This window comes from Trifolium pratense, linkage group LG4 (genome assembly GCF_020283565.1).
Source record: "Trifolium pratense cultivar HEN17-A07 linkage group LG4, ARS_RC_1.1, whole genome shotgun sequence".
NCBI lineage: Eukaryota > Viridiplantae > Streptophyta > Magnoliopsida > Fabales > Fabaceae > Trifolium > Trifolium pratense.
Genome location: NC_060062.1, coordinates 10,482,806 through 10,590,571, shown reverse-complemented (window position 1 = coordinate 10,590,571; position 107,766 = coordinate 10,482,806). Strand labels below are relative to the sequence as shown.

At 33.2% G+C, this 107,766-nt stretch overlaps 13 protein-coding genes across 29 annotated transcripts; 6 read left to right on the top strand and 7 right to left on the bottom strand.

The window, feature by feature from the left end:
* The first annotated feature begins 1,860 nt into the window (after nucleotides 1-1,860).
* On the top strand, nucleotides 1,861-5,792 carry LOC123921764 (immune-associated nucleotide-binding protein 9-like). The gene is made up of 6 exons (XM_045974432.1): nucleotides 1,861-1,990; nucleotides 2,686-2,965; nucleotides 3,528-3,805; nucleotides 3,981-4,145; nucleotides 4,231-4,365; nucleotides 5,354-5,792. The coding sequence occupies exons 2-6, from the start codon at nucleotides 2,698-2,700 to the stop codon at nucleotides 5,552-5,554; spliced, it is 1,047 nt and encodes a 348-aa protein (XP_045830388.1). The 5' UTR covers nucleotides 1,861-1,990; nucleotides 2,686-2,697; the 3' UTR covers nucleotides 5,555-5,792.
* Nucleotides 5,793-7,759: 1,967 nt separating this feature from the next.
* LOC123921768 lies at nucleotides 7,760-9,497 on the bottom strand. Of its 3 annotated transcripts, none has more exons than XM_045974436.1 (2): nucleotides 9,361-9,497; nucleotides 7,760-8,043 (listed from the first exon to the last, which is right to left on the bottom strand). In XM_045974436.1, the coding sequence occupies exon 2, from the start codon at nucleotides 8,033-8,035 to the stop codon at nucleotides 7,760-7,762; it is 276 nt and encodes a 91-aa protein (XP_045830392.1). In that variant the 5' UTR covers nucleotides 8,036-8,043; nucleotides 9,361-9,497. The 3 variants fall into 3 exon arrangements, with proteins under 3 accessions (XP_045830392.1, XP_045830393.1, XP_045830394.1); XM_045974437.1 differs by having other exon boundaries at nucleotides 7,760-8,066; nucleotides 9,361-9,454; XM_045974438.1 differs by having other exon boundaries at nucleotides 7,760-8,049; nucleotides 9,368-9,439.
* A 962-nt stretch (nucleotides 9,498-10,459) lies between these two features.
* On the bottom strand, nucleotides 10,460-13,363 carry LOC123921767. The gene is made up of 2 exons (XM_045974435.1): nucleotides 13,141-13,363; nucleotides 10,460-10,993 (listed from the first exon to the last, which is right to left on the bottom strand). Exons 1-2 carry the CDS (start codon nucleotides 13,211-13,213, stop codon nucleotides 10,749-10,751), a joined length of 318 nt encoding a protein of 105 aa, XP_045830391.1. The 5' UTR covers nucleotides 13,214-13,363; the 3' UTR covers nucleotides 10,460-10,748.
* Nucleotides 13,364-17,207: 3,844 nt separating this feature from the next.
* LOC123921765 lies at nucleotides 17,208-32,868 on the bottom strand. Of its 2 annotated transcripts, XM_045974433.1 has the most exons (7): nucleotides 32,697-32,868; nucleotides 30,564-30,695; nucleotides 25,782-25,851; nucleotides 21,663-21,916; nucleotides 20,494-20,610; nucleotides 18,344-18,389; nucleotides 17,208-17,903 (listed from the first exon to the last, which is right to left on the bottom strand). In XM_045974433.1, the coding sequence occupies exons 2-7, from the start codon at nucleotides 30,648-30,650 to the stop codon at nucleotides 17,470-17,472; spliced, it is 1,008 nt and encodes a 335-aa protein (XP_045830389.1). In that variant the 5' UTR covers nucleotides 30,651-30,695; nucleotides 32,697-32,868; the 3' UTR covers nucleotides 17,208-17,469. The 2 variants fall into 2 exon arrangements, with proteins under 2 accessions (XP_045830389.1, XP_045830390.1); XM_045974434.1 differs by lacking the exon at nucleotides 25,782-25,851.
* A 5,496-nt stretch (nucleotides 32,869-38,364) lies between these two features.
* Nucleotides 38,365-40,172, bottom strand: LOC123921763 (UDP-glucose flavonoid 3-O-glucosyltransferase 7-like). Its single transcript, XM_045974431.1, has one exon. The coding sequence runs from the start codon at nucleotides 40,027-40,029 to the stop codon at nucleotides 38,587-38,589; it is 1,443 nt and encodes a 480-aa protein (XP_045830387.1). The 5' UTR covers nucleotides 40,030-40,172; the 3' UTR covers nucleotides 38,365-38,586.
* A 3,889-nt stretch (nucleotides 40,173-44,061) lies between these two features.
* LOC123921762 (cytochrome P450 72A14-like) lies at nucleotides 44,062-49,230 on the bottom strand. Its single transcript, XM_045974430.1, has 5 exons — nucleotides 48,852-49,230; nucleotides 47,643-47,860; nucleotides 45,772-46,019; nucleotides 44,766-45,147; nucleotides 44,062-44,648 (listed from the first exon to the last, which is right to left on the bottom strand). Exons 1-5 carry the CDS (start codon nucleotides 49,159-49,161, stop codon nucleotides 44,223-44,225), a joined length of 1,584 nt encoding a protein of 527 aa, XP_045830386.1. The 5' UTR covers nucleotides 49,162-49,230; the 3' UTR covers nucleotides 44,062-44,222.
* A 2,891-nt stretch (nucleotides 49,231-52,121) lies between these two features.
* On the top strand, nucleotides 52,122-58,307 carry LOC123921761 (splicing factor U2af large subunit A-like). 4 transcript variants are annotated; one of them, XM_045974425.1, is made up of 13 exons: nucleotides 52,122-52,368; nucleotides 53,842-54,089; nucleotides 54,230-54,343; nucleotides 54,596-54,666; nucleotides 55,297-55,367; nucleotides 55,452-55,505; nucleotides 55,609-55,668; nucleotides 55,866-55,926; nucleotides 56,028-56,140; nucleotides 56,236-56,682; nucleotides 56,775-56,910; nucleotides 57,148-57,215; nucleotides 57,941-58,307. In XM_045974425.1, the coding sequence occupies exons 1-13, from the start codon at nucleotides 52,231-52,233 to the stop codon at nucleotides 58,076-58,078; spliced, it is 1,719 nt and encodes a 572-aa protein (XP_045830381.1). In that variant the 5' UTR covers nucleotides 52,122-52,230; the 3' UTR covers nucleotides 58,079-58,307. The 4 variants fall into 4 exon arrangements, with proteins under 4 accessions (XP_045830381.1, XP_045830384.1, XP_045830385.1 ...); XM_045974428.1 differs by lacking the exons at nucleotides 52,122-52,368; nucleotides 53,842-54,089; nucleotides 54,230-54,343; nucleotides 54,596-54,666 and adding an exon at nucleotides 54,714-55,062; XM_045974429.1 differs by lacking the exons at nucleotides 52,122-52,368; nucleotides 53,842-54,089; nucleotides 54,230-54,343; nucleotides 54,596-54,666 and adding an exon at nucleotides 54,714-55,110.
* Nucleotides 58,308-61,396: 3,089 nt separating this feature from the next.
* On the bottom strand, nucleotides 61,397-64,563 carry LOC123881682. The gene is made up of 3 exons (XM_045930402.1): nucleotides 64,267-64,563; nucleotides 62,702-62,816; nucleotides 61,397-61,645 (listed from the first exon to the last, which is right to left on the bottom strand). Exons 1-3 carry the CDS (start codon nucleotides 64,480-64,482, stop codon nucleotides 61,572-61,574), a joined length of 405 nt encoding a protein of 134 aa, XP_045786358.1. The 5' UTR covers nucleotides 64,483-64,563; the 3' UTR covers nucleotides 61,397-61,571.
* Nucleotides 64,564-65,124: 561 nt separating this feature from the next.
* LOC123923507 (queuine tRNA-ribosyltransferase accessory subunit 2-like) lies at nucleotides 65,125-76,013 on the top strand. The gene is made up of 10 exons (XM_045976194.1): nucleotides 65,125-65,492; nucleotides 66,699-66,873; nucleotides 66,948-67,106; nucleotides 71,774-71,867; nucleotides 72,602-72,672; nucleotides 72,948-72,999; nucleotides 73,595-73,643; nucleotides 73,741-73,875; nucleotides 74,490-74,609; nucleotides 75,435-76,013. Exons 1-10 carry the CDS (start codon nucleotides 65,299-65,301, stop codon nucleotides 75,625-75,627), a joined length of 1,242 nt encoding a protein of 413 aa, XP_045832150.1. The 5' UTR covers nucleotides 65,125-65,298; the 3' UTR covers nucleotides 75,628-76,013.
* Nucleotides 76,014-77,393: 1,380 nt separating this feature from the next.
* On the top strand, nucleotides 77,394-83,672 carry LOC123923207 (pseudouridine-5'-phosphate glycosidase). 7 transcript variants are annotated; one of them, XM_045975886.1, is made up of 15 exons: nucleotides 77,398-77,536; nucleotides 78,075-78,141; nucleotides 78,423-78,503; nucleotides 78,678-78,795; nucleotides 78,886-78,996; nucleotides 79,403-79,485; nucleotides 80,327-80,386; nucleotides 80,507-80,567; nucleotides 80,851-80,957; nucleotides 81,046-81,123; nucleotides 81,924-81,969; nucleotides 82,048-82,168; nucleotides 82,328-82,413; nucleotides 82,570-82,651; nucleotides 83,182-83,672. In XM_045975886.1, the coding sequence occupies exons 3-15, from the start codon at nucleotides 78,432-78,434 to the stop codon at nucleotides 83,198-83,200; spliced, it is 1,044 nt and encodes a 347-aa protein (XP_045831842.1). In that variant the 5' UTR covers nucleotides 77,398-77,536; nucleotides 78,075-78,141; nucleotides 78,423-78,431; the 3' UTR covers nucleotides 83,201-83,672. The 7 variants fall into 7 exon arrangements, with proteins under 7 accessions (XP_045831845.1, XP_045831844.1, XP_045831842.1 ...); XM_045975889.1 differs by lacking the exon at nucleotides 78,075-78,141 and having other exon boundaries at nucleotides 77,394-77,528; XM_045975888.1 differs by lacking the exon at nucleotides 78,075-78,141 and having other exon boundaries at nucleotides 77,396-77,536; nucleotides 78,426-78,503.
* Nucleotides 83,673-86,340: 2,668 nt separating this feature from the next.
* On the top strand, nucleotides 86,341-95,729 carry LOC123882159. Of its 2 annotated transcripts, XM_045930967.1 has the most exons (12): nucleotides 86,341-86,874; nucleotides 87,538-87,627; nucleotides 88,034-91,093; nucleotides 91,218-91,766; nucleotides 92,373-93,078; nucleotides 93,321-93,484; nucleotides 93,612-93,701; nucleotides 94,266-94,332; nucleotides 94,434-94,553; nucleotides 94,655-94,774; nucleotides 94,863-94,997; nucleotides 95,077-95,729. In XM_045930967.1, exons 3-12 carry the CDS (start codon nucleotides 88,034-88,036, stop codon nucleotides 95,604-95,606), a joined length of 5,541 nt encoding a protein of 1,846 aa, XP_045786923.1. In that variant the 5' UTR covers nucleotides 86,341-86,874; nucleotides 87,538-87,627; the 3' UTR covers nucleotides 95,607-95,729. The 2 variants fall into 2 exon arrangements, with proteins under 2 accessions (XP_045786923.1, XP_045786924.1); XM_045930968.1 differs by lacking the exon at nucleotides 94,655-94,774 and having other exon boundaries at nucleotides 86,593-86,874.
* A 1,436-nt stretch (nucleotides 95,730-97,165) lies between these two features.
* LOC123920577 (pentatricopeptide repeat-containing protein At3g49170, chloroplastic-like) lies at nucleotides 97,166-100,024 on the top strand. The gene is given in 3 exon segments (XM_045972859.1): nucleotides 97,166-97,761; nucleotides 97,764-97,843; nucleotides 97,846-100,024. Coding segments are annotated over 3 exon segments (2,541 nt in total). The 5' UTR covers nucleotides 97,166-97,202; the 3' UTR covers nucleotides 99,748-100,024.
* A 491-nt stretch (nucleotides 100,025-100,515) lies between these two features.
* On the bottom strand, nucleotides 100,516-105,555 carry LOC123920578 (ethylene receptor). 4 transcript variants are annotated; one of them, XM_045972860.1, is made up of 7 exons: nucleotides 105,326-105,555; nucleotides 103,408-104,360; nucleotides 102,436-102,804; nucleotides 102,046-102,312; nucleotides 101,818-101,945; nucleotides 101,498-101,695; nucleotides 100,516-101,113 (listed from the first exon to the last, which is right to left on the bottom strand). In XM_045972860.1, exons 2-7 carry the CDS (start codon nucleotides 104,311-104,313, stop codon nucleotides 100,759-100,761), a joined length of 2,223 nt encoding a protein of 740 aa, XP_045828816.1. In that variant the 5' UTR covers nucleotides 104,314-104,360; nucleotides 105,326-105,555; the 3' UTR covers nucleotides 100,516-100,758. The 4 variants fall into 4 exon arrangements, with proteins under 4 accessions (XP_045828816.1, XP_045828817.1, XP_045828818.1 ...); XM_045972861.1 differs by having other exon boundaries at nucleotides 105,322-105,515; XM_045972862.1 differs by having other exon boundaries at nucleotides 104,444-105,457.
* Between the last annotated feature and the right edge of the window lie 2,211 nt (nucleotides 105,556-107,766).

Sequence of the window (107,766 nt, the reverse complement as noted above, 5' to 3'; positions counted from 1 at the left end):
TTATATACGACACATTTGTTTTGTAGTTTATCTTTTATCTGTTTCTATTCGTCTTGTGCAGAGACTTGATTATTAATAATAATATATTTACCATTCAAAAATAAAAATAAAAATAAAAATATGTATACTACTACTCCCTCTATTTTTTTTAAGAGTTTTTTCAGAACAGTAACACTAAATTAACAAAGTGTATTTTTGCACCTCATCTTCCAATTATACTCTAATTTTAATAAACCAATAAATTCTTATTTTTTTACGCACACTTTCTCTTTCCAATAAATTTAATATATTACTCGTATGTACAAAAGAAAAAGAAAATTTTAATATGTTATGTACCCAAAAAAAACTTTAGTTTTCCAAATATACATCATTAATTAGTTTTATCGAAAAACATAAGAGTAATTAACAATAGATATAATTGATAAATCGTACCTTTAAAATACCTAAACAACAATTAAATATGAACGCTAAATCTGACGTCAAAAGACACTAAAAAAACACATGGAGTAGTTTTTAATAGTGATTTAAATAGAGACTATGAACCATTTTCTTTTAATCTAATATTACTACCAATTTTTTTTATTTACTAATTTGTCCTTATTTGTTTTAATAATATTTTAAAATTTATATAATTCATTGTAATTTTACTCTATTAATAAAATATGAACAAAAATAAAAATATGAATTTATGCATAAAAATAGAAAGAAAAAAAATTATAAAAAAACAGAAACAATAAAAAGATTATGGTCAATAAAGAAAAAGATTACAAAAAAAATATAGAAATAATAAAATTAATATGCATAAAAATAGGAACATAGAAACATAAACAATTTTACTATTCACTCCGTCTCAAAATAATAGTCATAATTTGACCGTATGCACTATTCATATAAGCTACTTTGACCATATTTTTTTTACTAATGTATAAAGATAAATATTAACATATGAGATCTTGTTAGATTTGTCTAGATTAGTACTATCAAAATATCAATTTTTAATAATTTTTAATAATACACAACAAAAGATATTCACTATCAAAATTGTGCATCGGCAAGTGTGCAGTGTTAAAATGTGACAATTATTTTGAGACGGATGGAGTACCAAACTTAGTAATTTGTCTTTATCAATTTTAATATAGTTCCAAAATCAACTATAATTAATCTCCATCGTCAATTTTAAATCAGATGGCTAAGACGTGTCAAATCCAGCCCATTAAAGTATTGATCATCAAGATCATTTTTTTATAAAAATAAAAAAATAAAAAAAAGATCATTTCTTTATAATCACTTTTTCTTTTTTTGGTAGAAATAATCACTTTTTCTTTTCTTTTTTAAGTTGTTCCGAATTTCTAGAAGTATACAGTACAGTATAGTTTATTTATTTTTTTGGTTATAATGCTCCGGTTCCTAAGGGAAAGGGGTAGTTCAGAGTTCGGCAGCAAGGTAAGTAAAATCTGACTAAGAAATTGTTCCATCCAGAATTTGAACTCGGGTTCTTTCGAAATCCATTTTTAGAGAAGTTTATTAACCACTTAAGTACTTGGTTTGGTTAGTATAAGAGCATCCACAATGGAGAATTCTAATTTTGAGTACCTAAGTGGGTTCCACGTGTATATATCATTCATTTATAATTTTTTAATAATAGTACCTAATAAGCACTCAATCTCTCAAACCCAGCATTTCTTAAAAAATTCTAAACAGGTCCCACAAATAACTCAACATCTCATCAATAACTCAACATCTTTATAAATAGATCACACAAATTCTATTAAGTACTATGAGAGAGAATGTTTATTTAAGAAGTAGTACCTATTTAATACTAAAATCTGTTGTACTCCAATAATAGTATCTAATAAGTATCTTGAGTACCTATTAGTTACTACACCATTATTGGAGACGGTAGTGTTTAGTTTTCGTGTTGCTTGGGTTTTGTTTTCTTCACTCTTTCACTTCTTCCTTGCTTCGTTCCGAAAACGCTTTCTCCTTTCAGGTTAGAACAACAAACTTCAATTCTACCTTCTTTTCTTCATACCAATTCTTCGATTTCATCATTGTTATAGTTCAATTTTCTATCTTTTATTAATCAATTTGTTTTTCCTATCTTTCAATATCTCATAATCTACATAACCTAGGTATGTGTCTTTTGATATTCCTGTAACGATTTGGCTTAACTATATGAATTCAATTTGCAATTTGTGTTTGTAATATGTTTTTAGGGTTTATCCTGTTTGTTCAGTGTAGCTATAAACCCTGCAACAAACTCTCGATTCAACAAATTTTAGTTTAGTTTGTTATTTAGGGTTTGTTTGGATTGCATTATTTGAGTTTACTGGCATAAGTTTTGTGATATTGTTCGGAAGAACTTATGAAAACAGCTTATGATAATTTTAGTAAGTTTTTTTTTTTTTTAAGCTTATTTTCATAAGTTTTCCAATATAGCTTATGAAAACAGCTTATGTAAAATCAATTTATCTTTTTTCTATTAATATAGCTTATGTAAGGTCATACTTAAAGCTAATCATGATAAGTGTTTGTGCTATAAGCTGCAAATAAGTTGTTTATTGGCTTGATTTGAATATTGATTGACTAGTTACTATTTATGCATCTTCTTGATACTTGAATTTTCCATATTGTTTAGTGACTTTAGGTTTTTTTTTTTTTTTTAACCAATTTGGTTTTCTTCAGTGAGTTGAGTTTATGATGGGGGGAAGTTATGTTGAAGATGATTGGGAATTTGCGTCGTCCTCATCGACAGCTAGTGAGGTTCCGATATTATCTAAGGAGGTTCGGACAGTGGTTTTAGTTGGACGTACTGGCAATGGGAAGAGTGCAACTGGTAATAGTATTCTTGGAGATAAGGTCTTTAAGTCAAGGGCTAGCTCGTCCGGTGTTACCGCCTCTTGTGAAATGCAGACAGCTGAGTTGAATAATGGTGGACTGATTGTCAATGTTATTGACACTCCAGGTAAAGGAAGTGTTATCTTTCGCCTTGTTTTGAAGGGAGGTTAAACCCCAATTTGGGGCACTGAAAAAAGGGTCTTAGCACTTTCTTTATTAGATCTCTTAAATAAGGGATAACTTGTCATAAAACCCTTTACAAAAAAAGGAGATGATTTTCATGTTTGTTACAAGAGTTTAAATATTTTTTGTACCGAAAATTAAATTAACTTTCACATTCCTATGTTTTTCATTCTCAAAAGAGAGGTTGGGACGTTGGGAAAGTAGATTTTGTGAGATCGGAATGAAATTTGATGTGTGGAACCTATTTTCTTAACCTCAACCTGCACTATTGGAAAAAATTCACAGGGATGTTATAAATTTGGAAACGTATTTTTTAATAATGCACTAATATTCTTATCGTAATGTTTTTTGGAATGTCAATTGCATTGATTTATATAACATGAAGCAAGTACTAACCATTGTTTTCTTTGAGTTATGAAACATGTTGGGATTGTGATTGCTTAACTGTTTCCTTACGCTTCTTGAAAAGTTTGTGTATCCCTTTAACCTTAAAAGTTTTTTTACAGGATTATTTGACGTTTCTATTGAATCTGAGTTTATTGGGAAAGAAATAGTCAAGTGCATTGACTTTGCTAAGGACGGTATCCATGCTATCCTTGTAGTGTTATCTGTTAGATCACGATTTAGTGAGGAAGAAGAAAATGCTCTGCGTAGTTTGCGAACATTATTTGGAAGCAAAATTGTTGACTACATGATTGTGGTCTTCACGGGAGGAGATGATTTAGAAGATAATGACGAGACACTGGACGATTATTTGGGCCGTGAATGTCCAGAGACTTTAAAGGTTTTATTTGTATTATAGTTTAGATTAACTGCTATTTCTTTCTGTTTATTAGATTTTTTAATCTTTATTTCTTTCAGAGACTTTAAAGGCTGTTTCTATTGTTTACTTTTCTGGTTAATAAATCCTTAAATGGTAAACCATTGGTAATCTTTAATCGACTTCAAATATATTGTAGGAATTCCTTACTTTGTGTGGGAATCGTTGTGTTCTCTTTGACAACAAGACAAAGGATGAAAAGAAGCAATCTGAACAAGTTCAACGACTTCTCTCTTTTGTAAACACGGTAGTATCAAACAATGATGGGCGTCCTTATACAGATGAGTTATTTACTGAATTAAAGGTAGAGATTTTGCAAATTTCACAATCTTGTTTCTTAAATCTTGGAAACGTGTCATGATATAAGTGAATTCATCTTTTGATTGCAGAAAGGAGCAATGAAACTGCACCGTGATCAAAGGAAGGTTGATTCCATGGAAGGATACTCAGAAGCACAAATATCAGGGTTTAAAAAGCTTATGCAACAATCATATGATGACCAGCTAAAACAAATTACTGAGATGGTACCTTTCCAATATCCATCATCATTTCATCTTGATGTTTAACTTAATTTTCTGAAAGTTTAACATGGTGACACTTTAAATTTTATTTTATTTTTAAAATTCTTATTGCACCTTTATACACCATTCTTCTGCTTCTCTTTTTCCCACACCTCTACAATTCTTTTCATGCCTAATCTGAGATCACACAATATAGCCTTTTGGGCTTGAAGCATTATGGATTGAACTTTATAACACTTAGTCATATATACTTCTGCAGCAGTTATTAGGAGGTCAGGGAAATTAAATATGCAAGTAGATATTGATCAATGGATTTAAGCATCAAATTGTAAAACCAAGTTTGACATCACATCTTGATCATAAAAATCATGGACTCGAATTGTTGAATATATGTTGTTTTTTTATTCATATAGTCCTTACTCAACTCCTTCCTAATTGATGTCAAACTTGAATATCTAACAATATGAATTGACTTTTAAGTTGAGACCATAGAGGACACATTTACAGTATAGTTTGATATATTTGAAATATGCATTAGGGATCAAAAGGCATAAATTTTTAGAATTTGATAAAGTTGGGGTGGGTAGATGAGCCTCTGATTTTAAGGGTTTGTATTATAACAACTGCTATTTGAGTAGAAAAAATAAGATTGAGGTTGAAGTTTTGGATCTTGTTAGGTGGGGAAAGGTGCGAATGAAATATATTTGAACATAATTTAAAAAGAATTGGCAACACATCACACATGAATTGGAGTCCTAACATATGAAAGTAGAATGGAAAAGCTGTTGCTAAGAATACAGCAAATAAATGACAATGTCATTCTTTATTTCTTATCTAATGCATTCTTCTTGTTTGTTCTAAACTTGGACTCTGTTTAGAAGATCCCAACTCCTGAATAGTATTCACATTGCAGGATATGATATAGTATCTTACATACGTAGTTGAATATTTCCCTTAGTACTTGTATTTGATCAATTATATGGTTTTGTAGATTGAGTCAAAGTTGAAGGAGGCAACTACAAGGCTTGAGAAACAATTGGCAGAAGAGCACATTGCAAGACTAAAAGCAGAAGCTGGTGCAAAGATAGCTCAAAAGAAATCAGACGAAGAAATACGAAAACTAAGAGAGCATCTTGATAAGGCTCATGAAGAACTCCGCAACCGAGGTGGCGGCGGATGTACCATTCTGTGATCATAGCCACTTCAAAGTTTCAAAAAGTTTAATTTTTCTTTTGAATCGTGACATCTTGCTGCTTTTCTTAGTACTTTGTGTATAAATAAATGCCGCGACTACTGTGCACTTATTGTTATTCTGTGTTGATATCGCATGTTATGGATTGAAGATCTTTTCTATTCTGGATTACACTCCTCTATTTTAATACGCTTATATTAATTTTATATACCATTAATAAGGCTATTTATTCTTGCTATATGAGTGTATGTACAATGTGTATAAAATGTGTTTTTGAAACTTCTTTAGGACAGAATATGCCTGAGCTAGACTGATTGGAACATTTTTTGACATGTTCAATGAGCAGGTCAAATAGAGCTAGATTTTGTAAAACATGTACAAATTAACAATATATATGGCCATTCTTAAATTCTGGGAAAAATTAGGGCCAGTTTCATTGACCATAGATGGATTTTAATTTTGCACTTTAACCTCCCATGTTACTCTTAGGCCTCTAAAGTTCCGTTTTTGCCCTTTGAGAATGGTTTGGATTCTATTTTTTAAAACCAAATTTTAGTTCTGAAAACAGATTTTGCTTGTTGCAGTTTAGAAAATAGAACCCGAACTAGTTTGGAAAATAGAATCTAAACCAGACATTAGTATTTAAAACTTACATTTTTTTTGTAACAGGAAAAATAGGTTTAAGCACAAATATGCATGCTTTTGTGTTCAAGCTTGCCAGTAGTTTGGAATCTACATTCCAAACTTTATATTTTACTGGTTCAGATTCTATTTTCTGAACTTGTTATAATTTAGAAAATTTAAATTGATACTTGTAAAATCAATGAATATACTACTTGCTTTGTCTTAACTCCTAAGCCCGACAAAAAAAATAGGAAAGCATTAACCAAAATTTTGTGTCTAAATGTTTGTGTCTATCTAAGACTATGTAAATAGGTTGAGGATATAAAGACGGCTTAGCGATTGTGATGGAGCGAGGTAAGGAGTGAAGTGATAAAATTAAAAGGTTGAGGATTCGAGGTAAGGAGTGAAGTGATAAGAAGGATGAGGGTTCTATCTCGACGAGAGATGAAACACTAGTATATACTAACATGCTAAGTTACTAACATTTGTCATTCCAAAATAGGGAGATGAAACACCCATAAAACAGATAGAAAGCCAGGAAAAGTTATTGGGAAATAATTTAATTTCTCATTTTTCAATGGACAAAAGTCTAATATAACACCATAGTTCTATGGAAACTTTATTTGAAACACCAATATACTCATTACAAACCCGGGGTGGTCAATTCAACATGCAACCAGACAGAAGATTAAACAATGAAGGATATCAAATTCCTACTTTTTCACTAACAATGCTTGTTCGTTGAGACAAGTTCAACACCACTGCAATAAAAACACAAAACAAAAAACCAAATATGAGTACAGAAGACAATGCATGAGCATAACAAAGGTATTACAATTCTGACTAAAACTAAACCCTCCTCATTAAACTTTCAACATACTATGATTGAAATAGATTTATAAATTCTCACACAAAAAAATGATTCATAAATTAAGGCAAATATATAGGAAAACTATGCTGGTGTCCAAAATGGCATTGCAATAAAGGAACAATTCAAAGCAGTATAAAATTATCATACATGTTATCGTTAGTTAAAAGGAAAAAGAGAGAAATTAAGAAAACAATGCATCTATCTTAAAGTCAATAACTAATAGAATTTGATATGATATATGCAAAGTTTCACCATCAACTCTCATTCAAACAACCAAATCCTTGTTTGAGTAAACAAAATAATTTAGCACTTATAGCATAAGCACATATGATAAAAGAGTTTATGTTACGGTAAAAAAAAAAGAGTTTATGTATAAACTATTTCTATAACAAGATAAAATAAAGCCAAATCGTATTCATACAAGCTATAAGCTGTTTGTATAAGCTATTCTGAAGAGCATATGGAAATAAGCTGAAAATAGCTTATGGACACATTGTAAACTCATTACATAAACTCTCCCTAATGGTCCTACAACTGGTTATTTATGCTAGTAAACAGGCTCAAATAAGTTAATCCAAGCAGAGTGTTTAACGCTCAAATGAACAAATAGAATATCATCAATGAGAACAACACCTAAAATAGCCCTTTTGCATTCACAAATTTCACACAAGAGATAATAATATATATTAGGGATTTGAAGAACAATAACCTCATTTAGGTGTGGCAGGGTAGTGTTGAAGGATATCATCATAAGGGTCTCTTCGACCAGCAACTTGGCTAATTTGTGCATCCCAAGCAAGCTGAGAATTGTGGCGCTCGAATGTCCAAAACCCATATGGTCGCATAGGGTAACTCCACATCTCTTTCGTCTTTGCACATCTGTCCTTCGTCTTATACACATGTTCCCTAAATCTACGATCTCTTTCCTTTGGATCTTCCATCAGTTTCAATACCAAGTTCTCAGCAAACTCCATTATGAAACCCATCTTTTCTTCTGAAGAAAAAAATGTCAAGGGACTAAAATCAAAATTAGTTCAAAGGTCAGTGACTAAAACCATAAATAACCCTTATTTGAGAGCTACTTTAAATTCTAAAGATTGAGCCCATTAAATTCTTAACTTTACTTGAGAGCTACTTTACCCACCCTCCTATTTCTAGACTACAGATGTCCAGAAGTAAACTTTCAGATGAAAAAAAAATAATTTGTTAGAAAGTATACTTCCAGACGACACAAAATGTGTATTTTATTTTCCAGATGTGTACTTGCAAATTGACTTTGGATAATGAGAAAAATCGCTTCTATTTATTTATCAAACTACTACCCTTCAAACTATCATGATAGAGAATCGACCTGAAGATCCACAACAAAGACACAGTGAGCCCATTAAACTCTTAACTTTATATACAGCTACTAATGACTCTTGTGTTACAAAAACCACCTGTCTATGTTGTTAATGTCAGATAGCGGCGCGTAGCGCAGATCCTCAGAAATGCTATAGCGGTAAGGAGGAATGCTATAGCGGTAGCGGAAAGCAGCCTTATAGCATAGCAGAGAGGTGGTCTAACGCTACGCTATAGCGCCGCTATTAACATCATAGCCACATGTGTTTGGAAGTAGACTAGGACTGAAAAAATAATCATGTTTTTGTTCAGAATATCCACTACCAGAAAGAGTTAGATTGAGCTAGTAAAGAACCTTTTAAACCTCTCCATAATTCCCGAATCAAGTGCTACAAGATCCCAAGTTTTTAGAAAAACCACAAATCTAACAACCTTCTATATCTCTAATTATGACAATTTTCATAAAAAAAATTCAGCTTATTTTCATAAGTTTTTTTTTTTTGACTTAAGCTTATTTTCATAAGTTCTCCAATATAGCTTATGAAAACAACACATAGCATATATAAAAACAATGTATCTTTATTTTCTCGTTTGAAATAAAAATAGCTTACGTAAGCTTATACGCTTGTGCTATAAGCTACTACAACAAATAAACTATTAATCCAAACAGGCCCTTAATTAATATTCGACAACCCTATATTGTGTTGTGTGTGGCAAACATTTCAAGATCTTTCCAGAAACTAAAACATTAATCAATAATTCAATATACCTACAATCCAACATAACAAAATTGATTTGAATATAATTTTCTGTTGCGACACTAAAAGAGCTTTAAAGGCATCATTGAAGAAATTAAGACATTTATTTACACAATAAGATCAATTACAAGATACAGAAACATAGCTTCAGAATCAAATTACAACATAATGAAGGAATTAACAGATAGATATTTGAGAGAAAGATTGCGTACCTGAAAGGTCGAGATGTAATTGCTGTGTGTGTGTGAGAAATGAACAAGATGATGATGATGCCAGAGAAACGCGAAACTTTTCTAGTAAATTTACATAATATTTTTTTTTTTTGACAAAAAATAAAATATTAAACAATCAAATTTTTTATTTTATTTTTTAGAATACTTGAAAATGTTAAACAATGAGCCCAATAGATATTAGGCTTAATTAGTGTATTGATCCCGGTGTACTTAACAATAAAAATACTCGAAGTTTATAACAAAAGATTTAAAATAAGGCATAAAATAACGCATAAAATCAAACTTTTCTAATCAAAACAGACACCTAGACAAAGCAACAGACACACACCTAGATAAAGCAATGAGTTAAACCAACACACTTTCAAATCGCAAATAAATTTTTTTTTGTTAGACTTCAACCACCACCAAAATATAGTTTTTACCTTATCGAGAAACACCTCGACCAATACTTGTGAGCAAAAAACTTCAATTTGATCTTAACTTTAAAATATTCATAAAATCAGAGATTTATTTCAGAGCTGTCATACAAAATTAAACATTAATTTGATGATTTACTCATTTTATCTCGTATATCTTCCCACCTACAAACCATCCAATATTTCAATTCTACCCATTTTGCATATTTTGCATTTACCTTTTTACACTTTATTATTTCACCTTTCTTTTCAACTTTTTTCGGACATGTGAGTTCATTCCACATCAAGTGTTCCACTGATTTCACTGCCAGAGTTCTAGGAGCATAGAAGGCAATTCAAATACCCTCTACATGGGTCAGTGCAGTAACCGCTTATTGACCGTGGGGCGTTCCAATCGGACAGTTTAAAAAAAATTGACCAAAACTTCATATTTTATAAAATCGGAATATCCCTTTATTATGGACCGTCTAGAATCAATGACTACACAGACTGCACGCAGACATTGACTGCATAGAATCCGGATCTTGTCTAATAGCAGAAGAGTAACATAACCATTTTAGTATTTTAGTCTATACTACAAAAAGGAAATCAAATGTGATCATATTTGTACAGCACCATATAAAAGGAATAGAATTTGAAGCCATTGTGTTATCAGTATCACCTTAGACAAACTTTTGATTGATATCCTCTTATTAAGTAGAATAGAATCAACATATATGATTTACAAAATGATTATACAATGATAAAATATAAAGTGCTTCAAGCTGTTCTCATCAATAAGTGATCAAAATGGCCTAAATCTCCCTTGCTAAATCATGAGAGGAACAAACTGGTGACAAGCTAACGGCGAATTCAGACTTTTCAAAATTACATGTACTGGAGTTTGAATGAAAAAAGAGCATGGTCTTGTCGATGTGCAAATTTTCTAGTGTGAATGAATGAGATAAGTTGTTAATCCCTCATACCAAGTTCAACCTCAAGTTCATCGTCATCTTCAAACAGCTTCAAAAGACGAGCATGTTGTTCTTCTCTCTTCTTCCTTTGCCATAATTTAAAAAGAAAAACACTGAATGCTATGACTGCTACCACACCGAGGAATACAATAAGTATCTTGAGACCAGTAGAAGAACCACTTGAAACATGTTCACTTGCATCTTTATTTTCATTTTTGGAATCAGATGAGTTGTCGGCTAGGCCTTCAAGGAAACAAAATGTCTAGTAAGAAATCAAATCATAAATAATTTTGAAGCACAACTTTTTTATTCATTCCTATGGGTATGTCGATCTGCAATGCGACACAATTACCTCCTGTTACGCCTTATTAAATCAGATAGACGCAATAAGAGTAATGCCCTCAACAACCACAAGCTTTCAACACATATAGTTATTGTTACTAATTCAGAAACAAGCATAATCATGGAGAAGCAACTGCTATTGTTCTATCGAGATTAATGATATCCTTGCAGGACATGGACTCTTCTCTTGTAGATTAAACCACTCTCATCACTTTTTTCTATTTATTATTTCAACAAGTGGCTGGAATACCAAGGCAACTTTACTTGTGGTTTCAGAAAAGAATGAGTAAGGTTTTGGATGAAACCAATTTTTAAAGATAAACACCTCACAATCACAACAAAGATCAACCTAAAAATCACTCACCACAAAGAGATCAACTTAAAAATCACTTACTATTACGACTTTTTAATTAAATTCTGGTCAACACTATCCTTTGGAATAAGAGATGCATTTGCATTTTTACCGCATAGTAATAATATGCTGGATGAAGGTAACAGGAGTGAAGGGGGCAAACCAAGGTTAGACTTTTATCAACTGGAAAAATCTGATATAAAATCTGAGATTATCTGCGTGATATGCTGGCAATTGTTGATGGCTGTCATGGTCTGTTATAGTTTAACAGGTGGTTATCGTTTAATAGTTATTGGGTCGCCTGACATGGATAATGTAATTGAGTTGTTAAATTTGTTTTATCCTTTTAAGAACTTTAATACTTGTGACTCCACAAGTTCAATTCTTTAACATCTTGTTACTATAGACAAAATTATTTGTTAATGTAAAAGAACTGATTCTAATTATACAAGAATCATAGTTGCAGGCTGGTATTAATCTCTCTTCAATGTTTTTTAATGACAAACGTTAGTGTAGTTAGCATAACGCTGGGTGAGGATCAAACCATCCATCTTCTTATCAGACTACTCCATAACTTCTTCACCCTAATCACAAAGTGAATCTTATATCTCCCATCTCCCTCTAAACGGCGATACTCGACAAAACAAGTTCATAACAGAAAAAACTAGTAAGAACCTTGCGTCACAAAGGCTCTTATCTTAGGTATCAATTAACTCCTCCACCCTAACCACCAACACAATCTTATATCTCTCATCTTCCCCAAAACAGGCGATACTCACCAAAACAAGTTATTAACTAAAAAACCAAGTAAGAACAGGCGTCACAGATGCTATCGGGCATCAAAGTATTACAAAGACAGAGTTCAATACTCACCAACTTAACTAAAAAACCAAGTAAAGAACCCAGCGTTACAGATGCTCTTAGGCATCAAAGTATTTACAAGAATTGTAGTTACATGTTGGCATTAATCTATCTACAATGTTTTTTAATGCCAAACGTTAGTGTAGTTAGCATTATGTTGGGGTGAGGATCAAACCCTCGATCTTCTCATCAGTCTACTCCTTAACTACTTCCACCCTTATGACCAACCCAATCTTATATCTCTCATCTCCCTCTAAACAGTGATACTCAACAAAACAGGTTCATAACAAAAAAACTGGTAAGAACCTTGTGTCACAAAAGCTCTTAGGTATCAATTAACTCCTCCACCCTAAACACCAACCCAATCTTATATCTCTCATCTTCCCCAAAACAGGCGATAGTGATACTAACCAAACAAGCTCTTAACTAAAAAACCAAGTAAAGAACCTGGCATAACAGATACTCTTAGGCATCAAAGTAATTCCAAGACAGAGTCACATATCTCACAACAAACTCACAAAATAGTGAAATTTCCAAACCTAAAACACTTGCATCTCAAATTCTCCACCATACCCACTATCTAAAACTAACAAAAAAAGAATCTTTCCAACACTATTTCATGCATAAACCAAAACACCATCTAAAAATTTCATCTTTAAACAACAATTCAACAACTATTCAGACTATCCCAATTAACAAATAAACAAAAAACCTAGAAGAAAAAAAACAAAAAATCAGAAATTGACAAATACCCACAAATCAAAATTGATTTCTAACTAACTAATCAATGAAATTATGAACAATATGAACATAAAACAGAAAGAAAAAGGTATACCAGAAAGAAATTGCAGATAGAAAGAGATCAAGGCAAAGAGGAAAGGGTTTCTGAGAGATCTTTGGGTTTGCATGATGGTTGTGTTGTAACAGGAGTTGAGATGTTACTTGAATTCAAAGTATTTGTTGTTCGCTGCGATCTAACATAACATCAAATTCAATTCCAGCTACGTTTTTTGCTTTTCCTTTGTTTTTCTAACAACGCAACCACGATACTTTATTATATTTATACCTAATTTTCGCACACTTTTAATTCAACTTTTTTTTTTTTTTTTTTATATTTAAAACATATGCATCTGTCAATATTCAATAAAAATCTACTATTTTGTCAGAAATAAAAATCAAATCTATTATTTTGCTACATTATCTTATTTTTGAACGTTTGTTTTGAAATTAATTGTGTGATATAGAAGAACATTAAATGTATAAATATTTTACACTGAATATGTCCAATAAACTCATTTTTATTTTGTTTTTTGAGAAAATTATTCTTTATTTTTTTTCTTTTAATTTTTTCTTTTATTTCAACTTATGTTTACAAATTTAATCAAATAAATAATTTTAAATTCAGAATCAACTAGTACTAATTCAAGTTTGGAATAAATAATTAAACATTAAATTGAGTCGAATGAAACTATGTGATTGTTTTTCTCTATTATGTTGAAAGGTCGTTTCAGCATAACAGAGAACAATCTCACAACAATTCGATTTATCCTTGAATTAAGCCCACATGGGTTGAGGTTGTCTCATCATCAAACTTGCATTTTTACTATTAAACTTGACCCAAACCAACTAATTTGCCGTTTATAAAATTACAAATAATTTTTTATAGAAAAACATACATTTTCTAAAAAGTTCTAAAAAACTTGGAATACCATACCATTTAATACAATTGTGACACATTTTTAACACTTAAATTGTATAAAACACACTCATCTATAATCATAACATTGACGAAGTTGAATCTCATGATTTAGAGGGAGCAGTGGGTTGTGGTAGAAGAAAAAGGATCAGAACTTATGAGAAATTGTGAGGGTTTTTTTTTTGTAAAGGAAATTGTGAGGTTTAAATAATTAAAGAATTGAGAAAGTTGAGCGTTAAGCCCTCATTGATATAAAAAAAAATGAGAAAGTTTGAGAAACTAGCGGTAGTACCAACTCAATTCTATACAATTATGATTATTATTTTTTATTTAAAACAATAATAGTAGCAAATAGTAATAATTTACTTAAAAAAGCAACAATAATAAATATAAGTGCTTATAAAAAAACAATACTATAAATATAAGTATCACATCACCGAGTTGGATCAACAAATTTAAAAAGTAAAATATAATATCTGAAGTGATTACATGTCAATACATCAAGTTTAGTCGGATTCCACCGACAAATGAATTGATTCATGTAATTAATAGATTGGGTTAGATAAATGGATTTATGGGTCGACCCGTAACCATGATTCATGTAATTAATGGATTGGGTTATGTCATTGGAATGAATGTCATAAAATAATCAAGAGTCAAATTCTTAAAAGTTTGTAAATTTATTAACTTTAATTTTAATTTGATTTTCTGGGATGCCCCATGTTGGCAAATTATGTCATTGCCTTTTGACTGAATCATACATCCTCACAAGAAAATATATTTTACTATGCGACAATCACATCACAATGCTATCTTAATTTCCCACGATCAAGTTCTTTGACTCAACACTAACATATTGAGCTGAGGTGAATTTGTTCCCTCGGGGAAAATGACATGAAACAAGAATCTCAAAGTTTGCAATATGTCTCTGTTAAAGATCAAGTGTTACATATGCCTTCTAAGCCTCTTGCTACTATTAAGGGATCATTATGCTACAAAATATTAAAAAAAAAAGGCATTAATTATTTATTTTTTTATAAAAAAACTATTTTGCCTTTAGGGATGGCAATTTGACTCATACCCAGAGGGTACCCGCAAAAATTACCCACAACGGGTAGGGTAAAAACCCGCATTTTGGGTACGGGCACGGGTATGGGTAATTACCCGCAAAAATGAACGGGTATGGGTGCGGGTACGGGTACCTTAGTACCCACCCCGCCCCATACCCGCATAATATATATTTATTTATTTTATTTATTTTATTTATATTATTATATTATAATATATGTAAATCAATTTAAAACAATAAAACTCTACTAAACTATTACATATTTTTAATAAAAATGTTTATTTATAACATAATATAAAAATAATGTGAATATTTAACATAAATATGAACTTTAACATAAGGTTAGTAATAATTTTGTTTATAATTTTCATTAGCCAATATTAAAATCTTTGAAATTTTTTTAATTCTATTAAAATTATATGATATTTTATAATTGATCAATTTATTTTTAGTAAAAATGCGGGTAACGGGTACGGGTATGGGTACCTAGGTACCCATAGGGTATGGGGACGGGGGTAAATGTTGTTACCCACGCGGGTATGGGGATGGGTACGGGTATTTTTTCAATCCGCGGGTATGGGGATGGGTACTATAGTACCCTACCCATACCCTACCCATTGTCATCCCTATTTGCCTTTGTTTACTGTAATAATTAATAAAGGAAACATTGAAAAGAAAACAGTTGTCATACTCATCAAAGAGTGGACAACATTACTCTCCTTCGAGGCTTCCACAAAAGATTCGGGGTTCGATTCATAGAGTAGCTTATTCAGGAAGTAGTCCAACCCTCGTAAAAATAACTCAAATGTTTCGTTGCCGACTCAATAATTAGTTTCGTAACAGGCTCAAGAAACTTAAGCTGTGTTGGAAACCTTGAGGTGCCTACTGAAGTCAAAATCATTCCTAATTACAGTGAGTTAGAAAAGAAAGAAAAAAAAAAAACTCAGTTGTTAAAATTGTTTATTATAAGCTACTCATAACATTTTTTTGACAAAAAAAATAAAGCTTCATTCATTCAAATGTAATTGAGATAATAAGTTACGACATTGCCTATCCATATTTTGACATCAGTAATAGCACTAACAAATACATATTAAAATTTCATAAGGTAAAAATAGGGCGTTATCAAACCAAAAACCTAATCTTAACAATCAAACTAATGTTTTTCACATACAGTCAAAACTCAAAAGTCAATAATAATATGAGATCCAGATTCTTTAATCTCATCCATTTACGAAAAAATATATATTTGGAGATGTTATCTCAAATCGACTATAGGTGGTCTCTAAGACGACCAATCGAACCACGTGTTGACAAGTCATTTGTGAAGCTGAAAGGATGCTAGATTTTTTTTTGCTAAAAGGATGCTAGATTTGTTGAAAGCCATCTAAGATCCCTTGAAATATAGTATCAATAAAACGAGTCATTTTTTTTTGGTACATAAAACGAGTCATTATTAGTATCCAAAAACAAAAACTGAGTCATTATTGAGCATTTTAGCAAACACTCCACTTGAAGCAAACTAAAAAGAGTAACACACAAGCAGGAAAACATAAAATCACCAACAAAGACAATAGATCTTGATCCCAGTATTGATGGAGTAGCCAAAAAAAATGTTTTCAACAATTGAGATGATATTCACTACAACAAGATATAGGGGCGGTGGATGAGGAGGAGGGTGATCCATAAGTGAAAGAATCGTAATGACCGGCTACGTTGGAAAAAAAAAAAACTATAGTGTGTGTTGATGAACGTTGGTCAAAATCAGAGTATCTATAGAGAATCACTAGTCGTCACGAGAAAAATTCTTCACGACTTTTATACCACCGAAAAATTGCAAAACAATCATTTGCAATGAACACTGTCTGAGATAGACCGAAAATATGATAAGTGCCCCACAATGAAATCACAAATAAAGATCACTATGCACTGTCAATTCAAAACCCTAGCAAAGCCTCGAAGACCAAAGATGACACCAAGATTTACATTAAAGTAAAAAAAATACACAAAATTGTAAGAGAATGCCTTGGATTTTTTTAATATCTATTCCTGGAAAACTCTTGTTTAGTTCGAGTTGACGCTATCTTCCTTGTGTTATTGGGATCTAACCGCACATCCCCTGTCTATATTATAGTGGTATAGTGAAGCTATATTACATTTCAATGCAACAACTAACAGTAAGGATTTCGTACAAGAGCACAGAATGTCAAAAATAGAGGCAAATTTGAGCCACATATCATTAGGGAAAATCATTTTACAAAAAATGGAAGCCATAAACCAAATGAGAAACTAGCCAAAATACACATTCCTGAAACCAAAAAATGGACAATGCACACTATCAACAAAACTACAAACATCAGATTGTATGCTGGGTTCTTCTTACATTTGTTGGAAAACAATTATTTGCATGGCGCATGATGTTGCAAAAATTTCCAAGAAGGGTGTTTATTACCTGATAAAGGTATCTCACACTTCATCATACTTCTTAACCATTTAATCCTATTTAGAAGTTCCTCCAAGTCCAGAATACCTGATTCCGTCGTATTTGAAAACATGGAATTCAGACGAAGGCCAGTGTTGATTTTCATCTTCTTTGTAGGATACTCATCATGATATCCACTATTTATCGCAGTGCTTTCAAAATTCTCAATTGATGAATCCGTAATATGTGAGCTTGAAACACATGTTCCTCCATTTTTATTGCTGGCGAACTTCTCAATATTCACACCGTTTCCAACAGAGTTGCGTTGCTCTCTCCTCTCCGTGGATGTATATGAAGGCTGACCAACGTCCACCGCTACATCTTTAGCAGCATTTATGTTCACAACATTCCCTGCAATAGCAAAAGCAGTTTGAGGTTAAAATGACAATTTGGCAAAAAATGAAACAAAAGTAGGTTTATTTCCACAATCATCGACCACCAAAGAACAATTTGACAAGTATGGATCACTAATATTAGGAACACAGGTTTTATAATCAAATCAGAAATTAGTATATCTTTTTTGCCCGATAACAACTTCACGCTGCACTCGACTAAACCACAATAGTTTACATACTCCCATTATGAGAAGGGGTTAACTGAGAGTATCGAAATAAATACTATGTTTACATAGACCTAGCTCTGATTGACTGTTTGATCGAGAACATAAATCAAGAAAACATAAAATTCTTCCTAAAAAATTGCTATCTACACTAGTTGAAACACAAAATAACCACAGTCAACAAATGTGTCAAACAAAAGAAATCAAAACAGTATTTTTAATAATGTTGTACCTGAATTTTCTGGATTCATTATCCGAGCAGGACACCTGCATCCAGCCTGCAAATTTTGCAAGAAAATGAAGCACTCATCATTCAAACTGTTATATGTAAATGTTTTTTTAATCTTTAATTACCTAAACAAACTTGCAGAAGCAGAACATAACCAATATAAAGACAAGTAATTAATTGAAACAGTATTGTGATACTTTCCAAGGCAAAGGAAAATGTCGCACAAATTGAGCTTGGAATGCAGAGCCTCAAATCTAGAAGACGAGGAGCCTTTGTGAGAGGTGAGGCAGGAACATGCAGAACCTTGAGTTATTTCTCTTTCACTTACAAACATCAAATCCAGCTCCATGTGCTTTGTGCAAGCATGGAAGATTGGAACGTGAAATCCAGCTCCATCCCTAATTACAAGCCCCCTTTTAAAGATAAAATGTGTCCCTAAATATAAGCCCTTTTAAAATTCCTAGACACATTTATTAATACTTTTCCAACCATAACCCTACTTTACATTGGAACCCGAAAAGTCAACTACAAATATATCTTTTCACTAAGGCCAATTTAGTAATTGTAACACCCAAAAAATACATATTAATTACACTATCAACTTTTCTTAATATGCGTGAAAAATATCAATGGGGGCTTCTAATAAGGGATGGAGGGAGTACATTTTAAGGGAGACTGGGGCTGCTGGAGATACAGGTTTGAGGTGCAGTCCCCAAGAAATATTCCTCTTGAGCCAACTTAGGATTCAATTTACAATCTTTACTACTATCCATCAAGATCCAAGAGGCTGGGCCCCAGAAGTGGACCTTCTATTATCCAGAGCACCTACCACTTATGTAAAGTAAGAGGCCTCATGGAGAAAATTAGAGCCAGTTCTGGATAGTTTACAACCTATAATCATATGGATGATGAGATGGGTTTTGTTTTTGCCATATTTGTTTTCCCTAACAAATCTCTGATATACTCTCTGAGAGAATGATGGAGCCATATTGCTGAGGATTGCCCAAGTCTTCTGAGGAGAACTTTAGCTTCGTTTCGAGTAGTTGTTGGATCTCAACACTACTACTCCACAACTTTCTTATAACTCTCTTGAACCAAAAACTACTATTCCTCCACTACGTTGGCTTGATAATAATCATGAACAATGGCATTAAGTGATGCAACAACAGTTCTTGTTGATCCAGGTGATTCAGCCTTTTATCTAATTAACCCCCTAGGTAAACATACTACTCTTAATCTTCATTACAATATTTTTGATTTATCATAGGTTGTTGCAAATTCAACTATTCAAGTATAGAGACTAACTATCATGCAATGTCAAACGCATGTTGAATTTTACAGTTGAAATGCCTACTGCAAGTATTAAAGTTTTGCAAAATTGGTTGGTTGACACCACTTTGCAATATTGTTTGGATAAAGTTTCTCCCAGTTGTCGAAAAAGAAAATAGATGAGACATGTATGGAATCCATATCTGAATTACACACCAAAAAATATGGATAAAGATTTAGGGAAAAGATTCTTTTTGAGAATTTGGAGAATAGTTTCTCACCCCTTGGGGTGTTAGTGGTGTAGAGCATAGAAAGAGAAATAGGAAAGAAACGAAAAGAATTGAAGATAAAATCAGAGATGTGATTGGAAAGGAAGTGAGAATGAGAGATATAAAAGAGAAGATGTAAGAGAGAAGAGCAAATGGAAGTTGGGATTCAGAGAATATTATATGTACGAAGAGCCATAATTACATGAAATGATTCCACGATTACTCTATTTTGTTAAGGCAGTCAAATTCCTTTCAATTGGACAACAAACAAACAAGGCTTTTGCAGAAAACTATCTAGCACTAAATTCAAGCTTCCCATACTCTTATTATAGTTTATTTTGTGTAAACGAAACCCATGTTCCTCATTTTCAAAAACATGAATTCTCCACGAAATCCATGTTTCAATTAAGGCACTCAATGGAAGGAATCTTTAACTAGATTTACAAAATATAAGGAATCCACTAAATTTGAAAGCGAAAAAATGACACTATGAAGTATGAACCTTATTAGAAGGAAATATCATATCATTTATTAATAGAGTTTAGGCACAAAATTTAACAAGAAAAAACATATATGCATATGGAAAGCTAAATTAAAATAAGGGATTATACACACCGTAGGCATTCGCACAGTCCAACCTTTCTCTGGGCTCCAGTCCAAGGAAGGGCGCAGGTCCTTGGTTAAAGCTTTGTACGTGTCACCTTCACCCAACGGATGAGGTAGCAAATCAACCTAGAAAGACAATTTATATTGTAAATCAATAGTATCATTTGCCCAAATCTTGGTAGAATCAGCAACAAAATAAAACCATAACTACTAAATGCACCAAATTAGATGCCAGAAAAAATGAAGCAGGAAAGAAATGAATCTGTTCATATGATGCATATTCAAATAATCCATATTCTCAGGCGGCGGTAATAAAATTATGATTACAAAGCATTAATTGAAAGTACAAAAGAACCTTGATTTCACATAAGAACATTACATTAACAAGTCTCATTTTCAATTATCTCTTCTCTATTAAGTGTAAGCAAGGATATAAAAAGTTCTTATATGATAATGCATCTCAGTATCAGGAAGTGAAAACAATAGTGGGGCAAGAAATAAAAGAAATATAATCATAAACTGATCTTTATTTGATAAATATGGAAAAACCACTTGGAGAACTCTGTAAAAGCATTGAAAACTGAAGAATATAAGGAAGAGACAAAACAACCCAACGAGAACTCTCAACACAAAGACCTTACAAAAAGAACTATCTCGAAGGAAGTGTGGGTAGGGGACTAGTTTATCCAATTCCAAGACATTTGGCTTGGAGCCTCCTATTTTTGGTATCCTGGTGGCAATTTGGGCAAAGATTATGGCGCTACACTACTTAATTGTTGCAACGAACTCTCACCCATTGTTGAAACCACAACCAAAGAGCTTGAGCTAACAATTTCCCACGGTTTGGTATATTTAACACTATGAAGTCATTATTAAAAAGATTAAAGGAGTCCACAAATTAAAGAGAAAATGTCATTAAAAAAAATTACTTTTAGCTCATAAAAATTCCAAAATCAGGTATCAAATTTAAGTAACAAAAACGGCAAATTCTAACATTATAACGAATACGAATTTTACAAAATTCACCGTTCGATCGAAAGTTTATATCATATAGATCATCCATAAAAAAATTTAGAAAAATTGGAAATCATTTGATATGTTATTGAGACCCGTCAAGATTAACGGTATTTAATCTATCGTTAACCATAGCATTAGTCAACAAAAACTACTTATATTACCTGAACTTTATCATCTCCAAATACTTCAGTGACTGTTCCACACCAATAGCAACCATCAGAAAACCAATCTACCAAATCCCCAACCTTCCATGCGTCATCAACAATAACTATCACTTCTGAGATGGTATTGACATCAAGCTTTTCACTTTTACGATAGATGGTAGGATAGCAAGGCCGCACCATCAGTTCCTTCTTGGAGCCCTTTGACTTGCTATTATAAGGGGAAATTTGATACACCTTGATGTAAGTTTTCTCTACAAACAAGTAGTATTACAATTATTAACTTCAAATGATTTGTTATTATTGCAACTAGGATGATAATTCTCTAAATTTCATGGGGATATAAACTATTGAATTTTAAGAAGACAAAGGTAAACTTCTATGAAAAAAGTCTTAGTATTGAACAGCTCTCTTAACTTGTGAAAAATATCTTCATATGAAGTCAATTAATGCTCAAACAGAGTAATTTAGGGACTATTGCAACTTATAATTAGCCATGTAATTAATAACTCGCTATTATAATTATGTCGTTCTTATACTGTCAGTCCACTCTAGACACAATTCCATTATACTCTCCAACTTTGTGGTGGTATTGCTGCTTACTATGACCGATATTTGTTCCAAAAACCTCACTCGCTAAGATTTCCTCAACCATTTTTCAACATACATTTCCACTCCTAATAATGTTTCAATTTTAATGATTATTTTCCTCATCAAGTCTTGGTTACAACAAGTCAGCAAGCACCAATCATTGATCAGCAGCAACATCCAAGTCTTTTCCCATACAATGAGATGGATTGATCGATAGCAATCGTTCAACATTCTAACAATATTTCTAGCAGTGTCTCATTGTTCTTTTATAATATCAAAAGGCTACATAAATTCAAAAAATCATTGAACTTGTGGCTAAGTAATAAGTATATACTGGTCAAACCATGACAACACTAGAATCCCTTCCTGTGTGAGTATGTGAGTGTTATCTCATGGGTTAGCTGCTACACTATTAGCAGCTTGTCTAATGTTTTGTTAATGACTTCTATCAGTTAGTTAGAGCGTGCTACCTCAGCAGTTTAGTGCCCGATAAAGGTGTACCACATAAGCTCCGGCAGTTATAGCTGCCTTTAGAGCCAGCGAGCTTGCAGAGCAATTTTGTTAGATATGGGTGCAGGTTTAGCCTGCAGGTTTAGCCCCAGCTGTGTGCAGGTTAAGCACCACACAAATTCTATAACACTCAGTTTTCATTTAATAGAAATATTCAAAAGGAATTCATGAAATTCCAAACTAGGTTCTCTCCTCTTCCTCTCAATTAACACTTCCCAATACAAAAATATCATCAATTGCATAAAGAGAGAGGAAGTTGATAAAAACAAATGAAAAGAAGGATATCCAATGAATGAGCATCAAGAGAGGTCTGTCTACAAAGGGTTTCCCCTTCACAAAGGATTACTTCTTTCGCAACTCTTATCCAATGTACAGAATAATTTTCACCATTATCTCATCTCTATCCTCTATTTATCTAAATATCTTTGTTTGCTAACTAACTCACTCACCTAACTAATCCAAACTCTTTAGTTCCCCATTCTTCTCTACTATAACAATATTATCCCCTTCTAATTTAATTATGTCCTCAATGTTACGATATGATAAACCTCCTCTTGTTTAATAGTCATCAAAGAACTTCCTGTTCCCTCCGAACTCCCAACTATTTGTCACCAGATCCACGCATGAGCACATGTGCAACTATCTCCAGCCACCAGCGTTGGCCGTCCCCGAGCCCCCTCTCTCATATTCTGAGGTGTTTTTCATTATTTGGTGATTTTTTAGCAACATTTCCTCTTTCGCCTTGCGTAAATCATCATGTTCGACACCAGATTTTTTGTTGTCTCTTCTTCCACTTTCATTTTCACTACTCTTCCTCTGATCTTTACTGTTGAGCTTTGGTTTCAAGGACAAAAGGTCATGAGGACTATTTGCTCAAACAGTCCAAGGGGCGGAGACGACATATTCCAACGATGCCAATTGTTTATACAACTTTATCTTGATCTTATTGCCATAAAGAAACAAGACATGGAAATGCAAAGCTATTTGGGCAAACATTACTTCTCTCAATGTGCCAGTTCACGCTAGTGTGCTTCCCTCAAACTCTTATCAACAAGGTGGAAGAGGAGTAGGGTTGGGAATAGGCCAGGCGGCCTACAGGGGCCTTCGGCCTGTATAAGCCTGGCCTGGCCAGATTATTAAAAATGTCAGGCTTAGGCTTTGAAAACGGCCTGTCTACATAAATAGGGCAGACTTAGGCTTCTAAAAAGGCCTACGAAGCCTGATAGGCCGACCTGTTTATAATAATTATTATTTATATCTTATAAAAAAATATTATTTATATAAATACAAAATATCAGAGATTTTTTTTTTTTTAACAAAACAGAGAAAATATATTTGTTTTTATATTTCACGCATATAAATTAAAAATAGAAACCCTACCTCCATTCCATCTCTTATTCTCTCGAGCAAGTAGCAACTCATCCTATATTTTGGTTGTTGGCTTGTTGCGGACTACACTTAGCAAACAATTTGTATTATGGCGACTTTGTCGTAATCGTATTTGTTATTTTATTAGTTTTTAATTATTGTGCTAATCATATTATTAGCTTTTTCTTAATGTTGTAGAAATTATAAAAATTTAAATGTGAACTTTTTAAGGCCTGTTTAGCCTATTTAAAAAAACTATATAGAGAAGCTTTAATGTTACACAGGCTTTTAAATAGGCTACAAGGTCAGGCCAGGCCAAAAAAAAATAACATTTGATAGGCCGCAGGCCAGGCCTGAAGAAAAATCGTAGGCCAGGCTCAGGCCTATCAAGGCCTGGCCTGGCCTGTTCCCAACCCTAAAGAGGAGGACATGAAATAATCAGACTCGGCCTCGTTGCAACTATTGCAATTGCTTTGGTGTTGAGATGCAAACAAAGCTAATCAACTGTAATAAAGTAAGTTTTCCTTTCGACTGCAGGGTATAATGAGTACCTCAAGATCAAGGCACAAATGCAAACCACCACACTAGTATCCTTCGTTGCTCAAACTGATAATCCTATTGCGATTGTTACACATTCTTCTTCACTTGGACCTTGGATCCTTGACTGAAGCGCCTCTGATCATATGTCTGGTAACAAGTTGCTTTTCTCCCATCTCACTTATATGGACACACTCCCTAGTGTTACTTTAGCTAACAGATCACAAACCAAATGTCTAGGAATTGGCAAAACTAGTCCCCTACCCACACTTACTTTGGATTGCATACTTATGACCCTAGTTGACCATTTAACTTAATACACATTAGTGAACTCACTCATACCCAACCTTACTTTGTTACCATCACTTATACTTCTGTTCTTGTGCAGGATTAGAGGAAGATTAGAGTAATTGGAAGTCAATTGGAGCAGAGCATGAATCTAGAGGCTTCTAGGATATAAAAAATGCCTTTCTACATGCTTGATTGTCAGGTGATACTCATATAGATTCCAACGTCAAGCTATAACCAAGTCAGGGGGTTCCATTGCAGGACCCTAGTAGATAGTGATGTCTAATTAACAAACTTAATTACGTTGCACTGCAAGGACTGATATTACATGTGTTAGTTGTCGTAAGTTGATTTTTTTATTTTTTATTTTTGGTTTTCACCACCAGTATCCGGCCCACTGGACCGCCTAATCTGGTTCGGGGGTCAGTTCTGGCATCAAGTCATTCCAGCTCCCTCTCGATTGCAATTGCAGGGGATCTAACTGTGATGCTCCCTACCGAGTCCAGCTCCAAACCATGTAGTGCTCCTACCAAGATTACTTTATGAAAACAAGGGTAACATTGATGTTGGCTACTCTGATGTTGATTGGACAGGTTCACCATTAAATAGATAATTTGTAGCAAGCTTGGTGCATATGACTACTTGGTTTGAATAATTTCTCACATGTTAAATATGTCTTAGGTATTTGTTGCTAATGGATTGGAATTAACAATCACGTTAACTCATATTTATTGTAAATATGTTAAAAGTACAACTTTTTTATAGTCTCATTAGACAACAAAAAATTCAAATTTATAACTTGAAGCAAAAACGGCAAAAACATACTTTGATCAGGGTAATCAGGATACTCCAATTGATAGGACATAACACCGCCTTTCTCTCTAATCTTTATAATCTGAAAGAATATTATAAGATAAGGCCACCGAATGTAAAATTTGAAATTCATAAACATGTCCAAAAAAAGAGGGACAATAGTTGAGCAACCCAACAAAAACGTATTTTGGAGAAGGCCGATAGCACAAATAAGGAATGAATTATTTGTTGTCAATTTGAACCTTTAGTTCAAATTCAATAAGAACAAAGAGTAGAGCAAACAATAATATAGCAACTATGTATAAAGCAAAACCACAAACAAACCAAGCAACACGAAGTAGAGGAACAAACACACCAACATAGTTTACTTAGTTCAGCCCAAATTAACCTACGTCGGAGGAAAGAGCAGCTCTCTGATCCACCATCAATGAATGTTTACATGAGATACACAAGTTACAAAAAAAATAGTTTCTAGAGTTCTCCAAGAACAAACTCTATTTTCTCTAAAACTCTCATACAACAAAGAGAGTTACAAAATTGACCAAAAAATTGTTCTCAATTGCTCAGCAAGAGTTATCCCCAATTTCTCTCATTTACTCTCAACCCCTCACTTGATAGATTTCACTTAAAAAATCCATTATAAAGAACTTTGATCCTTCCTCCACTGATTACTAGCTACCCAAGGTGTTTCTCAAGTGCTTCCAAACCCTAGAATCCCTCTCGAGATTAAGCATTACAATTGGGTGGGGCGGAGACGGATTTTGCCCTGTCCAAACCCATAAAGTGTGGTATCATATACCAGTCTCAATTTTCAACGAGAAAGAAAAGTAAAACCTCAAACTCATACTCAACGGGGTTAGAGTATCCCGTGGAGTTTGGAAATCCCCTGGTGCCTTGGCCCCTCCCTCCTACAGCGTGACTATTTTGAAAAAACATAAAAATGAAAAATGCTTTGTTAAGTATAGGCATTAAGGTAAGGATTGTCTCTACTTATAAACTCATGTTCAGGTCATCTTAGAACTTTCACACACCCTTCACACCCAGTACTATTGGGCTTGACGCGTGGTGATCCGTAGCGCAAACCTGATAGAGCAGGTGACCCGACAAATCTTGGAGACTCTTATATCATCTTAGAATTTTGAGTTGGGTGAAATTTGATAGTGGAAACCTGATAGCAGCCTACAAAACCGACTTGCAAGGTGAAACTTGTCTAAACTACTACCTTTATCCCTAATTATAAAACCCCGTTGAGAAAATTGAGGAGATCAAAAAAGTGAGGTGTGACATTAAATTTGTTGACAATTGTTATTGTTTTTACAATTTTATCCTTCAAGAAAGAGAATAAGTTATTGTTTTTAAAGTATTTATTACAGATTATAGAAAAATATGCGCCCTTTAATTAGGGGTATGTTGGAAAAGAAATAATTAATGCTCTTGAAAATATGAAAGGGGTCTTATAAAAGGGGACAAAGAAAAATTTAAAAAGGGTTTTATATTTAGCACAGAGGTAGTATATTATATAAACACTACACAGACTATATCTCTCTTAACAATGTGGGACTAAATTCACCCCTTCACACCCAACACATTAGAGGTGTTAGAAGCTGCAATGAAGACCACCATTTCTCCACCACCACCATAACCATCACCATTTCTCCACTACCACCAATGTTTTTTCCTCTCTATTTGTGTAATCTAAAATGCTAATTATTCTAGTAAGTGTTGAATCTATCCTTAGACATTAATACATTGAAGCTATTTTTCATCTTTTTCATCTTTTTGTTAATGGTGTTAATTAATCTGTTACCCCAATGTTGCCACTTTATGTTTATTCCAGTATTTAGGCTCAATCTTCGACATGTTCTTCGTGTTCATCAGGGCCGCCATGAATTTCCAAATTCCGACGAGATTATTCTACTTCAAATGTGTTTTTCTCCCTGTCCAGAGCTCCGTTTTACACGAGACAACCACCTTTATGACCTTCATGAAGAGAAGAACAAGTTTCAGTGCCTCTCCACCGTCGCCGCCGCACCTCCGCCGCCGCAGGTCATCTTCTCCGGTGAGTTCTTCGCCAGAAAACTCATAGGAACCTAGAAATTTTGTTGCTGCATTGTTCTTGTTTTTCATTTTGCTCTTGATGATGTCATTGTTGTTGTTCTTGGTCCCTTCAGTTATGATGTTGTGGTTGTTCTTGGTAATGTTGATGATGTTGTTCTTGTTCTTCTTGTTGATGATGTTGTTGTTGTTGTTGTTCTTGGTCCCTTAAGTATTTACCCTTTTATAAATGTTGTTTACGTGTGTGTCCCCTACAAACCTCCTTGCAACAAGTTCCTCTTTTCAATTCCTTCTAAATCCTATTCTCTTGTCTCACCCTTCTCACCCCAATCCAATATTCCCCCATACCCAACCACTAATTCAATTCAAACCCAAACCAAAATCAGCATTTTCCTACCCAGGCATCATCAGTCTACCTTGGTCATTTAGAGACTCGTACTATCAAACAAGCCCTAACGGCCCGCGAGTGGTTGGCAGCCATGAAAGAGTAGTTCTCTTCCATAGAATGGAACAAAACTTGGTGCATTGTACCTCTTCCTCCAAATAGAAAGGTTGTTGGGTGCAATTGGGTGCTTCGTGTCAAGAAAAATGCAGATGGCACATTAAACAACTATAAAGTCCGCTTAGTTGTCAAGGGTTTTCACCAGCTCCATGGCTTTGATTTCCATGCAACCTTTTCACTTGTCATCAAGCTAGTCACCATCAGACTAATTCTCCTGCTTGCCCTCACAAATAAATGGATAATTCAACAAATAGACATCAACAATGTCTTCTTAAATGGCATCCTTCTAAAGAGGTATATATAGAAAATTTAGAGTTTTCTTTGTTGCCTTGCTCAACAAGGCTCACTTTCTAGAAGGTTCTGTAGTGCTCAAGTAGCCGCAACTTATTTTAGTTATGCCCATGCCAGCATGGCTCAGTCTGTCATACTCTGCTAGCAAGTGGTTTAAGTCTCCTCCCGATCGCAGTTGCAGGGGATCGAACCATGGTATTTCCTAACAAGTTCGACATCACTCACCACAAAACCTACTAACGATTGATACAATTCTATTTTTTTTTTACTACAATAAATCATTAGGCTATGAAAATGAAATTAATAATGTTGTGATCATTACTTAGCTCAAACAAACTCCAATTCCTTTCACATCTAGATACAGTACATGTCAAGCTCAAAATCATGACATCTAATAATATTGATAGGCTTATTTCTAGAAATTATAATCTCTATTACTCACCAACAACAATGTTTTTGTTAATCAATCGTTACTTGATCCAGTGGTGATTGGCGCTGGACTTGGTAGGGAAGACCACGGTTCGATCCCCACAACTGCGATCGGGAGGGGATTGGAAGCACTTGATGTCAGAATTGACCCCCGAACCAGATTAGGCGGTCTCGTGGGCTGGATATAGGTGGTGGAAAAAAGTTTTTGCTAAGTAATTTTGTATAGTACTCCCTCCGTACCACAATATAAGTCACTTTGGCAAAATTACACAAATTAAGAAATGTAATTAATATTGTATGGAAAAAAAATTATGAGTTAGTTTACAAAATTATTCTTCATTAATGGTATAGGAAAGATAAATCGAAGAATTGAAAGAATAGAGAATAATAAATAGTGAAGGGTATAATAGGAAAACTAGTTTTAAATGTTTCATTAGTAATGTAAAGTGACATATAATTTGGTACGGAGGGAGTACTGAATTCCAACAAGACCAGCCACAACTTTTTAAATTGGTAGCACACTTAGTATCTTTTAATACCCCTCTAAACTTCATGCAAACTACACCGAATTGTCAGGGCCACCATTTGATAACACGAGAATAGGATATACTACAACAACCAAGTCTTTTACCAGTACATGGCTCAAATAATGTTGTAGAACCTTGGTTTAAAATAAGTCCATATATCAATCATTCACCACTACATTTTTCTTAATGGTTTGGTCTATCTCTAACTATTGAACTTTCCCCTTCATCAAGCCAATCCATCTTACTAGTGCTTCTATGAGCCTCCACATATGTCAACACTATCATAAACAAGACTATACTATCTTTTCGACAACGGAAACTACCTTCATTTTTCTCTAATGATCGTAATCTAAATTCCATTTTGTCTCAGGTAAACCACTCATCCATTTTATTCTCATCTTAGCATTTATACTTTTACACTAACCCTTTACCATCAAACGTTCAAACTCATATACAATTACAAGTCTAATAACTGCGCAGTAAAATTTATCAAAATTCTTTGATTCCATGATTAACAACTCTCTATATGTCCTCATCATTTTCTACGAGGAACCCAGGGTACTTAAAACATTAGACTTGTGATATTGTATATTTTCCAATTTTCTCCTCTAAACAATGATTTGTTTATCTTTTTCTAAATTAATTAATAGTCAATACATTTTGCTTTACTTCTACCAAGAATATACAAGTACTCAACGTTTACAAAAATTAAACTTGTAATTATTTTATATTTTATAAAAACAAATAACAAGTAACAATTGTGATTTACAAACACTATTATACCATTATTGAAATATATATATCATTATTGGAATATAAATCAGTGCTCTAAAAACATGACAAAATCAAATTGATAGAAAGAACAACAAACCCGCAAGAAAATATTTAATAAATTAGATTAAATGTTAATGCTAATTTAATAAATGTATAAATGTACCGTTAAGTAATCGATACTCGGACTAAAATAATCAAAAATGATGAAATATATACCTTGCACCTGAACCATGCACCACGATAACCAGTTTCAAAGGATTTTAACTCGATCAAGTCCCCAACTTGAAATGGAAGACTGGACATTGTTAACAAATGCACTTCCAACCTTCAACTTCGTAAATACAAAACCTTGATACACAAGAAAAGTGTTACACAACCATTTTGAGACTGAGGAAAAGTGGCTTAAACCTAGTCATATAAACTAGTGAACAAGCGAAAATAGTTTGCAAATTGAGATACTTTTAATAACAATAGTTATATTCAAATACCAAATGGGTAAAAAAAGAATTATTATTTTTATAACATTTTAACTTGGTCCTTCAAAGATTAATATAATATCACGTTAGTCCCCCAAAGGTTTTTCATCAAATTAAAATATAAAAACAACCCGTCTTTATGTATCTCCATATTAGTCCTCCACCGAAATGAACATGATGAGAAATTAATATGCTATGGAAACTTATTTGGTGACAAAAATAATAATAAATCATTTAAAAACACCTTGATCTACACAAATAAGATGCATAGATGTTGTCCATTGGGCTAGCAATAAAATGGAATTGATGGATGGCTCTCATCTATGTATATACTATGACTATGTCTAACAATCTTTATGGTCAATCTCTGAAGAACTAACATATATAGGATGGACTTATTTGAGCTTATCTGTGGTCATAAGTTTTGTGTGATTGTTTAGCAGAACTTATAAAAATAGTGACATTTTTCATGAGCTTATGAAAACAACTTATTATAGGAAAACCCTAAATTTGTGTTTGTAAAATTGTGAAAATCATTTTTTTTTGTGTTAACCCTCCGATTCTCTTGGGAAAGAGACTGGTAAAAGTAAATATTGTCTTTATCCCTTATTATAAGAACCTTTGACAAATTGATAGTATCAATAACAAGTATGTTTGGAAAAAAAAGTAATGAATGCATTTAGAAATTTTTAGAGAATCATATATTTAGGGAAAAAAAAAATTTAAATGTGTCTTATACTTAAGGACGGAGGGAATACATGGGTCTTGAAGCAAATCGTTGTAATGAAGATAATACATATATGGAAATATCAAAACCAATTGTTTTCAAAAAACACACAATTGTTCACCTTCAAGATTCAATTATTTCATTGATAGCAACTAAAATCAACACAAATTTCATAAAATGAAAATAGAAAGAGATAAAGTATATTTGAAGTAAATGGAGCATAAGAGTTCGTTTGATCTGCAAAATATAACTACTAAACAGAATAATAAAAGATAGAATAGCACAAGACAAATTTTGTGTTGTAGATGTTTGCTAGACAAACGGTTATTTTGGTATTTTATACAACTTCTGCAGAGGTACATGTCGGCTCTCAGATTGTCCAAAAAAATTTGAAAATTAAACACAGTACAGCTAAAATTGACGTGTTCGGTCATTACTTTTTAGCATATTAAATACACCCTAAGAGGTACATATCTAGTACTAAATGTAAAAGAAAATTGTATCAACAAAAGTTGATTCACTTGATGCAAAAAGAAATTTGAATAAGCTAAATTAGCCCACCCAAATTGATAATAGATAGAATTGACATTAAACCTTAATGAAAAACACACTCTAAGGTCTCAATCCAATACCATCAGACCAACCCAAGTGGGTTCACTTGATTTAAATTTTGGAGCAAATACATCAATTTAATTTTAAATATAAAAGTTGTATCAACAAAATTTGATTCACATTCAATGTTTGGAGCAAATACTTATCCAACTTTTTCTTAGATCTAGATCCAAATTAAGAATATTTGAAGAGATGAATAAGTGTATATTGACAATTGGAAAAATCCCACAATCATATAGAGATCTCATATTTTGATGTAACCAAGTAATATTTAACAATGGAAGATTTTTACAATCAATTGAACTTAGATTAAAAAGTTATGTTTAAAGAAAATCGTTCGAAAGAATCTCAGTTCAATTCTTAAGGGAAACCACTCAATGGAATCCCTTACGCCGCTTTAGAGCGGTGCTATGCAGAGTGGAGATCTGATGTTTACGCAACTCTCTTTTACAGTTGCGGTTATTGCTACAACAAATCGCGCTAGGATAGGGGGAGAAAATTGGAGAGAGAAAGAAATGGGGAAAAAAGGAAAACCTGTATGGACGTTCTCTGGTGCGTTTTCCGGCAGATGATAACGAACTCCGGTGAGTTTTCCGGCGAGATGATATCAGTGCGACACCAACTTGTTTCTCATGCAATGGCGAAAGGTGGCAGCGGTTGCAAACCGTTTGCTTGATCGAGAGCTTATGATGCGGTGGGTTTAGTTTTTTTAAATGCAAAATGTGTTTAGTTTTTGTTTTTGTATTGGGAATGATGCTGGGCCTTAGTAATTGGATTGATTGGGCTTAGAATAAAATATCTATTTATTTTGAAAAGAGTTTTTCTTTTCGCACTTCCGTTGGACATGCGCGCTGTTTGATATTTCTTTTTTTTTGTTTACAATTATTGGTAATCGAATTCATAACTTATAACATAGTAATTAAATTTCTCACCATTAGACCAAACATAGTGGCTTTGATATTTTCAATTTACCTCTTTCGCTACTTAAGATGTGAGTGCGTAAAACTGCAAAACCATAGTTCGTATTCTAGGATGCGAACTAGTTCATCGTATAAAAATCAAATTTTTTTGTCTCTTTCATCTTATAAAACAGTAATAATATGAATTAAATTGTATTAATATTGAGAGATTACACGTACATATATAGTAAAACTAATGCAGCAAATAAGAAAATTAATTATACATATAAAAACAAATATAAATTCACATTATTACGATGAGTCAACACACATATATTATAGGCGTAAGGTTTAAGCCAGAGAAAACAAATGCTAATGTGATTACTTTATTTGATTCATCGGTTTACAATAGTTTTATAGATGTCAAAGCTTTTACAAGGTAATACAAATGCATTTAATTGAAATTACAATGATCATGCTAGAATCAAGTCGACCATAATAATTAATTACAAATTATGACTGTAATAATTGCAAATGATACTATTATAGTCATCGACAGGTTATCATTTGATCAAAGGGATGTATTCACTATACCTATACATATAGAGTCAACACCTATACACATAGAGTCAAAAGTGTTTAATGCTATGAATTAAACATGTATAATTAGTGAATGTTTTGCATGATTTGAATTAAACACATGTTAGTTTAATTTTCTCGATTAAATTTGTAAGAAGCTTGAAGCTTAGACTGTCAAAAAAAAAAAAACTTAAAGCTTAGTATGCTTTGACTTGAGGGATAATATTAAGATATGATGTTTTTAATTTATATTATCGAAAATGCTTTTCGTTTGTTATTTGACAAACTCTCAATGCTTCTTATTGTTGTATCATGAGTTTGAGGAGAGATGTTAGATAATATAGTTATTATTAGTTAGTAGTAAGGGTAGTTTAGACTTTTCAACTTCCCTATTCCCCTAGTATGTATTCTTATTGTAAGACTATGCATCTAAGCTTTGGTAAACAGTAGCCTCCTTTTGTTTCTTTCTATTTCTCTTTCTCTTTTTTGTCTTTCACCACCAGTTGAATCTGGTTCGGGTGTCAGTTCTGGCATCAAGTGGTTTCAGCCCCCTCCCGGTCGCAGTTACGGGGGATCGAACCGCGATCCTCCCTACCAAGTTCAGCGCCAATGACCACTGAACCACCTAACGATTGATATTTCTCTTTCTCTTTGATTGATTGTTTTGTTAACATTATTCACCCTCCTTCAATTTTATTCATTTGAAGTGAAAAGAATTGCATTTCTCTTACTTTTCATCAAGTAAGTGTCAATTTATATTCATATTTACTCATTTATATTCATATATTTTACATTGTTAAGGTTTATTTTTGTTTTATCTTTAAAACAATTTGATTTGATGAGAATGTGATTAGATATTATGAGTGTATGTTGTTAGATTGTTGTTGTTTCGTTTGACAATAGTGAAAATAGTTATTTTTAGATTATTTTTTTAGGTTATTAAGTTCTGTGCTTCAAGTGTTCGACAAAATGTTTTAATGAAATTTTAGTGCCACGTCATATTCTAAAAAACCTCCACCCCATGAGGTAAATGACATTGATGCTCTATTGTGGCCGGGTAGCCCAGCCAGTGACTTTACAATTCATACAACATATAATTTTTTAACAAGTACACAGTCACGTGAAGAAAACAAGCTATTGCGTAAAATCTAGAGCGTTGGTGTAATAGAATGAAATCGAGTTTTCATATGGCAGCTGAATCACGACAGATTACTCACCATGATCATGAGACTGGCGAAGTGGTAGTTTTGGGAACCTTATTGTGATGCTTGCCATCAATTTGAAGAGTTTACGAAGGTCTTTGAATTGCCAAGAGGCGAAATATTTTGAAACTACAGACTCAATTAGACTCTTTACTGTAGTGCTTGTTCAAAATTTACAAAGTGGTAGCATGGAAATATGATGGGTGATTCGCTGCTGAAGAGAATTAGGAGTTTGCTTGAGTGACATTGCATAGTTTCTTACGTAGAGAGCGTGCACCAAATACTCCTAGGAAAATATGGATCGACGAGATAAAAAAGATGAAGTATCTTCGTTATGACCACCACCAGAGATTGAAATGTCATCCCCACCACCACATGTAGAGTTGAATCATTTTTCTGGAGTCCATATGATATGCCAGTACTGATAAGGGAATAACTTAAAATTTTTAAAAGATAAGAGATCAAATTAAAACTTAAAATAAAGATAAGAGAAAAAGTGCAATTAAGCCTTTATCTTATTACTCATTTATATTATTTCATTTTTTAAGAGAAAATATATGCAAACAAAACTACAACGAAAAACATCAACCATAACAATAGACTAAACAAGCCGATGGATTACTCTACCAAGAGATAAGATCACGAGTGAAAAAAAAATTCCAAGATATAAGATCATGAGTGAAAAAATATATATTTGCCTTTAGGCCACCACCATACAAGAAGCTTGATGTTGTCGACCAACTGATCACTGGTCATTGTTTTAGAACAAAAAATACGAACTTTTTTTTTTCTTTCCAAATATATACAAATAACAAGCCGACCAAATTGTCTGAAAACAATCATGAATATCTTTAGGGTCTTGTTAACATGTGCATATAGGGCACATGATAATGTATTTTAATATAGAAATTTAACATTTAATGATACAAGACATTTAATGCTTGAAAAGTTAAAATGCACAAATTTTAAGGCATAATTTCTATTTTTACTACCTTAACATGTGTCATGTATGCACATGTTAACATTCTCCATATCTTTATGTCTAAGAGGATCATGAATGCTATCGAGAGAAGCACAAATGGAGAGGTCGACATTTGAGAAGGCTTCAAGTTTAGCAAAGAAATCCGCACATTGATTATTTTCTCTAAGTATGTGACAAAGAGAAATATTGTGTTGGTAGAATAAGTCTTTTAAGTCTTGAATTATTACAGCATGAATATAATACTTAACTTTGAGACATTTGATGAGTGTTTATACTTTATTCAATGCTTCTTGATATAATTCTTATTTGGCCGTTAAAAGAAATACATCAATTATCTTTGCGAGCATAGTTTAGTTACTAAAGACATTACGTACCACTTATTCACTTAAAAAATAAAATTCTAGTCATCGGATTATTTGATTGAAAAAAAAATTGAATACACCACTCTATAATAAAAGTACTTCGGTAATTTTTTTCCCAACAGAAAGTACTTCAGTAATTAAAATAAAGAAACTTTTCTTTTTTATTTATAGTATACCTTATTCATACAATAATTTCACGTGCCATATTCAAGTCAAGAGTTCTTGTTTTTTTCTTCTTGGTACAAAGCACTATTTATCGTTTATATATTAAAAAAATAGATCGTGAACTGCGTGGACCATTTTACTTTTTAATATAAATATAAAATAATGAAATCTAGATTAATTATTTTATATTTATATAGTGGACGTAAATTTGATTTGGATTTGAATTTTAGACAATTTTCGACTAGTTTGCATGGGTCATTGATTTTTATTCGATATTTAAGTTTGTCATTATATTATGGTAGAAAATTTATTTAGAATAAAATATTTTAAAATTTGTTATATAATATTGTTAAAATATAAGTGAAACTATTGTGCTATTTTTTGTAAAACTTATTAAATGAATAAATTTGATTATAATTATCATTGATAAATTATCCAATTTTTTATGTATCTGTCATAAATAATAGTCATGTGTATATCTATTACTAATATATTAAAATCGATTACCACAAAAGTTCCTAAGAAACGATATAGAAAGAATATAAGATAAATACAAAAAAAAAACAAATATATAGAAAAAATATAAGATAAATACAAAAATAACAAATATGTAGAAAAAATATAAGATAAATATAAAAAAAAAAAGATGATATGCTTAAAAATATGAACAAAACAAATTATAGATAGAAACAAAACAGAACAATATATACGCATAAAAATAGAAAAAAAAATAAAAAAATAATATAAAAAGTAAGATAAATATGCATAAAATTACGAATATAGAAATAAAAACATAAACAATATTTTTCATAAAAAAATATACTATTAACTATTAATAATAATAATAATAATAATAATAATAATAATACAATAAAGTTTTTTTTATAAGCAATAATACAATAAAGTTAATTACTACTATCAAATTTAATAAATTATCCTAAATATTTTTTTTGGACAAGAAATTATCCTAAATATTCCTAATCAAATTTCTAATTTTTTTATTAAAAAATATACATGGGACTATTATTTGTGACAGATACAAAAAAAAACTGAATAATTTATCATTGATATTATATCAAAAAAATTAAATATTTTATTCTAAATAAATTTTCTACCATAATATAATGACAAACTTAAATATCAAATTAAAAATAATAGACTCGTGCGAATGCACGAGTCTTTTAACTAGTTTTTTTAATAAAAGATTAGAAATTTGATTAGGAATATTTAGGATAATTTAGTAAATTTGATAGTAATTAAATTTATTGTATTATTATTATATTATTATTATTATTATTATGATTATCATTAATAGTATATTGATTTTTCTTTATGAAAAATATTATTTTTTTATTTCTAAATTCATAATTTTATGCATATTCATTTTATTTTTTCTATAATTTTTTTTATTGACTACTTTATTCTCTTTTTTTGTTTAATAGATTATTGAGTTACTCGTATTAATCTGTTTTGTTGCTATTTTTATGAGTATAGATTGTTCTTTTTTGTTCAAATCTATAATCTGTTTGTTTCTATTTTTAAGCATATCATTTTTTTTGTATTTATCTTATATTTTTTCTATATATATTTTTTAGTGAAATTACAATGAAGAATATAAAACTTGCAATGTGGTTAAAAGTAATAAGGATAAATTTGTAACTTTGGTGGTAATCGATTTTAATATATTAGTAGTAGATTAGCAAAATTGATTTTTAGAGCTATAAAGTTAATTTTGAAATGTTTGAATGTCTAAAAAATTATTTTCCTTTTAAAATTGATTTTAATTCAAAGATATAATTTGTACCTATTAATTTAAACATGATTTTTACATTTTTTTTTACAACATGATTTTTACATTAAAAATTGGTTAACTCACATTTTATGTGATCGAATATATTCAATTTCAAACATAAAACACTTCACGTACATTCAATTTATTTTAAATTTTTTTATAATGAAGGCTGATTCAATTTATTTTTATTAAAATTAATTTATTCAAATTCAATATTTGTCACCACAAAATCAAACAAATTAAATTATGAAAGACAATCCAATAAAAATTTCTTGCAATACAGTGAACACGTTCAAGCATGGCAAGTTGTAACAATCAGTACCCCAATGACATTGTTTATTTTTAACTTATTTGTAATTGTACTTAATTTGAAAACATTGAAGATCAAATTATGCATAATAACTGAGTAAAAGGAAAATTGAAAGTTGAAACTAACAATCTAGTTAGCTTAACTCTACTGATTTTGGAACCACCAAACTTTGAAAATAATCAACGAGTTTCGTAAGACAATTTTGCGACGATCCACCTTCTTGAACGGCTTTCCATGCTTTCGCTTTCATTTCTTTAGCTCTTTTTCTTATTTCTCCGCCTTCACCATCACTATCCATCAAACTCTTCACACCCTTCTCTATTTTCTCAGCGCTCACCACCGTCTTCTTAGCATCATAAGGCGATATACTCCACTCTGCTGCACCAACCTCCACACCAATACGATGCACCTCGGTCACCAATTTTTCGTTATAATATTGATCACCAAATCCTGGCATTGTAATCATTGGCACTCCGGAGCTTATAGCTTCTACGGTTGCATTCCAACCACAATGCGTTAAAAATCCACCTATTGATGGATGATCCAATATTAACGCTTGTGGAACCCAACCCTTAATTAACATTCCTCTTTTCTTTTCTTTCATCTTTTGTTCGAAACCTTTGGGTAACCAATTATCATCATCTTCGCCTTCTTTCCTATGAACCACCCAAAGAAATTTATGATTTGAATTTTCAATTCCAATAGCTAACTCCATAAGTTGTTCATTTGATAAACTACATAAACTTCCGAAACTAATGTAAACAACCGAATTTGGTTCTTGTGCGTCAAGCCAAGTGAGACTCTCGTGTTTTTTCTCGTTACTAATATTAATTACTTTCTCTTTGGTGTTTTCCACCATGAGAGAAGTAGGCCCAACATGCCAAACCTTTCGTCCGGTAAGATTCTCGTAATATTCAGTGTAACCTTCATCAAGTTCAGCGAAACTATTAACAATTACGCCATGAGAACCATTTTCGGCTTTGATCAATGCTTCAGTGAGTCTAGCAAAACCCGGTGATGGTTTTATTGGTAATGTAAGTGGATGAGGAAGACCGGGAATTTGATAAGGTCCCGAATCCGAAACAAAAGCTTCCGGATGAGATTGAATAGCTTGAATCATACAAACATCGAAGATTGATATAGGGTTAAAAACAAGTCGTGGAATTTGAAGATCTTTAGCTGTGGATTCACTCCAAGTGAACATGATATCCGGAATGAAGACATGAGGCGGGTTTTGTTTCAAAAAGTTTTCGATTTCGGGTTTAATGACATGAGCAGCCATGGAAATTTTACCCGCGGTTTGGTTATCGGAAGCTGCAAAGAGATTTTCAACGCCTATAGGGAGACCGACTTGAGTAGCCGGGAAATTGATAATATGGACACGAATATGGTGGCCGGCGGCTTTTTCTTCTTCGATTATTTTGTCGAAGAGTTGAGCATTGGAAGGAGTTGTTATGATGGTTACTTGTTGGTTTTTTGAAGCTACTAAACGAGCTAAGTTTACAAGAGGGATTAAGTGTCCTTGTGCAAAAAATGGGAGCATGTAGATTTTCAATGGCTTTGATTCTGTTCCCATTTTTAGCTTTATGTGATGTGATTTTTCTTCTAGGTATTGGTACTCTTAGTTTGTTCCAGCTTATGAATTATGAATGCAATTGTTACACTTATATATGAAATATGAATCACAACACGGTCCACCGAAAAGATTAATTAATGAGCTGCACAAAAAATAAAACATTGTTTATTTATATTTAAAAAACGTAGCTCGTGAACTGCGTGGAGCATTTTTCTATTATTAATTTTCATAAAATGATTATATCTAGATTGATTATTTTATATTTGATCCTTTAAATATAAGTTAAGTTGTTTCTAGGATAATCTCAAAGAATTGTTGTGGGTAAATTTATCCAATAATTAATAAAATTTAGTTACGTATATAAATGTGTACGTGGAATAAAATTTAGTCACATAGACAAATTAGTAACCAGAGTAAAAAATAGTTTGTTTGGTACTAACAAATTTATTCATGTTAAATAAAAAAGTGTGATTTTTTTGTTTTTTTAATCAGAATAAATAATTTTCATATGAGTTAATTTTTTGTTTTTATGATATTTTTAAAGATTTCGTCATCTTAATATGTGGTGTTGTGTTTGCACATTAAATTGAAGTGGCCACGTGAATTGCAAGAAATAATTATTAATTGCAATTGTTCACTTCACTTGTGAACATGCGTGAGTAGGATTCGTACAGTAACACGCAGAGAGAACTAGAAACAACAGGGAGCCGCGTGAAGAGAACGAAATTTGAATACCTATTTTTTGAGTAATTGTATTTTTTCTTTGGGTTGGTTTGGAATATTTAATTCTGAGGTTGTTTGTTCTCTAGTTGTTTTTTTTTTATAAGCAAAAAAATCGTTCAAATTCTTACAATATAATGAAATCCCTCATATGCTATGAATACATTCTAAAGGATTAACACACCATTCGGAGTATGAATAGGAGCAATCTCTACCCAACCAACCAACAAGTCCGGTTTTGGGCCAGGGCAACTAGGACCCAGTCCAGGGCCTCCAAAAAATTAGGGCCTCAAATTTTTTTTAAGCCCATAATTAAAATTATTGCTTTAAGTATTTCTTCGGAAACTAGAAAACATGAATTGTCTATTGGTCCAATGGTTAGCAGCTGTCTTAGTGTATGTTTGGTTTCAATTCTAGAGTAGCCAGAATTGATTCTGGACATGTAGAATGGATTCTGACTTGTTTGGTTCCTCAAAAGTAGAATTGATTCTGCCTCCAGAATGGATTCTACTTGAAGCTAGAAATTGTAGCTTCTCATTCTAGAATTGATTTTTACACTCAAATTCTTTGTTCAACTCACTTTTGTATGAATATATCCAAACATAAATCAATTCTATCAAACTCAATTCTATTAAAATCAATTATGTCAAACTCAATTCTGTCAAAATCAATTTTGTCCACCGCAAAACCAAACACATACTTAGTGTTTTGAAGTTGTGAAGAGGTGGTGGCCTGTTGGTCCAATGGTTAGCAGCTGTATATTGTGTATTGTTATTTAGTGTTTGTAGGGTATCCTTTGTTGGTATGCTTTGTATCGCAACACTAAATAACAATACACAATAAACAATGAGAATCTGACCGTATCGCAACACATACTTATATTAAAACTTAAACTTTTTGCAGATTTCGAAATACAAACTTACCTCAGAGCCTCAGATTCGTTCTTCTTGTTCGCTTCTTCATACTTCGTTTTCGCCAGATTCTTCGTGTTGTTCTTCGTTTTCTTCGTGTTGTTCCTCATTTTCGCCGGATTCTTCGCCGTGTTGTTTGATTCCTTCATCGTTTTGTTGTTCTTCATTCTTCGTTTTGTTGTTCTTCTTCTAGGGCAAAGAAAAAGAAGGTAACAATGGGGGTAAACAAAGCACGCAATTTGTTCTTCTTTTAATTTTCAAATTTTTTATTTAAAAAATTAATAATAAAGAATATATTTACACAATCATTAATGATGTGGCAATTTTAAAAAAAAAATAAATAAAATAATTTTCACGTGTCATGCCACGTCAAGATTCGTCCCAGTCATATGCCCACTTGTGCGGTCAGGGGGTATTTAGATAGAATCTTCATATTACATGGGGTAATCCTAAAAAAATATTTTGCAGGGGGTAAACCAAATCTCACCTATTTTGCAGAGGGTAAAACCCTATTTACCCAAAAAAATTGTATTTTTTTATTTGGGGTTCATTTTTATTATTAGTCCGGGACCTCCAAATTGTCGGAGACGACCCTGCCGACCAATAAACCAAAACCAAGAAATAAACTTAATTTGATCTACCAACTAATTACAATCAACTATAGTACCCCTAAAAATAATGTTATTCTGTAACCTCCAGCTCCAAGTACACCAAGTGGTTACATAAACAATCTACTCACTTTAAAATTATCCTTTATTAATTACACAATCCTATCTGTACTCTTATCAAATAAAATCAAATAATTCATTCCAATATTACTAATGCATTAATTAGAGGGTCATATTTCTCATGCTAGTCTACGGTTAGTTTTGGAAAAAAAAAACATAAAATTTTAAAATCATTAATGAGAAAAATTAGCTTATTTGGCTTGTATGATTTTTTCAAAGTGTTGCTTATAAAAAGGATCAGAGAGAGTATTTAAACAAATGAATTTCTGTAAGGATAACTCAGTTGATAGAGACATTATATGTAATATTCCGACTTGAGTTCGAATTATGGTACTCTCACTTCTTCACCTTAAAAAGTAAAATTCCAGCACTAATCTATTTGGTAAAAAAAATATTAAACAAATGAAAATGAATTGATAGATGCATAAAATTTGGGTTGAACATAAGATTAGTTAATACTTGTCTTTAATCTAAAATTTTAACATGATCAAGTTTTTCGATTCAAACCATAAGAGGATTGCTACACCCTCCTTGAATTGTTCATACAAGGCAAAAATACCAATACACAAAACCCATGAAGGAAAAGAAACAGTTTATCAATTACCAATACACAAAATGGGCATAATAAACAACTTGCTCCCTAAGAACAGAGAGCACAACACATGAAGAGACAACACTTTTGGATTGCTGGTTACACTTAACAATTTTTATGTCTGAGTTTTTTTTAGAAAAAACGTTAATATGGTTGTTTATAATCTTATAAAGATGGCCATATATAAACGTTAATATGGTTGTTTATAATATGGGCGAGGTAAAAAGAGGTGGCCAAGTAAACAATCTCATCTTTCAACAGTAGCTGATAGTTCTCGACTCCGCTATGACTCTTATTGAATCAACTCCTCATGCCGGAACCGGTGCTCTGATTAGACAGGATCCGCCGTTGATGCCAGATCCAGAGCCGCTTTTTTCCAAGTGCTATAAGGTTCCTCGTGCAGGAAAGGACATATCTTCTGGACAAGTCTAATCCTATTCCAAGATTCCTTGATTTTTAATTCTATGAATTAGTTTTCTCTCCTAAAAAAATGTTGCGCCCATTATTTTTACAAAGAACAGTTTTGAGGGTTGCTAGTGAGCTAACAATTTTTTTTTTTTTGGTGATACAAAAATATATTTAATAGCACATAAACTAAAGAAGACCACCAAATCTAACATAAGTGGTTGGTGTGCAATATATGTGATTCTTATAAATTTGAGGTACTATTAGAATTTATGAAACCTATACTCAACCACAAAAATTAGCTTGAGAGTTGAGGTTTGCACTACATTTATAAAGGCTATCTTTGTCATATCTCTAGCCAATGTGAGACTTCTAACACACCCTCTCACGTCCAAGACTGAACAAGCTGGAACGTGGAATCAACAACAACGAGTGCCCCAAATATGGGAGGTCTCCACAACAAACAACAAATGGATCTAGGATAGACTTTGATACCATATTAGAATTTGAGAGACATATACTTAACCACAAAAGCTAGCTTGAGAGTTGAGGTTTACACTACACTTATAAAGGCTATCTTTGTCATGTCTTTAGCCAATGTGAAACTTCTAACATGTACCAAATTTGACTCACACCGATAAACAAAAACTTAAAAGAGAAAATTAATAAAATATACTTGAAAAATAATGTAGAGGTACACACTCATCATCTTTGTGGCATATTATCCAAAGTAACAAAATTGACATAACAAACAACATAACAAAAAGCCAAGACTTTCAAATGAAACAAGCCTAATTTATTTAGCAATAAACTAAGAAAGTAATTAAAAACTACACTCTAAAGTTTATTCAAAATGACATGTGCACCATGCTCAGGCTGAAGAGTAATAATAAAGGAAGGAGCATGTTTATAGGAAGGTGAAAAGTCTAAAGAAAATTGTCTAAGAATCATTGACACAGCAATTTTAGCTTCTAATAAGCCAAAATTTTGTCCTATACAAAGTCTAGGACCCCCTCCAAATGGTAAGTAAGAAAATTTTCCATTTGTTGCCTTTGAAACTCCTTCAGAAAATCTTTCAGGTTTGAACTCTCCAGAATCTTCTCCCCAAAATTCTTTTTCTTGGTGCATCATTGATACAGGTACTATGAGTTCTACTCCGGCAGGTAGGGTTAGGTCTCCGAGTTTTGTGTCTTTACGAAGGAATCGAGATAGCATAATAACCGGTGGATATAGTCTTAGACTTTCTTGTAGAATCATTGATACCTGTTTCACATTGAATGCAAATTAGTGTATTCGATGGGGGACGCGGGTTTTACAGGTTTTAAGCAATTAGTACTCCAATCAAAACTATAAATAATTTAAGCTAAGTGAAAAACTTACAATTTTAAGTTGACCAACTTTATCATAATCTGGATTTCCATGACCAAACACTTGAAAAGCTTCTTCCCTTGCTTTTGCTTGCCATTCAGGATTCTTAGCAAGTAATAACAAAGTCCAAACAAGTAATTCTGCATTTGCTTCTTGTCCTGCCAAATAAAATAGCTTAACTTCTTCAACTACTTCTCTTAAACTCATTCCTCCACCACCATTAGCTTTTTCAGATTCCTTATAATTTGATTCCAAAAGTATGCCTAATAAGTCATTGTTTGTAGGTTCCCCTGCTTTAATTGCTTTTAGTCTTCTGTTTATGATTTTCATTAGTGATGTTCTTATTTCTAAGTCAATTGCTTTCATCCTCCTGTTGGTATATGTTGGCAAGAACCTAACAATAAATAAATAAGCATGATTAGAAGTGTCATATTCACAAAAGAAAATGTAACAAAATAAGTGAAAATTGGTTTTTTTTTAACCCTCTGGTTCCCGGGAGAAGAGGTCCCGGTAATCCAAAGTTCAGCCGCGAGATAAGTAAAGTCTGGCCAAACATTTCTCCCACCAGAAATCGAACTCGAGGTAACTGTAAATTTGTGTTTTTAATGTAACATATTTGAATTATTTTTTTCTAATTCTACACTTAAATTAATATTATCTACATTACTGTCAAGACAACTATACTCCACTAAAGTCCTATTTGGATAAACAACTTTAGCGACAAAAATTAAACCCTAAATGCAGAGAAGAGAGGCATTGCAGATAGGGTTGGGAATAGGCCAGGCGGCCTACAGGCGCCTTCGGCCTGTTCAAATCAGCGCTTCAAACATATCAAAAGTCATCGCAGTCATTTATTATATGAACTACACGAGTCACGGGACAATATACATTCCAATTTCGAAATACCAAACCTTAATTTTGACACTGTTTCCTTAAATTCAAATTTAGAAATAGATTCTACAAATTTAAGGACCAAAACATAAAATGGATTTAGGTTGCAAAAAGAGTGAAGCCTTACCTATAACCTGGAATGAAAGCAAACTTAAAGAGGGTCATTGTAAGTGTAAGCATTTCTCTTTGAAGTTCAAAAACTCTTTTTCCTTCTTCAAAGCTACTTCCAAAGCCTGCACGAGCTAGGACATCACTTGAAACATTCTGGACAAAAGGCCATATATCTAACTCACATGGCCCATTGGATGAAGTTACTACTTTGTCCAATTTCTTGATCATATCATCACATGATTTGCAAAATATTGGTATCAACATCTGTGAAAATTTTCAACAATCATAGTTTGTTAGGATTAATATAATCCACAATTTCAAGGTAGTAAGAATGACCACTTTAATATGAGTACATAAATATCAATCATAATGAAGAATTTGGGGAGAAACTTTGTGAAAAACTGAAAAATATTATAGTTGGAATTGAAGTGTGAGTGATTGAATCTCGTCAATTATGAATGGACAAATATTGGATATGTAAGAGGGGTAACTCGTATAACTAATGTCTTTTAAGTTTTAGGTGGAGATTTTGAATCTCTTTTCGTGATCAAAAAACTAAATGATTTCATTCATTAAGGTGTTTACAATATGTTTCCCAATCATATAATCTCCCAAAAGCACTCTTTTTTGCTTTAACCCTAAAGTTCTCTCATTTGATCTCTCTAAGATTGTCTTTTTTTCACACATTGAGATTGTCTTCCACTTAAAAACACAACCTTATGGACTACAAAACTTGCCAAATAAGATTTCTTGTCCTGTCTTGCACTTCAAGAAATATCCCTGTGTCCCAAATGTCTTGCCAAGGAAGAAAAGAGCCTTGTATTCATGCTTCTTAGAAACAATTAGCTTTATGTTAAAATAATTTTGAGTCACTCAACAATTACCCTATTGTTTCTCTGTTTGTTGCCTCACACTAGTGCACACCTGCATCCTCATAGTTCTCCTCCTCTGAGGAACAACTTAGAATTGTTATATGTGACTCAAAATTGTTTGAATGTGAAGTTACTTGTTTTTGAAGAAAGCATGAATACAAGCCTCTTTTCTTGTTTGGCATGCCATATGGGCCACAAGAATATTTCTTGAAATGCAAGACAATACAAGACTTGCAATCTTGCTTGACGAGTCTTGTAGTCCATAAAGTTGTGTTTTGAAGTGCAAGACAAGTAGATTGGCGCCTATATAATACACAACATGAGTTTCAATTGAGTCTCTTGGTCAGGATAAGAGATTCGAAATAAGGGTATAACAAAACTCTTTTGATTAGCGGAACTGAAAGCTGCACTCTCCCTCAGGCGTATGTCATTCTTTGGACCGAACTGAGTAAACAAACATTGTGTGTTTTCTCTTTCTTCTCCTTCATCTCATTTATTTTTGTTTGTGATTATTATTGCTTCATTGCGGGTTGCTACTATTTTTTCCCCACACATCAAAGTATTGATGTTACTTTTCTTTCGAATAAGTAATACATGTCGTGATATGGATATTGTTGGCTCTTGGAGTTATGCAATGACAAAGAATAACTATGTTCGAGATCTCCTATCTTGGAGTGATTCAATTGTTATTGTTATCAATGATAATATAAATCTCAATATTTTCCATGACTTGAAGATATTGCAAAATTTGAAGGATAAAAATGCTAGAGAAATTAAGCACATGATGTATACAAATGAGGAGATTCAGCTATTTAATTTTTCCTTTATTTTTTGTCTTCAATAAATTTTTAGCTTATATTAAAAAAAAAATACTTATATTATTAGATGGAACGTCTTCACTCAAATTCGAACCAAAAACTTCACAATTATGAGTGTAAATTTCAGTGGTGCAACACTTTGGCAACACTTTGTTCCAGACAAAAAATAATGACTAAAAAAAATAGTAAAAACTAACCTTCATTTTCTCCACATTAAATGCTGGACTAACAATTTTTCTATGTTTGGCCCATTTGTCTCCATCATAATTTGCAAAGCCTGATGCTAGAAGCTTGAAAAGTGGACTTGTATCAGGTTTTTGAAAATCATACACCTTGTTAGTCATTTCTTTGATTTTGTCTGGATCCATTATGAATATCCTAGGTCTTGGACCAAGCCACATAAATGAACTCTTCCCTGCATTAATATCATATATTCATTCAGATGTTATGATTAATCAGCAAAATCAGTTTAATAGTTAAACAATGATAATGCAATTTTTTTATGAAGAATCTCACTTGGATCTCATTATATGAGAAAATAATTGGTTCAATTCCTCTCTATCAAAAAAAAAAGAAAAGAAAATAATTGGTAAGTAATTTGAACGTGCTGAGAAAAGTTGGTTGAAATGTATCTATAAGGTAATCCAAAAAAGTTTTGTATGACTAAATGTGATTGATCATCAATTTAATTCTTAGCTATATTGTATTTTTGGTCCTCAACTTTTATAAACTTACGATTTTGATCCCTAACTTTTAAAATAACACTTTTGGCCCTCTAACTTTAGTCCATTTTACAAAAGACTGACCTCTCATTGGTTTTGACTAAATCAGCACACGTGGACATTGAACATGCTCTAAATTGTTTATTTAAAGCTATCTTAGAGAACTTAACTTTAAAATATGTTGAATAAAAACTTATGAAAAATATATATAAAAAATTTATGAAAAATATAATAAGCTATTTTCATAAGTTTTTCCGACACTTTAACAAAACTTATGTTGACAGATAATTTATTTACATAAGCTATTTTGAAAAACTTGTAAAAAATAAGCTGAAAAAAAGTTATAAGAAATATATTTTCATAAGTTCAAGTAGATAAACTCAAATAAATCGATTTAAACAGAAATGGATGTACCACAGTTACTATGTCACAGTTATTGCGCTTACGCAGTAACTGCTAATGGCTGTCCAATCAAAAGTGAACGGTTGTGATTAAAACTATGAAAAAGTAGTTAAATAAAATCAGAGTGATCAAAACCATTTGATTATATTTAAACCGCCGAAATCGTCTACTGCATGAAAACAGTACCGCCAAAAACTAAAATACCAAGAAGAATGAAAACAGAGCAACCAAAACAATAAAGCAACTAAATTAAAATATAGCTTGAATGTTGTAGTGACATACCGTATTTAGCAATAGTATGAACAACAAAAGGCAAAACACGAGGAGCAATATCATTAGAATAAGGATCCATAGGTTTAGATTTAGCTTCTTTAATCATCTTAACCATATCTCTAATATCACCAACCATGATTCTATATGAATTTCCTTTAAGACCTTGTTGTTTGAGACGTTTCTCTATTCTTTTTGGTGTGAACCAAATCCAATCTAGTGCACTCCATATCCACCATATTAAAACTATAGCAATTATAGTGAAAATTGCATTTTTAGGATTCAAATTTAGTGATGATAATAATGTTGCTAAGTTTTCCATTGTATAATTTGTGATAGTGCTCAAACTAAACTCATAGGTGTTAGAAAATAATGTTGTTGTATGATGATGATATATAAAGTAGTATTGTTTTTTTATGATTAAAAAACCACGTGAGTGTCCCACGAGAGCCACGCAGTAATAATATAATATATGATACATGATTTAGGTTTTATAATAAGAAAAATAAATACACTTTGAACGGTGCATATTTTTTTTATAAGAAGGTACAAAGGCATTAATCAAAATTCAAAAGAAAAAGTAAGCAAACAAACAGAAAAGTATGATGTCATCTTTACTCGCGTTTAGCATGGTGTATAATGAGTTGTGTTATTTCAAAAAAGTTTTTCAAATACGTATTTGACATAGTAGATAAATTGAGTCTGTGCACGCATACTGAAGCAAATTAAAAAATTGTAAAATGGTATATTTGTCAATTTTATATTTAAAATTTGTGTTTGCACCATAACATTATTGGTGTATAATGGTATCAGGTCTATCCGCATTAGGGGTGTGCAAAAAATTTGGTTATCCTTAACCAAATTACTAACCAATCCATATCCAATTTTAGTTTGTAAAATCCATTTAAAAAAAAAAAACCACACCACTCCAATAAAAAAACACCAATTATAAACCATAACCACATTTTGTAATTTGGTTTGGAATTGGTTTGAAAATTTAGGCCCAATAGCTAATTCAGGCCCAATCTTCAATTTTTTAAAATTCTTTATTATATAATAAAATAATTAATTAAAAGAGGGGTGGAGGACCGGTGGTCAACCGGCGGTCAACGCCGGACCACCGGCGGCCGGTGCGGCGGCGCTCCGGCGACGGACGGCGATTTTCCGGCAATCTCCGGCAAACTTCCGGCGACCGGCGCGGTGGTTGTTGGTGGTTGGCGGCGGCGCTCCGGCGGCCGACCACCCTTTAATATTTAATTATTTTTTATTTAACAAAATTTATTTATTTTAAAAATAATTATAAAAAACAGATTTTTGATGGTTTTATTTTTTTAAAAAAATCTATATTTTAATTATTTTGGGCTTAAAAAAATCTGTTTTGTTGGGCTTAGTTTGAAATATGTTTGGGCTTAGAAAAAAAACTTTTATGAATTGATTATAAACCAATAATTCATAAAATTAAAGAAAAATTATGTTTTTTTTTTATAAACAATAATTATTAAATATGTTCTTTTAATCAATTAAACAAAAAAAATGGCTTAATTATTGTAAAGAAAAAAGTTTAAATATATAGGAATTAAAAGTTATAATAATGCATTTTTAAAAAAAATAAAAAATAAAATAAAATTTAAGATGAATCGGTTATAAATAAGTAACCTATTTTTTATTATAAACCGGTTATAAATTGGTTTCGAACCGATTATAAACCATATCCAAATTAGTTTTGCAAAATAACCAATTTTTCATTAAAATGGTTTTGGTTCTAAACCAAAACCATAAATATGGTTTGGTGTGGTGTGGTTTTTAAACCATGCACACGCCTAATCCGCATAATATATTGAATGAATAGAGTTAATATTTTTCTCTTAAACACTTAAATAAACTAGTCCTTAAGTATGTACAAAAAAAAAACTAGTCCTTAAGTTAAATAAAATAATTTTAACTCCTTCAATACTTGGAATTTTTCAACCAAATCTTAGACTTAAAGCTTTTGTGACATATATCGATCTATCCACAAAATTGTATGAAGAAAAAATGTTCCCAACTATATGCAAATTTGCCCATAAGAGACGATAGTTTTTTAATTGTGTTTTTCTTGTGGAACTGAAACAAAATCATGTCTAAATTTTTTTTTTTGTTATGTCTTAAAATTAGTTATTTTTGTTCTCAAAATAATGTTTGAAAACTTTTGATTTAAGAATAGCAATAATTTTCTTAGAAGTAAAAACATTTTTTCTTCACAAATACTAAGTAGCTCATAATAAGTTAAATTAGGATCATTTTCAAAAGAGTTTAGTTTATCTTCTTCATGATGTATCATATTAGACATACGTTTGACTCTTTATTTTCATACATGACAGATGATTTCATATTGTTGTCATGTCAAGCAATGTATTGTTTTTTTTCTTGTTATATGAGAGTTAGAAATGCCTTTTTTTTTTTGTGTGTGTTTTTCTATGTAAAAAGTTTTTTTTTTTTTTTTGTGGTGAAGATTGCTATTTATAGAGCTCTAAGTAGGTTAAAAATTGTGCCATTGTGCATTAAAGTCGTGCCCAATCAAGCTATCTAGCTCCTAAAAATTTCAATAAGATTTAGTTCAATAGAAGAGTTTATGACGAGTTTGTTAATAAAATATTTTTTTTGCTAATAAAAAAATCAAAATATTGTTGGTACGTTTATGAAAAGTTCACACCAAATTTTTTTATATCTCTTTATATATATAGGTAATAGGTATAGATAAATCAATTTTTATTAATAAAAATTGTTTTTTTATAATTTTTTTAATAAACTACCTCAAAATCGAAACTTAACTATTTTTTTTACAAAAAAATCGAAACTTAAAAAAAAACCTAATTTAATTTATATTAGTGGTAAAAAAAAACCCTCAAATTATAAAAGGATAGATAGATTAAAGGGATGTACTTATTTTCATTGGTGTATGGACAACTACTCTCAAATTATTATAAAGTAATAGATTAAAAAAAACCTAATTTAATTTATATTTTTATAATCTATTTTTTTAATAAACTACCTCGAATCAAAACTTAACTTAAAGAATAAGTTATTTATTTTCAATCCATATATAAATAATCGAAGCTGAGTAAACTGTCAAATACCTTCTGAAATTTTAAAATTCGTCAAATACTCCTATGAAACTTGGAAATAGACAAATACCCCTGAAAAAGTCAATCAAATTGCCCCCTAGCACTACCAGGGCAATTTGATTGACTTTTTAAAATTTCAGAAAAGTATTTATCTATTTCCAAATTTCAAGAGGTATTCAAGGAATTTTAAAATTTCACCGTGTGTTTGAGAGTTTATTCACTGTGGGTTGAATTGAGAAGTATATAGTAAAGAAGAGCGAAGTGAAGTAATCGAAGAGAAAACAACAATGGCTGAATACGAAGCAGAAGAGAGATACGAAGAACAAGAAAACGGCGGAGGTGCAGAGGATCTTGATACCACTCATCAATTTCCTTCTTCTGCATCTTCTCCTCAACCTCTCGATCAATCTGTTTCCAAATCTCGCGTACGTTTTTGTTTTTCTCTTCAATTTTCAACACTTGTTTTTTATATATCGATATAATTTGATTTCGTTCATTCCTTTTTTGTTGATTAAGAATTAGTGTTTAGTGTAATTAGCTTTTGGAATTAACAAATTAGGGTTAGTTAACATTAACAATTGGTTTGTGTTTTCTTGTTAATTAATGATTAGGGTTAATTGTGTTTCAGGTTTGGAATTTAACCATTAGGGTTAGTTAGATTGTCTATGAATCGTAAGCGTTGAGTACCCCTTGTATTCCTTATAATTCATCTTTTGCTTATAAAAATAGGGTTAGCTAGATGTTGGTTTGTGTATTCTAGTGTTAATTGGCAGTTAACAATTAGAGTTCAATGCATTTCACGTTTGTAATTAACTATTTAGGGGTTAGTTAGTTAACAATTGTTATGGTTTGTATCTTCTTGTTAATAGATAATTTGGTTTAACTTCATTTCAGCTTTGAAATTAACCATTAGGGTTAGTTAGATTTTTGTTTTTGTGCTCTTGTGTTAAATGCTTTTCATGTTTGAAATTAACCATTTAGAGGTTAGGTTAACAAATGGTTTGTGTTTTCTTGTTTTTATAAGCAAAAAATGAATTATAAGGAGTACAAGGGGTACTCAAACCCTTACAATTCAAAATAAGTAACCCTTAACAACATTGTAAACAATCTAAGGGATTACTACACCAATTGGAATAAACAAAAGAAAGATTACAACCGGTTCTCCCTATAAACCAAAGCCAAGATATAAACTTAATTTGCTCTACTAAAGTTGACACATTTGCAATCTCGCCTCTGAATAAAATGTTGTTCCTAAGACGCCAAATGCCCCAAGTAGTTGCCAACCAAATTAAGTGCCTAACTCTCATGCCTTTCTTTGGTTTTATCAAGGTCCCAAAGTGCAAAAAATGTCTCGATAACATGTTGTAAGAAGTAATTAGCTAATTAATAATTAGGGTTAAATGCATTTTACGTTTGAAATTAACCATTTAGGGTTAGTTGACAATTGGTTTGTGTTTTCTTGTGTTAATTAACAATTAGGGTTAAATGCATTTCACTTTGAAATTAACCAATTAAGGTTAGTCAGCCATTGGTCTGTGTTTTATTGTTAAGGAAAATGCTGTTTTTTATGAACAATTATTTGAAGAAACCGTTTTTTCATTGCCCATTTCAGTCACTACTACTCTATATTCTGTGAAACTAAACTGAAATTTATTTGACTATTTTTTCATAAAAAGGACACATCGTCTGCATTCTTGTGTTTCGTTTAGTCCATCCTTCGTAATAATTAGCACTACTGTATTGTTAATCAACAAGTACGGTCCTTTGCGTTTCACCTTTGAAATTAGAAACTATATAGAGAGGTAGAGAGAGGATTTTTTTTTTCCTGTTTGGTTTGAGTAATTGATAGTGGAATTGAACTCTTGCGCGTAGCTTATGTTATTGTTTTGTTTTGGCAGCATGAATCTCGTGATTATGATAGAGAATCTTCGAGAAGCAGAGAAAAGGAGCGAGAGAAAGATAGGAAAAGAGAAAAGGAGAGGCACAGAGATAGAGACAGCGAGAGAGATCGTGGTGATGGGGAGAAGGAAAGGGATCACCACCGCAGAGATCATCGACATCGCGACAGAAAAGATGGCGGAAGGGATAGGGGTAGGGATAGAGACAGGGATGATGGTGATTCTCACCGAAGTCGTGACCGTGACAGGTTAAAAGCTCATATGTGATTTGCAATACTGATGCCTAATTTATCTTGCTCATTCAAGATGTTTTAGTAATCTTGTTTCTTTTGGAATTGTTGTTTTTGTTTATTTTCAGTTTTCCTTAAAAAACTAGTTTATATTACAGAAGAAGGGATTATGATCGAGAGGAAAGGCATAAGCGTAGGTCTCGGTCTCGATCTATTTCACCTCCTAAGGATAGATCTGAGCATGGAACAAGGTCACGGTCTCGCTCAAAGAGGTAAATCGTGTAAACACAAACATACCAAATACTTGAGATTATGGAATATGCCCTCACATATGCAACTGTGAATGCATGTGACAGATATTTGGAAAATTATTAAGTTCTGTCTTAAAAACATCTGTTAGAATTTAAAAACATCTCTTTATTAAATTATTGTAGTTCAATATTCTAATAGTCTAACTACATGATAAAATGCTTCTTGGTGTGAGGTAGCATTTATTTTTTAATGCTAACATTATTTACTTACAGCAAAAGGGTTAGTGGTTTTGATTTGGCTCCCCCTCCTTCTGCAATGTTAGCTGGTCCTGCCGGTGTTACAGGTATTTGCTCTTGTGTTATGTACAAACTTTGTTATTCTTAACTGCTTTCTTTTTTTTGTTGGTCGTAGTATGGGAAAAAGTTCATATCAAATTGCATGCTGTTATCTGGGTAAGCTATATTCAGTTATTATCCGATCCTGTAGCTCTTTGTGGACTGGTCTCCTACGGTGTGCAATTTAGTCTTCTTTTTGTTTACTTGTTGATATAATCCTGGAACTGGAACTAAAAGGTGCTTTGGTTTTTTGTCTTCTGTTTGGTGTTTGTTTGTTTTGTTTCTTTCTTGTCTTATGCTCTAAGAAGACAATGTTGGGCTACTTGCCCCACTGTGCTGACAATGGGCGTGAGCCGACATCTGTAGCTTTTATGTCCAAGGAGGAATCAATGCACCGGTTTTTGGTGGGTCTTGTTCGTCTTCAACTGGAAATTATATCTACTTTGGTAGACGTACAGATATTATCTCCAAAACTTGTTTAAATGTTCATTTAATCTTATGCCTATATTAACAAGGTTAAATTCTGCTTAAACAAATGGAAATTGGAGTAAGGAGTCATTTGATACTTAATTAATCAATTGTTATTCAAACGATAAAAAATGAATTTGTTCTGAGGTGTAATATGCCAATATTTGCAGGTCAGATTACTGCGCCAAATCCTGCAATTCCTGGAGTGTTGCAAAACATGTTTCCAATGGCTAATAATCAGGTACATCTCCTTTTATTTGTCCCACTCTTGGTTGTTTATGGTTTGGCTTATATTAATTTTTGTCTTCCTGTTTTTCTACTTCAGATGCAGCAATTCAATGCTCTCCCTATGATGCCAATTCAGGCTATGACACAACAGGTAGAGGAAGGCTTTTCAGTGATATACTGATTTGTTTTCTTCTTTCCTTTTAGCATTATTGGCATTATTTTATGGACTTAATTGATGTATGAAATGTATACAGGCTACTCGACATGCTAGGCGTGTGTATGTTGGTGGACTCCCTCCTACAGCCAATGAGCAGGTACTGGGCTTTAACAGGCCTACTCTACTATCTGTTTTTCTGATTATTGGCATCATGATCTTTGACCTTATCTATTACTTCCTTACTTATGAGTCATACAAACAAGTGGAAGACAAGCCTGTGATTTTTAAAGCTGGTTTTGTTGATGATTGTTTAGCCACTAATGATTGTAAGGATTTTTTCATGTTATACTGCAGTCTGTTGCTATTTTCTTCAGCCAGGTCATGGCTAGTATTGGAGGAAATACTGCTGGTCCAGGTAAATAAAATCTTCAAATACAAAATACTTCTGCCTGTTGAGGTTTTAGATTGACTATTCATTGTTAGGAACTAATTTTAATGCTCTGTGTGTGAATGAAGGTGATGCGGTGGTCAATGTTTACATTAACCATGACAAAAAATTCGCCTTTGTTGAGATGAGGTCCGTTGAGGAAGCTAGCAATGCAATGGCTTTGGATGGAATTATTTTTGAGGTTGTCTAAGACTCCTCTCTCACTCTTTTATTTTTTGATGTAAATGAATGTTGATGATCTGAACGAATTTTATTTCACTTTAATTATAACTCTAGGGGGCACCTGTCAAAGTCAGGAGACCTACTGATTACAACCCTTCTCTAGCTGCTACTCTAGGCCCAAGCCAACCTAACCCAAACCTGAACCTTGGTGCTGTTGGGTTAACACCTGGGTCAGCTGGTGGACTTGAAGGTCCTGATCGCATTTTTGTGGGTGGACTTCCCTATTACTTCACAGAAACTCAGATCAGGGAGCTTTTGGAAACTTTTGGTCCTCTAAGGGGTTTCGATCTGGTGAAAGATAGAGAAACAGGAAACTCAAAGGGTTATGCATTTTGTGTATACCAAGATCTTGCAGTTACCGATATTGCCTGTGCAGCTCTGAATGGAATTAAGATGGGAGATAAGACTCTTACCGTTAGACGAGCTAATCAAGGTACAACCCAGCCTAAACCTGAACAAGAGAGCATTTTAATGCATGCACAACAGCAAATTGCTCTGCAGGTATGTAATATTGTCTCTGAAAATATTTCTATTACCAATATTTTGTTGTACCCATTTAAAACTCAAGTTACTTTATACTTTCAACTTCGCAGAAACTTATATTTCAACCAGCATTAGTGGCTACAAAGGTGGTGTGTTTAACTAACGCAGTTGCTCCTGACGAGCTCAAAGAAGATGAGGACTATGAAGAGATTATCGATGACATGAGACAGGAATGCTCCAAATTTGGTAATTACTGATTTTGAAAGCTGGTCTTCTACAGACCTGCAATGCATGTGTATTAATTGCTGTATTTATTTGTTTCACATCCATTTTTAGTGTGACATTCTTCCACAAAGTATCAGGACTAATTTACATTCCCAAGCCTTCATAACCTTTCTATCTCAATGCACCTTTACCTGCTTCATTTCATGTTTTGAAAGCTTATTTATACGATAAACTCTTTTACTTTCACAATATGTGCAGGTACTTTGGTGAATGTTGTGATCCCTCGCCCACAACCAGATGGGGATCTATCTGGTGGAGTTGGAAAGGTCTGTATTCTTGACCTATTGTTGTAGACATTTATGTTGCTATTTATAAGGAGTCTCTTTTTTTTTTCTTTCTTTTTTTTTCTAGATATCATTCTTGTTTTCTTCATGATGATGATGATTGCGGTTATTATTATTATAGAAATATAGAAATAAAGGGTGCACGTGTTTTTATGCTAATAGTAGATTGATGTATAGTTACTGTCGGTAACTTACTGATGGAAAATGCATTTTGAGTGCCATTAGAGAGAGCCTGAAGTTATTTTTTAGAAAATTCTAATCCACGAAATTGATCAGATAAAGTGCATATTTTTTGGAGCTTTTAAAGTTGTTTTTGGAGGGTTAAAATCCCTCTGGGGTAAGCGGCAGAGTAATCAATAGGTACTTTGTTTTTTTTTTTTTTTTGACAAAAGTAATCACTAGGTACTTAAAATATGCTTTTGGTGTCATTTGGAACTTGAAAACATCAGGATTAAAGGTGTGTTAGTAATACAGTACACTCTAACACACTTTCCAACACACTCCCTCTTATTGGTTCAAAGTCAAACAGAACTCACTAAACTACACATCTCATAAATTTGGTAGAATCCTTAAGAATTTCAACGAATAAAAGGGTGTTGAAAAATGTGTTAGTGTTGCCAGAGTTTCTACGAGGGTTATAGAGCAGTTTTCATATAATATTGTGTTTAAACAAGGGTGGCAACTTGTTCTGTTTTTCACATTTGCAGGTGTTTTTGGAATATGTGGATATCGAGGGTGCTACAAAAGCCCGCACTGGATTGAATGGGAGAAAATTTGGTGGAAATGAAGTAATAGCCGTCTTCTATCCAGAAAACAAATTTGCTCAGGGAGATTATGAAGGCTAATTGCCGTAATGTCACTTGAATTATATCTCAAGTTTTTCATGTATGTTGTGAGATTTTTTTGACATATGGTTCTTTTTCATGTACACGGAGTTGTGAGCATAGAATCTGAGTTTCTGTTCTTTTTATATTTTTTCATGTGTGCACTTGGTTGACAAATAATACTGGTTGATAATTTGTAATTTGTGTTATCTTATGCACTATCTGAAAACTCGATATATTTGACTTGTTATATTCTTTAAGTATGATGTTGGTGTGCCAATCAAATCAAATATTAGCAAGTAAGCTAGCCTCCGATTGAATTAAATGTTAATATTGGTTTTCAAAAGCCAATTAAACAAAGTCATACATGAAACAAAATCTAACTATTTGAAAAATTACACTGCTTAATTCCATAAGTAAACCAAACTGTTTTGATGTTTTTATTTGGCAGTTTGGTTTATAGTGTGTTTAGGTATTGAAACAAACAGAATTGTTTTTGCACATGTCTTCATAACAGATTGATCTGTTATAAATTTTATTGAAGATCATGTATTGTTTGAATTCGAATTAACTATGCATTTGTGATAGGTAAATAGAAAGGTATTAAGCAGATGTTTAACTTTTCTGTGGGGAAAGTCTCCAAAGGTACATGTGATGAACTAGTCTTTGGTGACATCTGAAATATTAGCCATAGACATGATCCTTCTCATTGTCAAAAAGGAACTCTCTTGAAGCCAAATATTGTGATTTCTTTTCATACTTGAGCTTTCGCTATGCACCACTTCTGCTCGTCTTTTTAATATTCCTCTCATAAGTGGTTTCTAAACATCAAGACGGACTCTTAAGCGCATATAATTGCATCATAAGCTACTTGTTGTCTGATGAATTGTACATTGGGAGTCTCTGATGTACTCAACAAGGTGTTTTCCAACAACTTCAGACATGAACCCTACCAGTAGATTATGGACTAAAACTTCACATAAGCTAGAATAACAATTATAGATTGTTTGATGACTCGCCTTGCTCATGTACAAAATGACAATCCTTGATGCTCATCATCCAAGTAGACTAGGGCATTGTGGTAATATTTTTTTTAAGGGATATATGGCATAAAAAATCTGGGTGAGTCCAAATGTATAGAAACGTATGTTTGTAATTTTTTAGAAAAGTACATAAGAGTCACACAAATTAACAGTGACACAAAAAAATAGTACATAAAAAGGTCGCACAAATTAAATTAACAGTGACACAAAAAATTACATAAAAAAGGGTCACAAATTAACATAGTGTCATAAAAAAGTACATACAAGGGTAACACAAATTAACACAGTGACACAGAAAAAGTACATAAAAGAGTCGCACAAATTAACCTAGTGACACAAAAAGTACATATAATGGTGACACATTTAACACAGTGCCACAAAAAAAGTACAGGGTGACACAAATTAACACACTGCCACAAAAAGAAAAGTACATACAAGGTTACACAAATTAACATAGTGTTACAGAAAGAAGTACATAGAATTCCTATAGAGAGATAAAAGCCTATACCAACCAGTACTCCCTCCGTCCCAAAATATAAGGGAAAGTTGGTCAACTAAAGTTGATGTATCTAGTCCAAATTTTTAACCAAATACATCAACTTTCTTTGACCAATTTTTCCTTATATTTTGGGACAAGAGTAGTACTATCTAATTGTCTAACAAAATTTACACAACCAATTTAGAAAGTACTAATAAAGAGTGTACAGGAAACAAAAAAGGTAAACAAAGTTGTAATGATGCATCATAACTAAAAAATAACAATTCCCATGCAGTAATAGAGTAATAGTTATGCAATTCCCGTGAACGTAACTTATTGGTAGGGATATTGTATTATAATATGCAAGAGTCGAAGTTTAAATCTATAATTCATCACTTATTCATTTCAAGAATGAATTTCTAATAACTAAATTACTTGACAAAAATAAGAAAGAATAATAACTAAGTATAGTAACACATATCAGTGGTGATTGACGCTGAACTTGGTAGGGAGGACCACAGTTCGATCCCCGTAACTGTGATCGGGAGGGGGCTGGAACCACTTGATGCTAGAACTGACCATCGAACCAGATTAAACTAGTGGTGAAAGGCAAAAAAAAAAAAAATGAAATCGTGAAATACCAAATTAAATGGTGCATTCATTGATTTTTGAAGTCCCACAAAACTTTATGGTGTTTCTTCCCTGCTATATCAATTCCATCCATCCCTATTTCTGCCAACTCCTCTTCTCACTCATCCCCAGCCACCACCATCTCTCCGGCGACTTCACCGACGAACTCCATCTCCCTCCACAAACTCAGATCTAAATCACTGCAACTCCACCACACAGTCGCAAGTCGAAACGTCGCCGAGACGTCATCTCCATTGTCACAAAAGTGTCTTTGCACCCCGTCAACGAAAAACAACCGCGTTGGTCATTGTTCTCTACTTTAATAAAAAAAAATGAACACTCAAGAACTACTAAGTTAAAGAGACAAATATCTTTTAGTTTTACACCAATTAAATGTTTTGTTCACAAAATTAAAGAGACCAAAGTTTTAGTTACATTCAAGAATCAAGAGACTGGAAGAGAGATGGTCGTGGGTTTGATTTCATTCCATTTACTCAAAGTCTCAAACCAAATAATTAATTTGCTTTGTGGATTTTTCTTAGAGCAACAAACATAAAAAGCGCTTGTTAAATTAAGTTGCCAACATTGAGGAAAGTAAAAAGGATATGATGTTGAGTTTGGATTAGGATCCACCATTGGTCTTGAACCCATTGTTGTGAGGGGAAGGAGAAAAGAGGGAGTGGATTTAGTCCGGAGGGTGCACCATAAAGTTTGGTGGAATTTTTAGATTCAATGGTGAAAATTGGTCTTTTCACTGTGCAAGACTTATATACAAGTATTGCACACCATAGAACTAAGCCAAACATGGCCTTAATGTTCGAACTAATATGTGTTGAGTCAACACATGTCTCGACTGGTATAAATACCAACAGAGCTTCACAATGCAGCCAACTTATTTATTTCGATCTAAATACAAGAGATCACTGAATCTATTTCTCACATTCTATCATATGAACTGCACATTTATCACTCTCTCTATCAAATTATAACGCCAAAATTTCGTTAGCTTTCTGAAGAGTGTCGAACTCTACTTTCTATTTACAACAATTTTCAAATTGTTTTTGCTGAGCCACAAACTAATGGTAGTGCCCACTACTCCTTGCAGTGGCTTTCATTAAATTCTTGGTTGTTTTGTTAACATTATATGCAATGGAATGTCTTTTTTCAGATCGAGTAGAAAATTTCAAATTGTAACGCTACTAAATTTTTAATATACATAAGTAAATATCACGACAAACAAGCTAAATAATTCTGCGAGTAATAACATCAGGAAAAACTTTACTCGTAAATGATACTTCAATATCATCTTCCAAGTTCTTACATATGATTTTTAATTTTTTTATGGTGCCTTCTGCTATTATCTTCAACGAACTCTGCGATCTCTGTTTTCCTGTCCTATGCCTATGGATTTCTGGGCAGCGGCAATGCCTTCAGGATCTGCAGTGCAGCAGGTAACATATACCATATTAAAAATAAAAACAAGGAAAATATCAAAATTTGTTGCATATTTGTCATATTTAAAACACGAGGGAACATCAGAGAAATGATAAATAATTGGTTTGCCAAAATAACAAAAATTATGCTAATCCAACGAAGCACAAATAACGAGTACTTTTTGACAACAATGAGCATTAATATGGTCAAGTGCCAAGAGTGGATTGAGAAACAATGTTGGTCAATTTGGAAGCAGTCTAATGAAAGAGAAAGCATAAAATGGTTATGAGACTGGAATTCATATATAAAGTTTAGAACACAGATGGCTTGAAGGACTTGACAGTTCTGCCAAAAAATCCCTGGAGAGAACATTTGAACTAAAGCTATAGTTGGATTAAGGGAAAAAGATGAAATAAAGAGGAATATAATAAAATGACATCAATTACCATTGATTGGATTGTTTAAAATATGACAATAGAATGTAACACCATGACATATATTTTATCTCGTACTATATTTTGTGTTTCGCTTCAAGCCCATTTCAAAAGGAAAACTCTAGTTGAGAACCTTGCGTTAGACCGAATAGATTGCTTCAAGCCATGATATATGTAATATTGAGTCATGGATTTGACTCTGGAATATGAAAGTTTAGTTAGATGTTGATGGAGGGAATGTGGGATATTGAGTTCATATTACAGGTTCTCTCGTTTAAGCAGGGATTTCACTTCGAAATGCAGTGTCAGATTGATTTGACTTGAAGAACAATGATAAGACATGTCGACTGTGGGGGATGATGCATTCACAGTTGGAAGAAATTATTGGATTTCACAATAATCTTGATGCGGCTGAATTTTTAGGTGAGGTCGAGGACAATGTGCGGGCTGGGGAGCATTTTAAAGTAAAGGTCACTATTTAGTGTAGGAACCATGCAAGATTTGCTCATGCTCCTAGGTATTTGGCCCTTTGTGTTTGATTTTAAAAGAAGAACCGAATAGTAATCCTTATATATTTTCTATGCATTCCCAAGCTGTGTAAAAAGGTGCGCTGAATGTAACATACCAAAGAATTGAGTGAAAATGCGCGTGAAGAAGTTCAAGTTGCGAGAGACATTGTAAGCCATGACGGGTGGGAGAGGTTTCACCACAGTGTCAATGCTAAAAACTCGCTGAATAAACTGCAAATACAAAAAACAAAAGTATATTACATTCAAAACTTGGAGAAGAATACTGGATGATATATCAATTGTACAAGCAATAACTAAGGAAAAAACGATAACAGGACAGACTCTTATCCAAAAATAGCAGAAGGGAATGATAAAAAAGGAGCCACATGTAATACACATTTATGGTTGTAATATATTAAGTCAAAATCTATAAAGTCAAACAACGAAACAGAAAGCCTATATAATAGTTTCTGTCGCAGCTACTATAGCGGCCAAAATAGAAAGTTGTGGCCGCTAGCACCACACTTCATAATGAGATAAAAAATTCAAAAAGCCCTGAAGAGACACTGTACACCAACTGTGCATCCCACTAGTCAATTATGAAGCAGACACAAACATCGTACACCATAGACATGGTAATAATTTAAGAAAATGAAAGCAATCGAATATATTCGTATGTGTTGGTGTAGGACACCAACATGCGCCAGACACACACATTTGATCCAAAGTCTAGGTGCCATAGGTTTAAATTGTGGACCACAACCGCAATTGCAGTGGAATACAACAGTTTTAGAAGTCTCCACATTGACATCACAACCGCAATTTTGGTCGCATTTTATTGTGGTATAAAGGTTTGCAGCTTCACCGCAATGGTTTCAAGTTTCAACATTGTATGTGATTATACTTCGAACCTTTATATTAGTCAGTGAATTATTTTGTACATATTATTTCATTTACATGAACTTTCCACACTAATATAACACCATGAAGCAATAACCTTAGGTATAAATAGCTTTTACAAAAAAAAAAAAAAGGTTTCAAGTTTTAACTTTAAAGCATATTTGGGCCTGTTTGGATAATCAGCTTATTTGCAGCTTATAGCACAAACACTTTTCATGATAAGGGCTTATGTATAATCTCATATAAGCTATTTTCATAGAAAAAGATAAAATAAATATAAATTGTTCCTATATATCCTACAAGCTATTTTCATAAGCTATATTGAAGTACTTATGAAAATAAGTTTAAAAAGAAAAACCTTTAAAATTTTCCGTAAGTCATTTTCATAAGTTCTCCCAAACAAGTTCACAAAGCTTATGTTAGTAGATAAGTTCAAATAAGTCAATCCAAACAACTCATAGGGCCCATTGGGATTAGCTTATTTAAGCTAATTCCAAATAGCTTATACAAATAAATAAATTCTTTATTTTTATGTTAATTCATAAGTTCCCACTAGTAAAAATTGTATCTTTAAGCTGTTTTTTCAGAAACTACATTAACAAACTTATAAATAATGCATAAAAGCTTATTTATTTGCATAAACTCAAAAATAAGCCAATTCAAACTGACCCATAATATCACAACCTAATTTCCTTTAAAACACAAACAATAACATATCAAAACAGGTTGAAACCAATAGCAAATTGTATGAATATAGAATATATTTCAGAAAAAAGAAGACCTGAAAATTGCGTTGGAAACTATAACGAAGTTCAGGATCAATTTCAAAATCATCATCATGGTTATGATTTTTGGATTTGTTGCGAGGAACATGCATAGTTGAAGTTCCATCTGATTGACTAGTGACTTTGAGATTAGCGTCAGGAAATTGTTCGGTGTCGTCTTCTTCGCCTCTCCATGGTGCTGATGACATCAGTTGCTTCTTTCCTTTCGCCATTATCGTTCGCTCGGTTCTTTCAATGTGAATATTTGTTTTTAGTTTTTCAGGGTTCTTTGTAAATATATAGATAAACCTTATCTCATTCTATTCCACTATTATTATTGATTTTAAGCATTTTTTGTGAGAGACACAAAAAAACAAGACTTTTATATTTTTTCTTATATTTTTCTTTAAAATATAAATAATTAAATATATATTTAAAATTATTATATTGTGTTATAATATATAAATTAAATTTTTATTGAGAAATAAATTAAATTCTTCAAAGAATTATAATCACATTAGGGTTTACGGTTACACTCTAAAGTCCAAACTTTGTCCATAAATAAGACATGTAAAATTCTTTTACTTTGTAAAATAAATAAAATAACTTAATTTGTTAATTTAAATGAATAAATATCGTTTAATTTTAATAAAAAAAAACTTCATTTTCTAAAAATTTATCTATGTTTGATTGTGTCTAGCTTAGTATTTTAATTTTCAAAAACTATTTTACACTCTTGAGGTAAATTAGATAACACATAGTTAAGGCCAAAGTTCCTTGTTTAGTATGACTGTTTGGAAAAATGAAATTATTATTAAGGATTATTTGTTAAATTTTCGACCGACTAATTTTTAAGTTCCACAAAAACAAACAAAAAAAGAAAAATACCCACGCTAAATTTCGTATATACGGATTGTATTTATATACATACTATACTATATACTACCCTCCAAAAATCTTCAAAAACCAAAACAATAGCGTAGGGTTTTATTGAACAACGCGAATACAATACAATAGGGGTGAGTGGGTGGGTTTATGCAAGCAAAAAGATGAAATTATTCTCGGTGAAAAAAGCATGGAGAGTTAGAGTTGGAGCATTGGAACTCGGAGGAGGACTATCAATTGAAACACCTGCCCTTCTCATATCAACTCGCAAAGGACTCCCTCATTTCATTCCTCCTGACCTTCTTCCTTCTCTACCTTCTCCTGATTCTCATCTTCTTCAAGTTTCTCCTATCCACTTGTAAGTTGTAACAACTTCTATTTCTTATTATTATTGTTTTTGAAATTCTGTTATATAGTTAGTTACATTAATTAGTTACACTCTATGAAGCACATACACTACTTTGATTAGGCGTGTTCTGGTGTGGGGCACTCGTAGGTGTCCCGTTGTCAGACATGCGTCACACTGACACCAACATTTATGATTACATTGAATTATGTCATTTTCTCAAATTATTATCTGTGTCAACGTGTTCGTGTATGGTGCATGTGCTTCATAGGTTACACTAGGTTGTTGAGTTACATACTTTTAGTTATTTTTGTCACCTATATAATAACCCTTAATGAATAGTTTGTTGCACTAACTAAGTTAGACTACTAAGGGTTTGTTTGGATTCAATTATTTGAGTTTATGTGAAACTGTTTGGAGAACTTATGAAAACAACTTATCATGAGTTTGGTTCGGCTTATTTTTGTAAGTTTTCCAATATAGCTTATGAAGATAATTCGTAGCATATATAAAAAAAATTATCTTTATTTTATGTTTTGCTATAAAAATAGCTTATATAAGCATATATGTAAGCGGTTATCGTGATAAGCGCTTGTGCTATAAGCTGCAAATAGGTTGTTTATCGAAACAGGCTTAATGTATCCCTCAATGAATAGTTAGTTACACTAATTAGTTATTCTCTTTAGCTATATAAGTCTTAATGTATCCCTTGATGCATAGTTAGTTAAACTAATTAATTAAGTTAGACTAATTAGTTGTTCTGGTTAGCTACATAAGTCTTAATGTATCCCTTAATGGATAGTTAGTTACACTTTTTAGTTAAATAAGTTAGATTAATTAGTTGTTCTGGTTAGCTATATAAGTCTTAATGTATCCCTTAATCAGGGGCGGTTCTAGGACCCAACAAGCCTGGACAGTTGCCCGGGCTCAGGTCAAAATTGTTGGTATTTTTATGGGTTAGTTTAGGGCAAAATTGATATTTTTAGGGGGTTAGTTTATGGCAAAACTATGATTTTTTGTTGGACTATTTATATATTATGTCACATGTGAAATTTTGCCCATAATCCTGGCTCCGCCACTGCCCTTAATGAATAGATATTTACTCTTATTAGTTAACTTAGTTGGGCTAATTAGTTATTCTTGCAAAAACAACTTGTATCCTTTAATGAATCTTTGTTTTGTTCACGTTGGTAATTTGTTTTTTGTGTTGTTGGTTAGTTTGGAAGGGCTTTCTCCCGCGACTATAGCAAAAATTGGAGGGATTCATAAATTGGTTGGTTTGAACGAATATGGCATTGCTGCTGTTGCTAGGGATTCTATTCATTCCCTTCCTGAATGTAAGGGTGCCACCAAATTTGGACCGACTTTTGAGACTCCATGTGGGAGACTGTTGGTACGTATGTTTTCAGAGTCTTACATTGGATGAATTTTAATGTATATCTTCTAATTCTAAATTGACATGGCCAGATTAAACCCAAAGATTATGTTGAAATGATTTCTTGCTTGAGGCCAAATATATGGGCTACTTTGGCTGATGAAGTACCTGCTTGGGTGTCTGATAAAAGGAACAAAACCTCGGTAGATAGAACTTTGAGATGGCTTGATGATTGCCTTGCATTGAATCCGGTAAAGGACACTTCATGTTTTTCTTTCTCTAGTGATATGAATTGCATTATTTACGAATTCATGAAAATTTTAATAGGGGGAGGAAACACTTTTGGTTTTGGTTCATGTTTGAAAATGGTAACAAATTTGAAAATGTTTCAATTTGGTTTTGTAATTAGTAAGTTATCGTGGTATTTGAGAAAGATTCTAGACTGTTTATTGTGCCTTGGATTGGATTGATAGATTATATTTGCTTCCTCTGTGGTGGTAATTTCTGTCGACAGAAAATTTTATTCTATTCCTTTTACTAATTATTCAAGCAAGACAATGTTTCCAAGGCGTGAAAAATCAATAAGCCTTTCAGAAAGCAAAACAATTGGGGACGAGTATTTTGAGCATATACTTGAGGTTGGTTATATTGACAAATCCACGCACTAAAATATACGGATTACAGGATGATAAGTATGACATAGTTTATACACGTAAGCACAATAAGAAAGGAGGAGGGAATCACTCCTAAATGATAGCAACAAACTCAGTGGTTTTTGGATGACTATGCCAGGTGGCAGAGAGAGAAAATAGAATTTAGATGCTATAATTATGGAGTTTACGATGGGGAATATTCATTCAGATATTTTGTCAGTATTGTTACTACTCTGGGAGATCCAAGGCTTCTCGAATTGCCTTACCTACCTTTTACAGTCTTTATCGTTTTTTTTTCCTTTTCTTTCATCTCTGTAATAGTTGGCTGAATCCCATATGAACTTCAGCTATTTATATTACTAAAAATAAATATACCAGTTTTCCCTATTTGTCTGATGTTTTGTGATTTGTGTTAGCAATACAATATTGATCCTATCAATTTGGTATCAAGAGCTTTGGTTGTTGTTGATCTTTATCATCAATAATGGAAGCTGCGAGAGCTGATGCGTTAGAACAGAGGATGGGTAACGTCGAAAATACTTTGGATGAGATTCGATTGTTACTACGTGAGCGAAGTCGACCTCGACAAAGGCAAGGAAGGACACGTCGGAGACCGTCGCCTACAGAGGAGGGCAATAGAAGTGACGGTAGCATGGTATCGGGAGAATCGCGTCCTCGTTTTCCCAGGTACCAGGGACACCGACGTAAGCTAGAGATCCCGATATTCAAAGGGGATGATGCTTATGGGTGGTTGGTTCGTATTGAACGGTATTTTCGTCTGAATGAAGTACGCGTTCGTGATAAGTTAGATGCAGCTGTGATCGCCTTAGAGGATAAGGCCTTAAATTGGTTTGTGTGGTGGGAAGAACAAACTGCATCAAGGACTTGGGATGAGTTTAAACTCTCGCTGATTAGAAGATTCCAACCAGGAATTCTTCAAAACCCACTTGGTCCATTGTTGAATCTGAAACAAAAGGGGACAGTTATGGAGTTTAGAGAGCAATTTGAAACGTTGGTAGCTCCAGTAAGAAGAGAAGAGAGAGTGATGTTGGATAGCATATTTTTAAATGGGTTAAAAGAAGAAATTCAAGCTGAGTTGAAGCTCTATGATTGTCGAGACTTAGCAGAAATTATGGATCGTGCCTTGTTGTTGGAGGAAAAGAATGATGCTTTGATGAAACGAGGAGCTGGAGGAAAGGAGAAGGGGGAATGGAAGGATAGAGGCGGTGCAGTAAAGTTTAGAGACCCTGGTGATTTTGGAGGAGCCAAGAGAGATAGTGATAAGAGGGGGGCTGTAGGTGGAGATAAATTCAAAGGCAAGTGGTTGAGTTCGGCAGAGTTGGAAGATAGGCATAAGAAAGGACTGTGTTTCAAGTGTGGAGATAAATGGGGCAGAGATCACACTTGCAAGTTCAAACATATGAGTTTGAGGCTATGTGATTGGAGTAGTGAGGAAGAGAAGGAGTTGATAGCAGAGGAGGAGAGTGGAGAGGAAGAGCCAGTAAGGGAGTTAAAAAACCTACAGTTGTCATTACACAGCAGAGAAGGGTTCACTTCCAACAAGTCCTTCAAGGTGTGGGTGAGAGTAGGGGAAAGACAAGTGAGGACCTTGATTGATTCAGGTGCCACTAGTAATTTCATAACATCTGGATTAGTGAAAGAATTGAAATTGCCAGTAGTTGATACACCCACCTATGTCATCGAAGTGGGGAACGGGGAGAAGGTGAGAAACAACGGTGTGTGTGAAGGTTTACAATTCAACATTCAAGGGGTTGAATTTAAACAACATTTTTTCATTATGGAACTGAGTGGTTCAGAAATGGTGCTTGGTATGGACTGGTTAGCAAGCTTGGGCAACATAGAAGCTAATTTTAGCAATCTTTGTCTGAAGTGTGAATTAGACGGAAAAAAATACACCATCCAAGGAGATCCAACTATGTGCAACAGTCAAGCAACTTGGAAGACAATGATTAAAGCTTTGTCTGATGAGGGGATGAGATTTTATATACACACGGTCAGTGGTGATGCAACAGAAGCAGTAGAAGGTGGAGATATGTCTGAATGGGGGAAGGTGATTAATGAATTTGCTACAGTTTTTAACATGCCCTCTGGATTACCACCAATTAGAGAGCATTATCATGCTATACTGCTCAAGCCAGATGCCAACATTCCTAATCTGAGGCCATATAGGTACCCGTATTATCAAAAGAATGAGATAGAGAAGATTGTCAAAGAAATGATGCACGCTGGTATCATAAGGCACAGTACCAGCCCATTCTCCAGTCCAGTTTTGCTAGTGAAAAAGAAAGATGAAGGGTGGAGATTTTGCACTGGCTATCTCAGGACTTACAAAAAAATTGCTAGTGTGGTGTATTGGGAGGGTATGAGAAAGAATATTAATGAATATGTGGATGCTTGTGAGGTGTGCCAGAGAAATAAGTATCAAACTCTGAGTCCTGGGGGTTTGATTCAACCTTTACCGGTACCTAAACAGGTTTGGACTGACATATCTATGGACTTCATAGGTGGGCTACCTAAGGTACAAGGGGTTGACACCATAATGGTAGTGGTAGATAGGCTAACCAAATATGCTCATTTTTTGCCAGTGAAGCATCCTTACACAGCTAAGGATATTGCAGAGCTATTTATCAAAGAAATAGTGAGACTTCATGGATTCCCCAGCTCTATTGTCTCAGACAGAGACAAGGTTTCCCTCAGTTCATTTTGGGCAGAAGTTTTCAAACAGGCAGGTACAAGATTGAAGTATAGCAGTGCTTATCACCCTCAGTCAGATGGGCAAACAGAGGTAGTGAATAGATGTCTAGAAACATATTTAAGATGCTTGACTGGTAGACAACCCAAGCAGTGGCCTAGATGGTTAGCGTGGGCAGAATATTGGTATAATACGAATTATCATGCATCTCTGAAATCCACTCCCTTTGAGGCTTTGTATGGGAGAGTACCACCAGTGTTAATAAGAGGTGATGTGAGTCTTTCTTCAGTGGAGGAAGTTAACAAGCTTACAGCAGAAAGGAATGTTATGTTGAGAGAAATGCTAGAACAGTTATTGAAGGCACAAGACCAGATGAGGGCACAAGGCAACAAACATAGAAGAGAGGTGGAGTATCAAGTAGGAGATATGGTGTATTTGAAGATCCAACCTTACAAGTTAAGGAAGTTGGCTAATAGATTGAATCAGAAACTAAGCCCAAGATATTATGGGCCTTATGAGATAGAGCAGAAGATAGGTGCTGTGGCTTATAAACTGAAGTTACCTGATGACAGTAGGGTACATCCAGTTTTTCATGCTTCTTTATTAAAGAAAGCTATCTCTCCTAATGTAGAATCTCAACCTCTACCTGCTTGTATGAATGAGCAGTGGCAGTTAGAGCCAGGGCCAGAAGAAGCAATGGATACTAGGAGGAATGAGCAGGGTGAAGTGGAAGTATTAGTGAAATGGCAAGGGCTACCAGAATTTGAGAATTCATGGGAATCAGTTGAGAAAATGAGGAAAGAGTTTCCCGGATTTCTCCTTGAGGTCAAGGAGAGTTTTGAAGGAGGGGGTATTGATAAGTATGACATAGTTTATACACGTAAGCACAATAAGAAAGGAGGAGGGAATCACTCCTAAATGATAGCAACAAACTCAGTGGTTTTTGGATGACTATGCCAGGTGGCAGAGAGAGAAAATAGAATTTAGATGCTATAATTATGGAGTTTACGATGGGGAATATTCATTCAGATATTTTGTCAGTATTGTTACTACTCTGGGAGATCCAAGGCTTCTCGAATTGCCTTACCTACCTTTTACAGTCTTTATCGTTTTTTTTTCCTTTTCTTTCATCTCTGTAATAGTTGGCTGAATCCCATATGAACTTCAGCTATTTATATTACTAAAAATAAATATACCAGTTTTCCCTATTTGTCTGATGTTTTGTGATTTGTGTTAGCAATACAATATTGATCCTATCACAGGATCTCTGAGAAATAATAGTGTTAAGAATGTCGGTCAGGTCTATTGGAATGTATGGTGTCCTTGTTTTATCATCTAACAAGGAAGTTGTGTAAGGAAAGAGATGTGTAAATATCACCACTCTTGGCCATCGCAATATTGTGCCATTAAATCTGCTTAATATAGTGGTATCAATTTGATATTGGATATTTGATCCCGCTCCTGCAATATTTTTCTTTGTATTTAATAGAATTTCCTGTCTACATCATGCACTATTAACTAATTCAATGTAGTTTGGTCTCTCGAAATTTAGGCTGTTGGATCAGTCTTTGGTGCCATAGTGGGAGGCCCAAGTTTGGATGAAAGGAAGCGGTGTGCAGAGGAGGTAGCCAAGCGAAATGTAGCAGGTTTTTTTTAGTTATTTTCTGCAAATCACCTGGACCTATTATTGAATAATCATGTTCATCCATCGTAATAACCAATAAGCCATTTTTCTGTCAAGTTATTTATTATTACAATTCATAACTAGGAACTTCAGATAGATTCATGTAGTTTGTCTAGGCAAATCTCTACACGCTACATTGTATTTTAGGCGAGTTATCCCGTAACTACATAGTAAGTGGTGTGTGGATGGACCAAAGGGAAAAATATAATGAAGATACTCTAAACTAAATCCTAACATATCATCTAGGATACTCTAAACTAGTTAAGATATAATGAAGATTTTATCAGATTTTCTAACAATTTTGATATAAACTTCTATTGATGAAATCAACATTGTGATGTCTTTTTTATATGATTTTCCAGCGGGTAGTTATATTTTAATTGTTTTGCTTTCTGTATATCTATGATTAGAAAATATACGTACCTCAAGTCCCACTGTTTAAGTATCTTAGTGGGGAGGAACTTTTTAAGTGTAATTTGTTATAGAAGAGAGTCACTCAAATGAGAGAATGTTTTACTGCACATCTATAGGACATGCGATGTTGTATCAGATTGAATATTATGGTGTCGTTTAATAGGCTTTGGTTGTTGCTCTCGTTGTGTTGTTTTCTCTTTGTGTTATGTCATACATTTGAGACCTATAAATGCCTATATTTTGTGTAGATATATGGTAACTGAACTCTGGTTATTCATGTAGGTTATTGGATTGGAGGATTTGGTCTTGGAGAGGCCATTGATGAGCGACCTGCTCTTCTACATGCTATTGTGGTAAGTGCAATTTGCGGTACTTGTTCACTTCAATTAAAACATTATCCAAATTGGATTTCATTTAATATGTGATAGATGCAGAAATTATAACTAAAACAAAGCTCTCCTTTATAATTCTGCTCAGTAACAGATTTGAAAATTAGACCCTATAACTGCAACAGTTAGATATACAAAACTTTCGATGAACTTTTACCTAGCAGTTTATGCTTTGGGGAGACTTGGTCCTCGACATATGTTATAACTTTTGATATATAACAAAGTTACCTTATTCTCAGGATGTCTTGCCAGATGCAAAGCCACGCATGATCTGTGGTCTTGGACTCCCAGGTACATAACTATTCATTTCATGTTCAATGGCATACTTTGCTTTATGGATGTGTTTATTCTTTTCTTGTTATGTGGCCATCTTCTTCTCCCGTACTTCCTTCTCTTCCTAATCTTTTTATTTCCTCGAGTTAGAGAAAAGTAGTTCATTGACCTCAATCATTTTATTTATTTTGGCTGATGATGGATTGATTATGAATTGATCACATATCATGAACTGGCTAATGAAAGAAACAAGAGTGTTACATTCATACATGATTACGAAAGAGCCCCGTGGACTTGAAGTGTGGCCAATGCGCTGGCTTACTTTCATTATGCTGAAAATCAACTTTTTTTAAAAGATGGGGGTGGTGAGAGTCGACCTCCAAACCATTTGGTCATAGAGACTCTGACATCATATCATGCACTATGCCACTATCTATCTCAAAGCTTAAGCTATTTGGCAAAGACTCTGACATCATATCATGCACCATGCCACTATCTATCTCGAAGACTATTGTATTCACTTTTGATCTTGAAATGAATTATTTCCTGATTAAGTTTACATATAGTACAAATTTGTTGCACCAAAAAAAAAAAACTGATTATAAATTTGCAGAGGAGATCTTGCAGGGGATTGCTGCTGGAATTGATCTTTTTGATTCAACGTAAGTAGCTATTTCAAATTTTCATTTGTTCAATACCCCGATTTACCTTTGGTGTATTGTGTCACGGAAAGTTTAGATGGTTTTTATGGTGACTCAGATACATCTACACCCTCACACTTGGAGGATTTGCGCTAACATTTTCATTGGACAAGAATGGGAATCAAGATAATTTTCAGTCAAATCAGATGGGAGGTGACTGTACCAAAATTAATTTGCGAGCAACAGTTTATAGGTGACTTACTCCTTTTAACTTCTTTTTGCACTTTTTTCGTATTCGATCATATGAATATTGGGTTGGTGGTTTACACAGATTTTACTAAACTGTGATAGAAAATGGGCATTTCAGCTTAAGGGTAATTTTTAAAACATGGCTATAAACCATTAGTGACCTCAGATACGGAATGATATGTGGAAACTAGATCTTTGGACTCGCAAGTTATTGAGTTCAGATGCGTGACTACTATTTTTTATTTATTTATTATTATGTGGTGTCATAAAGTATAAACCTAAGCTTTAATTAATGACTTTAGAGTAATACGGCAAGTGGTTGTGATTGTTGCAAGGTCCCCTTGAGTTTAGCTCAGTTGGTAGAGACATCACATTTTATTTGCAGGAGCCACTAGGGTACTTGACAAAAAAAAAAACGAGTAATACGGCAAACAAGTTTTTGTTGCTATTACCGTCCTCCTTATAAAAAATGTAAAAAGGAAATGTGTGATTAAAGCAACGTGTTTTTCTTCTTTTAATTATTAATGAAAATAAGTGAACTGAAGATGAAAACTGAAAATAAACCAAGCAGTGACAAGCATCTTATTTACTAATTCCTCTCCTTGTGTTTTCATGCAGGAAAGACATGACTCCCATTTTAGGAGACTGCACCTGCCATACATGTCAGAATTATACAAAAGCATACATCAATCACTTATACAATGTTCATGAAATGCTGGCACAAACTCTGCTTGAAATGTATGAAATTCTTTGCTTCAAATCTTCAATGATACTCTTGATTAAATATAGGATACCGACATGTGCATGTGTGGTATAATTACACAAAATTAAATATCAGTAAATTTACAAAAAGATCTAAATTGAGAATCATGAATTCAAGATGACCACCAAATAATCATGCAGACGGCATGAAGATGAAATCATAACAAATGAAATAGGAACCAGAAAAGGAAAACCTGTAAAGAGAATTTGGGAAAGAGATGAAAACCGGAGAAAATACAAGAGTATCCAGAAAAAATCAATGGCGTATCAAAGAGAAGAACAAAGTGTTTTTTTGGTGGGGATACTTGTGTTAGGTATCTGACACGTGTCTTCTGAGTGTTGGTGTCCGATGCATGTCAGACATGCCTAAACCCAGGAGTGTCCGTGCTTCATAGGTTATGCTTAGGTAGTGAGGTTTAGATAGTAACCAGAAATAAAAAAGGCATATTGCTTAAATATAATAATGAATGAGAGGCAGAGCAACTTTTTTCACAAGGATTAGTATTGAGGAGAGTTCTCTCGAATAAAAGTGCATGCTCTTTTTTGTTCATGCTCTTTTTTGTTCAGTCAATAATAACCGCCCTTTGTTATAGCTAATTATCAGGAACCGTAATTTTCTTTCCTAGGCTATTCAATTCTGATAAAATTCAATCATAAGCAAGCAAGCAGTGAACTGTTCAGTCTCTTTTTCTCCCTCTACTATTTTATAGCAACACTTACAAATAATTGTGATTTAACAGCCATAATGGTTTCACTACTTTTAACTCACTAGCATTAATATTGTTATGACGAATTTTGCAGCCATAATACACACCACTATCTCATGTTCTTTCGCGTGATAAGAGAAGCAGTCCAAGAGGGGAGGTTTGAGGAATATCGACAGACATTCATTGAAAGCAGGCGCGAGCATTATGAAAGAGTTGATACAGTATCAGTAAGCGAAAGTGCAGAGATGGATGTGGATGACAAATTATCGCAGGTTGTTTTAAAGTGACATTATTGTGTTGGGGAGGGAATATAGTGATTTTTGAGAACTTTGAATTTGAATTCACAGCGAAGAGTCAAATTAGGTCATACTGAGATTTAGGGGTGAAAATAGACTGGACTACTCACAAAGGTCTATGACCTAGTCTACGACCTAGTCCACGACAGGTCTCCCGCCATAGTTTTTTTAGATTCGAGGTCAAAATTTTGAAAGGGAGTTGCAATATGCACCCTCCTGTTTTTCTTAATATTCTCACCATTAACTAAAATTTATTTATTTTGTCAATATATTTTTTGGGAAGTATACATTTGGACTGTATCAATATGTCTCAATTAATTTCTGGAACAAACATGTGTTTCAAATGTTAATAATTTTTGAAGTGTTATGAAAGTTTACTTTTGGAATGCACTTTTATGTTTAAAAGTTTGCTACCCTAAAGTAAAAAATTTGCAATATTGTTCTCCGTAGCTCAGTTGATAAATACATGAGCATTATTGGTGGAGCAGAGATTTAAATCTCAGATTCTCCATTTCTTCACATTTATAGTGTATCAATCTAGTCAATAGACTATTTGACAAAAAAAATTGCAATATTTCTCCAATACCTTCAATGAAGTTACTATAAAATTTTGGTCAAATTATCATGAAGTTATCACATAAGATCTTTGAACATCAAAATTTTGATATGAAATATGGTGTTCTATTAAATGCGTATTTCTAAAATGTTTGCAAAAAAAAATAAAAAAGAGTGAGAAATGACAATAAATATATGTAATGTCAAATGCGTCACATCTATTTTGTAATTTAAATTCAACTACATAAAAAAACGAGAGAAACTCAGTTTGTAGAGACGTCGTATTATATATGTAGGAGCCGGGGTTCGAACGTAGACAACACTTCACTTATTCACCTCGAAGGTTGAATTTCTTGCCATTTAACTACAACAAAAAAAAAAAGTTCTCTCGGTTGTAGATTTCACTGCAAACTGAGCAATGAACATCTACACCCTTAAAAAATATATCCTCATTTTTCTTAAATTTTTTATTTTCAAATTAAAGACTTATATTTCACCATATAATAATTTGACTAGAGAGGATTCTCTCTCATAAAATATATATATATATATATATATATATATATCATGACCTTTGTTCTTTTAAAAGTTTTTTACAGAATACCGGTAGAAATAATTTATTCAAAAATTAAATATACATTAAAATTATTAAATGTAAAAAATCACATAATATTAAATGATTAGAGGATACATACCCAACAAAACTCCATCAAATCTCATCCATCCATTAAAACTCCGTGTTACTAGAATATTTACTAAGAAATAATCTATTTTAAAAAGATGATGTAAGACCAAAATTACTAAATACTTTTTTTTTACAAGGAAATTACTAAATACTTAAAATTCTACAAAAATTTCTATAAAATTAATAAATCAAATACCTTTTAGTGTAATTGTTTAACAAAATTTTTAAGTGAAAAATAATTTTGGAAAATCAATACAAAATAATTTTTTTAATTTAAAAATCTAATAACATTTTTATTTATACAATTATGTGAGTTGACATAACATTGCATTATATATGTAGGAAGTCGGAGTTTGAACCTCAATCATCCCATTTATATACTTTAAGGGTGAAATTTTTAACTATTAAACTACATGATAAATTTTTTTTTAAAAAAAATAACATAACAAAATATATATATTTTTTGAAGCAACATAACAAAAAAAATATATTATTAAGCCATAATTTTTCTACATAAAAAAAAAGCATAAGTTTTTGTTTGAAAAATAGTAGAAAAAGTAGCTGAAGTAGGCGATCACACTGTTCAGATTCTGTAGTTCCCTCCTTCCTTTCCGTTCCCACGGTTTTCTTCGAGCCACTCTCATCTCTATCTGTAAGTCGGTAAGTCGTTGCTTCTAATTTTAAATACTTTATTAGTTTTCTATTATTATAACTAACCAGTGTTTGATACTCTATGAATCATTGATACATACACAAATACTGTACACATAATTTCAAAAAATGGAAGCGATTGAATGTTACGAACACAAAGAGTGTTGGTGCTATATAATTGATACTCCCTCCGGTCACAATTATAAGCAAAAGTTATCGAATAATCGATATATCTATTTTATAGGCCAGATACATCAATTATTAAATGAATCTGAAAAGTGAATTTTTACTTATAATTGTGGTTGGAGGGAGTATTTCGTTGGTGATATGAAATGGAAACAATTGGAAGGGATAATATAGAAAACTAGTAAAGATGATTTGAGATTGCACTTATGCAAAAAAATAAATAGCAGAAGATTTTGTGAAGATTGCACAGATTTAGATGTGAAATTTTATCAGGTGTCATTAGGGGAGAAGAATTTTGGTAGAATAGATCAATGTTATCAAATACCGGGCATGGCGAATTGCGGGGGCATATTTTTTGTAGGGATGGTGGCTCAAAATGGCTGAATTTTGGCTATCGGCCATGGTCTGCAATCCGCAATCGCCAATCGGTAACACTCGAATATCAGTAAAGATTCTATTAGGTTTTTTATATTGGGTCTAACTCTTTACAAAATCAGCTTGCAAGGTGTGGGGTGCCGTGCCTCTGTTTATAAACTCATTTCAGATTCTATCTTTACTCTATGTGGGACTTGGGTTTTTCCCAATAGATTCTGTGCCAGATTGCTTTGAAGTGAGAAAAGAATGAAAAAAAACGTGTGAAATTTTGTCACTGTTAAAGGCAAAAAAAAATTCTATGAACTTATCAGTTTTTTTTATTCCCTTTCTTCAGCAGGTGGTTATGGCATCTTCAGCAGCCTTGAGGATAACCAATCTTCGAAGACACTTGGATTCAGCTGACACAGTCAACAAGGTACAGAGTATGAATTTCTCACATAACTGTCTTTAGCGTTTGACTCAAATTTTTTATGAACTTATAAGTTTGGTTGTTCCCTTTCTAAAACCCTTACATTCATTCGTGTCTCGTTGTAGTGAAAGGTTGAAAACATAATTTATATGCAAAGTGTAATATGAGTTTGATATGCAGCCTACCGGAGTCAATCCTGCTGGTGCATCAATCAACGTGAAGGTAGCTTCAGAGGTTTCTGAAGCGTTATCACTAGGGCGTGCAGTTGTTGCTCTGGAATCTACCATTATTTCACATGGTTTTCTATATTTTTTCATATGATTTTTTGTATTTCCTTTTCATGTCTGACACGTAGAGCTTAGTATTTGGACTATGCTCTTGTTTTTAGGGATGCCGTATCCTCAAAATTTGCGAACGGCAAAAGAGGTTGAAAGTATTGTGAGAGAGAATGGTGCAGTTCCTGCAACTATTGCAATTTTGGACGGCGTGCCTTGCATAGGTATTTATCATCATCTTTGTCTAGTATGTGCATTTCATTACTATTTCATGATTTTACCATTCATTTTAAGAGCAAGTCATTTGATCTAAGAGAATGATGGAGTGCATGCACTTAACTACTTGTGAAAGTTATTTTTGTGGATATAGAGTATGATGTCGATACTCTTTGTTCGCTTCATTTGTACATATTGATGTTGGATTTGAAATGGGTGCTTGCAACAGTCCTGCAAAGTGACTGAAAAAGAAGCTATACAAGCACACACGTCATGTATCCACAAAGTCTATAAGACAAACTGAAGAGTTTTTCATCCCATGTTGACTTTGCTGCTACAATGATTGCAAATTTTGTTGTATCTTTCTGTTTGAATTTGAAAAAAATTCTGTTGTTTGCTCGTTTTATTGAATAGGTCTAAGTGCGGAAGAACTTGAAAGGTTAGCTACTTTGGGAACCAAAGCTCAGAAAACAGCTCGAAGGGATATAGCATATGTTGTGAGTGCTTTTGGTATCACCTTGGAGCTTATTTATGTTTGTATATGTCGATATGAATGTCCTTCCATATATTAGAGTCTTCCGGGTATTCTAAACAAAAAAGTGAAAAGATGTACTTTTCGTAGTTCACTATTAGAAAGAATGTATTCAAATTCTATCCCATTGAAGACTTATATCTACTACAGTATGTTAAGAAAAGATGCTGCAGATATTCAGAATACATTTTCATCGTAAAGGGTCCAAAATTAACAAAATAAAGCTTATCGAATAGGTTTTAGTTAAAAGAATAATGTATAGAATCAAAAGTTCGTTCTGGCATTAGATAAGTAGTTTATTTTGTCAAAAAAAAAAAAAGTTTATTTGCTTACACCTACTCACTTATTTTGCCTTCAATGATGCCAACTTCACTGTTGGTAAGATAGAAGTTTTCATAATCCTTTTGCTAGTTTTTGCAGCTGATGTTTCGCTGATAAATTGAATTAAACAAATATTGTGGGTTCTTGTAAGAATTTGAGATCGCGTTCTTGAATCTTAAGCAAACTAATGGTCTCAGATTTTAAATTTAGAAACTATAAAAAATTTAGAAACTATAAAATTGATACTTTTCAGTTTTCATGAGCTAAATTTTGCATGACAGGTTGTCTAATTTGTTATTCTCTATATGCATTTTTCAGTTTTGTTAAATGAATGTTAAACATCAAATTAACCTTCGGAAGTGAAGTTTCCATGTTAATGCAATATTATTGACAGAAAAGTTTGGTACACTTATGTTACCAATAACGACTGTGCACCTTCATTGTTTTTCAATATGATTTCACACAATTATCTATGTTGATTTTAGGTGGCTAGAGGTGGAAATGGTGCTACTACTGTTTCTGCTACAATGTTTTTGGCTTCTAAGGTAATTTTCTCATACACTGTGTTCATAGTCTCTTAAGTCTTAACATTATCTGTTTCATGGCCAGTCCGTGTATCGTGCCACTTTGGTTTCACTGCCTCGAAATTTTAAAATTTTCTGCAGGTTGGTATCAATGTCTTTGTGACTGGTGGGATTGGAGGAGTGCACAGGCACGGGGAATCGAGTACGTTAAACTCCTATATCTTAATGATAGAAACAATTGGTTTTCATAATGAATGCTGACAAATCTACTATGATGCAACGGTTTCTAGTCTAAATTTTGGGACCAGATGAATCAACCTTTGCATATTTTACCTTTTATTTTTTCCTTGGTAGGACAATAGTTTGCAAGATAAGACTAGTATTTTAGAATTGATAATGATTTTTTATTTTATTTTTTATAAGCATTTCCAGAAATAAGACTAGTATTTTAATCAAGCATATCATTTTTATTTTTCTTTGGGCAGCTATGGATATATCTTCAGATATAACTGCGCTTGGAAGAACACCAATAGCCGTTATATGTGCTGGTGTGAAGTCAATATTGGATATTCCCAGGACCCTTGAATATCTGGTATCAAATTCCTTTTTGATAATATTACTGAAATAATTTGGCATGCTTTATGAATCGAGCTTATATTCATAGTTTTGATCTTGAATAGGAAACGCAAGGAGTTTTTGTTGCTGCTTACAAGACCAACGAGTTTCCTGCCTTTTTCACAGCATCAAGTGGCTGCAAGGTACTTTAAATTTTGGTTTACCAAACGGTTTCTTAAGCTTGCTAAAGTAACATAAAAAAAATGTTTGTTTCGCGTTTTCCTTTTCTCATCAACATATGCATTCATTCACGATGGAAATTAAGTATGCAAATTACAATATTAGTTTTCCATTCATCTAAATAAAGTGGAACTTCTCTCGTATTCTCGCTCGTTTGGTTTACATGTTTTTTATTGAAATTTTAAAAATAAACAAATAATATGATAGACAAATTCTCAATATAGTTGAAATGATTATAACATTCATAATTCATTAACTTAAAAAACCTCTCAAAAGTGATGATTAAGTATGAAATGATAGTTCTTTTTAGAGTTAGTTGGAAACTTGGAATATAACATGAATCACAATTCAATTCATCTTCCTTCAGTGTTGTTAAATGGCGGAATGTCGTGGCAGAATTTTTGACAACCGCCATAGCTAATTTTTGTAGGGAGGCCCCCCATGGCGGTGCCATAGGCTGCAGTGGCGTGTTTATATCTTTGGCCTTCTGCCAAACTTCTCCATCCACCATCAGCTTCCTCCTTTTTAAAAATGCTCAACCCTGTTGTTTCCTTGGCATCTCAAATGCACATGAGAACCACTATGCTGGTCTGCTATCTCCTTTGTATTCCATTCGGCTGATCCACTCTTGTTCTTACTAGTGATTTTTGAACTTGTTGCGTTGCTTGCTGCGTCGTGTGTTTACAGTACAACATAACTGCATGATGCACTAAGAAGCAACTTTAATTGACAATCTATTTTTTGGTCACGGCTTATTTTCCAGGTACCCTGTCGGGTTGATACCCCCGAAGACTGTGCTTCCTTAATAGGCAAGTGAAACATTCTTATTCATATTTATGGTTTAACAAAACCTATGTGATTCCTTCTAATTTATATTCTTCTTGCAGAAGCAAACATCAAACTCAAGCTTGAAAGTGGAATTTTGATAGGAGTCCCTATTCCTCAAGAACACTCGGCTACTGGACACGTAATTGAATCTGCCATCAATCAAGCCCTTAACGAAGCAAGGTGATCTTTTTGCTCTCTCGCTTTCTTTCTATCTTTTATGACATTTTATACATTAACATTGCTTATTAACTAGTTCATACTAATTAATGCTTTAATAATAATAATTGATATATTTAGTAATAATTTCGTTAAAAATACATTTACATTTGCCACTTGTAGGGAAAAGAATATATCAGGAAATGCTCAGACTCCTTTCTTGCTTGCTAGAGTAAATGAACTTACCGGAGGTGCCTCACTTGCTTCAAGTATCCTCTTTTGAAGTTTTTCAACAATACATACATCATTATTATAATATCAGTAATTAACATTATATTTTAGATTATTTTTAATTTAACATAAAACTATCATTTGTTAATATGGTTTCAAATCACATCCAAATTGAATATCTTAACCATATTTAGACATTGCTCTTGTGAAGAACAATGCCTGTATTGGGGCTAAAGTTGCTGTAGCCCTTGCTCAGCTAAGAGAAAACAGTAAAAGGTGAGTTTATACTTTACTTATATCGTGGCCAAACTCTGGATTACTGGGCCCCCTTCCCCCGACAATCAGAGGGTTAATACCAAAAATAAAGTGTACTATGTTTCTTATATTAAGGACCAAAATAACATATTTGTCTCTTATGAAGAACAAAGGGAGTAGTTTTGTTCTACCTTGATAAACCTATTTGAAAGTTCGGTGCTCTAAGTTATGTCCTTTATTTGAATATTGCAAGTATGCTAATTTCCCTTGTTTCTAAAGTTTGCAAGTTAGGATGTACCCTCATTCATTACATTTAAATTGCTTTGTGATCTCAACCTACCTAAATTGAAATGAGTTGCACATTTAAGAGTCAATTTAAATTGAGAGGAAGGTTGAGGTTTTGAAACTTTGGTTTTTTATGGTATTATGGTTTATTTGGGTTATTTAAACTTGAAGTATGACCTATTTTACTTGCTCGAAAAATGGCTTATCTTATTGTTTTGGAACCTCACTGATAATTCGAATATTTTACTTGGATTTCATATTTACAGGAAACAAGAGATGGAGTAGCAGAATGGAAAATATGTTAATTCGACACGCTTATATTTTAGGTGGATTTCATATTTACAAAAAACAAGAGATAGAGTAGCATGGCTGACATGAAGGATTTTACGGGCATAAAATTATTCGACACAAAATATTCATCACTATCACATTCTCTTACACGATTTTGGCTTTGGAGAGAAAGATGGAGGAAAGAAAGAGGGGAAATAAGGGTTTTTTCAATTGTTTGGTAGGAGAAAATGAAATGAAAGAAAATTAAAAAATTCTCCCCTTTAATTTAAGGATCAAACTTAGGTACAATATCATAGGTACTGTGTCTTCTGTGCTTTGTTAATTACACATGCAAATATCATTGTTTCCCTTAAAAATAGAAGTAACTGCTTAATTAACATGTAATGAACTAGTATTGAAACAATGTTTCATATTACACAAAAGGTTGTAATAAAAAAAATATCCAACAAATGTTCATCATCCCTAATTAGAAGGAAACTAAAATTGCATGAAAGCATAAAAAGATATAGAACTCCCATGGTGGAGAGATGGTGGGTGGTCCATTGAAGCTTCACGATTATTTTTTTCAAGATGTTTTTTCTTCGTCCCTAAATTGATCAGAATTCCTCCATGTTCCCCTATCTACCAAGAGATATGTCTTGATAGGAATTTGGATCCTCTTCAATTTTCCCTCATGTTTTCTCTCCTTTATCTTAATCCAAGGGTTGGTAAATTATAAAAAATAAAAAATAAAAAGGAGAGAAAATCAACCCTTTGATTAAAAAAAAAGGAGAAGAGAAAATATGAGGGAAAATTGGAGAGGATCCAAACCTATCTTGATAGTGCAAATCTTAACGGAAGATATTTTTGAATAGTGTAAATCTTATCATGAGATTTCTTTGAGTAGTGTAAATCTTTCGTTTAGCTTTCATTTTCTCAAATATATATATTTTTTAAAATGGCCAATATTAATAATCAGTTGCTAGATTAATGTTTTTTTTCTTCTTTTGTTTGGGTTTGAGCAGATAACCTCCAACTCTTTTGATCAAACTAGTTGAGTTATCGATTCCACTTCAATATTAAATTAATTATCTTGAAATTTGTAAACTTAATTCATTAAAATATATTAATATTTTTTAAGACAAATATTTCTATATTATGTTCTATTAACACGTGACTTTTACGGTTTTACTTACACATTTTAGGAAGGAAAGAAAGTTATGCTTGATCTATGTTGCCTAGGTATGGGTACGGTACCGGTATTCGGTACGGGTACTAGTACGCGGTACGATATATTTAGAAAATTTAACGTACGGATACGTTAATATAAAATATTAGAAAAATTATTTTTAAGTGAATTATTATCATCATGGGTTGAAGATTTAATTTTTTTTGGTCGACCGTCTTAACAATTTTCATAAAAAATGAGAGATAATTGAAATATAATTAAAAATTATAATATTTTAAGAGATTTTTCAACGGCAAATATGTTTTTTTTCTGTATTCATCATCATAAATCAACCAAATAAAAATGGGTACGGAATCGGTGCATACCATACGAGTAACATGGAATATCCGATATTGATTTGTACCAGATACATACAACTATCCATTGTACTGCGCTCTCCAAGTGTGCTTGTTTCCCCTTTGTTACTTACCATGACAAGTCCTTGTGGACTAACTCGGATGAGTAGGGATGACAGAAAATCCCAAACCCGATAGACCCACCTGTGGGCACCCATCGCCATCCCTACGGATAAGAAGAAAAAAAGGAGTCAAGAGACACGCTAAGATCCTTTTTCAAACCTGCCCCCATTTCGAGTCATGAGAATGGTACGATCCCGTCGTCACCCCAGATACGCGAGGAAGGAAATCATAAAAGTAAAGAAGAACCGATCTTCTTTCTTTTATCACTTAAGAACCGTGCGAGATGAAAGTCTCATGCACGGTTTTGAATGAGAGAAAGAAGTGAGGAATCCTCTTTTCGACTCTAACTCTCCCACTCCAATAGTTGCTTTTCTTTCCGTTACTTCGAAAGTAGCTGCTTCAGCCACCCGAATTTTGGATATTCCTTTTTGCCTGCTAGACAAGAGGATAACAAATTACAAATTCTGTGGGATTGTAGTCATGAATCTTATCTTAATATGTATTCCTATAAAAAATATTTGTCCATTTTTTCAAGGTATGGGGAGTGGAAACACCCGATAGGGGTACTTCACCATTTTAGGAGTATCAATGCTACTACTTGATGCTTCCACCATTTGATTTAACTGTCAGGAAGGAAGGAAAATACATAATGATTGGGCCCCACATTGAAAAACCAACCACCGCCATGTGTTCATACCGCCGCCGTCAATATTCACAAAGTAAAAATCGCCGCCGCCATCAGTGTCAAAGCAAAACCCAGTTTCCTATCCACCTCTTATTCACCGTTCAATTTCAGTGAGAAGGCACTAGCAAGGCCATACTCTGTTCTTATCTACCATTTGTACAGATTGTGGCGATTGGGGATTTAAAACCCAACCCGGCGGCGTTGCTATGAGCAGGACGGCGTGGAGAGAGGACGACGACGGTGGATCAATCACTCAGGATGCATCTAGTTTTTGTTACTCTGTGAAGTTCGGAGCAACAGTGGTGATGACTGATGACGACATCGGCAAACGAACGACGGTGGATCTCTTTCTAATACTGTTTTTTTTTTTTTTTTTTTTAAAAAAAAAAACACTTGGACTTTATGATGTGAGATTGATCCAACAGTCCAAAATGATGTGACTTTCCCGCTCAAAAGTCACACAATCCTGTCCTACTACCTACTTCAGCCTGCGTCGAAATTACCAGAAATAAGTTATAAGCAGTCAATTTAACCATGGGATTAACATGGGATTAATACTGACTTAAGTAGCAAAAAGTATGGTTTTTAAGGATGTTGAAATGAAAAGATTTAGACATTATAAACCTCAAGATTTTAGAAAGTGCCAACACTTTTGTGAAGTACTCCCTCCGCCATAATTATAAACAAAACATCATTTTTCATATTTATTAAATAACTAATGTATCTGATCTATATTATCGTCTATATACATCAGTTATTTAATCAATTTGAAAAAATTTGAAAAGTGAAATTTTGTGTACTACAATGATTAAATAACAGTTTGGTTTCAACTATGAAAATAAATGATGTGAAAGGATTACCCCATTTGTGATAAAATATAAGCAAAATTCATTTTTTAGTTTCATTACAAATTAATGTATAGATAAGTTAATTATGCAATGAAACCTAAAAAGAGATTTTTGCTTGTATTTTGTCATGAAGGGGGCAATAATTTAGTGTCCACACCAATTCTTGACCATTGGGTTTCTCTAAACCAAATGTATTGAGACCAATAATTGAAGGTTTAAATCAATGACTTGACTAGCTAGCTGTAAAGTTTCTGAATAATTGAACTTTTAGTTTGTACTACACAAATAATGTCCCTTCTTTTTCTTTTGGACCACAAATTTGTGGATATACCATACTAGAACAAGACAATTGACTGAAATGAGTACTAAGAAACCAAAAAAGAATTTCCTTGCTTCAGAATTTGAATTGCAATAAGCACTTCCTCATTCTTTTGATGCTAGCTACTGCAGATTGGAGAAAGATCAAGAAAGTTTTTCATACTACCTACTTCAGCATGTGCTGAAATAAGGTAACAAACAATCATATGCTTGTTTTTTTTTTTTTTTTTTATATAAAAAAAATGTGATTTCTCTTTTTTTATATGCAGTCAATTTAACCAGTGTGATTTCTCTTCTATTTAAATGATAAAAACCTCGATATTTTAGAAAGTGTCGAACTCCCTCCGGCTATAATTATAAGAAAAAGTTCACTTTTAAGATTTATTATTGAATAATTATTGTATCTAGTCTATATAATGGACTAAATAGTAAATACAATTATTCAATGAATCTGAAAAATAAACTTTTGTTTATAATTGTGGCAGGAGGGAGTACTGCACTACTTTGATTAAATAACTTAGTTTGATATCCACAGCCCACAGGAGAGCCTTACCATTTTTACCACATTGAAAATAAATGAGTGAAGCTCTATGAACAATTATGATTCATATTGGTACATAGAGAAATGACAAAACTATATTTTTTATTTATCTTGAATGCAAAACTCCAATCAATTACACAAACATTTAGACATACTTTACCATCTTAATATTGCTTTAGAAACAATTACATATGGCCAACTACTTAATGGAACATTACTTAGAGTATGTGGAATATTGATAAATTTAAAGGGTGGCCGATGCATAAATTGAATCTATAAATATTACTTTCTCTGCTTATATTTTTTGTTACAGAATATGAGTAGATGCTAGCTGCTGCTGAGAAAGGAACAGACTGGTCAAAAGGCTTGAGTATGTGTTGATAACAGCCAAATATTGATTAAGGTAAAAAACAATCTCATGGTTGTTTTTCTTTGTTACTTTCTCAGATTTTCTATTTGTATGATTTCCATTTTCGTCTGCACTCCACTATTCTACAAGATTAACTTGTTTATGGTTTTCTAAGATAAATCGGAGATTTAGAAATATTGGATGGAATGCCTGTTTGAACAAACTAAAAAACTTTGATGAAAAGTGTGGCATCAAGTTCATTTTTTTTTCTTTTCAAATAAACAGACTCAGTATGAGAAAAATCTTCGTATAGAAAAAGAGCATGAATGATATGCTCAGATAACGAGATTCGTTATAATGTTATTCATGACTTGTGCACCATGCACCACTTGAACCACTCTTTCATGTTAGACATGTCCATATATATGCGCCTAACTTTGACCTATTGAAATTGATTTAGATGGCGAGCTTTGTGACTGATTTGGCGAAGCCATATGTAGAGAAATTGATAAATGGGGCGATTGCAGAATCAAGTTATATATGTTGCTTCACGTGCATTGCTAAGGATTTCGAAGAAGAAAAAATTAGGTTGGAAGTAGAAAGGAAAACTGTCAAGCAACGTGTTGACGTGGCAACCAGAAGAGGAGAAGATGTTCAAGGTAATGCTCTTTTTTGGGAAGAAGAAGCTGAAAAGCTCATTCAAGAAGACACCAGAACAACAAAAAAATGTTTTTTTGGATTTTGTTCCGATTGCATATGGCGATATAGAAGGGGAAAGGAACTTGCAAATAAGCAGAAGCAAATTAAGATATTGATGGAAACTGGAAAGGAACTTGCAATTGGGCTCCCAGCTCGTCTTCCAGATGTTGAGCGTTATTCATCCCAACACTATATTCCTTTCAAAAGCAGGGAATCCAAATACAAAGAGCTTTTGGATGCACTGACAGATGAGAACAATTATATAATCGGGTTGAAAGGGATGGGGGGGACGGGAAAAACTACATTGGCCAAAGCAATAGGTAAAGAACTCAAGCAGTCTGAACAATTTACGCATGTTATTGATACGACAGTGTCATGTTCTCCTGATATTAAAAAAATTCAAGATGATATTGCTGGACCCTTGGGATTGAAATTGGATGACTGTAGTGAATCTGACCGTCCCAAAAAATTATGGAGCAGATTAACCAAAGATGAGAAGATTCTTCTTATATTGGATGATGTGTGGGGAGATATTGATTTTGATGAAATAGGGATTCCATATAGTGACAATCACAAAGGCAGTAGAATTCTTGTAACCACACGCAATATGTTGGTTTGCAACAGATTATGCAGTAAGACAATCCAACTAGATCTCTTATCTGAAAAAGACGCATGGATCATGTTCAAAAGCTATGCTGGTCTAAGCGACAAATCAACTAAAAACTTGCTCGACAAGGGTCGTAAAATTGCAAACGAATGCAAAAGGTTACCAGTTGCAATTGCTGCTATCGCCAGTAGTTTGAAGGGCGAACAACGTCTGGAAGAGTGGGATGCGGCCTTAAACTCCTTGCAGAAACATATGCCCATGCACGGTGTTGATGCTGAACTGGTTAAAATTTATAAATGCTTGAAGTTTAGCTACGATAATTTGAAGAATGAAAAGGCCAAGAGAATATTCCTCATGTGTTCTGTATTTCGAGAAGATGAAGAAATTCCTACCGAAAGGCTAACTAGACTTGGCATAGGAGCAGGCCTTTTTGGGGAAGATTATGGAAGCTACGAAGATGCTCGAAGTCAAGTATTGACATCCAAAAATAAACTCATAGATTCTTGTTTATTGTTGGAGGCCGGTCAAAGTGAAGTGAAAATGCATGACTTGGTTCGTGATGCAGCCCAATGGTTAGCGAACAAAGAGATTCAAACGATAAAGCTATCTGATAAAAATCAAAGGGCAATGGTTGAAAGGGAGAATAATATTAAATATTTGTTATGTGAAGGCAAGCTAAAGGATGTTTTTTCCTGTAAGATTGATGGTTCCAAGCTTGAGATTCTGACTCTCTTTGTGCATAAGGATGAAGACTGCGACGATGTGAAAATCGAAGTACCAAATTCATTTTTTGAAAATAATACTGGCCTTCAAGTTTTTCATTTATTCTATAATCATTTTCATGAGCTAGCTCTATCATTACCTCAATCAATTCAGTCGTTGAAGAATATTCGATCTCTTCTCTTTAAGCGTGTCAATTTGGGTGATATCTCTATTTTTGGAAATTTGCAAAGTCTTGAGACACTTGATTTGGACGATTGTATAATTGATGAATTGCCACATGGAATTACAAAACTGGAGAAGTTTAGATTGTTGAACTTGGAATGTTGTAAAATTGTAAGGAATAATCCATTTAAAGTGATTGAAAGATGTTCATCACTTCAAGAGTTATATTTCATGAACAGTTTTAATGAATTTTGCCGAGAAATAACTTTCCCTAAACTGCAAAGGTTTTGTATCGATGAATACTGGGATTCAGTGAATGGTTCATCATCAAAGTATGTGTATTTTGAAGACAACGATGAAGTTTTCCTATCTGAAACAACACTCAAGTACTGTATGCAAACAGCTGAGATTCTTAGATTAAGAAGAATCGAGAAGGGATGGAGAAATCTCATACCCGAGATTGTTCCTGTAGATCAAGGTATGAATGATCTAGTTGAGCTTAATTTGAGTTTCATTTCACAACTACGGTGCCTCATTGACTCTAGTAGGCATACTGATTCTCAAGTACCAAATGTCTTCTCCAAGTTGGTTGTACTAAAGCTCAATAAAATGGAAAATTTGGAAGAATTGTGCAACGGTCCACTTTCATTTGAGTTTCTAAAGAGTTTAGAGAAGCTATCAATCAAAGGTTGTGAACGTTTCCATAGCTTGTGCAACCTAAACCTCTGCAATCTAAATAAGGTGTCATTGAAGGAATGCCCGATGTTGATCTCCCTATTTCAAGTGTCAACTGTTCGTTGCCTAGTGTTGTTGGAGATATTGGAAATAATTGACTGTAGGTGTCTCGAATACATAGTAATAGATGAAAGGAAAAGGGAGGAATATTCAAGAGGTGAAATAGTTGTTGATGATGATGATATTGATAGCAAGAGTCGCGACTCAATGTTTCCAAAACTGAAAGTTCTTAAAATTGAGAAGTGTCCAGAACTTGAATTAATTCTATCTACCCATGATCTTCCGGCACTAGAATCCATTACATTGAAAAGATGTGATAAGCTGAAATACAAATTTGACCAATATGTCAAACTTGGTTCCCTAAAAAAGATGGAGCTTGATGGTTTATCAAATTTGATCGACATTTCCCCAGAATGTTATGGTACCATGACTTCATCGATTAAGGGGCCTTCTTCCGTCTCTAGAGATGCTTCCAAGCCACAAAAACAATCTGACCCTATCAAATGCAATATCTTTTCATGGACAATGAGTACTGCGTGTACTAAAACCCCATTGGTTTCTGAGGATCAACCGCATGAAAACTTAATTGCAACAGTAACCCTCACACCGTCTTTCGTTATGTTATATTTTTATACTTTTTTATAAGAAACTGTTGATACTTTTGTGTAGGAACACTAAGAGATATTTTAACTTCTTTTTTATTTGGATTACATTACAGGAATCAAATTCATATTGCCTTAACACATGGGAACAAGCTCAATGTCTTTCAAGACAATCACATAACCTGTGCAATATTAAAATGATTAAATTGTGCAATATTTCAAAGATAAAATCGGTGTTTATCCTGTCTATTGCTCCAATAATGTTGTTGGAAACTTTGACAATTAAAGGTTGTGATGAATTGAAGCACATAATAATAGACACTGGAGATCATGACAGTGGTAGCAAAAAGCTATGCAATGTCTTTCCAAAATTGAAATCGGTCTACATTGAGGATTGTGTGCAACTGGAATACATATTTGGAGACTACACTGATCATCATCAAAACCAATGTGAGATTCACCTTCATCTTTCATCTTTAGAATGTCTCAGTCTTTGCAATCTGCCAAATTTTGTCGCCATGAGTCCCAAACAATATTACACAACATTTCCACCTTTGAAAGAACTTGTACTCAAAGAATGCTCCCAGTTTGCTAATGTCAAATCTATTGGTGATTTCATATCTCATCATTCGGTAGCAAGATCTGTGGACAGTACAATCATGAAGGTATCCCTCTTTCCATATATCTTTGTTGTTTGCAAAATTAGTCAATGATTTCAATCTTTGTTAGTAAACATGACATCCATGGAAGGAGACCAGAGAAAAGTCTAAAACTATATTTGGCCTGTTTGTTACTGCGCTGCTTTTCTCAAAATCGTGGTGGATTTTCACGTTAACGTGGAAGCTTGATTTGTCACTTCTGAAAATCACGATTAAAAGGCCATTGTAACGCGAGACTGCTATAGGAAACGCATAACCAAACTTGGTGATTAGAAAAAATTTAAATTCTTCACTTGCTAGAACCCAATCTTGGTGCCTTAATGCATGATGGTTTGAACACAACAGATTTGCATATAAGATTATTTAGGTGGAGTTGTTTGGCTTCCATTAACTTGATATTTTGATTAACATGCATGGACAATAGGTTACAACTTCATTTGATATGTGCTTCATATACAAATTAATACTGTAGTATTTCAATGTATTATCACATTTAAATGCTATGATAAACTATATATTTTCTATGTATTATCATGATTTTTTTCAAATATTGTGCATCTTATATTATTATACATATTTTAAAAAAGCATTATTTTATGTACGAACAAGTAGGAATTGAGTGGCAACATGGAGCATTTTCTCGGTTTAGAAAGTCTCAAGGTATATAACTCCAAAGTAGAAAATATATTTTTTCTCAATGAAGAAAATGGACAGCAGATGAACTTGGGGTTGCAATACATACAGTTGTGTGATCTGCTCATGATGAAGTTTCTTTTTGTGGGTGCCAACAATGCTTTTGCCCTCAAAAACCTTAGACGGATAAACATTGTGCGATGTGAAAAATTGGAAATTGTATTCTCCACTTCCATTTTAAGATTTCTGCCACAGTTACGTGATCTAAGAATAGAAGAATGCAAAGAGTTGAAGCATATTATTGAAGATGATGATTCGGAGAATAAAAAATCATCAGATACAAAGACATGCTTCCTAAAACTAAATAAACTTGTTGTGATAAAGTGCAACAAGTTGAAATATGTTTTTCCAATCTCCATATGTAAAGAGCTTCCTGAGCTAAATCTTCTAGTGATAAGAGAAGCAGATGAGCTAGAGAAAATATTTGCAGGTGAAGGTGATGATCAGAAAGTGGAGATTCCAAAGCTGAGATATCTTGCATTTCTCAACCTACCAAGCCTCTGCCAGACACAAGAAGTTCAATTTGAGGCTGTAAAAGACCGTTTTGTACAAAACTGTAAAAAACTCTCTATCACTACAGCGTTAACTCCCAAGGACATTGACATTTCTCATTTTGATTATTCAGGTACACAATATACCACAAAATATTTTGATAAATTACATATCATGTGGTGTTTAATTTAATGGTCAACTGCGACACTTATTTTGGGACAGATTGAGTAATTATTACACAAAGACAAATAACAACCGTGCATGCTTAAACTTGCAAAATGATGATTTACAATTTAAAGTGGAGATTTTCATTTTATTATTATGCTTATGATTTACTATCCGATGATTTTTAATCTATTTAATATTTTTCTTCAGAGGGGTTTGAGTTTCATTGGTATAATCTATATTACCTATTTCTAAAAGAGTCCAAATGCCATGATACTAGTAATAAACACCCAAGTAATTCAAAAACCACCGAAGATTTTGCCGCTGGGATTGAAGTTCAAGTAGCATCAGAACATGAGTTGACATCTTCACAGGTCAATACCTATCTCTTTCTCCAAGTTACAATCACCATGACAATGTCTTTGAGTCAACTGAGCTATGATTAGTAATAGAGAGGTAATTAATATTTTCATATCACTAATGCATCTGTTCTTATTACAGGAGTTGATGAATGAAAAATCACTTGATCAACAGTGTATGATGGACCAACAACATTCACGTGAAGAAACTGATTGTAGAACATCTTCACAGGTGAGTTTATAGTATGTAACAAAGCTTTGAAACACTTTCCTTTTTTACAAGGTTTAACTGTAATTTTGGCACCTTAATTTTTCCCCTTTGTAATTTGATAGTCTCCTCTCAATTTTTCCTTAAATTTACGCCGAGTTGACATGATTTATTAACGTGACGCCAAACTATCATTCTATTTATAACAAGCTTTTAACTAATTTTGATATAACACTAATGGATTCATAACGAAAAGCTGACATAGATGTTATGGGTCATTTTTTTTCTTTCATGTATTAATTCCATCTATCTCTTAAATAATTCTGCATAAATCTGTAAAGGAGCTGAATGAAACAAAATTTTCACGTGCAGTTACTTGTATCCAAAGTTTAGCGGAACTGTTGCTCAATAATTGATGATGCTTCACACCGATTCTTTTGTTTTATTTATTTTTTAATCTTTCTATAATGAAATCAAGCTTTTCCCAAATAAAATATACTAATATATTGTTAAATATAGTAAGATTGATCCTATAAATACTAAGACTTAAGATATGATGATATCATTTGCTGATTTGAATCTGTGTAGGAAGATGGCGACGGCCAAATAGCCACGACTTCTTTTTCCATTGCTACTACAGAGTCAAATGATCAAGGTGAAGACGCTTTGAATATATATTTGTTTGTATTTTGATATTACTTCAACAATCATCACCCTTTTGATTTTGAACTTTTTCGTATTCCACAATTTGTTTAGTTTCGTTAAATGATGATGTTGCCATGAAAGTAAGCTCAGTTGTTGAGCAACAGTTTCCTAAGGAGGATGTAATTATAGGTTCAAGACACAATGTTGCTACTACAGAGTCAAATGATCAAGGTGACGACTCTTTGAATATATATTTGTTTCTATTTTGATATTACTTCAACAAATATCACCCTTTTGATTTTGAACTTTTTCCTATTCCACAATTTGTTTAGTTTCGTTAAATGATGATGTTGCCATGAAAGTAAGCTCAGTTGTTGAGCCACAGTTTCCTAAGGAGGATGCAATTATAGGTTCAAGACACAACGTTGCTACTACAGAGTTAAATGATCAAGGTGAAGATGCTTTGAATATATATTTTTTCATTTTGACATTACTTCCCCTTTTGATTTTGAACTTTTTCCTATCCCACAATTTGTTTAGTTTCGCTAAATGACGATGTTGCCATGAAAGTAAGCTTAGTTGTTGAGCAACGGTTTCCTAACAAGGATGAAATTATAGTTTCAAAATCATGGCCATCTTCTATTGCCTCTCAGTTTCCTTCAAAGCCTTCTGAAGGTATTTTATTGCTTCATTTTATTTTTAATTAAATTTCTTGTGTTCAAAGAGGCTTGATTATTATTTCCTATACTTTCAGGGGACTCTTCTCATATAGTAGAAGATTCAAGTTCTTCTTTACTTGTCACAAGGGAGCTTGAGCAACTTGTCGTCAAAAAGCATTTGGATCATGAAAACTTATCTTTGTTGACCGATTTCTTTATCAAGCATCCTTATGTTGTTTTAAAGGATACTTCACTTAGTAACAGATACAAGGGTTATGCCTACAACTGTCTTTCTGAGCTATTGAAATTCCTCCAAACGCATAGTGTGTTGGATGTGTCAGGTTCAAGCCACTCTGAATTTGTTGAGTTATTACAAGACGTGCGCAAATTTTCTTTTGATAAGAAATGGTTGAATGGTGTCGAAAACCATGCTTTGTTTCCTGGTTTACAAGTCTCTGAAGCTGCGTTGCAAAAACTGTTGGACTCAAAACAGATGTTGACTCAACATGTGGAGGATCTTAAGCATCAATTGGCTTCCTCTGAAGCTGTTTTGGAGAGTATCATTCAACAGGAGGCGCAGATTTTAGAAACTCGGGCTGCTATAACCGATCCTATCGGCTTTTAGACTATTTTTCACTCGCATTCCTTCGCTATTAAAGTTATTGTTGGAGCTTTCTTTTCTTGAATATCATTTTTATTTCTTGGGTACTTTTTCCTTTTCTCATCTCAAATGAATTAAACTATCTAATTGAATTTGTGTATTTTGAAATTATTATTGATTGTTGTATATTATATATGTTTGTCATGAAGTATTATATATAAGATTTGAAAAAACATGTTGAACACATTTTGTCTATTTATTTATTCTAAATAAATTATAAGATATGAAAAAAGGTTTATTTTTTTTGGTTGATAGACGAAATAGCAAAACCATTGAAAACTCGAACCCCGATCCTGACGTCCGACACTAGAAATTTTGGTATTTTTGCCAGTTGAGCTAGGATTTATGTACGATATTAAAAAAGGTTTAGACAATAACTTTCGGTATCTCGTTATAAAAAAAAAAACTTATGGTATCTATCTTGGAGCCCCTATGATGCTTCATCGCATTTTAAACGACTCATTCTTATATTCTTGATAGAATGAAGGAAAAATTATGCATGCTAAGTATGGTTGTGGTTCGATGAGTACTCTTAGGATGATAAATATCTAATGCTTGGCCAAGACACAAAGTTTTGGAAGGATAAATGACTTACAAATGGTGATTGCTTGAAGCATCTTTATGGTAATGTCATTTCTATTGGAGAGGAGAATTTTAGTTATTGTTCTGGTACTGATTGGAATTGATTGAAGATAAATTACCTCCTACCTGAATTTGTTGTTGCTAACTTTCATCATATTAGGCCACCAACTTTGGGCGAACGTGATTTTCCCTCAAGGATACCTGCATCTGATGGCGTTTTTAGTATAAAATATGCGTATGAATATGCATTTCACCGATACAACAGTTCATGAAAATGTGGATTTGTACAAGTTGGTATGGAATTGGCAAGGGCATGCTCGTATGCGCACAACCCCACGGAAAATGGCTCGTGATAAAATGTTAATAAATGAGCAGAATTTCGAGAGAGGTTTAACTGCTGATAATATTTGCCCCCGTTGTAACTTAGCACCATAATCTCTTATGCATGTGCTCAGAGATTGTGATGATGTGTAATCTTTTTTTTGGGGACCAAATTATAAAAATTGATCATTGGAATAAGTTCTTTAGCTTGGGAACATTTGCATGGCTCGAACGAAATCTTTAAACTAATGACATTGAAAATACAATACAACTTGGCCTTGGAAGATTTTATTTGGGGTTACAGTTAATTTGTTATGACATGATCGAAATTCTCTCATCTTTAATCAACAAACTGATATGGGAGCATCATGTGTGATCAAAACAACAGTTCCGAACTATATGCGACAAATAAAACTTGACAAAATGAGGGATAAAATTGCCAGTTCACCAAATGACGGTTTGTTAGGAAGAACCCAAGATTAATTTTTAAATAGAATAATTTATTAATTAAATTTTACTTTAACTCGTAATCGAACTCCAAGTTACTAGACTTTTCCTAGCAACCGGAGGATTAACATTAAAATAAATAAATAAATATTGAAAGAAAAAGCCGCGAGTTACCGATATTTTATTTTCCTGGTCATAACTAAAAACTGTATGAAAGAATTGGAAAAAAAAATGCCAATCCTATCTCTTCATCTTCCTTCTCATTCTCATCTCAAAATTCTCAACTCACAAACACATAACAACAATAACAACTACTTTAACCGTTTTAACGACCAACAACTCCACAAAGCAATTTCAACACTAAACCTAACAGAATCACAAACAACCACACATAACAAACTAACAAACTCCTCACTTCTCCTCAAACAATGCATCCGAACCGGAAACACCCAACTCGGCAAACTCCTCCACCACAAACTCACCGATTCACAACTCGTCCTCAACTCAATCCTCCTCAACTCACTCATCAGTCTTTACTCAAAATCCAACGACCCACAAACAGCTCTTTCCATTTTCAAAAACATGGACAAATCCAAAAGAAACATTGTTTCATATAGTTCAATGTTTTCTTGTTATGCAAACAATGGGTTTCCTTTAAATGCACTTAAGATGTTTGTTGAATTGCTTAACCAAGATGGGTTTTTTCCTAATGAGTATTGTTTTACTGGGTCGATACGTGCGTGTTTGGATTCGAGGTTTTTTGAAGTTGGGTTGAGTTTGTTTTGAAAAGTGGGTATTTTGATTCTCATGTTTGTGTTGGTTGTGAATTGATTGATATGTTTGTTAAAGGTGGGGTGGTGATTTGATGTCTGCACGTAAGGTGTTTGATAGAATGCGTGAGAAGAATGTTGTTACTTGGAATTTGATGATTACTAGGTTGGCTCAATTTGGGTTTTATGGTGATGCTATTGATTTGTTTTTGGTTATGTTGGTGAGTAGTGGTTTTGTGCCGGGTAGGTTTACGTTAAATAGTTTGATATCGGTTTGCGCTGAGATTGAGTTTTTGCCGCTTGGGAAGGAATTGCATTCTTGGGTTATTAGGTCTGGGTTGGCTTTGGATTTGTGCGTCGGGTGTAGTTTGGTTGACATGTATGCAAAATGTGGATTAGTACATGAGTCTAGGAAAGTGTTTGATGGTATGCCGGATCATAATGTGATGTCGTGGACCGCGCTTATTAATGGATATGTACGAGGCGGCGGTGGACAAGAACGGGAAGCTATGAGATTGTTTAGTGATATGTTGCTTCAGGGTTATGTTGTGCCAAATTGCTTCACATTCTCTGGTGTTCTCAAGGCTTGTGCGAGTCTTCCTGATTTTGGGTTTGGCGAACAGGTTCACGGTCAAACGATTAAATTAAGCCTTTCCGCAATTGATTGTGTAGGGAATGGTCTTGTTAGTGTGTATGCAAGGTCCGGGAGAATGGAATGTGCTCGTAAGTGTTTTGATATTTTGTTTGATAAAAATTTGGTTTCGAGAAGTGTGGTTGTTGATGATGCAAGTGTGGAAGATTTGAGTTTTAATTCTGAACAAGACCCGAACCGCAAAATTGAATACACTAGTAGTGGAGTTAGTTCGTTTACATATGCTAGCCTCTTGAGTGGTGCTGCTTGTATTGGTACAATTGGTAAGGGTGAACAAATTCATGCCATGGTGGTGAAGATGGGATTTAGGACTGATCTAAGTGTTAATAATGCTTTGATATCTATGTATTCCAAGTGTGGAAACAAAGAAGCTGCTTTACAAGTCTTTAATGACATGGAGGATCGCAATGTCATAACTTGGACCTCTATTATAAATGGTTTTGCAAAACATGGTTTTGCTTCAAAAGCATTAGAATTGTTCTATGATATGCTTGAAACAGGTGGGAAGCCTAATGATGTAACATACATTGCAGTTTTATCGGCATGTAGTCATGTTGGTTTGATTGATGAGGCATGGAAACATTTCACTTCCATGCGCGATAACTATGGAATTGTTCCAAGGATGGAGCATTATGCATGTATGGTCGATTTGCTTGGTCGATCTGGATTACTTTCAGAAGCCATTGAATTTATTAACTCCATGCCTTTTGATGCTGATGCATTGGTGTGGCGTACATTTCTTGGTTCTTGTCGGGTTCATCGGAACACTGAGCTTGGGGAATATGCTGCAAAAATGATTCTTCAACGGGAACCTCACGATCCGGCTACCTATATATTATTGTCGAACTTATATGCAACAGAAGGGCGGTGGGACGATGTAGCAGCCATTAGAAAAAGCATGAAACAGAAACAGATAACAAAAGAAGCAGCTTCTAGTTGGATTGAAATTGAGAACCAGGTGTATAAATTCCATGTAGGGGATACTTTACACCCCAAGGCTCAACAAATATATGAAAAACTTGATGAATTGGCTTTAAAAATAAAGAACATGGGTTATGTCCCAAATACAGATTTTGTTCTTCATGACGTGGAGGATGAACAGAAGGAACAATATCTATTTCAACACAGTGAGAAACTTGCAGTTGCATTTGCTCTCATTAGTACACCAAATCCAAAACCTATAAGGGTTTTTAAGAACCTTCGTGTTTGTGGCGATTGCCATATGGCAATAAAGTATATATCAATGGTCACCGGTAGAGAGATTGTCATGAGAGATGCAAACCGGTTTCATCACATCAAGGATGGTCTATGCTCTTGCAATGATTATTGGTAATGCATATACATCAAAGGGGTTTAAACTTCTTAGCCTGTAAATTTTGTACATTCACATTCTTGTTGTTTAGACTATTCAAATGTTGTGAATGTGTAAGCTCACCTTTAAATTATTATGAAGCCTAGAGAGAGTTGATCCTGAAAAGAGGATACAATGATGTTGAAGCAGCTTTTTGAGTTTACAATTTTATAATGCCTTCTGAAAGTAAAATTTTAGACTATTTACATGTATTTCACTGTATATGTATAGAAAATTTGCCCTGGAAGTTGATTTGAAACAAAAGTTGTCTTTTCTTTTTTAGAAAATTCACCAGCTAAATGCCACATTGAATATAAAAAGAGCTTGAATCTTGCAGTGGCTAATACTGTTAGTACTGCCGGTCGACCACACCAGACATGATTGTCATACACCAGAAATCCAGATTGAGATTACTAATTTGAGAGGGGTACCTTGGTTGTTTTTTCAATCAATGAGAACAAAACAGCAAGTGGCTGATTCATGCCCATTTGGTTAGGTGTTGTTGAACTAGGCATTGGCTATTTTTACAGTCTGTTGAAATTAATTACAGTAATAATACCATAGCAGTGATTGCATCGCCTAGTAGAAGCACACTTTTTAGGCAGAACCAAGTTTATATTTGAGTATGTTTTAATCCCAAGCCTTCTCAGCGTGGAAACGCCTCATGGTCGTGACTTAAAATATGAAACATCTATTAACACAATCTGGATCAATCACCACCACCACCGCAAAACATCAAAAAGCTTGAAATGATACAAAAATGAATGTTTATATATGAACTTCGTTCACAAAAATGGATTTACCAATCCAGACTCTAGGGTAGGGCCTCCTTTACAGCTTTTCATGAGTGCTTTTGTTACATCATAAATTTGCATCTCTGCTATATGATTCAGTTTTGCTATGTACAACAAAAGTTTTTCACAAAAGGAAGTAGGAACAGACATTATGGCAGTTTACCATAAAAAGAAAAAAAAAGAAAGACATTATGGTAGTTTAAATTGTTTCAAACACAAACCGACGCTCCAAGAGCTCTGTTAAAACACCTTTCATCTTCTCAACAGAAACAGGTTTCAAAACAAGGCCATTGACACCAGCTCTCATACAATTCTCTTTGGTCAACTTGTTGGTGTTTCCAGTGAGAGCAACTATTAGTGGTCTATCTTGACGTTTCATGAACTTCTCTTGTATACGAACCGCTAATTCATAACCATCTAACCCTGTACAAACATCCATGAAGACCACTTTGTGTTCCGGAGAAACAACACGCAAGCATTCTTCACTCGAGCTTGCAATTGTGACATCGCATCCTAAATGCATAAGAAGTCCCTTAGTCGCTGTCCTGCTCACCCTGAATAACAAGTTTTACCGTCAGTCATGAGATAAGCAAACAAAAAGAGTATACACACCAACGGCATCAGCCACTAAATAATTCTTCTGACTTCTGATGTTCCTTAAATTACAAGTAGAAGGTGAATAACTGAATGAAGACTGCACACATTATAGATATTTTCTTTTCTGGCTATGAAGTGTGTGTCAATGAACATACCAATTGTTATAGATATAAATTCAGCAGTATTATCATGATTTCAAGAATATAATCGGGAACCAAGATGTAGGAGCTTAAGCTAAGAAATAGAGCTAAGTTACGGAAATAAAATCACTAGAATACTTCAATAACTAGTAAAGTAACACATTTCAGAATTTAAGGTACGGAAATAAAGCTGTTACTGACCCATTATCATCCATGACGAGAACCTTTAGGCCGGAAAAGTTTGAAGATGCATGATTTACTAGAGCTTTAGGTATGTAAGGTAGTTTAAATTCATTTGATCGGTCTGGGATTCCGAGTTTTACAATAAAAGTGACTGTACATCCTTTACCAATACCCTCACTTTCAATCCAAATATGCCCTTCCATGAGATTCACAAACCTGTTCACGATTTAAAAATACAGTACATAATCAATAGAAAATCATAAATATAATTTTTGAAGAGAGCAAATTCAAATTTGCACATCCAAGTTTAAGGTTGTAATTGTAGAAGAATATAATACCTTCTACAAATTGCAAGGCCAAGCCCACTTCCGAGAGGATTTTTTGTCGCTAATGACTGATTTTGTGCAAACTTAGTGAATAACTTTGGGATATCTTGTGGATTGACTCCTGATCCAGAATCTTTTACCTATAATATGGAGAAAAAAAATGTAAGATTCCACCATTGAAATCAGAGGATACAATACAACGGAGAAAGAAGAATATTAGTCAAGCTTGAAGAAACAAACCTGTACTCGCAAATAAAAATGGCTATCGCTTGGTACTGGTAAGAAGTCAGGAAATCTAGTGTCCCTGAAGGATTCAGGCTTTGCAACAAATGCAGTGATGGAAATGCTACCCTCTTTTGAGAACTTAACGGCATTACCAACAACATTGAGAAGAGTTTGCATGAGACGCTTTTCATCACCAATTGCATATACCGGTAAATCTGATGTGAAATGTAAAGTGAGTGACAGCTTTTTAACACATGCAATAGGCTTAATCAAGTTAAGAACCTGCAATCAGAATAACGGATGTAACAACATCAAGCTTTTAATGAAACTCAAAGATCATAATAAGCTACGTGTCAGACTACTATAGTTGAATTTTTTGCGATTTAGGAGAAAATTTTACTTTACCTCTCTAAACAATGAATGAAGGTTAAATTTTGCTATTTCAAGTTGAAGACTTCCATCTTCAAGCTGTGAAAGATCCAAAACATCGTTGATGAGCGTAGCCAATAAATTGCTGCTTTTCAATACTGTTTCCACCATCAGACGTTGTTCAGCAGTCATATCGGTTTCCTGTAATAATGAAGAGAGTGCAATAATTGCATGCATCGGTGTTCTCATCTCGTGATTCATAACGGCCAAAAAGTCATTACGAGCATGAATTGCAGTTTCTGCTTCTCTTCTTGCCATATCAAGTGCAACATTCTGCTCCATAAGTTGATCCCTTGCCCTCATTGACTCTTCTAAGATTGCAGCATGCGAAAGAGCAACAGCTACCTGGTGTAGGAGACAATAGTAGTAAGTAATTTGAAGTTATGTTCAAATGATAGAGTGATGCAGTATATAAAAAGATGGTTCCAACCAGGGTTTTAAATTGCGGTCCGAAACTGCAATTGTGACCGCAACACAAAGGATTTTAAGGTCTCTACAACGGAGCTAGATTCTGTGCAGTCGAAAAACGGTGCAGTCAGTAAGTTTCAGGCCGTCCGATTTTGATTGGACAGTCCAGATGTCATCTCAGAATTTTATATTAAACAAAAATAAAAAGTGTCTTAAAATCTGAACTGTCTGATCTTAATTAGACGGTTCTGAATCACTGACTGCATGTAATCCAATTCCCTCTACAACGGCATTGCAACTGCAATTTCGACTGCATTGGTCGCATTTTCCCGCAATAAAAAGGCTTGCAGCGTAACTGCAACTGCAATTTAAAACCATGATTCCAACTCCATAATTCCAATACCAAATGTTTGAGTATGCCACTACACTAACAGCAAGAACTAAGCCTTTTTTTCATTTAGGTTGTGTAAAGCAATTTTGGCAATAACATGTAATGAAATGTGCTAGAAAGTGAATCGAATAAAATGGCAAATTACTAACCTGATCAGCAACTACCTCAACCAGCTCTAACTCATGTACATGCCACTGTCTAGCACTATCAGATGGAAGCATCAAAACCATCAAAGCATAGCTTCTAGTTGAAACCTCAGGCCAATCATATATTTGAAAATTAGAAAGATGTAGGAGAGGCACCCGAATAGCAACTACAGCCCCAGGCATGTACTTTGAAGCATGAGGCCGTAATCTAGCAACTGGACAATTCGATGAAATTTTAATTGCACGGTTGCTACTAAATACTTGGTTTATAACAGGAAGATTAATAGGTACTGTATATCCAACAGGGTTCTGCTGTCGCAATGTGTAAGAGAGTTGAAGCTCCAACCCGGTACGTGTCGGCATCCATAAGGCACATTCCTCTAGCCCAAGAGTTCTTCCGAGTTCAACAAGAGTCGTTTTCAGTATTGTATGTCTATCGAGAGTACTTCTAATCTCGTGAGTCAACATCCTAACATGTCGACCAGTTTCTTCCTGCGTACGAATCAAGCCCATTTCTCTATCAAGCTCAGCAGCCTTGTTCTTCAAAAATAATTCCCTAGTTTTAACACTTAATAGATCGGGAATAATATGTACAAGCATAAGGGCAGTGGCACATGATACCACCGCAGTTAAAACCTTAGCGATGGTCATTACAATTGCCACGGTTTTTGTATGAATTGTGAAGGTCCATAAATTAATTAGATGTGTTGCTCCACATAGAACTATGAAAGCACCAAACTGAACAAGGACCCATCTATACGGAAATACCGCTGATTTCTTCACAAAGTAGATAAGCTCAAGCGGGATTGAGAAATACGCAAGGGCAATGAAGAAATCAGAGATATATTGGTATTTCATCAATAAATCATCAGCTGGCCATTGTGGCTCAATACAATTGCAGGATTCCATAGTGATTGAATCAAACCACCTCAGCCGTTTCTCCCGTAATCACATAACTACATTATAAAATGGATAATTTACGCATCAGACACAGAAATGGAACACAAAACACAATAATACTACGACGAAAACAACATACCAAAGTGAATGCTACCAATATTTTTTTGCCTACTTCCTATGTATAGCTGTTAACAATATTTTTTAGCCTTAAGTCACCAATTTCCACTTTCTACCGGAAAGGGGGACCTGGTAATCCGGAGTTTGGTTGGAATGTATGTAAAGTAAAGTCTGATCAAATATTGTTAAAAGCAAAGTTTAAACTTGAGTACTCTCGACCAATTCGACTTTTATTAAAGTTCGTTAACCACTTGGTTAATGAACTAAAAAACCAATGAACACAATCTTATCCCAAATGAACATAAAAATCAAAGTCAAAGATACAAACAACCTTCAACATATGGTCTTCATCTACACCCAATTACCACAAAAACTTATCCTTTCTTTAACTTATTCTCACCAAAACCTTCCCAAAAAACTAAATAAATTATTAAGAAAGTGGTCCAAGATTGAAGAACACACCAAAGCAATGTCAATTAATAATAACAAACTTAACAAATTATCATTATCCTAATCCATAAAACCCAGCAGCATTATACCAATGCTAATTAAACACCTAAAATCAACTTATCCTTAATTTCATATAGCTATAAAAAAAAACATTTGTCCTACCCAATCTTAGAAAATTCTTGAGATTAAAAATTAACACTTTCATGAACCAAATTAATATCTATAATAATTTAGCTCCCCAAGTCTCTACCATTTACTAATTATTATTGCATGTTTCATGAAAATTAAAGATAGATAATTTACAATTTAGAAACAAACAGGTGAATCATCAAATATAATTTAGAGCATACATTAATAAAATAATAATAACAAAATTAAGCAGGAGGTGGAGGAGTGAATTAAATTTAAAGAAAAAATAGGAAAAAAAAAAGTGTGATCTATGAAACTTACTTACATGGAAATGAAATTAATATAATCTTCAAAGGTAAGAAAGAATAGAAGAAAACTGAATAGAGAAGAAACAGAAAGTATAGTATAAAGTATAGTTATTATTATGTTATAGCAGGAACAAGTTGTATGTATGTATGTATATTCCTTAACAAAAATTAAATAAAAAATGAACAAGCTGTATAAAATAAAGTTTTAAATTAAAATAAAATGTTTTTATTTATTAAAAATAAAAATGTGATATTATTTATGGCGGTCAAGTTCAATGTATTTGGGTGTGTGTGAAAGGGACGTTACCGTAAATGACGGAGACAGAAAACTAAACATATCTCTTCAATGTCCCAAATAGTCAAATTAATAACTTCACTTCACTTTTTTGTTATTTCTCGATTTAACACAGATTTTATGATGAATAAGATCTTACAAAATCAATTTTAATTTTTGCTTTTTTGGTGAGCACTCCGGTACACATCTTATGTGGACGTGTACCGGTACACTGTTAAGGTGTATAATTTTAATTGGTCCATATGTAATAATAATTTAATATGTCATTTCAAGACTTCTTTAAATAAAAATTTCTTAAATTACTCTTTTAATTTAAAAAAATTTTAAAATGGAAATTAAAGAAATTTCCTAAATTGCCTTTTGTCAAAATAAATAGAGATGTTTTGTAAAAAAATAAAAAAAATAAAAAGAGATGAGATGTTTTAGATGAGATGAGATTTTTAATTTACAAAAATTTCAAAATGGTTTTTTTTTTTTACAAAAGGTTTTTTTTTTGTGAAATTGACAAAAGGGTTTTAATATGTGTGTTTTTTTGCTTTTCATCAATTTCTATTATTTTTGATACTTATAGCATCACTCGTTTTGAAGCATTTCTTTCAATTTCTCGAATCGTAAAGTTCATATTTTTGTTTCATATATGCAATTTCGAGGTTTTTCAATTTCTGGCGGTTGGTTTTTTGTTTTTGTTTTAGGTTGTGGGTATCATTCTTCTCTTTCTTGAATCAAAAAATTCTTACTAAATACCCCCTCCGATCCTATATAAGAAAAAGTTTATTTTTAAATTCAATGTAAAGTTGATGTATCTAGACTATAATGTTATCTAGATACATTAATTTTACAATGAATCTAAAAAATACAGTTTTTCTTATATGTAGGATCGGATGGAGTAACATTTTCCTTTAGGGTATGTTTGTTTCGAAGTTCGAAGTAGATGGAGTGATGGGGGGGGGTGAGGAAATATTTGTAATAAATGGTAATTTTGATAGAAACTCTCAAATATCTCAAATGTTATATATTTTTTAAAACACTCTCTCAAATATTTATATATATACGGTACCTTTTTTTTTTTTGGGAAAACTCTCAAATATATATATATATATATATATATATATATATATATATATATATATATATTATTTTTTTTGTAGAAACTCTCAATTTTTTTTTTTGTACAATATTTGAGATATTTGAGAGTTTCTACCAAAATTACCCTTTACTAAAAATATTCCTTCAATTTTTTTTTTATTTTTTAATCAAACAAACTTTACGTCTTTCATTAACTAGTAAATGTTCAATACATAAGAGAATAATCTCAAATCTACAGAAACTAGCCCAAGAATTGGCCGCCCGAGCAAGTGAATGAGCAACCATATTCACTTGTGTCGTAACAAACTTCACTTCAAAGTTTATACACGATAACATAATTTGGATAATATCAGCAACAATTAAACTAAATTCTGAATTATCACTATGCCTCGTTCAATTAGCTTCAGTTAAAACTTGTGAGTCGCTTTTAAATTGAACCCTATCCAGACCTCTATTAGGTAAATGAATATTTTTCTGATATATTAGATCATTAAATTATCAGGTAAATGAATATTTTTCCAAAATAAATCATTTTTTATCATTTAAAATATTATAATAACTAAATACTATTTATCAAAATTATAAAAAAATAAATAAATTTATCACTCATAATAGTCAATATTGATTTTTTTTATGAAAAAATGTAAAAACGTTTGTGTATTGCTTATAAAACATTGAAATTGTGTCTTTTCTTATGAAATTATTATCTCTGAAATACAATAATCCGCAACTAATTTTTTGATTTAATAAATAATTATTAATTAATTGATCTAATGTACCGGTAGATTGAATTTTTTCATATGTACCATAGAAGCTCCCTAATAAGTTTGAGGGTTTTACTTACTTAAGCCCTCAACAAGTTTTATTAGAAAATTGAGGTTTTCTTGTAGTGTGTGATTCTTAAAAAAAAAAAAAAGGAGAAATTCTACCAACTATGATTAAGGGTGTGTTTGATAAGCTAAAACTTAAGGGACTTGACAGGACAACTTCAGTTGTATTGTACGAGTTTGATTTTAATTTTTTTCTCAAACAATTCAATACCAACTAATTGGATTACCTGTGCATCAAAAACCTAGT

Excerpts from the sequence above, each read along its gene's own strand:
- LOC123921764 (XM_045974432.1), top strand. The coding sequence starts at position 2,698 with ATGATGGGGGGAAGTTATGTTGAAGATGATTGGGAATTTGCGTCGTCC. Across the intron at positions 3,806-3,980 it reads AATGTCCAGAGACTTTAAAG|GAATTCCTTACTTTGTGTGG; the intron begins GTTTTATTTGTA and ends AATATATTGTAG. Across the intron at positions 4,366-5,353 it reads TAAAACAAATTACTGAGATG|ATTGAGTCAAAGTTGAAGGA; the intron begins GTACCTTTCCAA and ends ATGGTTTTGTAG.
- LOC123921768 (XM_045974436.1), bottom strand. The coding sequence starts at position 8,035 with ATGGGTTTCATAATGGAGTTTGCTGAGAACTTGGTATTGAAACTGATG.
- LOC123921767 (XM_045974435.1), bottom strand. The coding sequence starts at position 13,213 with ATGCAAACCCAAAGATCTCTCAGAAACCCTTTCCTCTTTGCCTTGATC. Across the intron at positions 10,994-13,140 it reads CTATCTGCAATTTCTTTCTG|GCCTAGCCGACAACTCATCT; the intron begins GTATACCTTTTT and ends GTTTCCTTGAAG.
- LOC123921765 (XM_045974433.1), bottom strand. The coding sequence starts at position 30,650 with ATGTCCAGTCTTCCATTTCAAGTTGGGGACTTGATCGAGTTAAAATCC. Across the intron at positions 25,852-30,563 it reads GTGCATGGTTCAGGTGCAAG|ATTATAAAGATTAGAGAGAA; the intron begins GTATATATTTCA and ends ATATTCTTTCAG. Across the intron at positions 21,917-25,781 it reads TCCTGATTACCCTGATCAAA|AGAAAACTTACATCAAGGTG; the intron begins GTATGTTTTTGC and ends ACTTGTTTGTAG.
- LOC123921763 (XM_045974431.1), bottom strand. The coding sequence starts at position 40,029 with ATGGGAACAGAATCAAAGCCATTGAAAATCTACATGCTCCCATTTTTT.
- LOC123921762 (XM_045974430.1), bottom strand. The coding sequence starts at position 49,161 with ATGGAAAACTTAGCAACATTATTATCATCACTAAATTTGAATCCTAAA. Across the intron at positions 47,861-48,851 it reads TCATACTATTGCTAAATACG|GGAAGAGTTCATTTATGTGG; the intron begins GTATGTCACTAC and ends ATATTAATGCAG. Across the intron at positions 46,020-47,642 it reads TTAATGTGGAGAAAATGAAG|ATGTTGATACCAATATTTTG; the intron begins GTTAGTTTTTAC and ends AAATTTTCACAG.
- LOC123921761 (XM_045974425.1), top strand. The coding sequence starts at position 52,231 with ATGGCTGAATACGAAGCAGAAGAGAGATACGAAGAACAAGAAAACGGC. Across the intron at positions 54,344-54,595 it reads TCACGGTCTCGCTCAAAGAG|CAAAAGGGTTAGTGGTTTTG; the intron begins GTAAATCGTGTA and ends ATTTACTTACAG. Across the intron at positions 57,216-57,940 it reads TATCTGGTGGAGTTGGAAAG|GTGTTTTTGGAATATGTGGA; the intron begins GTCTGTATTCTT and ends TCACATTTGCAG.
- LOC123881682 (XM_045930402.1), bottom strand. The coding sequence starts at position 64,482 with ATGGCGAAAGGAAAGAAGCAACTGATGTCATCAGCACCATGGAGAGGC. Across the intron at positions 62,817-64,266 it reads GTTTCCAACGCAATTTTCAG|TTTATTCAGCGAGTTTTTAG; the intron begins GTCTTCTTTTTT and ends TTGTATTTGCAG. Across the intron at positions 61,646-62,701 it reads CATTTTCACTCAATTCTTTG|ATCCTGAAGGCATTGCCGCT; the intron begins GTATGTTACATT and ends GCTGCACTGCAG.
- LOC123923507 (XM_045976194.1), top strand. The coding sequence starts at position 65,299 with ATGAAATTATTCTCGGTGAAAAAAGCATGGAGAGTTAGAGTTGGAGCA. Across the intron at positions 66,874-66,947 it reads CTCCATGTGGGAGACTGTTG|ATTAAACCCAAAGATTATGT; the intron begins GTACGTATGTTT and ends TGACATGGCCAG. Across the intron at positions 73,644-73,740 it reads ATTGATCTTTTTGATTCAAC|ATACATCTACACCCTCACAC; the intron begins GTAAGTAGCTAT and ends ATGGTGACTCAG.
- LOC123923207 (XM_045975889.1), top strand. The coding sequence starts at position 78,432 with ATGGCATCTTCAGCAGCCTTGAGGATAACCAATCTTCGAAGACACTTG. Across the intron at positions 79,486-80,326 it reads GAAGGGATATAGCATATGTT|GTGGCTAGAGGTGGAAATGG; the intron begins GTGAGTGCTTTT and ends TGTTGATTTTAG. Across the intron at positions 80,387-80,506 it reads CAATGTTTTTGGCTTCTAAG|GTTGGTATCAATGTCTTTGT; the intron begins GTAATTTTCTCA and ends AATTTTCTGCAG.
- LOC123882159 (XM_045930967.1), top strand. The coding sequence starts at position 88,034 with ATGGCGAGCTTTGTGACTGATTTGGCGAAGCCATATGTAGAGAAATTG. Across the intron at positions 91,767-92,372 it reads TGGACAGTACAATCATGAAG|GAATTGAGTGGCAACATGGA; the intron begins GTATCCCTCTTT and ends ACGAACAAGTAG. Across the intron at positions 94,775-94,862 it reads TACAGAGTTAAATGATCAAG|TTTCGCTAAATGACGATGTT; the intron begins GTGAAGATGCTT and ends CAATTTGTTTAG.
- LOC123920578 (XM_045972860.1), bottom strand. The coding sequence starts at position 104,313 with ATGGAATCCTGCAATTGTATTGAGCCACAATGGCCAGCTGATGATTTA. Across the intron at positions 101,696-101,817 it reads GGCCTTGCAATTTGTAGAAG|GTTTGTGAATCTCATGGAAG; the intron begins GTATTATATTCT and ends AATCGTGAACAG. Across the intron at positions 101,114-101,497 it reads CTCGTCATGGATGATAATGG|GGTGAGCAGGACAGCGACTA; the intron begins GTCAGTAACAGC and ends CTTGTTATTCAG.